At 40.7% G+C, this 144,179-nt stretch overlaps 1 protein-coding gene across 2 annotated transcripts; it reads right to left on the bottom strand.

Annotated features, from left to right (window-relative positions):
• Positions 1-34,233: 34,233 nt before the first annotated feature.
• LOC124711965 lies at positions 34,234-125,696 on the bottom strand. 2 transcript variants are annotated; one of them, XM_047242247.1, is made up of 7 exons: positions 74,265-74,308; positions 71,075-71,122; positions 70,772-70,819; positions 44,269-44,322; positions 40,012-40,065; positions 37,886-37,939; positions 34,234-34,730 (listed from the first exon to the last, which is right to left on the bottom strand). In XM_047242247.1, the coding sequence occupies exons 1-7, from the start codon at positions 74,293-74,295 to the stop codon at positions 34,645-34,647; spliced, it is 375 nt and encodes a 124-aa protein (XP_047098203.1). In that variant the 5' UTR covers positions 74,296-74,308; the 3' UTR covers positions 34,234-34,644. The 2 variants fall into 2 exon arrangements, with proteins under 2 accessions (XP_047098203.1, XP_047098204.1); XM_047242248.1 differs by lacking the exons at positions 70,772-70,819; positions 71,075-71,122; positions 74,265-74,308 and adding an exon at positions 125,603-125,696.
• Between the last annotated feature and the right edge of the window lie 18,483 nt (positions 125,697-144,179).

Raw genomic sequence — 144,179 nt, 5'->3', positions numbered from 1 at the left:
TGATTTCATGTATCAATTGTTTTAGTATGATACTGAAAGTTAAAAGCTAGAAAGTCATATAGTCAAAACAAAAGAAAAGAGATATTCCTGTTCGATGTTAACAAAAACGATAAAGAGGCAATGAAAATGGGTGCCGATGCAAGGATAATGAACAGGACATTAAATATGTTGATGCTATTTTTAACACATTGGCTACAAGGCCTCGCATCTAATCATGGTTATGTATGATGTGTAATGTTTTGTCTTTCCTTTATGTTCTATGCACAGTTCAAGTTGAGGAAACAGGTTATTTAGTTGTTTGTGAAACGTGTAGCCAAAGCCTGGTATTTTAGTGAATGTCTTTGTAGATAAATGAATGACGTAAGATGATGCTTCTCTACCTATCCTTTTGACATGTTACAGCGAAGGTATGCCAAATGGAAGAGTTTGCAGCTCTGTTATTCACATCAATGTCTATTGCACCCCACAGAGATAAAAGATTGTGGACCATTAAGGTACAACAGGGAAAAGTTGGGGAGCTCTATTCCAGTAGTGTTCTGTATAGGTCTGGATCCCATCTTCATTTCAGCACCAGAATTGTCATAGCAGTCCAGGGAAAATGACATAATTTTCCGTTGCAATGATTCCTTTGCAACTGGTCATAATTTTTTTTTTCAAAAGGTTCGTTTCTGAATCTTGGGTAGTAGTGTGGCACTACATTACTTAATATGTTATTTGAAAAAAAAAGTATTGTATACATAGAGTAAACCTAATGATGTCTAGTGAACGAGGTGGCGCAGTGGTTAGCATACTGGACTCGCATTCGGGAGGACGACGGTTCAATCCTCTCGGCGGCCATCCTGATTTAGGTTTTCCGTGATTTCCCTAAATTGCTTCACGCAAATGCCGGGAAGGTTTCTTTGGAAGGGCACGGCCGCTTTCCTTCCCCATCCTTCCCTCACCCGAACTTGCGCTCCGTCTCTAATGACCTCGTTGTCGACGGGACGTTAAACACTAATCTCCTCCTCCTCCTCCTCTAATGATGTCTCTAACTAGAAGTCTGTAAATGTATGTGTATACGAATTAGCTTATTTTAACACTAGAACAGCTGATATTTGGACATACCTAGAACCGCGGCTGGGTCACTAATGACTCGCGATCTTTTCCTTTATTTCCCCTATGTCAATGGATTATTGTTACTGCCAATGAATCTATTGTTAGACGCACTAAGAAATTTAGAATGAAATTAACAAAAATAAACAAGGTTTACACAAATTATAATTTTATATTATGAAACTTACATGCATTTGCTGAGTGTTTTTACTGGCTACCGTTACATAATGAACACAAATAATAGTCTTTTAGTGTACATTTGTTGCACACAGTTTTCTTGCAGATGTGACACTTTACAAATGATTTGTTTCCTTCACAGCTAGACTTTACAAGGCAACGTGTTCGCTTTTTTTGTCTGTCAGGAATATCTTCAGGTCTGACAGGGACGCTAGTCTTTCTAGTAGCTGCGTACTTCTCTGCAAGCTCCTCCCCCAGCTGCAGGATGAAATCCCCGCGTTCAATTTTTTATCATTTAGAGAATTGAACAATACCCACGCATTTATCCCAGCCAAATCCAGCAAGTTGCAAAATGTATGAACGGGCCAACGTCTCGATGGTGCTTTGACAGAGTATTTGTGAGCCATTTGGTCGACCACATACACTCCATATTTAGAGCAGTATCTGGATCCTTTTTTATACCATCCTCAATCGTCACATAAGGATGCATAGTGCTCAGAATCAGGACATTCTTGTTGCTTTTACCCTGATAAAAAGTCAGTGTGGTATCATCATTTTTCAACAATACTGTGCTGTATAACTGTTCTCTTGCCTTCTTGACGCAGACTGGTATTTCCCTGCGAGATCGATTTATCGTCCCCACAAGACTCGTAGAATTAGCTTTCAGTGTCTCAGAGAGCGCTAAGGAGGTGAAAAAATTGTCACATGTGACATTTATTCCTTTGTTGTGGTAAGGTTGCATCAATTTTTTTACAACAAAGTCACCAAGACGCTCATCAATCCGCCTAGTGTCATCCTTCCCTATATAAGGGATAGCATTCACAATATATTTTGAGTCTTTATCTGCCGCCATCCAATACTTTTGCCCGTATTTGTCCGGTTTTGAGGCCATAAACTGCGTGAACCTGCAATGGCACTTTGAAGGAAAAAGCTGTTCGTCGATTGTTATATATGGCCCGATATGTAGCTAGACTGTGCATTCGCAATGAACTCATTCCACATTTCTGATACCAAAGCAAACTTGTCTTCTCTTAGACGTTCTGATCTTGTGGATTTAATGTCAAATCTGAGATAACGCATTGTCTCTCTGAATCTGTTACGAGCCATTGTTGATTTCACAAAATTATTTCCCCACTTCACTGACCACAATGTTCCCAGTTCCAAGCGCTTAGCTCCAATAACACCACGGAAGTACAATATAGCTATAAAAGCTTCCAGTTCTTCAACTTTTATAGTCCACTCATCTGGGCTCAGTACACGATGTGCTTCAGTTTCTGTACATTATACATTGTGTTTCAAAATTTTGTCCGTTATCATTAGATGCCATGCACTGTAACAGGTCTCTTTTACGTTTCGTTTTGCATGCGGAGATGGTCCTGTCCTATCTTTGAAAACATTCTGTTGTCCATATCTTCCATCTGTACTCCAACTTTCCAGGTTGTTCCATTGGGTGCTACAATATCGCTACCTGAAAGAAACTGAAGTAGTCCAGAACCCTGGGCATTTTGTGGTCCACGCCGACCTTGAGGAGGTCCACTTCCTCGAGTTGACTTAGTCTTTGTGGCAGCTGTTCCTGTAATAGTAGTTATACGTATTAGAACGCGATTTAATATTGAATATATTGTGTAATATTAGAACAAAAAAACACCTTCATAAATGTGATACATAACTTGTAAAACTTCAACACGAAACAAAGTATAAACATGAGTGTTGCAATTGAAATTAGTGTCTACGCGACATATACATAAACAAAAATTATTATAAAACAAACACATAAACAAGCATACCTTTCTCATCAGCATTCAGTAGAACCTTTGCAGGAGTAACACCGTCTTCTGATGAGGAACCGGAACTATTGCCTATGGAAATTCTTCCTCAGATAAGGACTCCAGCGGTTCGCCCTCAGATTCATGATCTAAAATCTCATTTAGAGCATTTATAATGTCCTCTTCTGTGCATAGAAATTTGGCCATAATATATTCGTAAGTTACAAGCACTATCTACACAGACAGATTGCACTACTAAAGCCGTTTTCGTGGTACAAAACTCTGGGTGCGCGATATCTGCATACAAGGTCAGACTTGTTTGAACCCCTCTCCCTCTCGGCCCGTGCTGAAAACTGGAACGTCAGCCGGAAGTGAAGTAAAAACGAGTTTTGCGATTGTTGACCAAACAGACACTAACAATGGGCATAAAGCTACAAGAAAAATACGATTGTTATAGTGGCTGTGCCGGGAGGGTCAGAACTGACCCTTCTGCAGTTCTAGGTGAATCTTCATATTTCTCTTTTATGTTTTCGCCATAAAATGTGGAACGAAGTATAATCACTAATTACCTTATTTCATAAAAAGTCACAGAAACGTAACACTCTAGGCAATAATACAAAAGAGTGACAAACAAAAGCATTATCAAGTGGGTCACGAGTGATCCAGTCACAGTTCTGGTGTTAAATTGGTCTAAGCTTGTAAATACTTTGACATGCCCAATATCCTTCTAAAAAGGGATCTACAGATAAATAAAGCTACTACTACTATGGCTACTACTACCAGTAATACAACCTACATGCTTTAGAGTCTGTCACATGGCACACGAAGTAATTGAGGGAAGACCCTCTCACACATCCAACAAGAAAGCTGCCATAGGTGGAATGCCTGAGACATAGGTGTAAACTGGTGAACATTTTAAATTATTTTAAACGCTTATACTACCAGGAATTAACAGCAAACAACACCCTAACCAATCTTAGGTTGTGGCGACCACTGACCACAAGTAACTGCCACCTGCGAAGTGGAGAGTAAACGGTCTTTGGAACTTTTTGTGCTTTGGGCTTGTTCTGGGAGATTTGGTTATGAGGTTCGTGTTGTGATTGTTTGTATTGTTTTCTTTGTGTTTTGTGTAATTATATGAACCTTAATAAAAGTGCCTGATCGTAATAACTTGGAGTTTTCTGTGTGCGGCTAATCACTATAGCCAGAATACTCCCATTGGTGACCCCGAGTCTCGAAAATACGTTGCATTCGCTTGCTGTGTGCCACCGGTTTCGCGCGCCAGTAGACAAAGTGACAACCACCAGTTCTTCGACTGTGAAGCGCAACACTTAACCCCGTGTGCAACTAATACACTGGGTATGTTCGTGTCTCCGGTGTTTGCTTCGACTGACCAGACGGCCCTAACCTCCACTGGCACACCACACCGGGCGCTGTACACATCGGTGCAGGCGTCTGTCTTCTTCGGCATCCTACGCTAAACAGAATGCTCCTCCAGCACAAGATTCCGGAAACCCCTCGCCCGAGTTTCTACCATGCCCCAACATGGACTGTGCGCCCGTCCAGTCTCGTGGTCCACACGCATGGCCGCCCCCTCCTCAGAGCAGTCCTTTGTTTAAAGTGTCCCCCTCCACACTGGTTGAAGGGACACTGGCGTCAACTGCACTGGACCATGTATACGCTTATCCATCCTGCCGCCCCGCGCACAGCTCGGGCGATGCACCAGCCATGGTCCCGCCCTGTCACTCGGCGCTCAATCGCGATTTCGCGCCTCTACTCGAGATTGCGCCTGCATCGGCCATTTATCTTTCCGCACCTGCTGCACCATGCTCGTTGTGTGACATACAGATTTCCTGCCTACAAGGACGGGGTATCATGTCTCGCCTGCACAGCTACCAGACGTTCAATGCATCACATCGCTTGTCACTGAAGAGGCACAGTTCGAATCACTGAACACAGTGCAGAATCCCCATATGTTTCGTGCCTCTCCTGCACCCCGCAAGCACTGGTCCCTGGTCGTTTTCTGAAGCTGCCACGGTTACAATTTGACAACCCAGTGACATGGCTCACCTTGGTGGACAACATGTTGGACAGATATAGCATTATGGACGACAGCACTCGTTTAGTGTGTTTAGTGAACCCCCTGTACGACCAGCCTGCTCTCATTAGTGACTTGTTGCTGAACCCACCCAAGAGCAACAAATATGCCTCTGTGCGTGCACTACTCAGTGAACGCCTTTCTCTTCCGCCAGCCGATATTATTCACTATATTATTTATGACTAGACTTTAGCTGACAGAACCCCTCACAGCTGTGGCAACATTTGTGTGCGCAGGTGCAACATTTGTGTGCCAAACTTTGCGCTCTGGGCATTGTGGTTGGTGAAGCTGCCGCAAGAACTCCAATTACATTTGCTTCCACATACCACAGCATCACCCGAGGATAAACTATGTATGGCAGACCAGGCACTCGCAGTTATTTGGCACCGCCACCTCCCTTCGCACAGTACAATACCTTATAATGCCAAGGTTGGTAATCCTGTGACTATACTGCCTCCGTCAGGTGGTAGAGGCCGGGCACGTGCGTATCACGGACAGCACACGGAGCAGCAGCCATCTAGCCACCAAGACCGGGCGTCGCCAGCAGGTCAGCGCCAGCCTGTCCCCACCCCAACCGGGCTGGCACCTGTACACCCTACCTTCCCCTAACCTGTCGCTTCGGCTGGAGGGACGAGTGCAGCTGAGTCACGCATATGCTGGTTCCACTCCACTTACAGGGATGTCACTCGCAACTGCCACCCGACCCGCCCTCTACATTCCCAAACGCCCTATGTGGGCGGCAGTAGGCGCCATGGCTCAAGGATACATGGAGGTTGTAATGTGACAACGTGCCATTTAGTGAAGGCCAGGCATAGTCAAGGCGCAACATTAGAGAAAGTGGACACTTATGCCATCGGTGGGCCAGAATTGAGAGTGCAGCGGAAGTGCTTCGGCCTGGTGGTAGCTAAATTAAAGAACGCTATGTGGCAGACAGTGTCTGGCTTGTGTAGCGAAATAACAAAAGAATTAAACTAAATAATATTGTTATTTGTTGTAGAAATATAAATGTAATATTACTTTAATATATGGAAATGACTGTAATTGAATATTGTAATGCTATGGTATGTTTAATTGTAAATGGAGAACTTGGCGTAATGTAAAATAATGATTAGGTGTGAGGGGAATCCCCGAGAATGAGAACAATGTACAGGTTGGCGCGTAATATTGGCAGTAGAAGTAAGATGGCATAGCTCTGAGGCAGAAGAAGTGGTAAGTCACGTAAAAGTGACTGCCAGTGTGTGCTACGGTAAATTTAGTAACAGACCATTTAGAAGTGAGCTGGAAACAGATATGGACTTCGTTTATCGTATGGCTACAAGCTAAATGGACACTAAGGCTTGTATGACGCGGTATTTCGGCGGAGATGCACTGTGAGCGGCAAAATAGTACGGTTTCCCGCTCTGGGGTACATGGAGCTGCATGGTGCAATGCTGCACAAATTGCGACGAGTTGCTTGCGAGGTGTGAAGGGACCAGTAGCCACATCCAACGGCGTATTGTGGTCTCAATAACTGATGAGGTCCATTGGTGAGCTCACTTCAGTAGTAACGAACTAGAAGTTATGTTACAGGAGTATTATTATGAATAGTGGTGGTCATACCGGCGCCATTGCCAGTACATTTATGTTCTGTGAATCAGTTTGTGAAATAGTCAAACCAAGTTCTCTACAGTGTGTAAAGACTGGAGGCAATAATAATTTTGTGGTTTAAATCGCATTCCCCGAGTGTAATCAATTATATAAAGGAAATAGCTCATTATTATCCCATATCCAGTGATTTCTATGTGCTGTAACATCAGTGAAAAGTTATGGCGCGTGAGTATCGGCGTAGCTATATTGCAAGAGAAAATAGTCGGAATTAACGCCGAAATTGCCAGCAGACGCCGCTTCATGCAACGTATGGAAGATGCCAGGTGAAGTGCCACCTTAATTACTATCCAGCTCAATGTGGTGGCTTTTCAGTGCATTGCCATAGTCAAAAATTACTCGATTCCGTCCGAGCAACGTGATTCTCAATTAGCGTTTCAGTAACTATATTGACAAGCAGATGTATATTGTTCTTTAATTAAGCGTTCAAGGACATTGCCGCTACCACAGTACAATTTGTGCCTTCAGCACAATGCAAGATCAATAACATTAAATTCAGTAATTACAATTTGTGTAGTTTACATTAACCTAAAACAAGTCCAAATGTTTATGATGTGTGTTTATGCACCGTGAAACGATTTCAGGCTGTGGTAGTGTTTTAAATTAATAATGTCTTCCAGCTAGGCAATATCAAACATACAGAATTAAGTGCTCCCTTTTCAGTCACTTCAACGAGATTATCAGTGCTACTAATAATCAAATACAGACGTAAAAATAAGTTTGTTACGCCTCATTATCATTACGTATTCCAAAAATTTCGTGTAGTAGTTGGATCACCATAGGGTGTCTATTCAAACCTATTACACGCGAGAGCCGCTTTCCGCAAGTCCGATGCTGCATGGTCTAATAGTAATACAGTAAATTCAGGTAGTGGCATCACATGTGGCGACCATGACAGGACTCGTCACAGTAGCCAGTTTCTCGTGGTATCTGACCGCCATGTGGCGACCGTAGGCGATAGGCGAAAGGGACGGTAAATTTCAGTACTGTCTCGAACTTTGCATTTGAAATTGCGTGCATTTTTAGCAATACGATTTCTAAATGTGTACGAAATTTCAAGATGGCGGACAAACAAAAATTATTAAGTGAGATGGACAAGGTAGGGCAAGATTGCGGAATTCCTAATAATAACAATGGGGAAGATAGCACAGTTGAACCAGATATTGCACAGTATTTAAGAGTAAACCAGAACATGTTTGCGAGTTGTCCAAAGAGTAGTGGGGCTGAAGAGGACTTCCAAAAGACAGAGAAAGTGAAGATCGAAACCATAAACCAGGAAGTCACAAGTAGTGACCAAAGTAGTTCAAAAGGGGCAACTGCATACTCAGTACATGTAGGATAGGTAAAAATGGAACACATAGTAGAACCCACTTGGGATTTAAGTATGGTGGTAGGCATGTTGCAAACAATGAATGGAAACATAGGAACAATTAATGGAAATATAGGCTTGCTGAAAGAGGAAATGAATGAAAATATAGGCTCACTCAGTGAAAAGATAGACACTGTAAATGGAAATATGGAGGCATCACTAAAAATAATGGAGGAGAGGCTAGACACCTATTAAGGACGTGTTAATGCAGTTGAAAATAGTGTAAATTAGTAAACCTTGAAATTAAACAGATGAAAGAAACTCATGAGGTTGTAGCTAAGAAAATAAAAACTGAAATACAGGAATCCGTTTCTAAATTAGATACCAAAATTGCTCAAGTGCAATCAATCACTGAAACCAAAATGCAAGCGGTTGAAGAGGTAGTAGATAGCAAAATTTTTAATATAGTAGCAGTAATAAAGCAAGATGTAGATGGTAAAAATAAAGCATTAGCTAACCATGTGCATCAACAAATTTCTGAATTGAAAGTGAAGGAGGTAGACAGGCTAATCACAGTAACTTCTGATATTGCTGAAAGGGTTGAGAGTTTGGAAAATGCGAAGAAGTCAGCTATAATGTATTCATTTGAAGTGGCATGTCACAACCACGTAGGTGCCAAGTTGGAAAAATTTGACCCAAAAGCCAAAATACATCCTGTAACTTTTATGAAAGCTTGTAGGACATTGACTCCCAGGGAACTCCCTGAGAAAAACAAAATAATGATAGCAGAAACTAAGATGATTGGGGAAGCTAGGAATTGGGCAAGTAGGGCCGCAGAGGATTGTGGAACTTTAGAAGAGTTTTTGAGTAAATTTGAAGAGGAATTTTGGTCCAAAAGTAAACAGAGTGAAGTGTACCAGGATTTCTTGGATGCTGCATCATTCAAACAAGGTGGTAACACTACCATGAGAGAATATTGTGAGGACTTGTGTCGAAAAGTAGATAATGTAAGAGGTTTGGTAACAGCGGAGCACTTGCTACATGTGTTGCATAAGAAGTTACCTTGGAATGTACAAGGGTACATTAGCTTAGCAAGTAGCAACCGGAAAGATTTCTTGTGAAGGGTAGGTGAACTGGATGTGTGGAATAGGAGCAATGAAAACAAGTCCAACCATAATAACCAGAACAGGAACAATTATAGTAATTACCATAATAACAATAATAATAACAGGAATGAACAGAGGCAGGAATATGGGGTGAGAGCAATGAGAACTAATAGAGGTATGAGAGGTGGAAGAGGTTTTGGCAGTAGAGGTAACTACAATGGTAGACCACAATATCGATCGGAAAACGAAGAACTGCCACAGTAGAGGGACGAACTGGAGCGGAATATGGGGGTAGGCCCCAACAACAGTATCATAGGAACCAACATTATCTCCAAAATAAGCATTACAATTACAGTAGGCAATACAATAGGCAGAAATTAAATTATTGCAATCAGAGTGGACAGAGTGAATACCATGCTTGGTGTGAGAAAGATATGAAGCAATGGGGGAAGAGAGAATGGGACTCTAAATTAAAATGGGTACAAGGTTTACCTGAATATTGCAGAAAGAAGGAACTAGATAGGTATTACAAGCTAAGAAAAGCCTATCAAGTCGATATAGATCATATCTTGCCATTGTTAAAGAAGGGATGCCCAAAAAGGAAAAGGTTGGTCCTTGCAGAAATATAGGAAGGGTTATCAATAATAGTACCAGAGAAGAAGTAGGAAGTGCAGTTATTGAGAGTAAGTCTGACAATAATACTAGTGGTGAGGAAGAATATGATCACTGGGTAAATGACTTATATGAGTTAGGTACAAGAGTATTAGAGTATGTGAGGGAGCTAGGAGAGGATACTCGTAGTAGATACGAGAAAGTTGAAGAAAGGGGTAGAATTGAATTAGAGGAGAATATAAAAGATATTCCAGAAATGGGTAATGAAATGGAGGAGAAATCAATAAGTGGTACCAGTGATCACAGTGATGAGGAAACTAGTAGTGACGAGAGCAATGAGGAGGTAATAGAAAGGAATGCTACTATTGATAATATTGAAGTCTATAGTGTGAGTACACATATTGAGGATAGTTTGCAGGGAGAGTGTTTAAAAGTAAATAATTCAAATAGTGGCCAGGAAGGTAACTGCTTGACAGACATAGGTAATGAAATTAATAGTGTAGAGGGGCAAGTATTCAATGATAAATGTGGTATGGTGATAGTAGGTGAACCTAGTCAAGAACCGGAGAGGTTATATGGTACCAAAACAGCCGAACTAAGTGAAGAGAGTATCCCAACCGTGCAGAAAGAGAAGCACAAATTTTTCTTGTCAAAAAAGGTAATTGTAGAGAATGGAGCCAAGACAATGAAAGTGTGAAAGGTGATAATGAAGATTCATCATTAGAAATGAGTCAAAACACAGTAGGAGAGATGAACAGGAAAATACCCCAGGAAGAGTTTGTCACAGAAAGGAAGAAGGAAACACCTAATAGGTATAGTGATAAATTAATCATAGGAATGTCAGCAGATTGGACCAACGAAGCCACTGAACAGGATTTGCTAAGAGAAGCGGAAGATGAATCCTCCGTTAGGTTAGACCAACCCTTATTAAGTGTACAGTTGTATGATGTAAGTGAATATGCATTATTAGATACAGGTAGTGAGATAGCCTGTATTCCTGAGGCTTTGTGGAGACATATTAGTAGTGTATATGAGATTCCAGTAATGTCAGTGTCTGGACTCAAGATAGTAGGTGCCACAGTGAAGTTAAGTAAACCTGTGAATAAACAAGTGTATTTGTCTTTCAAAAGTGGTAGTTGTAAAATGGAAAGTGTGTTTTTAGTGATTCATAATTTTAGTATAAATATGATCATAGGTTCAGATTGGATGATGGAGAATCAAATAACAATTAAGTGTGAACAAGGGCTGATTGTACTTAAATATTTAGGCACAGAATATACGGTGAATTTTGCAGGACATCTGATGGATGATAAGGAACGATTAGGTTGTCTAAAAATAGTGGAAGGGTCAGTAGTTGAATGTGGCGAAGAGTGGGAGGAAAGGAAATCTATAGCATTTCCAAGCAGGATATTGAATAAATGTGAACAAAACTATACCATTTCAGAAAATGAAGCTCTAGCAATAATTTGGTCAATTAAAAATTTTTATAACTTTTGTGGGGACATAAATTAATAGTACATACCGATCATTAGGCATTGACATTTCTTAACAAATGTAAGTTAGTTCATACCAGATTGACACGATGGGTGTTATACTTACAACAGTTTGATACCGAAATAAAATATATAAAAGGTGAACAGAACATAGTATCAGATGCTTTGTCCAGGCTACCTATAGGAATGAGAACAGAAGAAGGAGTATTAGGAGCAGAGCATTACAAAAGAATCCACTACATAAAAGGAATGAAAAATCAGAAAGAAATCAAGAGTATATCTAAGAATTTAAGAATGGAACAGAGTAAGGATCCATTTTTGGTACTGGTGAAAAAGGGGTAATAATAAAATGCAAAATTATTATTGTATTTTTGATGGACTATTGTTCAGAAGAAGAGAGGAAATGTCAGATGTGTGGAGAGTATGCTGGCCGGAGGAACATGTAGTAGCATTAATTTATTGCATACATTTAAGTTATGGCCATTGTGGGACAAAGAAATGTTTAGAGAAATTAACTGAATCAGTATATTTTAACAATATGGCAAGGAGGATCCATGCAAGATTGAAGACGTGTGACCTCTGCCAGAAGGCAAAGGTAACAGATCAGAAGAGTAGGGCTCAGATGCAATCCATATTACCCAAAGATACCTTAGAAATCGTGGCTTTGGGTTTCTATGGTCCATTACCTTACACTATTGGAGGGTTTTGTTATATTTTAGTAGCAGTAGATGTATTTTCAAAATTTGTAAAGTTATACTCTCTGAGAAAAGCCACAGGAAAAGCAGTGTGTGACAAAATGATTAAGAACAATTTTGTAAAAATAGGCAAACCAGGTGCTATACTGTCAGATAATGGGTCTCAATTCATTTCAAAGAAATGGAAAATGTGTATTCAGGATCAAGGAGTAGAATTAAGATATATAGCAGCGTACCATGCAGCTGGCAATCTGGCCGAACGCTATATGAGAGAGATAGGTAGACTCTGTAGGACATTCTGCCATGACAAACACAGCTGTTGGGGAAAATATGTACCTGACATTGAAAATGTTTTGAATAACCTGGGGCATGAAAGTACAGGCTTTACCCCAAATGAAATAATGATGTGAGTAAAAGAGGCTAACATAGTTGAAGAGAATATTAACTTCCCTTCGAGAAAGGAGATGATTTTAGGGGAAAAGAAAGAGCTAGTTAAAGATCATATGGAAAAACATATGTTGCAGAGGAAGAAAAGACATGATGTGAAGGAAACGTTAACTAAAGTAGAAGTAGGAGACCTTGTGTTGGTCAAATCCCATTAGAAATCCAAAGAAATTACTTAAGAGATTTCAAGGTATTTCATGTATACAAAGGTCCCTTTGAGGTGGCTAACATACCTTATACCAATGCATACTATTTAATTTTTCCTAAATCAAAGAAAAAATATGGTGTAAGGAACATAGAGGACTTAAAGCTGTATAGAAAGAGAATACAGGAGTTACAAAAAAGCTTTTGTATATAGGTAGCAGGTATCAGTGAAAATTTGTAAAGACTATAATAATATTGAAGGTTTTAATACTGCAGTGGTATGGCAAAAAGAAATAAAAGATAAATGTGTAATATAAGACTGTATTTAATGAAGGAATTAACATGTTACTGTGTGATTTAAATTAGAATAGGCAAATTGAACTGAAAATTATCATATTGTTTAATAGTTATTAATCATCATTGTTTAACTATAGTATTATTGTATGTGTCACATAAAATGTTGTCTTTCCAAGAAAAATTCAAAATAATTTAGCACATTGAACTGTGTCAAGTAATACACTCCTGGAAATTGAAATAAGAACACCGTGAATTCATTGTCCCAGGAAGGGGAAACTTTATTGACACATTCCTGGGGTCAGATACATCACATGATCACACTGACAGAACCACAGGCACATAGACACAGGCAACAGAGCATGCACAATGTCGGCACTAGTACAGTGTATATCCACCTTTCGCAGCAATGCAGGCTGCTATTCTCCCATCGAGACGATCGTAGAGATGCTGGATGTAGTCCTGTGGAACGGCTTGCCATGCCATTTCCACCTGGCGCCTCAGTTGGACCAGCGTTCGTGCTGGACGTGCAGACCGCGTGAGACGACGCTTCATCCAGTCCCAAACATGCTCAATGGGGGACGGATCCGGAGATCTTACTGGCCAGGGTAGTTGACTTACACCTTCTAGAGCACGTTGGGTGGCACGGGATACATGTGGACGTGCATTGTCCTGTTGGAACAGCAAGTTCCCTTGCCGGTCTAGGAATGGTAGAACGATGGGTTCGATGACGGTTTGGATGTACCGTGCACTATTCAGTGTCCCCTCGACGATCACCAGTGGTGTATGGCCAGTGTAGGAGATCGCTCCCCACACCATGATGCCGGGTGTTGGCCCTGTGTGCCTCGGTCGTATGCAGTCCTGATTGTGGCGCTCACCTGCACGGCGCCAAACACGCATACGACCATCATTGGCACCAAGGCAGAAGCGACTCTCATCGCTGAAGACGACACGTCTCCATTCGTCCCTCCATTCACGCCTGTCGCGACACCACTGGAGGCGGGCTGCACGATGTTGGGGCGTGAGCGGAAGACGGCCTAACGGTGTGCGGGACCGTAGCCCAGCTTCATGGAGACGGTTGCGAATGGTCCTCGCCGATACCCCAGGAGCAACAGTGTCCCTAATTTGCTGGGAAGTGGTGGTGCGGTCCCCTACGGCACTGCGTAGGATCCTACGGTCTTGGCGTGCATCCGTGCGTCGCTGCGGTCCGGTCCCAGGTCGACGGGCACGTGCACCTTCCGCCGACCACTGGCGACAACATCGATGTACTGTGGAGACCTCACGCCCCACGTGTTGAGCAATTCGGCGGTACGTCCACCCGGCCTCCCGCATGCCCACTATACGCCCTCGCTCAAAGTCCGTCAACTGCACATACGGTTCACGTCCACGCTGTCGCGGCATGCTACCAGTGTTAAAGACTGCGATGGAGCTCCGTATGCCACGGCAAACTGGCTGACACTGACGGCGGCGTTGCACAAATGCTGCGCAGCTAGCGCCATTCGACGGCCAACACCGCGATTCCTGGTGTGTCCGCTGTGCCGTGCGTGTGATCATTGCTTGTACAGCCCTCTCGCAGTGTCCGGAGCAAGTATGGTGGGTCTGACACACCGGTGTCAATGTGTTCTTTTTTCCATTTCCAGGAGTGTAGTAACCATGATAGGAAGAATGCTAGTATTTCATCCCGACCTTGTAGAAACAACCCAGGATGAAATAGAGAGGCATATGTAATGTGACAACGTGCCATTTAGTGAAGGCCAGGCATAGTCCAGGCGCAACGGTAGAGAAAGTGGACGCTTATGCCATTTGTGGGCCAGAATCGAAGGCAAAGTGGAAGTGTTTCGGCCTGGTGGTAGCTAAATTAAAGAACGCTATGTGGGAGACAGTCAAAAGAATTAAACTAAATAATATTGTTACATGTAGTAAAAATATAAATGTAATATTACTTTAATATATGATAATGACTGTAATTGAACATTGTAATCCAATGGTATGTTTTAGTGTAAATAGAGAACTTGGCGTAATGTAAAATAATGTTTAGGTGTGAGGGGAATCCCCGAGAATGAGAACAATGTACAGGTTGGCGCGTAATATTGGCAGTAGAAGTAAGATGGCATAGCTCTGAGGCAGAAGAAGTGGTAAGTCACGTAAAAGTGACTGCCAGTGTGTGCTACGGTAAATTTAGTAACAGACCATTTAGAAGTGAGCTGAAAACAGATATGGACTTCGTTTGTCGTATGGCTACAAGCTAAATGGACACTAAGGCTTGTATGTCACGGTATTTCGACGGAGATGGACTGTGAGCGGCAAAATAGTATGGTTTCCTGCTCTGGGGTACATGGCACTGCATGGTGCAATGCTGCACAAATTGCGACGAGTTGCTTGCGAGGTGTGAAGGGACCAGTAGCCACATCCAACGGCGTATTGTGGTCTCAATAACTGATGAGGTCCATTGGACAGCGCACTTCAAGAGTAACGAACTAGAAATTATCTTACAGGAGTATCATTATGAACAGTGGTGGTCATACCGACGCCATTGCCAGTACATTTATATTCTGTGAATCAGTTTGTGAAATAGTCAAACCAAGTTCTCTACAATGTGGAAAATTTGGAGGCAATAATTATTTTGTGGTTTAGGGACTCAACTTCTGAGGTCATTAGTCCCCTAGAACTTAGAACTAGTGAAACCTAACTAACCTAAGGATATCACACACATCCATGCCCGAGGCAGGATTCGAACCTGCGACCTTAGCGGTCTCGCGGTTCCAAACTGCAGCGCCCAGGACCGCACGGCCACTTCGGCCGGCTTTAAATTGCATTGCCCGAGTGTAATCAAGTATATAAAGGAAATGGCTCTTTATTACCTCATAACCAGTGATTTCTATGTGCTGCAACATCAGTGAGAAGTTATGGTGCGTGAGTATCGGCGTAGCTATATTGCAAGAGAAAATAGTCGGAATTAACGCCGAAATTGCCAGCAGATGCCGCTTCATGCCAGGTGAAGTGCCACCTTAATTACTATCCAGCTCAATGTGGTGGCTTTTCAGTGCATTGCCATAGTCAAAAATTACTCGGTTCCGTCCGAGCAACGTGATTCTCAATTAGCGTTTCAGTAACTATATTGACAAGCAGATGTATATTGTTCTTTAATTAAGCGTTCAAGGACATTGCTGCTACCACAGTACAATTTGTGCCTTCAGCACAATGCAAGATCAATAACATTAAATTCAGTAATTACAATTTGTGTAGTTTACATTAACCTAAAACAAGTTCAAGTGTTTATCATGTGTGTTTATGTACTGTGAATCGATTTCAGGCTCTGGTAGTGTTTTAAAGTAATAATGTCCTCTTGCTAGGGAATATGAAACACACAGAATTAAGTGCTCCCTGTTCAGTCACTTCAAAGAGATTATCAGTGATACTAATAATGAAATACAGACGTAAAAATAAGTTTGTTACGCTTCATTATCATTATGTATTCCAAAAATTTCGTGTAGTAGTTGGATCACCATAGGGTGTCTATTCAAACCGATTACACGCAAGAGCCGATTTCCGGAAGTCCGATGCCGCACGGTCTAATAATAATACAGTAAATTCGGGTAGTGGCATCGCAAAGTGTGCCTACAGATGTTGCATTCTGTGAGATCCCCCACCTCACGAGGACTCCTGTATGCCGTGGATTTAGGTTCACGCCAGTATTTTCTCGTCGACGACGGAGCAGACGTTAGTGTCATACCTCCAACATTTACTGTAAAGGACATGACACCAGCCAAGTAAATCGATTCTTCGTGTCGACAGTTTGGCCAGTTACGTATTGAACTCATACCTGGCGAACAGCTCACCTGGTCCTTACACGTGACTCACATAGAAGTCCCAGTATTAGCCACTGACTCCCTTTTTCACTTCGGACTTTCTCCAGACCTCCAGTCGGCCGCATTATTGCATCACGCCTCATCCACTCATATTGTGTGTTCAGTTGCCCACTCAGTTCCCGCTCCCCATCAGTTTCCCAAAGATTTCGGCACGGCTCTCGTCGAGTGCTCTTCACTGGTGGACGGCATCGCAACTTCCATGACCCAGTTTCACTTGGAGCACTCAGCAGTCGACGATATCTGCGCTAAACCAAACTGAACCGCACCATATCGTCAGCTCTGGAAGTCCTCACTGAGGCACAATGCCTGTCAACGCCGCCACCTTCTGACACTGGCGATGCAAAGCGTGGAGCTTTCACACTGCTGCCCGACACTGAAGATGCACCTCGTGCAACTTTGTCGCTGCCAACACATTCCCTGGCACATCAGGTTAGAGACTCTTGTGTGCTACTGATTCCCGTTCACGATGTCACCCGAGCGAGTTCGCCAGCCCAGCTGAAAGTTATCAAAAATAGCACAACACACAAAATTGTCACAACAGATGGGCCACCAGTGTGTCATAAACGGCGCTGACTGCCGCCACATAAACTACGCCTCGCTAAGGCCGCAGTGGAGGAACTTCTGAGGGCAGGTATTGTTCTTCCATAGGACAGTAACTGGTCTTGTCCCATACTTTTAGTTCCCAAAAACGACGGCACAGTTCGCCTCTGCAGCGACTACCGCCACCTCAATGCACGGACCATATTAGACAATTGTCCGATACCTCTATACAAGTCTTCGCCCAAGTACTTAGCGAAGCACACGTCTTAAGTGTCTTGGACTGCTGTAAGGCATATTTACAGAAACCCATGGAACAGAGTGACATACCCAAAACAGCACTGATCACACCTTTCGACCTCTACGAATTTTGATACATTCCTTATGGTCTCAAAAATGCGGCCCGAACTTGGCAGTGTGAGTCTTCACTTCTGCTTAATTGCACATTTTGTTATGCATACCTCGACGATATGCTCATTTTTTCCCACTCTGAACGAAAAACACGAACACCACCTGGCGACGATACAGGACTTATTGGCATGTAACAGAGTCAAGATCAATAATGACAAGTCACAGATTAGATTAGATTAGATTAGATTAGTTTTTCGTTCCATAGATACGTGCTGAGGAGATCCTCGTGGATGTGGAACATGTCAATATTTTTTATTTTTTAAAAAAGCTGAAATAACAATACTAATAGTATGAATATATACAATACATCATTTGTTTCTATTAAAAAATTCCTCAATGGGGCAGAAGGAGTTGGCCACTAGTAAGTCTTTCAGGCTCCTTTTAAACTGATCCTTATTTGTAACTAAGTTTTTTATGTTTGCTGGCAAATTATTGAAGATGAGTGTTCCTTGTTCCTGAATTGTGGACCCCTTTTGAACTAAAACGAGTGCTTTTTGAGGCCTTGTGCAGATCATTTTTGTTCCTGGTATTGTATGTATGAACTGAGCTGTTTGTTGGAAAAAGAGATATATTATTTAGGACAAATTTCATTAAGGAGTAAATATACTGACAGACAGTAGTTAGTATACCCAGGTCTTTGAAGAGGTTTCTACAGGACGTCCATGAATTTTCTCCACAAATAACACCTATTACACGCTTTTGGACTCTGAAAACTTTTGTTTGACTTGAAGAGTTACCCTAAAATATTATACCATATGAAATTATGGAATGAAAGTAGGCAAATTATGAAACCTTTTTCATTTTTATATCGCCTATGTCAGCTAACACTCGAATTGCAAATACAGATTTGTTAAGACGTTTCTGCAGTTCAGTGGTGTGCTCCTCCCAACTGAATTTATTATCAAGTTGTAATCCCAGGAATTCAAGACTGTCAACCTCTTCTATCTGCTCTTCTTCATACTTTATGCATATGCTGGATGGAAACCTCTTACAGGTTCTAAATGGCATATAGTGAGTCTTTTCGAAGTTTAATGTCCGTCAGTTGGCTTTAAACCATTTATTAATATCCATGAAAATATCATTAGCAGATCTTTCTAGAACTACACTCAACATACTATTAATTGCAATACTTGTGCCATCTGCAAACATAACGAACTCTACTTCTGGCAGTGTAACTGATGAGAGATCATTAATGTACACAAGAAAAAGCAATGGCCCTAAGATGGATCCTTGTGGGACATCACATGTAATTTCTTCCCATTCTGATGATGACTGATGACTTAATTCACTATTCCCTTACACTGACACCCATTGTTTCCTGTTAGCGAGGTATGACTTGAACCATTTTGCAGCACTGCCCGTGACACAATAGAATTCTTATTTATTTGAAAGGATGTTGTGGTTCACACAGTCAAATACCTTTGACAAAACACAGAAAATACCTGCTGCTTGTAATTTGTTATTTAATGAATTAAGTACATTTTCACTGTAGGTGTAAATAGCCTTCTCGATATCGGAATCCTTCAGATATCTTGCAGATAATATGTTATCTGTGGTCAGATGGTTGAGAAGCTGCCTGTACATTACTTTTTCTAAAATTTTTGAGAATGCTGGTAAAAGTGAAATCGGTCTGTAGTTTGATGTTATCTGTTTATCCCCTTTCTTGAATAGAGGCTTAACATCTGCATATTTTAGCTAGTCAGGAAATGTCCCAGTTATAATTGACTGGTTACACAAGTAACTTAGAATTGTACTAAACTCACAAGAACATGCCTTAATTAACTTTGTTGATGTTTCATCGTAACCACTAGAATGCTTTGTTTTTAAAGATTTTATTATGGAAGTTATTTCTTTTGGTGAAGTGAGTGACATATTCATGTACCTCAAGCTATTTGTAAAGGCTGGTTTCAGATATTCAAGGGCATTATTTACCGATCCTGACAATCCCATTCTATCGGTAATGGATATAAACTACTTGTTAAATAGATTTGCCACACTATGCCCATCGGTTACTAAAGTGTCATCTACACTTAATGCTATTTGCTCCTGTTCCTTTGTGGTTCCACCAGTCTCCTCTTTCACTATATCTCATATTCTTTTTATTTTGTTCCCTGAAATTGGTCTCTTCTTCTCGTAGTGCATTTGTTTAGATGACTGAATTACTTTTTTTAATATTTTACAGTATTCCTTGTATTTAGCTAAATCGTCAGCATTGGAGCTATTCTTGGTCGACAGATACATTTTTCTTTTTGTCTTACAGGAAATCTTTATTCCTTGTGTAATCTATGGTTTTATTATAGACTTCTGTTTAACTTGAGTAACTTTTAGAGGAAAACAGTTTTCAAACATGGTACTGACGTTGTTCATGAATGTGTTATATTTTTCATTCATGTCATGAGCACTATAAACATCCTTCCAGTTCATATCTTTGAGCAGTTTTCTAAAACACTCAATTTTTGGTTGATTGACTACTCTCCTGTGCTCAGATTTAGCAGTCTTGATAATCTGCTTAGAATTTACATCTAAAACAAGGACCTGCATGTCATGATGTGATAGTCCATTTACAACAGGTTTTATGATATGATTTTGTTCCTTTGATTTGTCAATAAATATGTTATCAATGGCTGTCCTTGAGGATTTAGTGATCCTAGTTGGAAAGTTTACAGTGTGAGTTAGATTGGAAGACAACATTACTATCTGCAGGAAATGTTTGCTGGAAGATTGCATTATAAAAACTGTATTAAAGTCACCAGCAATCAAAATTTCTTTGTTTCTTCCTGTTAAATAACCCAAAAGAGCTTCTAGATGATTTATGAATAGATTATTATTTCCTGCAGGTGCTCGGTAAATAGTTACTATTATATAGGATCTGTTACGGAACTCTACTTCTGCTGCACATGCTTCTAGATGCTGCTCCAAACAGAATTTATTAATGTCAGTGTTCTTGAATTTATGGCAGTTTTTAATAAATGTGGCAACTCCTCCTCCATCCATATCTACTCTGCAGAAGTAGGAAGCTAGCTTAAATCCTGAAATGTCTAACATATCTATACCAGTTGTCACTTGATGTTCAGAGAGGCAGATTATGTCAATTTGGTTAGATGAATTCATTTCATCGATACAAATGAGTAGTTCATCAACTTTATTTCTGAGTCCCAGAATGTTCTGGTGTAATAAAGATAACTGATACTGCATACTAATGGGATTATAACTGCTTTGGCGAAGATGAACTGGCAGTTTCTGATTACTTTCTGTTAAACACTGTTTAAATGGAGGCTGTATGCTAAAATCTGACTCCTGTTCATCTGTTTTCTGAAACAGAGTGTGTCTGCCAATCTCTCTTAAAACTCGTTTCCTTTCCCCCTTCCCTATCCTAAAAAAGACATCCCTCTGACACCTGTGACCACTGGTATTTCACCACTTGTGACAGTGTCCCCCCTTAAGTTTTCTGCAACCAACCCAGACAGTTTTCCCTTCCCTTTCCTACTGAGGTGAAGTCCATGCCTAGTGTAGTCCCACCTATCGATAGCATCCACAGGAATCAAACCAATATGGGACCCTATATTCGTCCTAAGCAGCCACTCCAACTCCAAGTTCACCCTCCTGACGGAAGAGTTCAAATGAGACCGATCATGGCATCTCAACACAGACACAAATCCCACACTCATATGCTTCATTGCTGATGCTATCTTCACCAGGTCACTCTCTATGGAATATTCAGAGTCTCTGTCAATGCTATTTCTCGGACCATCCACTATAACCAGGGTATCCTCCTTTGTGAAATCCTTGCAAAAAGAACCTACATCCTCTGTTACCTGACCCAAATCTGCACTAGGCTTGAAAAAGTTTGTTATCTGGTACTCTGGACCTAGAGTTTCCTGCAGTAGTTGACTAACACCTCTGCCAAGGGAGCTACCTAACAACAGAACTTTCTCTTTACAAATTTCCCAACATTTTTCAAGTCCTTGAAAGCTTTTTGTGCCCTTTCTACAGCTTCAGCTACATGAGGCTCATCCGATTCTGACTGAGGCAACAGGTCAAATCTATTTTCAAGATTTATTACAAAGCTGTCTGATGCTCTCCTTTGCCTGTTCTTCCTATTACCTGTTGCCACTTCCCACCTCTCGTCACTCTTCCCCCTCTTTAACCTGTCCAGATCCTCCCTTGCCTTGTCTAGGTCAGCTTGAATAGCTGCAATTTTCCTTTCATGATCCAGTATTTTCCTATCTCTACTGCAGATCCTACAATACCACTGGTGAGCCTCATTTATGTCCCCATTTCCCACGCCACTACATTCACCCCAATGAAAGAAACTACAGCACCCATCACACCACACCCCGCAACTAACGAACCTACAACATGTCACACACTTCTCACTCATGGTAAAAACAGAAATCGTATAAACTGATTTAAGTACTGACTAAAACGTAAACAAAAGACCATAGAAACTATTCAGGCAGATATAAATAAATTGAAAGAGTACTGAATAAAAAAACTGGTGATTACATATAAGTTTTAGTCACTGTTTACTTGAAATTAAGCCTAAAATCCGTGCTATAGGCGTGAGAAGGAAAATAAACTTCTTGCCCCGTTTAATCTTCTTTAACACTTCACTAACACTTCTACTAATGTAACAACACTTATATTATATTTATACCAACTGGAAACGTTTACCTATAAGTTTAATTCACTGCTTACAAATTCAAGATCCCTCGCCTCTAAACTGATACTGTTATTACTCAGCTTAGCCGCGAGTCCGTAGAGGGTGGTATATGTGACGTACAGTATAACTGGTCAGCATTTCCACCCGGAATTTGGGAGTGTAAGTCGGACCTTCCTTGATCCGCTTTGGTGGGTCGTGTCGTCGGATTTCCTCCTACCTGTGCGCGGTGCAGCTCTCGTAAATGTCGTCCCGAGCAGACTCTTCATTGGTGCATTGGATGTCTCTGTCAGTGGAAGCTAATTGTTTGAAATTGTTGTCGATCAGCTTTGGGGTACCTATTTATTCGAAATTAACATTCAGAATGCCGTAATATCACTTTTATTCCTATTAGATCAATAATGAAACACTCATGTCACAAACTACTCGTAACTGAGAGCATGGCTACCATCGAACAACACAGGAAGAGCTCTTAACGCCGACTGCCGACTTTGGAGTGCAGTCCGTATCTCGTCATAGTTCGTGGATTTCCGATCAAGTGCGTACTTAAGATATGCATTTGTTAATTAATGTGAAAGGTCTCTGTTGGATTCCTTTCATGTTAATTTCTTAAATCTGTTGTCATTTACGGCATACATACCACTTCTAAATTTACTGTGGTGTTTCTGACTCTATCTGGGAGGAGACTGATCAGTGGAATGTGTTACTTTTACACATAATCAAGACGATCTGTCACACTACTACACTTTAAAACACAGTTCATATGTAATTCATGTCACACAGTCTCATATGGAGCCTTCATCTGCTTTCTTTTGTATACTGTATATGATAAGATACTGTCATCCCCCTTCCCTTCTATGTGAAAGGATGAATGAGCAAATGTATTTGTAGTTGCATGCTTGATGGTAGCAGACAAGCCTGTCTGCTAGAGAACAGTAGGACCAACGTCGGAACTGGTAGCTACGCTTTCTAAAAGCAAAGAGGTTTCTATTCTTGGTATGGTCCTGTCCGTAGCTTGTCGTGTTGGTATAGGAAGCTGCCTCCCTGGACACTTCCGTTTGTATCTGTGGAGCACCCTCGGTAGGGGCCCAGGCCAGTCTGTCCGCGGCGAGCGTCTGAAGTGGTAAGATCTCCAGCTAAGTGCGTCTCTGCTAAGTCTGTAGGACAACGGATTTCTTAAGTTCAGCCTAACTGAAAATTTAATCACCTTTATTTCAGGTTTAGATCTAAAATATCTAATATTATCTTAAATTGCAACACAGTGTAATTTTAGAGTGAAGTTCAGAATATCTTCCAGTAGTTGCTTTGTCATTACTTTGTGAGTAAAGTGGAACCACGATTTGAGGATCTGTAACTCTAACTAAGATCATCAATCTTAAATGCGAATGTGCGTGAGATTATAACGTCTTGTCTTGACAATATTTTTCAATATAGCAACTTTTCTTTATGTTCAACCCACGTGGGGCGTACTTTGTGAGACCAGTACCACGTGCTTATAAAATTGTTTGACCCATCAGATTAACAGTAAGAAATTTATTTTAATTATCAAAATTATTGTGGAGTTACTCTCTTTGTGTAAACCAAGTTGACCATGTGAAGCATGTGGTGTAATCATCAAAGTAGCCCTCAGCTATTCTTTTCGGGAAAATTTCACAGAGAGATAGTATGAATTTAGTGTACCAGTGTGTGGTAACTTCATGACGGACAGGATTGCGCTACGAACGTAACTTCTTTGGGTGAAAATAGATCGGTTGGTTGTGGTTAGTTTCCTCTTGCATATGTTTCAATGTTCTTTGTGTATTATTTTATGAATGCAGTGTTCTATGCAGTCTCCCAATCTTGGCTCCACATTTGATGTTTTCCATAAGATTACAAACTCACATTTTCACAGTCCTAAATAAGGCACCAGTTTAGTTATGAATCAAGTTTAATATGCTGAAATTTTAACGGAACAATGTTCAATGTTAAAATAAATGTCCAAATATAAACTGATTTATTTCTTTTTATTTAAATTCTCTTTATATATATATCACCAGTTGTCGTAAGATGACTATTAAAAGATTATAATTGATGTTAATCTGGTTGGGAATTTGGTAAGCTAGACTGGATACCTGGTTAAACAGTTGCTCAGTAATGAAAGGTTAACTTCCCCAGATAGCTACCAGCTTTTAACCCGCTTTTATTGTCTTTAATATCAGCACCGCTTTCAGAACAACTTAAAGCATCAACATTACAAACGGGTGTGAATTTTAACGAGGCAAAATTATGATAAATAGCTTTAAACATCCAGAGGCTCCTCCTAGTATTCATGTTGTCATAAATGACTTTAATTATTAAATATAAATAAAAACAAAATTGGTGAATTTGGCGCCAAGATGGCGGTACTTCCTGTCATGTATATTTCCCAGGCTGACGCTTGTTGCTACGGTCCAGCGCCAAGCCCCAGCCCACTACGTGCGACATACGGTCGATTCGTCGCCTAGCCAGCCAGCGTGGGAAATGCTCTCCGATTCATGGGCGGGTATGGACTACAGCACTTCCTAACTATCGTGAATACATCAATAAGAGACAATAATTTATTAAAACTGGTAAAAATGTCTTCCTCACCTAAGAGGCACCTTTCATATTCCCCCTTTGTTTCTTTCTAAAACTGTGCTTTTTTCGTGAGACAAAATCGCAATTTTGGAAATAACAAAATCGCATTATTGCAAAATTCTAGGAGTAGTCTTTAGATTTTGGTCATTTTCTTTCTATTAAGATCTTTAACTTTTCCTTTAACTCAGTATTTCTTTTTTCTTTTAATTGGAAGTAAACAATTTTTTTAAAAATTTTCATTACAAAATTACTAATCGCTCTGTATTATTGCTCTTCTATGCCACAATATTATTAGAATATTAATTCCTTAATTCCCATGCTCTCATTATGAACACCTATGCTTTCAGATAAAGTACAATATATAAATGAATAATTGAAATAGTGAAAGAGTATAAACCGAGATACAAGACAATTTGTTATATAATTCCGTTTACAAAACATTAGATATATATTTTAAGTAGAGACTTTTTCAATAATTCGTGACGCCTGTCGAAGAATACGTCACCTCAACACTAAACAAGACGCTCGACTTTCGTAGCGGCTCTATCGCCTTTTTTCAAAAAGTTACCAAGAGCGTTGTTTCTTTCATTCAAACAGACCACCATACACATTGATGATAAACTATATCTTCAGCACACTTTGAGACACAGCAAATTTATCTGCCCTATTTTGCAGCACCAGTCCGTCCACTACACCACTGAACGCTGATGGCATCTTCGTAAGCCACTGACAACACTTCTTTCGAACTAGTATTCACTGTAATCCTGAAGTTATGGTTCTTCAGTTCGCTGGTTCCACTGAGATCCGGAAGCAACAGCCATTATCAGTTCTTCCCTTTTAATTGATATTGCTTTGGATAGGTTTCCCCGATTCCTTGGTCAGCTTACAAGGGCATCCACATTACGTCTCATCATTCATCAGTTACATTACAATGGCACATGAAACAGAAAAAGACAACTTTAGACAGAAGAATACAATAATATTTTACAACAGTTCCTGGGAAATCAAATAACAAAGCTATAATGCAATAATAATACTAAGATTTATGTACCCCATTTCATTACAGTTCATCCTGCTAAACACCATTGTGTCAGTATGTAAGCCTTCGTTTGTAAACAAAGTCGTAGACACACCCTCATGACGACAGTCTCAGACGCTAGGGCACTGACCCGTTAGCTGGGCCGGCCAGAGAAAAGCTCATTAAGACCATCCGGTGCCTCGCGTGACGTAGCACCCCGCCTCTCATTCATCGAAACTGGGTCATTCATCTACTGACCTACTATCAAAGTAAATATTATGATTTCCTCATTCCCCTTATGCGTATTGCAGATTCTTTCCATATTATCACGTCTTTCTATATTTAATACGCAAATAAGTTAGTTGCTACGTCGCATTAGAGTGTTTTTCATTACTTTTCTTTTTTTTACGCTAAAGAGATATCTGTCTGGCAGCTACTATTCATGCTCGTCAACTTAAGAGGCTTCCCCGTAATTACCACGGTATCGTTTCACATCCGCTACATTGTAAATTCCTCTGACTACTTTAGACTCAGAATGAGCCACTTCCACGACATTAGGGTGTGGTACCCTACTTACCACATGAGGACCTTCAAAAATCTCATAAAATTTCTTTATTTCAGCGTCAATTTTGGACGATTTCCTGTGAGCTCTAACCAGTACTACGTCTCCCACTACATATTCATTGGGTATAATATTCCTATCATGCCTTGCCTTCCGATAAGCCCCTTTTGCTTTCGTCTTGCTTAACACCAATTCACGTTTTTCTTCTTGGGAATTTCACTACATTCTCAATAATATTTCTAGGCTTTTTGCCCGTTAGCAACTCATATGGAGATACCTCAGTTGTCGAATGTGGCAGTTCGTTCAGTATCTCCTCAAACTCTTTAATATACATTTCACAAGCAGTGTGATGGTCGTGGCAGAAAGCCCTACAAAGCCGTCCCAGCTCTTTCATCACTCTCTCTCTACCAGGTTCGAAGCTGGGTGAAATCATGTTATATATATGGCTTTGATGTCTAGCTTCTCCAACATCTTCTTCCACACTCTGGATACGGATTGAGACCCATTATCACTGAGCATTTTGTTTGGTTTACCCACAGGCTGACCCTCGCTACTAGTTGTAGGTGTCTTCGTTTTCTGACACTTCTCGCAGCTTTGCAGTACCTTTCTAGCCCTCTTCACCATATTACTGAAGATATATGTTTCTGCCAATTTTTCAGAACACTTTTTAGGTCCGAAATGTCCATAGTTCATGTGAATATACCAGAGAAATTCATTTATGGTATGTTCAGGCAAACACAACTTCCATTTTTCCCATACCAGGTTAGTCCTGCGATATAATATTCCCTTTTCTACTAGGTGATATTGCCTCACTTGTGGTTCTTGATTTTCTTCCCATTTCCCCTTTGCCTTACGCAACCTTTCGTCCTTCTCTTGTTCCTGTGATATATTCCTCAGATACCCTTTAATCTTATCCTCATATTCCACTCCTTTCATATATAACAAATAGATTTCTCGAGAATCTGACAAATCTTGATTCTCCTGGTTCATCCCCATTGGTAATCTGGACAGCGCGTCCGCTACTACGTTGTCTTTACCAGGTCTGTAAAGTATCTCATATTGATATTCCTGAAGAGCTATAGTTCAACGAGTGAGTCTGCCATGTGTTAATCTGCAGCTTTTCATAAAAGATAAAGCTTTGTAGTCTGTGTATGCTTTTACTTTTCTACCCATTAAATAGTATCTGAACTTTTTGAAGGCCCATACTATGGCCAATGCCTCCTTTTCAGTAACGGTATAGTTACGCTCGCATTTTGTCAACAACCTACTTGTGAATCCGATAGTTCGATGTTCTACCCCCTCTTCCGTCTCTATCATTTGGAATAGGTGGGCACCAATTCCAGAGTCTGAACTATCTGCTGACAGACAAAATTCTGTGTCCAGTTTAGGGTGGTAGAGTATTCCCCCTTTACATAGAGCTTCTTTTATGTCATCGAACTCTTTCTGACACTGCTCTGTCCACACCCAAGGTATATTCTTTCCGGTTAAATTATGCAGTGACTTTGCATTTAATACCTGTTTATCCACGAATTTTCGGTAAAAAATTACACAAACCGAGAAACGACTTTATTTGTTTCTTATTTCTTGAATGTGGGAATTCTTTGATAGACTCCAATATCTTAGGATTCGGCTTAATACCCTCTGCTGATATAATATGCCCTAAAAATTGTATTTAGCTCTTTCCGAATTCGGACTTAGTTAAGTTCACGGTAATATTGCCCTCTTGAAACGCTTTCAGCACGTCTTCCAGAATCCTATTGAGCTCTTGCCAATCACTGGCAGCAATCAGGACGTCGTCCACATAAACGGTGATTCCAGACAATAATTCTTCTCCCTGAATGTTATCCAACACCCTTAAGAAAGCTGCTACCGATATATTCAATCCGAATGGGAGGGCTTTGAAATGATAACACCTGCCTCTATATACCAAAGCTGTGTACTGTTTACATTTTTCAGCCAATTTTATTTGCCAGTAGCAGTCATATCGAGGCTAGATAATTTACTGGCCCCTTCGAACTTTTGCAATAATTCTTCAAGAGATTCTGGCCTATCATTCTGAGGCTCTATTATCTTATTCAATATCCTAGCATCCAAGGTTACTTTCACTGAACCATCTTTCTTTGTCACATATACTAACGGACTGCAATATTGACTCGTCGATCTTTCGATAATTTGCAATTCTATCATCCTTTGTAACTCTTTTTCTGTTGCCTCCCTTCTTGCCAAAGGTATCACATGGGGTCTCAGTTTGAATGGTTGGTGCGGTTTGACTTTAAACTCATAAGGTTCTCCTTTCATTAACCCAGGTCATTTGAAAATACTTTCTGATACTTTACCAGCAGGTCTCCTAGTTCTTTTTTCGCACCTTGGTCCCTGTCATCGATATTATTTAATTTAGCTTTGATATCTTCTACTGACCATTCTGCCTCAACTGGCTCTCGTCTCTCTTTCCTACAGTCACTCCTCTTCGAATCTGCTTTCCATTGGAAACACTCACGCATTATTTTCATGTAGAATTTTCCCTGTGCCTTCTCTTTAGCTTGAATGGCCCTGCCAAACATAAACTCGTTCCTAGTACCATTTACCGTCAGGATCACAGTACCCCTTTTTAAATCTACAACAGCTGCATGGTCTACCAACAAATCCATCCTTAATATAAGCCCTACGCAGAGGTCAGGTACCACTATAGCATTAACTTCTAATACAATTCCTTGAAATCTCACTTCCAATAACACTTGGTTTTTTATTACCTTACTTTTTCCTCCTACTGCACTCACGACTCTAGCTCCTTGTAATGGTAACATAGGTACCTCTTCCTGGTCTCTTATTTGGTCATAAACCCCTCTGCCAAGGCGCACAACTCACTACCTGTATCAATGACTGCTACTGCTTCGATACCATTAACATCCACGTCTATTATCGGTTGATACTCTTCCTTACTCACCATTTCATCTCTCTCTAAAAGAGTTCCTTTAATATCGCACCAATCCTCTTTTATTACCCTTTTGATATGTGTTGGTACGCTGTTCATTTGAGTTCGTGCTCGGACCCCACATGAAGTCCCCTCTAGTTTTCCTGCTCGGTAATTTCTCTTTCGGTCCTGCCACCCTCATACCTCTCTTCCTGTTCTTCGTACCATCTATTACCATGGCTGTTCGAACCTCCTCGGTTCCAGCCTCCTCTACCAAGTCTGTTATGCCTGTTATCACATCTCTCGTTATCCATCATGTCATTGTTATTCCTGTTACGCTCTCTCGAGTTCTCATTTTCCCTTGACCTCCAATTTACACCTCTCCAGCCGTTACTGGATGTTTACTCCCCTGATGAAGCATCTAATATGTCCTCAATTTTCTTTTTAGGTATGACTATCAGCTTTCCTTGCACAGATATCGGCAGTTTCACCAACACTACTGCAATAAGGTCCTCCTCACTCAGTGGATTATCTAAATACAAATTTTTTCCACAGAAACTCTGGAAATAATCTTTGTAACTATCGCACCCACTCCCAAGAAAATTTCTCCCTTGAAAGATACTATTACGTGCATTGCCTTGTGTACTATTAGACCAATATTTGTCCCAAAATTTCTTAATAAATTCGTCATAAGTTTGGCATGCTTCTCCTGCTCTCATTCCCCGCGACAGAGCGTCCCCTTCCATTCTGCTAGTGACACAACCTATTTTTCTTCTGTCATCCCAGTTTTCTGGCAATACCCCTTTAAATTGCTTTATAAATGCTTCGGAATCTACCTTTGGCTATCTAAAGAATTTATCAAAGAGGAGGCAAGAGGGAACTACAACCAGGGTGACGTAGACCAGCACGTTGTTTCACGCTTCAATGGCAACGACAAAGCTCCCTCAGAGTAGGAAGTGGTCCGTTGCAACCAGGAAGCTGGCATAAAACAGAACACAAGTTGTCCACCTCAAAGCCATCCACAGTGTCCAAGATACAGGCAGTGTGTGACTATGGACAGGAGGGCAATTGAGTGTATTGTTTAATTAGCCAGAAAAGAAATCTGTTGTAATTACATATTTAAATAATTTCTATTTGTTACAGGATGTATTATTGACTGATAAGTTTGAAACAAGTTGTAGGACAATAGTAGTAGTACATATAGTTAGATACACTAGCAGGTGAAGTTTTCATTAATAGTTGTAAAACTTGTGGCGACGGGAAATAGAATTGCATCATCTTCAGTAGTACCTTTTGTAACATTACATGTCGACATACAGGAAAAAAAAATGTTGACACTGAGTATGGGCTACCATGTTCCTCAATCAGCTTCTTCTCTTTTGTGTACTAAAGACGTTTGTCTATATAAAGTGATAGTTATCTTCATCAAGAGTACTTGTCACAATCTGTAGGTTTTAATGGTGTATGTAAATTATAAATATGTCTTGCTGATGAAGATATTTCAGAATTGGTGTGAATTGTAAGCCAAGGCACTTTTAATTATTTTCCAATTCAATTCAATTCAATTTTTAAAACATCATGTGCAAACGTGTAACAGTTAAGCTTTTTATTCTTGTAAATATGCATTTCTGTATTTGTTTATTCAATTATGTGTACATTGTCACTATGTGTTGCCGATGGCTAAATTGAGTACACACTCAAAGGCCAAATAAAAAAATTTAAAAAATAAAAAATAAAAAAAATAAAGAAATATTTCAGTGGAAAATATTCAGCCTGTGTTTAAAATACAAGTATCAGGCTGTAACAAGGTAAATAAATAGTACCTGTGTGAGATGTCCCACACTGATGGTCTGCAAAACCAACATGGGAATGAAGAAGAAGTGTCGGCTTTTTCCCCAAACCTGCACCTCAGGATTAGCGAGTCTGATTGAAATTTCGATTTTTAAGAGGGACATCAGTCAGTTGTGTACCTTTAAAGGACAAAGTAAAGGAACAAACCAAGGTTTAGAGCCTGATAGGTGTACTTAGTGCACATAATCAACTTGTGTGATTTTCTTCAACTGTAGGAAGCCTGTCCATTCGGCGGATTTTGTGCCATTCGGAATTCATGAGAAACTGTGAAATCTCAGCACCTGCTTATGGAGGTCTACAGAAATTTATCCAAGAAAAGGCAAGATGTTAAAACTACCATTTTCTGTATAAATGTTTCTGTGCTTTTCAAGACATGTTGTTACCCAAGCATTAGTTATGACAGGACTCTCAGAAAACTTAATGTAGCTCAAAAGATTGGTAGTTATACATTTAACTTACTTCATTAGTATACACAAAATACGTTCACATATGGTGAAATCCAGCGTAAGCAGTGAGGTAGGAAATAAAGATAATGGTTTAAATCATACCTAATGGGAAGAGTGTAGAAAGTTGAAATAAGCAGTTCACATAATATGCAAAAACCTGGCGATTTCTAAAACTGGGGAACAATCAAGAATGGGGTGCCGCAAGGTTCGGTCTTGGGTCCTCTGCTGTTCTTAATATGTATTAATGACTTGCCATTCTATATTCACGAAGATGCAAAGCTGTTACTTTCTGCCAATGATACAAGTATAACTATCACACCCAACAGACAAAAATTAACTGGTGAAATTGTAAATGATGTTTTTCAGAAAATTATTAAGTGGTTCTCTGCAAATAGGCCCTCATTAAACTTTGACAAAACACAGTATATACAGTTCCACACAGTTAATGGAATGACACCAAATAATAAATATAGACTTCGATCAGAAATTCGGTAGCTAAGGTACAATATTCAAAATTTCTAGGTGTATGCATTGATGAGGCGTTGAACTGGAAAAAACACACTGAGGATCTGATGAAACGTTTGAGTTCAGCTACTTATGTTATTAGGATCATCGCAAATTTTGGCGATATACATCTGAGTAAATTAGCTTACCACGCCTATTTTCATTCTCTGCTTTCGTATGGCATCATACTCTGGGGCAACTCATCATTGAGTAAAAGAGTGTTCATTGCACAAAAGCGTGTATTCAGAATAATTGCTGGAGCTCATCCAAGATCATCCTGCAGACACTTATTTAAAGAGCTAGAGATCTTCACCGTAGCCTCACAATATATATATATATATATATATATATATATATATATATATATATATATATATATATATATATATATGTGTGTGTGTGTGTGTGTGTGTGTGTGTGTGTGTGTGTGTGTGTGTACTTATGAAATTTGTTATTAACAATCCGAACGAATTCAAAAGTAATAGCAGTGTACATGGCTACAACACTAGGAGAAAGGATGATCTTCACTACTCAAGGTTAAATCTAACTTTGGCTCAGTAGGGGGTACATTATGCTGCCACAAAAGTCTTTAGTCACTTACCTAATAGTATCAAAAGTCTGAGAGATGGCCATATAGCATTTAAAAGGAAATTAAAAGAATTTCTTAATGGCAACTCCCTTACTCTTTAGATGAATTTTTGGATATAGTAAGTGGGTAATTTCCCCCACCACCGCAAAAATTAAAAATCTTAAGTGTCATCAAATATTTTGTGTAGTGTAATATCTTGTATAGACAGCTTTTATTAACGTGACATGTTCCTCATCATTACGAAGAGTCGTATTCATGACCTATGGAACAAATACTAATCTAATCTAATCGAAACGCAGAGGAGAGGTACCATACTTGAATTCTGATATCAATTATATTATTATAAGGCTGAATATTAAAAGATGGAAGCTAGGAGACATCTCACTGGCTTTGTTCCAGACATGAAACGGAGCCTAGGGAATGAGACATCCAGATGCCTCAAAAGGCCTGGCACACTTCTTGGTGGATTATTGTACTTATCTCAGAGAGTGGCTGTTGAGAATAATAATCGCCCGAACATTGTGCCAGGAAATGTCAATAGTATGTCGATGCTACTTGTAGTGACCAGGAGCAACTGAATCGACATGGATGACTCAGTGTCAAGAAGATTCTGCGGTGCGAGAGAAACAAGTACAGCCTGGACAATACCACATCCACCAGCTCAAGAATTGCTTGGGTAGCGTGTTAAGTGATGAATCAACGCCAGAGCTCTGCAATACACGTGGTTTCGATGGAATGTGGAGACATAATGCAGTGAAGGCATCAACTCCAGTCCACTCTACTTCAGATGGTTGCGACAGGATGCGAAGAAGCAATGCTGTGAAAATTTCTAAGGTCATTTTCTGTGGCAGACGAATATGCCAACAGACCATGAAAAGCCACCATAACAACAACATCATGGTGGAAATGCAGACGTTGGCTGTGTCTCGCCACTGAGGGATCTAGAATAAGAGTGACATGGACCAGAATACTGTTGCACAGTTCAACAGCAATGACAATGCTGCCCCAAAGTAGGAAGACAATAGAACACAAGTTAACCACCTCAACGCCCTACATGGTGTCCAAAATACTGGCAGTATGTGGCATGGACAGGAAGGCAGTCAAGTATACTGTTGAATTAGCCAGAAAAGAAATCTGGTGTCATTACAGATATAAACTATTTCTATTTGTTACATCATATATTAGTGACTGATAAGTTTGATACGAGTTGTAGCACAATAATATTGGTAGATACATTTAGGTACAGTAGCAATTGCAGTTTTCGTTAAAAGTTGAAGAAGTTTTGGTCATGGGAAATAGAATTACATTAGCTTCAATAGAGCATTTTCTATTATTGGATGTCTATGTATAGGAAATAATAAGCGATGGTAAATAATTTAGCGTGAAAATATTCAGCCTTTGTTTAAAATACAAGTATCAGCATGCAGTGATATAAATAAATAGTACCTGTGTAAGATGTCCCATAATTAGGGTCTGCACAGTCAAAGTAGGAATGAAGAAGAACAGTAGGCTACTTACCCAGATTTTGCAACTCAGAATTAGCGAGTCTTTTTGAAATTTCGAATTTTAAAAGGGAAATGAGTCGTAGATTTGTGTTCCTTCAAATGACAATGTAAAGGATGAAATCGCTGTTACACCCTGATAGGTATTTGGTTCACATAATAAACTTCTGAGATTTGTTTCAGGTGTAGGAAACCTGTCCATTTTGTCATGGATGTAAAAAATACTCTTGGTTGCTATTGACAAGTACCAACATGCATGAAACACTGCTGTTGCACTGGTAATATTCTTGTTTCTAATTGAGTAGATGGAGTACATCAGAAAGCCAAATGATGTAATAAACACTTACCACCGTTAGTCGTGCCTCCCAGCTCCAAATAGTGTGCATTATTCCTCTGTATTCCTGAAAATGCGGGAAAACTATGGTTAGTGAGAGTCATTGCTTTGTGGCCTCTTATGAGCTGGATCAGCATGTCGCTAGTTACTAATCAGGCGGCGCTGGTTGCGACCGCAGTGCAATCTTCTCAAATTTCAAGAGAGTTGATTAAGTGATTGCAGATTTTCAGCCAGGCGGTAATCATAAGAAGCTGTGAAATCTCAGCTAGCATCTTCGTATGGATGTCAACAGAAATTTATCTACGAAGTGGAAAGATTTTAAAATTACCAGTTATGGGGTAAATGTTTCTGTGATTATGATGACTTATCTTTACCCAAGCATGAGTTATGATAGAACAATCAGAAAACATATTTTAGATCAAAAGTCTAGTTGTTATTGACTCAACATATTTCATTAGTATATACAAATTACATTCACATGTGATTAAGTCCAATGCATGCAATGAGATAGGAAATAAAGATGCGAAACCCAGAGGAGAGGTAACATATTTTAATTCTTGTATCAGTTACATTAGAATAAGACTGAATATTAAAAACTGGAAACTGGGATACATGTCAGTGTCTTTGTCACGAAAATAAAATGGAGCCTCAGAGTCCTTCATCCCAAAGCCTCAAGATTCCTGGCACACTTCTTGGTGGGTTATTGTAATTAGCTCAGAGATTGCTTATGTAGAATAATATTCACCAGAACATTGGTTCAGGAAATGTCAATAGAATCTCGATCTTACTTGTACCGATTGGCAGCAACTGAATCGGCATGGTAGACTCAATGTTAACTAGATATTGCAGTGCGAGACCAACAAGTAGAGCCTGGACAATATCAGATATGCTATTTCAAAAATTTCCTGGGTTGAGTGTTAAGTGATGAATCAACGCCAGAGGACTGTAATACAGATAGTTTCGACGGAATGTGAAGAGGAAATGCAGTGAAGGCTTCAACCTGCAATGACAAATCCCGTATGGACTTTACTATTAACCACAATGGCATGCTCTAAAAAGACCAACTAGAAATTGCAAATATTTTTAATGAATATTTTTCTTCAGTAAGAGACTCCATAAATGACAAATATAAAAACATGCACTACAGTTTTAAAGGTAATACATGTGACCATAGTATATATCTAGCCCCCACAAACTGTGCAGAAATAATGGGCATCATTAGCTCTCTGAAACCCTCTAATTCAGCTGGGCATGATGGCCTAAATACTAATGTTTTAAAAGCCTGTACCCAAGAAGTCTCTGTACCTCTGTCTGCAGCAGTCAACAATATAACAGAATCAGGCACCTTTCCAGACAGACTAAAAATAGCACAGGTAACACCCATTTTTAAGAAAGGTGACAACAACAAAATAGAAAACTACAGACCAGTCTCAATCCTTCCTGTCTTTTCCAAAATAGTTGAGAAAGTTATATACAACAGGATTATAAACTTTCTTAACAAACACAACCTGATGTTCGAAAATCAAAATGGATTCCTAAAAGGTAAATCAACTATCACTGCAGCTGCTCAACTAACTGAAGTGGTGTTAGGGGGTATCAAAAAGAAGGAACATGTGGCAGGTGTATACATAGACCTGGAAAAAGCCTTTGATTGTGTGAACATTGACATCCTATTAGACAATCTATGGAACATGGGCATTAGAGGCGCTGCTAATGACCTAATAAAGTGTTATATGAGCAATAGAAAAAGATTGTTCTACTTAAAACGGAAAGTGGTGTCTACAAATCAGAGATCACTTGCATAAAATATGGCGTGCCCCAGGGCTCGGTGTTGGGCCCCCTTCTGTTCTTGATGTATTTAAATGATATTAAATAGTGTACTATAAATTTCAAAATTGTTCTGTGTGCCAATGGCATGTCCATTATATGTAAAAAGGAATCATGTAATGAACTAGAGGCCGAGTGTAAGAATGTGACGAAAGAAATTGTTCAGTTTTTTAATGAAAGCCACTTAAATGTAAGCACCAGTAAAACATGTTTGATGGAGTTTAACAAAAGTAGTTTGAATAATGAACTTAAATTATAAGTGGGCAACGAATTGGTAAAGAAAGAGTCTAATGTAAAATTCCTTGGCTTAACAATCCAAAGCAACCTGAAATGGGACACACATATTGACTCAACAGCAACTAAGTTGTCAAAAAATATATTTGAAGTCAGTACTATTAGCAAGTTCTGTAGACGCACCGTAGTCCTAAATACTGCGTACCATGCTCTTTTCTCCTCTCACTTTAACTATGGTATTGAAATTTGGGGGGCAACAACCAAAGCTAATCTAGAAAAGCTTCTCATTCTTCAAAAAAGGGGTGTGAGAAAAATCTGTGGAGCAAAATATAGGGAATCTTGTTGCAACTTGTTTCCAAAAACAGAGGTGTTAACTGCTACACACATACATTCTAAAAGCCATATTGCTTTTGAAAAGACTGCACCCAAACACAGGTTTGCACCAGTACAATGCTAGAAATAAAGAAAGATTTTACATTGGCAGCCACAGAACAGCCCCTTACGAAAAGCAGCCTCAGTATGCAGGCATAAAATTAGCTAATACACTGCCTAGTGCAGTCATGGCTCTTCCTACAATTAAACTGGAACATCAGCTTAACAAATTTTTAGTAAAATACCATTTCTACACATTAGAAGAGTATCATACTTACATGAAGAACAACAAATGATTTATGAAATTATGTGAATAGAAATCAGTAAACATTTTATTGTAATTTTGTTGTAAATTAATGATGTATTCAGAAGAATGCGTCGTGTGTATTGTACAAATGACTTTAATCATTACTGTTTCTTTGTATGTGTGCAGTATACCATTCGATGTTGAATAAAACTATTATTATTATTATTATTAGCGACTCTTGTTGAAATTGCGAAATCTAAAAGGCAAACCAGTCATTGATTTGTGTTCCTTTAAGGGACAAAGTAAAGAATGGACTCGCTGTTGGACCCTTACAGATGTACATGGTGCACATAATATACTTCTGTGATTTGTTTCAGGTGTAGGAAACCTGTCCATTTTGTCATGGAATGTAGAGAATACTTGTGGTTGTTATTTACAAGTACGAATACGCATGAAACACTTCTGTTGTACTAGTAGTTGGTGCCATTCTAATTGAGTAGATGGAGTATATTCCTAAGCGAAATAATGTAATAATCACTTACCACCCATAGTCGTGCCTCCCAGGTCCAAATAATCTGCATTAATCCTCTGCATTCCTGAAAGTGTAGGAAAACTATGGTTAGTGAGATTCATTGCTTTGTGGCTTGTTACGTGCTGAAGTAGCATGTTCCCATTTGCTTATCATTTGGTGCTGGTTACGTCCTGAGTGGAATCATCTGAAATTTCTAGAAAGTTGAGTAAGTGATTGCTGATTTTCAGCCAGGTGGTAAACACGAGAAGCTGCGAAATCCCAGCTATCGTCTATGTATGGATGTCTACAGAAATTTATTCAAGTAGAGGCAATATGTTAAAATTAAAAAGTTTAGTATAAGGGTTTCTATGGTTTTCAAGACATATCTTTCTCCTTCCATGAGTTTTGATAGGTGAATCAGAAAACTTATTTTAGATCAAAAGTCTAATAGATATTGACTGAACATATTTCATTAGTATACACAAAGTACATCCACATATGAATTAATCTAGTGTATGCAATAAGCCAGGAATAAAGATACGAAACGCAGAGGAGAGGCACCATATTTGAATTCTTGTATCAATTATATTAGGATAAGATCGAATATTGATAGTTGGAAACTGGGAGACATATCAGTGGGTTTGTGCCAAAAATGAAAATGAAACAGAGCCTCAGAATAAGGCATCTGGATGGGGCACGAGGCGTAGCACACTTCTTGGTGGGTTATTGTACTTAGCTCACAGAGCGCCTATGGAAAATAATATTCGCCAGAACATTGTCCAGGAAACCTCAATAGTACGTCGATGCTACTTGTACAGATCAGCAGCATCTGAATCGACACGGAAGACTCAATGTCAAGCAGATATTGCGTTGCGAGACCAACAAGTAGAGTCCAGAGAATATCATAGGCCATTTCAAGAATTACTTGGATTGGGTGCTAAATGAAGATTCAACGCCAGAGCACTGTAATACAGGTGGTTTCAACGAAATGTGAAGAGGTAATGCAGTGAAGGCTTCAACTCCAGACCACTCTACTTCAGATGGTTGTGATGCGATACAAAGAAGCAGTGCTGTGAAAATATGACAGGTCATCTTCTGTGGCAGACATGAAGGCCAACAGACCGCGAAAACCTACCATTACAACAGCATCACGGTGGAAATGCAGATGCTGGCTGTGTTTCGCCAGTGAACTGTCTAGAATAAGAGTGACATGCACCAGAATATTGTTGCACACTTCATCGGCAATGACAATGCTACCTCAATGTAGGAAGTGATCCCTTGCAAGCAGGAAGCGCACAGAGCACAGAACACAAGTTAACCACCTCAAAGCCTTCAACAGTGACTAAGATATTGGTAGTGTGTGACTAGGACGGTGGGGAGGGGGGGGGGGATGGACGATCAAGTATCGAGGATATTGTTGAAATAGCCACATAAGAAATCTGGTGTCTTTACATATATAAACTATTTCCATTTGTTACATCGTATAATAGTGTCATATAAGTTTGAAACAAGTTGTAGCACAATAGTATTGGTGGATACACTTAGGTACAGTAGCAATTGAAGTTTTCGTTAAAAGTTGTAGACGTTGTGGTGATGGGAAATAGAATTGCATTAGCTTCAGTAGTACATTTCGTATGACTGGATGTCGATGTATACGAAAAACAAGTTGACAGTTAATATTTTAGAGCGAAAATAATAAGCCTGTGTTTAAAATACAAGTACCAGGCTGCAATGTAATGAATAAATACTACCTGTGTAAGATGTCTCATACTTAGGGTCGATGGAATCAAAGTGGGTTTGAGGAAGGACAGCAAGCTAGCTTCCCAGTTTCTGCATATCAGACTTAGCGACTCTTGTTGGAATTTCGAATTATAAAATGCGAACCACTCGTTGATTTGTGTTCCTTTAAGGGACAAAGTAAAGGATGGACTAGCCGTTGCACTCTCACAGATTTAGGTGGTGCACATAATCAACTTCCGTGAATTGTTTCAGGTGTAGGAAACCTGTCCATTTTGTCATGGAATGTAGAGAATATTCGTGGTTGCTATTACCAAGTACGAATACGCATGAAACACTACTGTTGTACTAGTAGTTGGTGCCTTTCTAATTGAGTAGATTGAGTATATTCCTAAGCGAAATAATGTAATAATCACTTACCACCCATAGTCGTGCCTCTCAGGTCCAAATAATCTGCATTAAGCCACTGCATTCCTGAAAGTGTAGGAAAACTATGGTTAGTGAGATTCATTGCTTTGTGGCTTGTTACGTGCTGAAGTAGCATGTTCCCATTTGCTTATCATTTGGTGCTGGTTACGTCCTGAGTGGAATCATCTGAAATTTCTAGAAAGTTGATTAAGTGATTGCTGATTTTCAGCCAGGTGGTAAACACGAGAAGCTGCGAAATCCCAGCTAGCGTCTACGTATCGATGTCTACAGAAATTTATTGAAGTAGAGGCAAGATATTAAAATTACAAAGTTTAGTATAAGTGTTTCTGTGGTATCAAGACATATCTTTCTCCGTACATGATTTTTGATAGGTGAATCAGAAAACTAATTTTAGATCAAAAGTCTGACAGATATTGACTGAACATATTTCATTAGTATACACAAAATACATCCACATATGATTTAATCTAGTGCATGCAATAAGTTAGGAAATAAAGATACGAAACGCAGAGGAGAGGAACCATATTTGAATTCTTGTGTCATTCATATTAGGATAAGAGTGAATACTAAAACTGAAAACTGGGACACGTGTCAGTGACATTGTTCCAATAGTAAAATGGAGCCTCGGAATGAGTAATCCGAAAGCCTCATGAGGGAATCCTAGCACACTTCTTGGTGGGTTATTGTACTTAGCTCAGAGAGCGCCTATGGAAAATAATATTCGCCAGAACATTGTCCAGGTAACCTCAATAGTACGTCGATGCTACTTGTACAGATCGGCAGCATCTGAATCGACATGTAAAACTCAATGTCAAGCAGACATTGCGTTGCGAGACCAACAAGTAGAGTCCAGAGAATATCACATAGGCCATTTCAAGAATTACTTGGATTGGGTGCTAAATGATGATTCAACGCCAGAGCACTGTAATACAGGTGGTTTCGACGGAATGTGAAGAGGTAATGCAGTGAAGGCTTCAACTCCAGACCACTCTACTTCAGATGGTTGTGACGCGATACAAAGAAGCAGTGCTGTGAAATTATTAGAGGTCATCTTCTGTGGCAGACGAGCATGCCAACAGTCCATGAAAACCAATCATTGCAATAGCATCACGGTGGAAATGTAGATGCTGGCTGTGTTTCGCCACCGAACTGTCTAGAATAAGAGTGATACGGACCGGAATACTGTTGCGCACTTCACCGGTAATGACAATGCTACCTCAAAGTAGGAAGTGATCCCTTGCAAGCAGGAAGCTCACAGAGAACAGAACAGAATTTAACCACCTCAAAGAACTCCACAGTGTCCAAGATACTGGTAGTGTGTGGCTATGAACAGGGGAGGGGGGAGGGGAAGGGGGGGGAATGCTATCCAGTATTGGGTGTATTGTTGAATTAACCAAAACAGAAATCCGGTATCTATACCTATTTAATTTATTTTCAATTTGTTACGTCTTGTAATAGTGTCAGATAAGTTTGAAACAAGTTGTAGCACAATAGCATTGGTGGATACACTTAGATACAGTAGCAATTGAAGTTTTCGTTAAAAGTTGTAGAAGTTGTGGTGATGGAAAATACAATTGCATTAGCTTCAGTAGTATATTTTGTATGACTGGATGTCGATGTATACGAAAAACAAGTTGACAGTTAATATTTTAGAGTAAAAATATTAGGCCTGTGTTTAAAATACAAGTACCAAGCTGCAGTGTAATAAATAACTACTACCTGTGTAAGATGTCCCATACTTATAGTTGGGGGAATCAGAGTGGGAATGAAGAAGATGAGTAGGCTAGTTCCCCAGTTTCTGTATCAGAATTCGCGACTCTTGTTGTAATTTCGAATTATAAAAGACAAACCAGTCATTGATTTGTGTTCTATTAACGGACAAAGTAAGGGACGGAATCGCCGTTGCACCCTTACAGATGTACATGGTGCACATGATCAACTTCCGTGAATTGTTTCAGGTGTAGGAAACCTGTCCATTTTGTCATGGCATGTAGAGAATACTCATGGTTGTTATTTACAAGTACAAATACGCATGAAACACTTCTGTTGTACTAGTAGTTGGTGCCATTCTAATTGAGTAGATGGAGTATATTCCTAAGCGATATAATGTAATAAACCCTTACCACCCATAGTCGTGCCTCCCAGGTCCAAATAATCTGCATTGAAATTCCGTATTCCTGAAAGTGTGGGAAAACTATGGTTAGTGGGATTCATTGCTTTGTGGCTTGTTACGTGCTGAAGTAGCATGTCCCCATTTACTTATCATTTGGTGCTGGTTACGTCCTGAGTGATATCATCTGAAGTTTCTAGAGAGTTGATTAAGTTATTGTTGATTTTCAGCCAGGTGGTAAACACGAGAAGCTGCGAAATCCCAGCTAGCATCTACGTATGGATGTCTACAGAAATTTATTCAAGTAGAGGCAATGTGTTAAAATTAAAAAAGTTTAGTATAAGGGTTTCTGTGGTTTTCAAGACATATCTTTCTCCTTCCATGAGTTTTGATAGATGAATCAGAAAACTTATTTTAGATCAAAAGTCTGATAGATATTGACTGAACATATTTCATTAGTAAACACAAAGTACATCCACATATGAATTAATTTAGTGTATGCAATAAGTTAGGAATAAAGATACGAAAAGCAGAGGAGAGGCACCATATTTGAATTCTTGTATCAATTATATTAGGATAAGATTGAATATTAATAGTTGGAAACTGGGAGACATATCTGTGGGTCTGTGCCAAAAATAAAAATGAAACAGAGCCTCAGAATAAGGCATCTGGATGGGGCAAGAGGTGTAGCACACTTCTTGGTGGGTTATTGTACTTAGCTCACAGAGCGCCTATGGAAAATAACATTCCCCAGAACATTGTCCAGGAAACCTCAATAGTACGTCGATGCTACTTGTACAGATCCGGAGCATCTGAATCGACACGGAAGACTCAATGTCAAGCAGATCTTACGTTGCGAGACCTACAAGTTGAGTCCGGAGAATATCAAATACGCCATTTCAAGAATTGCTTGGATTGGGTGCTAAATGATGAATCAACGCCAGAGCAATATAATACAGGTGGTTTCGACTGAATGTGAAGAGGTAATGCAGTGAAGGCTTCAACTCCAGACCACTCTACTTCAGATAGTTGTGATGCGACACAAAGAAGCAGTGCTGTCAAAAAATCACAGGTCATCTTCTATGGGAGACGAGAATACCAACAGACCGCAAAAACCTACCATTACAACAGCATCATGATGGAAATGCAGATGCTGGCTGTGTTTCGCCACCGAACTGTCTAGAATAAGAGTGACATGCATAAGAATATTGTTGCACACTTCATCGGCAATGACAATGCTACCTAAATGAAGGAAGTGATCCCTTGCAATCAGGAAGCTCACAGAGAACACAACACAAGTTAACCATCTCAAAGCCCTCCACAGTGTGCAAGATACTGGTAGTGTGTGGGTATGAACAGGGAAGGGGGGGGGGGGGCTAGCCAGTATGGAGTATATTGTTGAATTAACCAAAACAGAAATCTGGTATCTTTACGAATATAAATTATTTTACTTTTGTTACGCCGTATAATAGTGTCAGATAAGTTTGAAACAAGATGTAGCACAATAGTATTGGTGGTTACACTTAGGTACAGTAGCAATTGAAGTTTTCGTAAAAAGTTGTAGAAGTTGCGGTGATGCAAAATACAATTGCATTACCTTCATTAGTACATTTTGTATGACTGGATGTCGATGTATACGAAAAACAAGTTGACAGTTAATATTTTAGAGGAAAATATTAAGCCTGTGTTTAAAATACAAGTATCAGGTTGCAATGTAGTAAATAAGTACTACCTGTGTAAGATGTCCCATACTTAGGGTCGGGAGAATCAAGGTGGGAATGAAGAATAACACTAGGCTAGTTCCCCAGTTTCTGCATATCAGACTTAGCGACTCTTGTTGGAATTTCGAATTATAAATGGCAAACCAGTCATTGATTTGTGTTGCTTTAAGGGAAAAAGTAAAGGATGGACTCGCCGTTGGACCCTTACAGATGTACGTGGTGCACATAATATACTTCTGTCATTTGTTTCAGGTGTAGGAAACCTGTCCATTTTGTCATGGAATGTAGAGAATACTTGTGGTTGTTATTTACAAGTACAAATACGCATGAAACACTGCTGTTGTACTAGTAGTTGGTGCCTTTGTAATTGAGGAGATTGAGTATATTCCTAAGCGAAATAATGTAATAATCACTTACCACCCATAGTCGTGCCTCTCAGGTCCAAATAATCTGCATTAATCCTCTGCATTCCTGAAAGTGTAGGAAAACTATGGTTAGTGAGATTCATTGCTTTGTGGCTTGTTACGTGCTGAAGTAGCAATTTAAATTCTTTCGTTCTAGCACAAAAGGTGAAGATTGTGCCATAATAAATAATAGTATGAAACTTCCTGGCAGATTAAAACTGTGTGCCCGACCGAGACTCGAACTACGGACCTTTGCCTTTTGCGGGCGAGTGGTCTACCAGCTGAGCTACCGAAGCACAACTCACGCCCGGTACTCACAGCTTTACTTCTGCCAGTATCTTGCCTCCTACCGAGTCTCGGTCGGGCACACAGTTTTAATCTGCCAGGAAGTTTCATATCAGCGCACACTCCGCTGCAGAGTGAAAATCTCATTCTGGAAATAATAGTATACTCAATGATGTGCCAGGTAATGCAAAGATTTACGACAGTTACGATTTGTGATAGTGAATATGAAATCAGTAATTACCATCCGGTTAAGTTTTTAAAATTTCTGGCTGCTGGTGGTTTACCATCAGACAAATTACAATTAAAAATGAACTGTATTTTTATCCTCTTTAGAAATTAAATATAAAAAGTAATTAATGGAATGTTAATGTGTGTCAAATATTTATATAATAATGCTTTCATTGTCATGTATTAATAGGAATAATAAAAATAAGCGAATTCTGATTCTGCACATACATGTGACTTACCGGGGTACTATTTGACCTTTCCACTTTCAAAGAACACGATTTCCTGTTATTCCTGCCTTTGCTAATAACGTTAATAAGTGACAAGGATAATCATACAAGAAAAACGGGGTTTTGATAAGACAACCAGTTTTTATGCATGGTCATGTTACAACAACTGGAGGACTATCTTTTGATGGTTTAAAATTTTATATTTTTGAACATAGCAAGCAAGGATATTTAGCTATTGATGCAAGAGTATTTACTAAAAATATTGTTTATACTGAGGTTTTGCATTGTTAAATTATAGAATGAAGCAATTATTTCCCTCATTTGTGTCTTTCATTCTCTCATGCTTCCTCTTCAGCCTTTCTTACTCCTTTCCACACAGCACTCAGGTAAGACCTAAAAATCTGCATAGTGTTCAGGTAAGAACAAACAATCTGAATATGAATAAATTCCAGTTACTTATATTGAAACAAATTCTGTTTCGCTACTTTATAAACACAACTGATCGATTTTCGACTACAGATCATACTAGTCGAATTTAATTGAAGAATGGAGACAATTTAAAAATGCACCGAATGAAGGAGGCGAAAGGGAATACAGACTCCTAAAAGATAAGATATATCGATATTGCAAAATGGCTGAGTAGGAATTACTGAAGGACGCATAAAGGCTCTCAAACCATGAAAAACTAAAGAAAGATTGATGCTGTCTACAGAAAAATTAAAGAGATGTCTGGAGATAAAATGAAGAATTGTTTGAATATCAAGAGCTCATACAGCAACCAGGAAAATAATTGAGGATAATATTATAGAAAGAGAATCCTGGTGAAGTTGAGATCAGTCGGCTGCTGTGGCCGAGCGGTTCTAGGCGCTTCAGTCCAGAACCGCGCTGCTGCTATGGTCGCAGGATCGAATCCTGCCTTGTGCATGGATGTATGTGATGTCCTTAAGTAAGTTAGGTTTAAGTAGTTCTAAGTTTAGGGGACTGATGACCTCAAATTTTAAGTCCCATATTGCTTAGAGCCATTTGAACCATTGTGAAGTTGAGATGGAAGCTACAAGAAGAGGAATTGCCAGTTGGCATCTGTCTCAGGTTCTTTGGCCGACATTGGTTAGATAATTTTGCTTAAGATTCACCAGAATGAGTGACTAGCGAAATGTCAGACAAATTTTGAAAGAAACGTCAGATGAAGAACCTGAGACAGAAGCCGACAGACAAAAGCCTTACGGTTTTCCACTAAAAGACGAATTTGACAGAGCACAGGAATACCTAATTGGAAACAAAATCACTGGACTAGACGGCATTTCTGTAGAATCACTGAGTTCCTTGAGAGACCCCTTCATGATAAAATTATTCCATCTGGTGTGCAAGATATGTGATGCATGTGACTCCAAGAAGAATGTAATAATTACAGATAAGGCAGGTACTTGTGAATACTACCGAAATATCAGTTTAACTAAACATGGTTGCAAAATATTGACATGAATTACACACGTCAAAAAATGCTTTGCATTACTTCGGTTCCGAGAGTTCTGGAACCTGTACAGAAAACTTGAATAGAGATCAACATAAACATTATTTCCGCTCTTTTTATTACTCATGAAAAACACACTTTGCATGTTGTACCACCATGCAGAGAGACCTTCAGAGGTGATGTTCCAGACTGTTGCACACACTGGTACCTCTAATACCCAGTAGCACGTCCTCTTGCATTGATTCATGCCTGAATTCGTCGTGGCATACTATCCACAAGTTCATCAAGGCACTGTCTGTCCAGATTGCCCCACTCTTCAACGGCGATTCAGCGTACATCCCTAAGAGTGGTTGGTGGGTCACGTCGTCCATAAACACCCCTTTTCAATTTATCCCAGGCACGTTCGAAGGGTTCATGTGTGGAGAACATGATGGTCACTCTATCCAAGCGATGTCGTTATCCTGAAGGAAGTCATTCACAAGTTGTGCATGATGGGGACGCGAATTATCGTCCATGAAGACGAATGCCTCGCCAGTATGCTGCCGATATGGTTGTACTATAGGTCGGAGGATGGCATTCACGCATTGTACAGCCGTTACTGTGCCTTCCATGACCACCAGCGGCGTACGTCGGCCCAACACAATGCCACGCCAAAACATCACGGAAACTCCACCATACTGCACTCACTGGACAGTGTGTCTAAGGCGTTCAGCTTGACCGGGTTGCCTCGAAAAACGTCTCCAATGTTTGTCTGGTTGAAGGCATACATGACAGTCATCGGTGAAGAGAACGTGATGCCAATGCTAAGCAGTCCATTTGGCATGTTGTTGGGCCCATCTGTACCACGCTACATGGTGTCATGGTTGCAAAGATGGACATTGGGAGAGAAGCTGCCCATCATGCAGCATATTGCCCACAGTTTGAGTCATAACACGGCGTTCTGTGGCTATACGAAAAGCATCATTCAACATAGTGGCGCTGCTCTCAGGTTCCTCCAAGCCATAATCCGTAGGCAACGGTCATCCACTGCAGTAGCAGCCCTTGGGCGGCCTGAGCGCGGCATGTCATCGACAGTTCCTGTCTCTCTGTATCTCCTCCATGTCCGAACAACATCGCTTTGGTTCACTCCGAGACGTCTGGACACTTCCATTGTTGAGAGCCCTTCCTGGCACAAAGTAACAAGGCGGACGCGATCGAACCGCAGTATTGACCGTCTAGGCATGGTTGAAATACAGACAACACTAGCCATGTACCTCCTTCCTGCTGGAATGACTGAAACCGATCTGCTTTCGGGCCCCCTCCGTCTAACAGACGCTGCTCATGAGTGGTTGTTTGCATCTTTGGGCAGATTTACTGACATCTCTGAACAGTCATTGGGACTTAGTTTGTGATACAGTACCTACAGTCAATGTCTATCTTCAGGAATTCTGGTTACAGTGGTGATGCAAAACTCTTTTTGATGTGTGTACTTACAGGCGAATCGAAAAAAATGGTAGAAGTCGACTTCAGGGAAGATGAGGATGGGTTGAGGAGAAATGTAGGAACATGTGAGGCAGTACTGACCCTTCGGCTTACTTAAATGATAGAATGAAAAAAGGCAAACCTACGTTTACAGTGTATGCAACTTTAGAGCAACTTTTGACAATATTGACTGATCAACACTCTTTGAAATTTTGAAGGCAGAAGGGAGAGAAAGGCTATATAAAACTTATAGAGAAACGAGATTGCAATTGTAATGGTCGAAGAAGATACAAGAGAAGCCATAGTTAAGAATGGAGAGGGACAGGGTTGTTGCTACCCCCTCTGCTATATAATCTGTAGAATGAGTAAGCATGAAGGAACCAAGCAGAAATTTGGACAGGGAATTAAAATTGTGGGAGAAGGAAAAATAACTTTGAGGTTTTCCAGATGCATTGTAATTCTGTAATTGACAGCAAAGGACTTGGAAGAGCAATTGAATGAAATGGACACTGTCTTGAATAGAGGATTTAAGATGAACATCAAGAAAAGCAAAAAAAAAGGTAGCAGAATTAAATCAGGCGATACTGATTTATTTACTTTATGTACTTATTTTCGTGTTGCACAGATCTGTGATGTGATTCTATCGCTAAGATGTGGAACATGTCAGATTATTGTTGTAATAACCATATACTGCTTTCTGTACCATGCTCAGAGTTTTGATAACTTTGTGAATATCATGTTTACTTCTTGTATCATGATCATGATATTCACTGTTTGTTTTGTAAATTGTATGATTATTGTTTATAGAGCACATTAGTGGAAAAATGTACTGAGGTGACATGGTGAGGCTCCCAAGCTGCTTGAATAAGTTTCTGCAAGAACATCTGGAGTGCACTATAGCCATAATTCTGATGACTCTTTTCTGTGCAATAAAGACTTCATTTGCTCATGACTGGTTACCCCATAATATGATGTCATATGTCATAATTGAATGGGAATTGCTATGTATGAGGATTTAATGTTTCCAAGTCACAAACAGATCAAAATGAGCGAATTGCAAATGCTGCTGATTTCAGTTTTTTACATAGGTTGTTGATATGAACTGACCAGTTTATATCGTTGTTTATGTGTAATCCCATGAATCTGGAAGAGTCAGCTCTCAATATTTCTATGTCTCCACATTTTATTTCAATATTTTCCTGCTTTTTGGTTTGTTGTTTCAAAACGAATGAATGAAGTATTGTTCAAATTGAGTGACAGACCATTTGAAGTGAACCAACTTAGAGCTTCTTTCAATACACTGGTCGCAGTGTTCTCTAGACTGCAAGTTGGCGTTTTGTCAATTTATAATGGTTGTGTCATCATCAAACAGAGTGAAGTGTGACTTTTGTGATATACAGCATGGCAGATCACAGATAAAGATGAGGAAGAGTAAGGGACCAAGCACCAAGTCCTGTAGCACTCCACACACATTTTACTGTGCCCAGTCAGAACTTTCTGTCATCTAGATATGACTCGAGCCACATCCTTAGTTTACTATTTAATCCACAGTTCTCAGCCTTTGTAAGTAGAATTTTGTGATCTACACAGTCAAACGCTTTGGACAGATCACAGAACATTCTAACTGATGACATTTTATTGTTTACTGATTCAAGGAGTTGATTGTCAAATGAGAAAATGATGTGTTGAGTTCAAGTACCCTTTTGGATTCCAAACTGATTTCTGTTAAGGATTTTATTTTTATTAAGATGCTGCATGATTCTCTTGAATATTAGTTTCCCTAGGATTTTAGAAAGACTTGTTAACAGTGATATTGGATGGTAGCTGGAAACATCAGCTTTATCATCTTTTTTCAACAGTGGTTTGACAATTGCATATTTGAGTCTATTATAGACAGTACCTTGATTTATTGGCTCATTAAATATGTGACAGAGGACTTAAATAATAAATTTGCAGCAGTGTTTCAGTACTTTGATAGATCCACAACAGTGGTATTTTTATTTTTCATTGGCCTTCTTAGCTTCTCAATCTCTTGGTTTGTAATATAGGGCACATGCACCTGACTAATTTTGTTCTGCAGTGCTTTTTGTAGATGGCTCATGGCTTCAGTTCTAGACCCTTTACAACCAATTTGATTTACTGCTGTCAAAAATTTGTTATTGAAGATATTGGTCACTATATCACCTTCATCTACCATACTTTCATTATGACACACTTCGATGCTGTCTGTATATTCTGTAGTTTTTCCTATCTTCCTTTTGACCACCTTCCAAATAGTTTTTATTTTATTATTTTAATTGTTAATTTCAGGTTTAATGAACATGCTCTTGGATTTTTAATGATACCATTCAGGATACTAAAGTATAATTTTTAGTGGTCCCTATCCTGGGTTATCATATAAATTTTGAGTGAGGCATAAAGCATTCTCTTTGGTTTACAGAATTTTTTGTTTCCCCTAGTTGGTCATTGTCTCCTGTAATCACTCATATTGGAGGTTTTTGAAGTTCTCTTGGGAAAAACAGCTTCAAAAATGGTAACAAATTCATTCAGGGATAGGCTATATTTATCATTGAGATTGTAACAGAATCTATTAAAGGCTTTACTTTACCGAAGTATGCGATACCCTCCAAATTCAACCAGTTTAATGATTATTTATGATTATAGAAAAGTTATTGTGTATGTTAACAATGATTGCATAACATGTCTCCATAAATAGTCAACCCATTAAATTATACTGAATAACTGACCCACGCAAAAGTTAATATGACTTGATCACTGATACAGCAAATGTCATCATGTAAAAACGCTAAGTTCATCTTAAATAATTAATATGAAGTACGAAAAATAGTGGCCAACTTACATATTTTGGATATCCTTAAATAAAAATCACCCAATGAAACCTATTTGTTCACTAGGACGGTTTTCACTCAGTATGCACGTAATCACTCCTATTTTAGACAAAAACCAATGTAATTCTTAATCATTCATGTCATTTACTTATTTATGCAAATTAGAGAAGTCAATTGACAAACTTCTAAAACACGGCGTTTTTGTACCAAAGAATTATTCTGTTAAGTCAACAAATCTGTCTGTCATTTTAATAACATGTTAAATTACGTCACTCGATGTTAATTAATAACTTTTCTGCACAAATTACAATAACAGATGTACATGTGACTTATAAACTATATCTCTTTTAGTAGTTCTTTGACAAGGTTATAAATACAAGCAGCAAGAAGGGTTGGAGCACATTTGGAATGTCACTTTGGTAAAGTGTGTTTGTGTGTTATTGTTCGAGGTGGATAAACAATGCAAAGAACATGTAAAAGAAGTACTACTTTGTGTTGTGTCATTGTCTTTGGTGGACAGTGGAATTAAGATGGCCACCAGAGTAATAATGATTTGAAGTTTAAATATTTGTTGGTTTCGCTTGTTATTTATCATCAGAAGCACATCAAAAACATGGGACCTCGTCTTTTTACCCCTAGACAACCAGATTTAGAGCCAGCATCAGCATTGAGACACATCAGCGATCCAGCAAGCAGCGGCGATTACCACAATGCATTTTAATGGCGTCAACCTAACATCAAGTACTAACAAGCTCCGTAAATGGGAGTGAAATAGTGCGATTATGGCAATATCTACGACTAGGCGACCATTACAACATCTTTAGGGTGATATACTCTGTTCAATTCCATTTGCTGTAAATGTCTGATGAAAGTTTCCAGATTCTCATTATTGATTAGTCTAAAAGCTATATTGGGAAAACTACTATTATTAGCTGGGCTTACATCATGTATTTTTAACAGCTGCCCATCATGGTTGAAAAGATCATTTAAGATTTGCCGAAAAGGCCATTTAAGATTTGAGTTACACATATGTTATCAGTTCTGTTATTGTCTAGATAATATAGTCAATCAAACTTGTGCAGTTCTTAATTACCCTTGTGGGAAGGTCAACAACTGCCCTCAGATTAAAAGAGCTCATTACATTCTCAGTATCTGTTCTATCATTATTACGAGTAAGGAAATTTACATTAAAATCGCCAGGTATGATTATTTCTTTGTTTTTTGAGAACTGGCGAGTTAAAAGTGATTCTATTTGCTTGAGAAATATACTAAGCTTTCATGAGGTTGCTCTGTAAACAGTAATCACATAAACACACAAAGTATTAACGTGGAGTTCAATGCCACAAGCCTCAAAATGTTGATCAACACAATAATTTTTTACGTCTGCAGACTTGTACTCTACATTATTTTTGAACATACATTATTACTCCACCTTTAGCCACTGTATTTCTGGTATAATATGCTGCTAGGTTGCATCGTTTCAATATTTTCTGTCAAATGATGTTCAGTAAAACATAATATATGGGCATGGTTTATTGCATCAGTGTTATTAATGTAAACAAACAATTAGTCTAGTTTGTTTCTTAGACCCATTATATTTTGATAAAAATACACTGTCATTTCCTAAACTCTTTGTTCTGATGTCACTGTTTTGTTTTAAAGTGGAATTAGGGATAATAGGCAGTGTACTGGCAGATTTTTTTTTTTATAGATGTTGAAACTGGAACTGAAGTTGGGTACCAAAAATCCAGTAGAGTTGTGCATTTCCTGGTTCTTGTGCTTCTTCTGCTTGCCTCTGTTACTGCTGATGATTGTGCAGACACATCAGATGGCGCAGGGTCTTGTACTGCTGAAGATTGTGGAGGAAATGAGAGTGATGAAGTGGGGTGAGCCACTGATGGAAGCTCAACAGTAGGTGAGATTTCAACCACTGCTGCTGGTGAATGCAGGGGGACAGAAGTAGCTGGTTTGATGGCTGCGTTTTGAGAGTCCACTGTTGCTTCACGTGAAGTGTGTGTTAATGTTCCTGTTGAATAATCTGTTGTTTACACAGGTATGGTTGGATCTTCAATGCTTCTCACAGCTGGAAGGGGAAATGAGATACTGTTTACTTTCCTTGTTGATAGAACAACTTTCATTAGTTCAGGAAAACGGTATCCTTACCCCTGCTATTTTGGTACAGACCATGGTTTGTAAAGTTCTCTGTCACAGTGCTGTCAAGTGTTATGAAAGTTGCATTGAGAAATGATTTACAAATTTTTCGTAGTTTACTAGTAGTGTTCGTGATTTCAATGTTAACACACTTTTTTTCTCTCAGATCATGTCTCCACGCAATAGCAACAACGAAAAAGGTAATTTGTGGGTTATTTCGAAGTTTGTCTTTCACAACCCTCATTGCCCACCTACTTTCACAATACACGTGCTTCCACTTGCCGGTATTGGTTCAGTGTCTTCACTACGGGAAAGAGCTTGATATTTGTTTTTAAGCACCAGTTGTTTGATGTTTTCACTTTCTGGCGACTTTTTTGTGGTCAAACTATTGTTTTATGTGGTTTTCTAGACAACCCACTATTCACTTGCACAGACGATGCAGCAATCTTGCTTCACTGTGAGGGACTTTAACTAGGAAATCAGACACTAATAGATTAATCTCTTTATTTGGGCAGCAAAATAACTAATGACGGCCATTATAGAGAAAATATGTAATGCAGACTGGCGGTAGCAAGAAATGTAAAGAGAGAAATTTGTTAACATCAAATATAAGTTTGAGTGTTAGGAAGACTATGAAGGCATTTGTCTGGAGGACAGCTTTGTGTGAAAGTGAAGTGTGCCCAACAGATAACTCAGAAGAGAAGAGAATAGAAATTTTTGAAAAGCGGTGCCATAGAAAAATTTTGAAGATTAGATTGGTAGATCGAAGAAGAAATGAGAAGATACTGAATCGAACTTGGAAATAGAAATTTATGACGTAACTTGACAAATTGCAGGCATTGGCTGATAGGACACAGACTAAGGCATCAAGAAATCTTTATCTGCATCAACATGGCTACTATGAAAGTCATACTTAAGTGCTTGGCAGAGGGTTCATCGAACCACCTTCACACAAATTCTTTATTATTCAGTAATGGAAGTGCTGCAGGTGGAAACTGCAAAGGTAGACCACGGCTGAAAGAGAATAAGCAGGTTGTAGTGGATGTAAGTTGCAGTAATTATGCAGAGGCTTGCCTAGAATAGACTAGCACAGGGAGCTGCATCGAACCAGTCTTCGAACTGAAGACCACAACAACAGCTCAGTGATCTAGCTGATTATATTAGTAGCACGTGGAGTATTGAATTACATAATTTCCTCCCTATGTTACAGATAGAACGTAACAAAGAATATCGAAAATATATCAAACCAAATTGTTACAGAATACACATTCGACTGACAAAACTGCAAGCTTTGCAGTAGGTAATGGACTGATATTCACAATTTTTTTTAATATTATTGTTTCTAAGATGCACTATCATTTTTGTCTGTTAGTTTGACGAAGGAAGCTTGTTCCGTTATTTTTTAGTAAAAAGTTGCCTGATTTTTAGTCGTCTGATGGAAGATTGTGGGCGCCCACAGGGACATGAAGGGGGTGAGGGGAGGGGGCAGTAGGGGCAGCTGCACGTAATGAGAATTCATTTAGTTTAAAAATTTGAAAAAGGTCGTGTAACCGCAGAGCCAAGCTTTTGTGACCTAAAATACATGGAAAATTATCACCATAACGGCCTGAAAATATCGATAAAAGTGACATAAAAATGATTTAAAAATACGTAAAGTGAGCAATAAACTGAACTAGAGTAATAAAAAACTTTGTAGTAGGCTGAAACTGAGAATATAAAAGGAAATCTGATTTAGAAAGCCATGTTTTTCTCTAAGAAATCTCTTTCTTTGAAGCTGCACGAAAATTACTGTATAAACGTCTTAGAGCTATTGCAATGTGTGACAGTTAGCCTGAAGATTTCTCGAAAGTGGTAGAATGTACCTGCAGTTAGAAAATCTTTCAACATTTGTGAAACAAATGGAGCGTGCACTTTGATACTCCCTCTCAAACTCAAACACGAACCTAAAAAGTCGAACACGAATATCGATATATCAAAAATGCACAATTCATTTGGTACAATATCGATACAAAATATGAATAGTTTTTATTTCACGCACGGGGGACTTGAGGTGATGAGATACATGAGGAGAAGTACCACCACAGCTGTGTCTTGAGCATGTCTTTGTCCTACCTCACGACTAGTTACCGCCATGCTCAGGCCCCACCTCTGCCTTGGTGCATTTACCGTGTTGTCTCCAAATGGTGTCGAGTATAGACTCCTGACGAAAGCTAGTCCACGTGAGCTAGTAAGAAGGATCCCACAGTAAATGCGCCAAGAAAATCAAATACTCTTTTGGCAGGGGGGGGGGGGGGGTCGGAGGATGGCGATAATGTGCCTCCAAAACTAGTTGTGTTCCCTGGGGCACACCCGAAGCTACTTCCACATCTGATGTTGACTCGCCATCTAAGGTAACGTGCTACGTTCTTCCTACCAAAAAGTCCTCAATCCTGTCCCAAATTTCACTTGATACCCATATGATCGTACTTTTGACGAAAAGCATAGGTGTGGTATCTTGAAGGAAAGGAGACTTAGTTATGTTATTATGTGAGCTACGTTGTTATTAGATTATATCGAAGAAAAGGAGATTAATGATCACTTAAAGTATAAGACTTTTTTGAGTACGTGGAAACGCGACAAACATTATAATTTCAACAATAATGGAGATGGCAGAAAGAGAACATTTCGACTGGACTGCATGTCATGGTCTCCATGGGTGATTTGTTCTAAAGCAGTTAAAGGTGCGCTTCGTACGTTGTGTATGCTTTTCCTGACCACATACAGCACATGGCAGTAATCAATGGCCATTCATATGCCGCCAGTCCATTAATTTCAAAAGGTTTCGCGAATCTGCAAAAGCGCGTACGAAATCCGAATGGAATTAGAGGTAGAGTTGAAAAATCAAGTGCTTTTTGTCAGTAATATGAAAACAAGACTAACAGCGCAGAGAGAGCGCAAAGAGAAACTTGTGAAAAAGTTTTGCATCACCCCAGTTCCCAGAACTCCTGAAGACAGACGTTGACTGTGGATATTGTATCACAGACACAGTCTCATTGACTCTTGTGCAAATTACTAAATCGTGCTAAGCTGAAGTCAGTTCTTTCCTGAGCATTGCTTTGTGCATTGCATGACTTGGTTGCAAGAGAAAAAACGAACTGAAATGCTGTTTTTGATTATTTATTATAACTGGGAGTACAGTCAGATGAGGAACATTGGAGAAATATTTTGAAAGTGCCTCTAACAATGCAGCCTACGTTTCTCGTCGAACTAATTTTGATCCTGAAGCAAACTGTATAGTTTTATGTTATGCATTACCGCATTATCCTGAAAGCTGTACAGTGGGAATACAATGAAGTTTCCACACACTCGATTTGAAAATCTATGTCGAAGCTTATTGTAATGGCTCAAAAGCGCAAAATGTGGAAAACGATATCGATGTGAAAATTTTAATGACTGGATAACAACCAATTGCGAGAATAGGGCTTACTATATGACCAACAGAAAATAACGTAAATTGCGGCAAAATGTAGAAAAGGGAAACATTAAAAAATTGTGTTGCTGTACGTGCTGTTTATAGCACTGACCAAATACTACAAGTGCTCTGTAGAAACCAATAGGGGAAAATGATGAGCAGATAACAGTATCCTAAAAATTCCTAATTCACGTGAGTGGGAAAAATGTTTTGCCCTAATGACATGAAAATCAGCGGCTGTACTGTGTAACGTAAGTCATTTAAAACTTTATTGTTACCTCACTTATACGTAACGTAATACTTTAATACCATATCAATGTTCAAACAACGTCCTTTGGCTTACAAAAGTAATTCCATGTTGTGTCTTTCGGTCGGAACTGTGAGTCACCAATCTAGCTTGGTGTCAGATCGGGGAAAGAGGCCATACTACTAGTCGGGAAAAGTTAGCAAAGTGTCGACCACAGTAAGATTCAGTTGCTCCCATATATCATGCATAACACTAGAGATCAGGCTGACTTCTAAATCTTTTAATAAACAAAGCTGTCGTCTGTCATTCCTCACCTTTGTCACGATTTTGAATTAATTAATTAATGTCATTTAAAATGGTCATTGGTCTATTATATTTAGCCTAATACGAAAATCCGTTTGAAAAAGGTCTGCACTAGCTGCTAGGTATTGTTCTAGATACCAGGGCACCAAGATGTTCAGAAAGACGCCCCGAAACCAGAACAACAACTTGGGCTGCTCTTGCAGTGGCGCTGCGCACATTAGCACGCTAAGTAGGGTTGCACTTTATACATACCTTATAATACACACATCTCGACGCGCAGGTCGCCGAAGTGGCGTCAAATCGAAAGACCTGCACCAGGCGAACGGTCTACCCGACGAGAGGCCCTAGCCACACGACATTTTTATTTATACACACATCGGAGAAGGTTTTGCGTCACTACGGATCCGAGAGTTCCGGAAACCGTACCAAACATTGCAATAGACATAATCATAAACATCATTTCCGCTCTTTTTATTGCTCGTGAAAAACACACGTTGCCTTCTGTACCACCATAAAGCGAGGCCTTCAGAGGTGATGGTCCATATTGCTGTACATACTGGTACCTCTAATACCCAGTAGCACGTCCTCTTGCATTTATGCATGCCTGTATTCGTAGTGGCATACTATCCACAATTTCATCGAGGACTGTTGGTCCAGATTGTCCCACTCCTCAACGGCAATTCGGTGAAGATCCTTCACAGTGGTTGGTGGGTCACGTCGTCCGTAAACAGCCCTTTTCAATCTATCCCAGGCATGTTCGATAGGGTTCATGCCTGAAGAACATGCTGGCCACTCTAGTCGGGCGGTGTCGTTATCCTGAAGGAAGTCATTCACAAGATGTACATGATGAGGACCCGAATTGTCGTCCATGAAGACGAATGCCTCGCCAGTATGCTTCCGATATGGTTGCACTATCGGTCGGAGGATGGCATTCACGTATTGTACAGCCGTTACGGTGCCTTCCACGACCACCAGCGGGGTACGTCGGCCCCACATAATGCCACCCCAAAACAGCCGGGAACCTCCACCTTGTTACACTCGCTGGACAGTGTGTCTAAGGCACTCAGCCTGACCGGGTTGCCTCCAAACACGTCTCCGACGATTGTCTAGTTGAAGGCATATGCGACACTCATCCGTGAAGATAACTTGATGCCAATCCTGAGCGGTTGATTTAGCGTGTTGTTGGGCCCACGTGTACCGCGCTGCGTGGTACTTACACATACAAAGATGGACCTCACCACGGACGTCGGGAGCGATGCCGCGCGTCGTGCAGCCTATTGCGCACAGTTTGAGTCGTAACACGACCTCCTGTGGCTGCACGAAAAGCGTTATTCAACATGGTGGCGTTGCTGTCAGGGTTCCTCCGAGCCTTAATCTATAGGTAGCGGTAATGCACTGTAGTAGTAGCCCTTTGGCGGCTTGAGTGAGGAATGTCATCGACAATTCCTGACTCTCTGTTTCTCTTCCACCCCTGAACAACATCGCTTTGGTTCACTCCGAGACATCTGGACACTTCCCTTGTTGAGAGCCCTTCCTGGCACAAAGTAACACTGTGGGCGCGTTCGAACCTCGGTACTGACCGTCTAGGGATGGTTGAACTACAAGACAACACAAGCTGTGACCCTACTTCCTGGTGGAATGACTGAAACTGATTAGCTGTTGGACCCCGTCCATCTAATAGGCGCTGTTCATGCATGGTTGTTTACAACTTTGGGCGGGTTTAGTGACATCTCTGAAGAGTCAATGGGTCTGTGTCTGTGATACAGTATCCACAGTCAACGTCTGTGTTCAGGAGTTCTGGGAACCAGCGTGATGTAAAACTTTTTTTGATGTTTGTATGTGGATTCAAATTGTCTAAGTAGCAAGTTTCTATCAATAACCACAGTTTGGTGGAAATCCAATTTTCCTTAGGGTGGCCTATGTATTTCACCTTAACATAGTAGTAATATTGCTTTCATTAATGCTATTAGTTCTTAGAAAATAATTTTACATTGTCAGTAGATGCATTCAAATAAATTTTCATATTATTAATACAATTTTGCTACTATTTGCAGGATTAAAATTATTGTCATTTCTTTAGTAACTACGACAGAAAAGTACTGTATGTATAAAATGTTGTTCCCACATAAGTCGGCCCTAATCTGTTCAAGTTAAATAAATAAGTAAATGAATAAAAGTAAATATCAATTTATGTATTTGGAAATCTTTTCTGAAAGTAGATGTCTGGAGCCTAGCACTGTACAGAGGTTAAGTGCGGACGCTAAACAGGGAACAAAAGTTTTTTAAATGTGGTGCTACAGAAGAATACTGAAGATTGAATAGATAGAGCGAATAACTAATGAGGAGCTTCTGTAAGGAACTGAGCCGGAAACGAAATTATGGCAGAACTTGACTAAACTAAGAGACTGGTTGGTGGGAGACATTCTGAAGCATGAAGGAAACATCAGTTTGGTGCTGGAGGGAAGTGACACAGTGAAATTAGTAGGGTAGACAAAACCCTCATTACAGTAAGCAAGTTCAAATGGCTATTCGTTCTAGTAATTGTGCAGAGGTGAAGGGAACTGCTCCACAGACCAATGTGGAGAGCTACGTAAAGCCAGACTTCCAACTGAAGATCACAGCTACATCATTTCAAGTAATATGTAACTGAACGTAGCAAATCTGATGGCCTAGAGGGTTCATAATGTGTTGCAATACTGTTCTTGATCTATATAAACCATGAATCTGAACTCAACCGACTAAATTTCGCAAGTTATTCAGGAATGTTTTCTGAGTATTTTGGATCATTGCAAAGTGATTGCATTTCGTTTGATTTCCAACCCCATTTTTGTTTGTCTCTGGATCGCGCTGAAAATAGCTGCCAAATTTGCAATTGTTGACCATATGCATGTTTTGTCTTGTTGGGAAACAAAGTTGTTCCATTCAGTTGCGTGTTTACTACATGACCACAGTACTGCCTACTTTACCCCTTGGCCTCAAGCTTGCTTTCGGTACTGCTCGCTACTGCCTCGGGTTTGTTTTTCGGTAGTGTTAGTGCTACGATACAAGTGATTCATAGCGTACGGATCGATTTAGTGACGGAAAGTTGTCCAGTAATCACCTCCTATATGCATTCACTGAATGAATTGGAAGAGCATTTCAATGGTGCTGTGTTGGACTGTTCCCACAGCGACGGCAACCGTTTCACAGAGCTTTTGCATCTGTTGTTGCGTTACACTGTGTGTTGTATTGCAGAATTCAGTGATTGCACGTAACAAGTTTTATCACTGTGTAAGAGGTCCATGACTAAGGAATTTATTGCTAGCGCACTCGAGCAGATGTAATTTCGATGGATTGCTCACGCTCTGCCTGCGATATGTAAGCTATATTAGAATCGCAGACCAGAGATCAGCGCCGGCAGCAGTGGGAGCCGAGTCGGCAGTGGTGGTGGTGGTGGTGGTGGTGGTGGTGGCAGCTCGCAGTCGGGCGGTTGGGTCGGCCGCGCCTGAGCGATCTAGTATACGGTAAAAACAGCCGCGCGCGTATCTAATTTGTTACAACTAAATTTGTACTATTGTTATATCAAGTCCCGTGTAAATGTCTTTAAAAATCTTTTAATAATGATCTTTCTTATAAAATTAACTTTTGACAATCATTCATCTGAATTTAAAGAATTTACTAATTTCTCCAATCCATGGCCATCCCGATTATCGTAAAAAAATCAGTTGTTTCTTTTTATACATGACAAATCTAGCGGCCAGGATTGCACTGGGCTGTGCCAGCAAAATTTCTTATAGGAGCAGATATATACGCGTTATCCGGCGACTTCTTTGAGGTAAGAATTTTCAGTTTATTCAGAATGATCTTCCAGGGCCATGACGCAGCACTGCTCACGTCCAAATTTACCAGTTTAGATTCGCAGTCAGTTAATTATTGAAAGGTTATATATGAGTCACATTTTTTTAATGGAGGATTAGTCACGTTATTATTGTGAAGTTATGGAATAATAAATTGTTGGGAGGTTACATTAAATGTGAATGTTATAATTATACATATATATATAATTTTATACATAATTTTTTCTGTTGGGAGGTTACAACTGTTTGAAATTATTTTCACAAAAACACAGGTAAATAGAGCAAGAAAGCGAATAAATCCCATAACTCCATCGGAGATCACTGGTCTCCTGTATCAAAATATTCGGGAAATGTTCTTGAACGACATCGAAATTTTATCAATAGAGTTCGGTTCACCCCATTGCTGATTTATCGGAGTCTTGGAGAACTTAGAAATCCTGATGTTCGATGATGATGTAAGTACAAAGATAAAGGGCTGAAGCATATCCACGGAAAAAAGGCCAAAGAATGATGTTACAGACTTACAACTGGTTCATAAGAAACAGTGTATCCCTTTATCTTACATATAATAGCAAATTAAAATGACTTACAGATACCAGAAACAGGGATCAATGGGTAAACGTTCAAAGGAACTCATGTGAAATACAATGCATTCAGATGGGTAAGAAAAAGAGCTAACACAGGATTTTGCATGAACTGTGAAATTCACAACATCTACGTCTACATCTACATCATTACTCTACAATTCACAATTAAGTGACTGGCAGAAGGTTCATCGAACCACCTTTAAGCTATTTCTCTACCATTCTGCTGTCGAACAACGCACGGGAAAACGAACACTTACATCTGTCTGTGAGAGCTCTGATTTCTCTTATTTCATTATGATGATCATTTCTCCTTATGTATGTGGCCGACAACCAAACATTTTCACACTCTAAGGAGCAAGTTGGTGATCGAAATTTCATGAAAAGATCTTGCTGTAGCGAAAAGCTCCTTTGCTTTAATCAATGCCACCCCAGTTCGTGAAGTCACACTACTGTAAGTATAGATATTTTCCATATTAAGTTGTGTATCTCTTCATCTTACGGAGAGCAATGTAATTATAAATGACTTACAGGTGTCTCAGGCAGGTATCAAAGGGCAAACATCGAATGAAACTTCTTTTGTAAACGTGCATTTCGGGTAGCTCGAGTAAGTAATCAGATTGGGGGAAAAAGAATTCTATGACAGAACATGACTAAAAGAAGGGATTAGTTGACATGAACATCGAGAGACATTAGTGTGAACACGGAAGGAAGTGTGTTGTGATCGAAAGACAGTTAAATAAAAAAAATGTACATCGTAGGATCACTCTCCAAATTGTCATTTTATGTCAAATTCAGTTCAAATAGATTTAGGTTGCAGTACCTGTTCAGAGACGAAGAGGCTTCCACAGGATAGACTAGCGCTGAGAGGTGTACGAGTTGCATCAGTCTTCAGACAGAGGACTACAAGCACAACCACAACAACAACAACTTGACACCAGTTAGTGGATAAATTAGCGTAAAAGTTCAGCTCGCCTGCTTTGCTCTTAGATATGACTCTCATCCTGTAATAGTTTCTGTACTTTGTCTCAATACTGTTCTGTATTGTACAGGATGGCTAGCTAGTATGGAAATGTTTTAAGGCATCCTTATAAAATTTTATTCAGAATTTTTCTTCATACTTCTCAACCGCTCATCTAGCTGTTTCTTCCGGTACTTTTCTGATAAAGCCAGGTACATTTGCCAGCATGGTGAGCAAATATTCACAGTGTTGGGTGCTGACCAACTCTTGGAGTGCCGACACCAGAATGTACACTTTCTCACGGGATGCATGGCTTGGGATATCTTTCTCCGGCTCTGCTTTCCCTTGACTTGCCACCTGCTAATTGAAACATTAACTGTTTTCTTTCTCTTCCTGTTCATCGACCCTCTATATCCACTTAGACTGGTGGCCTCTCTTACAGTCCAGCCTGCACAAGCCCTCTGTACTCAGAACTAGTATATTATACCAAAATATTGTTTATTTATAATATTTTTTTCATTTCAGTCTCCTTTCAGACCCCCACATTCTTGTCCACTCTGAACACACGCTCCTATACCTGTACACATCTATGTCATAATCTTGTAGACTTGGAGAAAGCTTTTGACAATGTTGACTGGAATAATCTCTTTCAAATTCTGAAGGTGGCAGGGGCAAAATACAGGGAGCGAAAGGCTATTTACAATTTGTACAGAAACCAGATGGCAGTTATAAGAGTCGAGGGACATGAAAAGGAAGCAGTGGTTGGGAAGGGAGTGAGACAGGGTTGTAGCCTCTGGCCGAAGTTATTCAATCTGTATATTGAGCAAGCAGTAAAGGAAACAAAAGAAAAATTCGTAGTAGGTATTAAAATCCATGGAGAAGAAATAAAAACTTTAAGGTTCGCGCTTGACATTGTAATTCTGTCAGAGACAGCAAAGGACTTGGAAGAGCAGTTGAACAGAATGGACAGTGTCTTGAAGGGAGGATATAAGATGAACATCAACAAAAGCAAAACGAGGATAATGGAATGTAGTCGAATTAAGTCGAGCGATGCTGAGGGAATTAGATTAGGAAATGAGACACTTAAAGTAGTAAATGAGTTTTGCTATTTGGGGAGCAAAGTAACTGATGATGGTCGAAGTAGAGAGGATATAAAATGTAGACTGGCAATGGCAAGGAAAGCGTTTCTGAAGAAGAGAAATTTGTTAACATCGAGTATAGATTTAAATGTCAGGGCCGGCCGAAGTGGCCGTGCGGTTAAAGGCGCTGCAGTCTGGAACCGCAAGACCGCTACGGTCGCAGGTTCGCATCCTGCCTCGGGCATGGATGTTTGTGATGTCCTTAGGTTAGTTAGGTTTAACTAGTTCTAAGTTCTAGGGGACTAATGACCTCAGCAGTTGAGTCCCATAGTGCTCAGAGCCATTTGAACCATTTTTTTTAAATGTCAGGAAGTCGTTTCTGAAAGTATTTGTATGGAGTGTAGCCATGTATGGAAGTGAAACATGGACAATAAATAGTTTGTACAAGAAGAGAATACAAGCCTTTGAAATGTGGTGATACAGAAGAATGCTGAAGATTAGATGGGTAGATCACATAACTAATGAGGAAGTATTGAATAGGATTGGAGAGAAGAGGAGTTTGTAGCACAACTTGACTAGAAGAAGGGATCGGTTGGTAGGACATGTTCTGAGGCATCAAGAGATCACCAAGTTAGTATTGGAGGGCAGAGTGGAGGGTAAAAATCGTAGAGGGAGACCAAGAGATGAATACACTAAACAGATTCAGAAGGATGTAGGCTGCAGTACGTATTGGGAGATGAAGAAGCTTGCACAGGATAGAGTAGCATGGAGAGCTGCATCAAACCAGTCTCGGGACTGAAGACCACAACAACAACAATCTTGTGAGGCAATGCAACTGGGCTCAAGAAAGCGTTTATTGTCCAGCAGCATGCAGTAAGAAAATTCTGTGAATTTCATAAACACAAGCTTCTCGATGATTCTAATTAGTGTGATAATAAGAGCAGTCTCCTAATTGTAACGATAAGGGTAGTGTCTCTTTGTGATATGTATCATCACTTTTTCGCTGCCACAAGTTGGCTCCATTTACAGATAAAACTCTTCCAACTTTTTCTGTTCCTCCAAAGCTGTCGTTTCTTTATCTGATTCCAGTTAGCACCCCGAATTTCCAGGTCCTTGAGAATCTGTTGTATAAGCTTTTACAAGATAGTCCTCCTCATACATTTCTCTCGAAGTTGGCCTCATGGTCTTGAGCCATCCATTTCATGTACATGTATAGTGCAAGCAGGATTCGGTGGCCGATATACAGTGACTAGTCTTCGTCCAAAGCTCTGGGCGAGTCCATTCATTTATTCAGAAGGAAAGGCCAACAAGTGTTTCCCGCCTTTCGGCCTGTCCGTGACGGCATAATCGATGAGCACGCCTTGCAATCTTTTTCAAACGATTTTACAGAAACTACCTGCTTTACTTATAGCTTCATATGCCGGGTTTATGATGATGTGCCCACAATTTCGTTAATGGTTATAGTTATTGTGATATTTACGTGGAAGTACTACACTGCGCGAAATTCGGAAACGTTTGCAATGAAAAATAGAGGTCGCTATGATTTTACGTTTGATGCATACTATGTAATATGCACCAAACATAATACGTGAAACCAAGAACACAAAAGGCCTGAGTGACATTTTCTAAAATCTCCTGTTTTATTGAAGTTATGGTAGTTAAAATAGTAATCTTTTGAGTGGTAAAGAGATCTAAGTGGATTTCTTGACAGGTGCTGCCACATAGCGGAGTACCCCTTTACCATCTAACAGATGTAGTTGATTTCTTAGAGGGCTAGGGGACTGTGTGTCACTTTCATCTCTTTCGTTCTAATTTGTTTTGTTTCGCTGTCACACGTTACAACTTGCTTCTGAGTTTAAGCAGTCCATGGGCCTAGTTTTTTCCAAACCGTTTAAAAGTTTCTCAATAAATGTAATGTTTTAGTTTCCACATAAGGAATAATAACTTTTCAATACTGTGATACTTCAGCTATGAACGAAAAATGGATAACACAGTGACTGGTCCTTCTAGAGATGACCTTTCTCACTCAGGTAAACTAGCTATGCTATTACACTGAAAACTATTGACTACCTTAGCAGTTTAAATTAAAATAATTAGTAATTAAGTCCATAAAATAGCACTGAAGTCATTGTAAAATGAGGTTAAGTGAGGTCAACTTTTGTTTACTAAGCTTAATGTTTCATTGTGCTTTGCAGATCCACTATACGTTTTGAGAAATCACTATGATGATGGCAAGAACTATGATCTTGGCGAAGAAAGTGTTACAAGCAGTGAAGAACTGTCAGGTAATTTGATTTATTTTGTCTGTTCATTATAGAGTAAAGCTCTCCTTTGTTCTGGTGGAAGATCTTCGAGATGATAGTACTTCTTACCTCTGGGACCTACTTATTTTATTGGTTTCGTATTAAAAGTAGTAAATTTATCTATAGCTTTTGGTTGGTCCCCAGTCACTCGTTGCAGCACAATCAAATAAACTCTGTAAGTGATCGGAGTAGGATAAAGGAAGCATGATTGCGTATTATGCTCCTGTTACTAGAAAACGTTTTTGAGCGCTTTTTAATATTCTCCCTTTAAAACTATTTTTTGTTTCCAAAAAGCGGTGAAGAAGAAGGTGGAGCACTGGAAGACCTACCTGAAAACGCCATTCTTCCAGAACTTCAGCGAGGGAAAAAACTAGTAAGAAAAGTTCAGGCTTGGAAGCAATAACAAAGAAAGAAGCTGAGAAACTTAGGTCAGTCGTATGTTGGAAACAAAAAATACGCAGGAAGAAAGAAATGCAAACATACGATCACAACTGCCAGTATAAATGTACTGATAACATCTCTTCACAACAAAGACAAAACATTTTTGATTCATATTGGAAACTTGGAAGTTGCAAACAGCATTTCTAAATAGAGCAGTTGTGTTAGAGCCAGTAAAAGAGAGCAAAGAAACAGCTGCAAACAGAAAAAGGTGTTTCATGTATCTTTAAGCTACGTGGATATAGAGTTTGCATAACATTTTTTCTCAAAACCGTAGATGAATCAAATAAAAGAGTGAGAAATGTAAATGTAAAAAAAAGGGAAACAACTGCTGGAGTGCCTTTACGGGATCTAAGGGGTAGGAAGGAACCATCAAATAAAATTTCTTACCTTAGGATCGAAATAATCAAGGAACATATCGGAAACTACCCTCGTTATCAAAGCCATTATAGTTGGGAAAAGTCTCCAATTGTGAGATATCTTAACCCTAACTCAAATTTATCTAAAACGAATGATTTGTACACAAAATTCTGTAAAGAAGAAAAAAAACATCGAGCCCGAGAAAGAAAATTTTTACAGAAAAATTTTCAACACTGAATTCAAACTAAGTTTCCTCAGGCCCCCCAAAGTGACACCTGTGTAACATGTGACAAGTTGCAAGTTGTGATAGAGAATGATATCGATGAAGAAAAACAAGCAGCAGAAACAGGAAAAGCATTACATCTGTGAAAAGGGGAAGCTGTTAAAGATATAAAAAATAAATATAGCGAAACAGATGATAACGATGTTGTATCTGTTTCAAATGTCAACTCCAAAAGTAAGAAATTCAAGTGCTTACTACATGCAGCAATTCATGACATATAACCTGGGCATCCACCACCTTAACACTCAAACGGGGCATATGTACATGTGGCATGAGGGCAAGTTGGAAGAGGATGCCAAGAGATAGCATCCTACCTCCTTAAGCTTATGTCTAGCCTGCCCCCCTATGTGACACACTTAGTAGAATTTAGTGATAACTATGGAGGGCGCAACAAAAGCCATTAGACCAGCAAATTTTGGCTTTATGTCGTGCGAAACACTCAAATTGAAACAGTGACACACCATTTTATGGTGTCAGGTCATTTGTACAATTAATGCGACCAAGATTCCGGGCTCGTAGAAACTAAAACGACAAAAATCCAAAGAGACATGTATGTCCCCAAAGACTGGATGGATTTCGTTGCATCTTCAAGCTGAAAATTTATTGTAAAACTTATGGGACATGAGGATTTCATTAATATCCTGCAACTCAATACTTCCTTTCCAAAAGTAGTAAAAGGAATCCGAGGAATGCAAGTTCTGCACTTCAACAAGTCAAGTCCAACCACCGTGTTTTACAAGAACACATCAGGAAGTATTGAGACATTCAAAGCGTTTCGAATAATTCCGTCCAGATCAAGTAGCCTTCCTGCACAGTTGCCATTTCTTCAGCTGTCGGATGTGAAACCTAACCTGAAGAAGAAGAAAATATGACGATCTTATGGAACTTCTCCTATTTGTCCCACCAATCCACTACCTATTCTATACTGGGCAGCCCCATAACATGACAATGGAAGCAACCACCCCAGTTTTTGAAGGAGAAGGATCAGAACCCGCCGGCAGCATTAATAATACAGACATTCATGATTAGGTTGTTTTATACATAAGAACTTTTCAATTTACACAAAACCCTAAGTTAAAGAGTTTTTTCGTAAATTTCTTATAATAATAAAAGGATTTCATTGAGCTACTGCAGTCATTTTCCTTTCCATGTCTTTAGAAGAAGAGGGATCTAAATGATGTCTTCTTAAAGGACGCGCAAACATTGTTTCTTAAAAAAAATTAAAGAAACCCAATATCAAGAAAATCAAGAAAGATATTAAGTGATATTGAATATCTAAGAATTGAATAATAGTTTGAAATACAAAAACATAATTAACCTTCATTCCACACAAAAATAATTTTTTTAACTTTAACTTTGATTTACTGAAAACTATCAAAATTCACATAGACCTCTCGTGTTCTAGGATCCACATGTGTGGTTGCATATGAAGTTTAGCTAACATATTAACTTTTTCTTTAGACTTGGGTAGAGATATCTCTCTGTCAACAATCTCGAAAAACTGATGTGACGTAGCACACTGATTTGCGATCGCGCCGTTCTAGCAATAAGGCCAGAACAAAATATCCACACGATTCCTTATATTCCATAAACGGTTTCAGATATCGAAATGAGATTTTGACAAATGATAGTACACAAGGAGGAGAGTATGTTGCTGTGTAGTTATTATGTAAAACTTCGTTATCTGGCATGTTATTCCACTAACTGCAGACTTAATCGGTGAAAGGATGTAATTTTTTAGAGTCATCGATGGCTGGTGAAACATGAAATGCTATGGGTTTTGGAACAACGTATGTGAAGACATTACACTTTCTTGTACCGAGGATGTGCCTTTTCATAAGCTAGTGACCTTACTTTTCCTGTTTCACAACTGATCAACTTAATAAATTACTGTTTCAGGATTCTCTTGCAACTATGTCTGCACATGTTAATGAGATGAGGCTGTGTAAACTCCGCTGTGTGTTGGCGAAACAAGCTAATTTTAAAGTGGCAGCTAGAGAAATGTGTAAGTCTTAATCAAAATTTACCACTGATGACGCTTCTATGAAAGTTGCAAATGGTTAACAAGCCAATCTAAAATAAATGGCTGCATTTTCGGCGGAACTTTTTTTACAGATTAACCAAAGCAGGGGTGACAGTAGACCTATTTTAATGGTCACCCCGCAAGTGTGGGCCTGGAGGGGCTCCACTTAATATTTACAAAAAATGTGAGTCGAGGCTTCAGTTTAGAATGGCAATTCCCCTGCAGCGCCCGGCGTTTGCTGTACATCACCTGCCCGTAGCCCCCAACACTGCTGGTCTCCCCATGCGTGCCCTGCCGTCCGCGCATCTACCGACCACGGCATTCTGCAATCGCTACAGTTCTAGCTAGGGACGCTTTCATTAATTTACGTATTTTGTTCTCTGTATGGAAGAACAAGCGAACTTCAGTTTTGCTGCACAGAGATGACTCTTATATAGTGCAATAACCGTCGTTGCTTGTAGCCCATGCGATAGTATAGGCAACTTTTTACTTCCAGTGTGTTCGATTATGTACACAGTAGTAAGAAAGGGACGGTTTCAGAGTGGTGTAGCAACTGTCGTCGTAGGAAACCTGCCCAGGAGCAGAGATGACTAGCAAACAAGTTAACACAGTAAACAGAACATTTACTTAACTTGTATTTCTCCAAGCGTATGAAAATTCTTTACAAATAATACAGCAAGAAACCGAGTCAAGGTGATACAGTGGAAACAATGATGAGGCTCCCTGAACTAAGGTGTGAACAATGGTGTTGGAGCCACGACTAGGCAACATCTGCATAGCGTCATGTAATCAAGAGGCTCCATGTGCGAGTAGGCCACACCTTGTTGCGAATGCGTCATGTGGCTGCTGCAGGTCATCCCACATTGCAGCGGCAGAGGGCATTTGTAGTCCATTGTTACTCCAGACATGGCTCAGCAGGTATGGCTCACCAGGCATCATTCGGTCTGCTGGATCTCGCATGACCAATATTGGAATCTGAGGGGAACTTGCACATCTGTTGCCAACTTTGACGCCCTTGCGGTAGTACCGATATGTGATATCACAATTTCTGTCTGTATTATACGCTGACGTTAGAAGCTGGTAGAATTATTCCATATAATTTTTAGATACACTGATGTCCAGTTATTGTACAGTACCAAACCAATGTAATCGTTTTACATTTTTAAGACGTATTTTCTTGAATTTTGATTTCACAAGTATTGTTTGGTTTCTACTTTCGCTACTGTGTTGTCCAAAAAATTACAAATGTCGTGTTATCTGCTGGGCACTTTCTTTTGACTGCTTTCAAAAATGTATTTATTATGATGTTGAAGAGGAGTGATGAGAGACAACTTCCTTGTTGAGCTCCACTCACTGACTCAAAAATATCTTAGCTTTCATTTGGGAGCTGTCTCAGCTCCTGGTTTATTCCACATAAACATCTTTCTTATGTGATTATGGATTCAGAAACTCTCTTAAATGTCAGAAATTCATACATATTTCCCATATTTTCCTCAGTGTTAGATGGTCACGTTTTCTCGAATTTATGTTCTAGAATATGATACGATACGATATTGAATTGCCTGTGTTATTCCGAATTACGATGCAAAGTTCTTTTGGACTTGCTTGCATGTCTGAAGGAAGAGGCACTGCAGCGACTACAGTCATTATGAAATACATGAAATGTATTCACAGTTGAGAATGTGGATGAAAAATCAACTGTATAATGGAATGACGACAATGAAAGTTTGTGCCAGGCTGGAACTCAAACCCAGAGTTCTCACTTATCACGAGCAGTCACCTTACCATTTGGCTATCCAAAAACGACTTATGGCCAGATCCCAACTTCCAAAAGTCGTCAACCATGTGTTTCCTGCCTGTACTCGTACTTCAATTATGTATATTCGAGTACAGGGGAGAAATTTTTCTTTAAAGTCGGTTATCCTTGAAGTAAAATATCGTACAGTGTTAGTTACAAAGTGAAGAATAATATCGACCTTCCATATTCATCCTTGCAGCAGGCTTCATGTTGGTGTTTGTCACTCCTGAAACATAAATAAAAAACTTGGTAATAGTGTCTGATCACTGATTTAGGTATACAATAAATGTTAATCCTTATTTCAAATAATGTGTGCTTCAAGGAAGCAGATGTAATGTTCAACAAGTTACAGTACTTGGTCCACTTAAGTTCATGGCCCATATAAATAATGTATCAAATACAGTTATTTTCATAATCCTGGTAGAATTAATAAACATAAATATCTTAAACTATTAGTTACAAACTGAAGCATATTACCAACCTTCCATATTCATCCTTACATTGGGCTTCATGTTGTTGGTTGCCATTCCTGAAACATAAGTAAGAAACTTGATAATAGTGAAGGAACACTGATTTGCACCTGAACTAAACAATGAAAGCTTTTACAGGTCACTTGTGCCTGAAGCAAGCAAAAAAGGCCCTCAACAAGGTTCAATAGCTGCTCCACTTATATTAGCGACTGATTTAAATGACATACCCAACACATACTCATAAGATATACTTTGGCAAAATTAATAGCAATTATTGATTTTTAATCAGTTAAAACTGAGCATCTACAATGAGAATGGACTTGCGTCAGAGATAGGAAAAGACCTGAATGATCAGCTGAAAAGAGTACGTAGTGTTTTGAAGAGGAGTTATAGCATGAATGTCATCAAAAACAAAATAAGGGTAGACGAATCTAGTCAAATGAAATCAGGTGATGTTTTGGGAATTAGTTTAGGAAATGCAAGTGGCTAAAGAATGTCTTGGAACAGTAGTGTGTAAAAGTAGGATGAAGCAAACAGCTTGCTGGAATGATACAGTCAAGGCAGCCTGTAAAAGGAAAAAGAAGGCGTATCAAAAATGGCTACATACCAGAACCCAGGTAGACAGAGAAAGTTATGTTGAAGAAAGAAACAAAGCCAAACAGATAATTGCAGCATCCAGGAAGTAATCGTGGGAAGACTTTGGAAACAGGTTGGAGACTATGGGTCAAGCTGCTGGAAAACCATTCTGGAGTGTAATTAGCAGTCTTCGAAAGGGAGGTAAGAAGGAAATGACAAGTATTTTGGACAGGTCAGGAAAACTGCTGGTGAATCCTGTGGATGCCTTGGGCAGATGGAGGGAATATTTTGAAGAGTTGCTCAATGTAGGTGAAAATGCGATCAGTAATGTTTCAGATTTCAAGGTAGAATGGGATAGGAATGATGATGGAAATAGGATCACATTTGAGGAAGTGGAAAAAATGGTCAATAGATTGCAGTGCAATAAAGCGGCTGGGGTGGATGAAATTAAGTCGGAACTCATCAAATACAGTGGAATGTCAGGTCTTAAATGGCTACACAGGATAATTGAAATGGCCTGGGAGTCGGGACAGGTTCCATCAGACTGGACAAAAGCAGTAATCACACCAATCTTTAAACATGGAAACAGAAAAGATTGTAACAACTACAGAGGTATCTCTTTAATCAGTGTTGTGGGTAAAATCTTCTCAGGTATTGTTGAAAGTAAAGTGCGAGTATTAGTTGAGGACCAATTGGATGAAAATCAGTGTGGGTTTAGGCCTCTTAGAGGTTGTCAGGACCAGATCTTTAGCTTACGGCAAATAATGGAGAAGTGTTATGAGTGGAACAGGGAATTGTATCTATGCTTTATAGATCTAGAAAAGGCATATGACCAGGTTCCTAGGAGGAAGTTATTGTCTGTTCTACAAGATTATGGAATAGGAGGCAAACTTTTGCAAGCAATTAAAGGTCTTTACGTGGATAGTCAGGCAGCAGTTAGAGTTGACGGTAAATTGAGTTCATGGTTCAGAGTAGTTTCAGGGGTAAGACAAGGTTGCAACCTGTCTCCCCTCTTGTTCATATTATTTATGGATCGTATGTTGAAAACAATAGTCTGGCTGGGTGAGATTAAGATACGTGAACACAAAATAAGCAGTCTTGCATATGCGGATGACTTAGTTGTGATGGCAGATTCGATTGAAAGTTTGCAAAGTAATATTTCAGAGCTAGATCAGAAATGTAAGGACTATGGTATGAAGATTAGCATCTCCAAAAAGAAAGTAATGTCAGTGAGAAAGAAATATAAACGGATTGAGTGCCAAATAGGAGGAACAAAGTTAGAACAGGTGGACGGTTTCAAGTACTTAGGATGCATATTCTCACAGGATGGCAACATAGTGAAAGAACTGGAAGTGAGGTGTAGCAAAGCTAATGCAGTGAGCGCTCAGCTACAGTCTACTCTCTTCTGCAAGAAGGAAGTCAGTACCAAGACTAAGTTATCTGTGCATCGTTCAATCTTTCGACCAACTTTGTTGTATGGGAGCGAAAGCTGGGTGGATTCAGGTTACCTTATCAACAAGGTTGAGGTTACGGATATGAAAGTAGCTAGGATGATTGCAGGTACTAGTAGATGGGAACAATGGCAGGAGGGTGTCCACAATGAGGAAATTAAAGAAAAACTGGGAATGAACTCTATAGATGTAGCAGTCAGGGCGAACAGGCTTAGATGGTGGGGTCATGTTACTCGCATGGGAGAAGCAAGGTTACCCAAGAGACCCATGGATTCTGCAGTAGAGGGTAGGAGGAGTCAGGGCAGACCGAGGAGAAGGTACCTGGATTCGGTTAAGAATGATTTTGAAGTAATAGGTTTAACATCAGAAGAGGCACAAATGTTAGCACTGAATAGGGGATCACGGAGGAACTGTATAAGGGGGGCTATGCTCCAGACTGAACGCTGAAAGGCATAATCAGTCTTAAATGATGATGATGATGGTGATGATGATGATGAATGCAACACTAAAAGTAGTAGATGAGATCTGGTATTTGGACAACAGTATAATCAACCATGGTTGAAATGTAGTAGCCATAGCGAGAAACGCATTTCAAATGAAAGGAAATTTAGCAACTTTTTCTTTCCATCCAAGAACTTTTCCCAACGCCCTTAGCATGTGAAGTCTTCCGATATTACTCTGATTTGAGAAACAACTGAATAATAAGCGCTGTTTTAGATCAAAGCATGCAAATAAGGCATACTACAAGATTCGGTATCCACTGCTCTTCATAACATGTTTAAATCTGTTACCCAACATATTTTCCTAACGTAAACCATCACAGAATTAATGAAGTAAAATACCATGGTGTTAGTTACAAACAGAAGGGAATATCAACCTTCCATATTCATGCTTGCTGCAGCCTTCATGTTGTTGTTTGCTATTTGTGAAACACAAATAAAAAAGACTTGGTAATAGTGTACAATCACTGATTTAGGTTTAAAATAAATAACAGTAGCTATTTACGATCATGTTTGCTTTAAGAAAGTAAATGTGATTCACCACAACACTCAGTACTTGGTCCACTAATGTCATGACCTAAATAATTTATAGAATATATTTCTTATCACAGCTCTGGCAGAATTAATAAAGCAAAATATCTTAAAGTTTTAGTTACAAAGTTAATATCGCCAACCTTCCATACTCATCCTTACAGCAGGCCGCATGTTGTTGTTAGCCACTCCTGAAACATAAATAAGAAACTTGGTAATGGTGATTGCACACTGACTTGAACTTGAACTAAATAATGACGACTATTTCAGATCACATGTATCTGAAGCAAGCAAAAAAGATCCTCCACAAGATTCAATAACAGCTGCACTTATGTTTGTGACTGGTATAAATGACTTACAGGTTATAATATGCCATTGTCAGGCCTCTCTACAAAAAGGGGGACACCACAGATGTCAATAATTATCAGCCAGTATCCTTGCTTACAGCATTTTCAGAAATCTTCGAGAAAGTAATGTACTCAAGAGTGGTTAGCCATCTCAACAGTAATGGGATACTTAGTAAATCACAGTTCGTATTTCAAAAATGCTGTTCCACTGAGACAGCAATATACATTTTCACTGTCCTAAAATAATAAAATGTCACCAATAGGAATTTTCTGTGAGTTGTCCAAAGTATTTGATTGTGTGCACCATGTCATTATGTTACAGAAATTACAATTCTATGGTATAAATGGAACAGCATATGAGTGGTTTAAGTCATACCTACGGAACAGGAAGCAAAAAGTTTCCTTATATGGGTCAAGTGATTTAAATAAGTATGCCACTTCATCTAACTGGGGTGAAATTACATTTGGTGTTCCACAGTGTTCAGCCATGGGTCCCCTTCTGTTCTTGATCTATGTGAACGGCCTCCCTTCCTATCTGAAACAGGAAGCTGAAGTGGCACTGTTTGCTGACGATACCAGCATCATTATTAATCCAGTAAAAGAAACTCCAATTGAAAAAGATACAAATAAGGTCTTTGCATAAGTAATAAATTGGTTTTCTGCAAATGGGCATGTTCTAAACTTTGAAAAAACAGTACATCCAGTTTTCTGCTGCAAAAAGTACAGTTTCTTCAATAAATATAACACATCAACAGGAGTCAGTAGACAGTGTATAGCATACTAAATTTTTGGGTGTACCTTTAGATGAGAATCTTAATTGGAAAATTCATAGTCTAAAGCGACTAAGTTCAGCAGCTTTTGCAATCAGAATAATTGCCAATTTTGAGGATATAGAAATTAGTAAGCTAACATACTTTGCGTACTTTCACTCTCTGATGTCATGTGGAATAATATTTTGGGGTAACTCAACATTTAGACAAAAAGTATTGATTGCTCAAAAGAAAGTGGTTAGAATAATGTGTGGGGTTCATAGTTGCACATGTTGTAGGCATCTTTTTAAAAGATTGGGAGTTGTTACAACAGCCTCAAAGTACATTTACTCATTAATGAAATTTGTTCTAAACAACATGCACCAGTTTAGAAACAACACTGACAAAAAAAAATGTTCAAATGTGTCTGAAATCTTATGGGACTTAACTGCCAAGGTCATTAGTCCTTAAGCTTACACACTACTTAACCTAAATTATCCTAAGGACAAACACACACACTCATGCCCAACGGAGGACTCGCACCTCCACCGGAACCAGCCGCACTGTCCATGACTGCAGCGCCTTAGACCGCTCAGCTAATCCCATGCGACAACAACACTGACATTCATGATTATAATACCAGAAAAAAGAAAGACTTACACTATCCTCTACTCAACCTATCTTTGGCACAGAAAGGGGTAAAATATGCTATATAAAATTTTCGACAAATTACCAGATGAAGGAAAATGTCTGACAGACAGCAGTAATAGCTTTAAAAAAATTGAAATCATATCTCCTTGACAACTCCTGCTATACCATAGATCAATTCTTAGATAGGGATTAATAAATCTATAAATATAGTGTATGCATTTTGTGCCACTTAAGGGAATGGGTTAAATAACAGAAATATTAATCCGTAACTCTGTATTGTAATATATGGGGTGAGTCACCTAACGTTACCGCTGGATAGATTTCGTAAATCACATCAAATACTGACGAACCGATTCCACAGACCGAACGTGAGGAGAGGGACTAGTGTAATTGTTTAATACAAACCATACAAAAATGCACGGAAGTATGTTTTTTAACACAAACCTACGTTTTTTTAAATGGAACCCCCTTAGTTTTGTTAGCACATCTGAACATATAAACAAATACGTAATCAGTGCCATTTGTTGCATTGTAAAATGTTAATTACATCCGGAGATATTGTAACCTAAAGTTGACGCTTGAAACCTCCGACGTTCAGTTACGTGTTGTAACAAACACGGGCCACGGTCGGCGAGTAGCATCTGCAGGGACATGTTTACGATGAAGAACGTGTTTACGAGTGTGGCTGTAGTGCACTGTTGTGGTTTGGTCTAGCTGTCGCAGTGTCCGCATGTAGCGCTTGCTGCTATTGTTATTCTGCATTCGTCTCCGCACGCAGACCAACTGTAGTACACCGTGTTACCAGACGTCTATGATAGTGTAGTGTTGTAGGAACTGTGACCATGGTGTATTCGAACTCTGAAAAGGCGGAGATGATACTCATCTATGACGTGTGTCGACGAAATGCAGCTGAAGCCTGCAGGGTGTACGCAGAACGGTACTCGGACAGAGAGCATCCAACGTGCCGCACATTGCAAAACATCTACCCGCCAACTGTATGCAACAGGTATGGTCGTAGCACGCAAACGGGTCCGTAACAGGCCCGTCACGGGAGAAGCGGGTGCAGTTGGTGTGTTAGCTGCTGTTGCCATGAACCCACACATGAGTACAAGGGACATTGCGAGAGCCGGTGCACTGTGTCAAAGTAGTGTCATACGCATACTCCATCGTCACCGCTTTCACCCGTTTCGTGTGTCGCTACATCAGCAATTACATGGTGATGACTTTAATCATCGAGTGAAATTCTGTCAATGGGCATTAACAGAGAATGCGTTGCAGTTCTACCTGTTTACCGATGAAGCTGGTTTCACAAACCGCGGGGCAGTGAATCTACGGAACATGCATTACTGGTCCGTGGACAATCCTCACTGGCTCAGACAGGTAGAGCGACAGGGACCGTGGACTGTAAATGTATGATGCGGAATCATTGGCGACCACCTCATTGGTTCTCACTTCATTGCAGGGGCCCAAACAGCTGCAACATACATCGCGTTTCTACAGAATGATCTGCCAACGTTGCTCGAAAATGTCCCACTGGAAACGCGTCGACATATGTGGTATCAGCATGATGGTGTACCTGCACATTCCGCAATTAACACTAGGCTGACCCTTGACATGATGTTCGACGGGCGTTTCATAGGACGTGGAGGACGCATAAATTGGTCAGCCCGTTCTCCTGATCTTACACCTCTGGACTTCTTTCTGTGGGGTACGTTAAAGGAGAATGTGTACCGTGATGTGCCTACAACCCCAGAGGATATGAAACAACGTATTGTGGCAGCCTGCGGCGACATTACACCAGATGTACTGCGGCGTGTACGACATTCATTACGCCAGAGATTGCAATTGTGTGCAGCAAATGATGGCCACCACATTGAACATCTATTGGCCTGACATGTCGGGACACACTCTATTCCACTCCGTAACTGAAAACGGAAACCACACGTGTACCTCACCCCTCATGGTAATGTACATGTGCGTCAGTGAAAAAGACCAATAAAAAGGTGTTAGTATGTGGACGTAATGTGCTGTTCCAGTCTCTTCTGTACCTAAGGTCCATCACCGTTCCCTTTGGATCCCTACGTAATTCGGTGCTCTCCGATACACACGATCGAACAGCAGAGGAGTGGTACTCAAGCGTCAACTTTGGGTTACAATATCTCCAGATGTAATCAACATTTTACAATGCAACAAACGGCACTGATTACGTATTTGTTTATATGTTCAGATGTGCTAACAAAACTAACGGGGTTCCATTTAAAAAACGTAGGTTTGTGTTAAAAAACATACTTCCGTGCATTTTTTTATGGTTTGTATTAACCAATTACACTAGCCCCTCTCGTCACGTTCGGTCTGTGGAATCGATTCGTCAGTATTTGATGTGGTTTACGAAATATATCCAGCGGTAATGTTAGGTGACTCACCCTGTATACATATTAAAAAATCTTGTTTCGTATGTGCATTTCTTGTGCACTTGACATGTTCCACATCATAACAGCTACCATACTGTGCAATTGATCAATGGAACACCAAACCAACTAACTAACTAACTAACATACCCAACATATTTTCTAAAAATAACCTTTGGTTACCTTAATAACAATTTTTAATTTTTAATCAGTTAAAACTGAAGACTGACAGTGAGAATGGAATTTAGTCAGAGACAATAAAAGATCTGGATGATCACTTGCAAAGTGTGGTTAGCGTCTTGAAAAGGGATTATGGGATGAAAGACAACAAAAATAAAACAAGGGTAGAAGAACCTAGTCAAATGAAATCAGGCAGTGTTATGGAAATTAGTTTAAAAAATGAGAAACTAAATCAGTAGATGCGTTTCGATATTTGGACAGCAGTTTAATCTACGATGGCTGAAATAGAGAGGATATGAAGTGTGGAGGAGCAATAGGGAGAAAAGCGTTTCTAAAAGAAAAGTCAATTTACTAATTTTCTTTCCATTAAGACCTTTTCCCAATGCCCTAAGGATGTTCAGTGCCCTAAATTACTCCAGTTAGAACAAGAACTAAATAACAAGCGCTATTTCAGATCATGAGTGCACGAAGCAAGCAAAAACATTTACCACAAGATTCAGTACATGGTCCACTTCCGTTCATAACGTGATTAAACGACTTAAACAACATGTTTTCTTAACATACATCTTAGCAAATTAATGAAGTTCAATACTGAACCTTGTTAGTTACAAACTGAAGAATGATATCAACCTTCTATATTCATCCTTGCAGCAGGCTTCATGTAGTTGTTTGCCATTCCTGGAACATTAACGGAAAACTCGATAATAGTGTATGGTCATTGATTTAGGTGTAAAATTTTAGGTGTAAAATAAATAACGAGAGCTATTTCGGATTATGTGTGCTTGAAGCAAGCAAATGTGATGTTCCAGAAGGTTCAGTACTTGATCCACTTACGATTATGACCTGTATAAGTAATTTATCAATATAGGTCTTATTATAAACCCTGTTGGAATTAATAAAGTGAAATATATTAAAGTATTCGTTACAGTGTGAAGAATATTACCAACCTTCCATAGTCATCTTTGCAGCAGTCTTCATATTATTGTTTGCAATAGCTGAAACATAAATAAGAAACTTCGTAATAGTGAACCCACACTGACTTCCGTCTGAACTAAATAGCGAAAGCTATTTCAGACCACATGTGCTCGAACACAGATTCTTAATATAGACTTTGACAAAATATATTCAGTGTTGATTGTAAACTGAAGAATAACACGAACCTTCCATATTCATCCTTGCAGCAAGATACATGTTGTTGTTTGCCATATCTGAAACGCAAATAAGAAACTTGGTGGTAGTAATGACCACTGACTTAAGTCTGAATTAATGACGATTACAACATTAGATAGTGTGTCCTCTAAGCAAGAAAGATAGGTACTCCACAAGGGTCCTTAGTGGGTCCACTTATGTTCATGACTTGTATAAATGACTTACTCGATATATTTTAACTATAAATGACGGTAGTATCTGTTCCCGAAAGAACGGTTACCGTTAATGACCATGCAGCTTTGCTAGAATGAAATGATAATTAAATGGACACCCTCACTGCAACCAGGCGTTTATATAATCCATTGGAGACGTGATGAAAATGTGTGCCCCGACCGGGATTCGAACCTGGGGTCTCCTATTTATACAGCAGGCACTCTAGCCATCTTTCTTTTTATTTTTTTATTTTTTTCGTTGATCTCATTTTGTTCGTTAATGTTCGTTGTATTTATTCAGGGCGGACGTCCCATGACGCTCGTTCAATTAACATCATTGGTCCACTAACTAAGTTCTATTATTACAGAGGGCAAGCAGTCCGCTGACCTAACACGCTGCGCTACTGTGCCGGCGTCCATCTCAGCCATCGAGGGCACAGAGGATAGTGCGCCTGCAGGGATTTATCCCTTGCACGCTCCCCGCTCGTAGATTAATCTGCCACGAGTAATGAGTATGATGAGCAAACACCTATTAGGCGCACTACGAATGTAGTGGTGTGGACATGTTCGGCATGTGGGTCTCACAGGGAGCGTCCAAGGGATAAGTCCCTGCAGGCGCACTATCCTCTGTCCCCTCGGTGGCTCAGATGGATAGCGCATCTGCCAAGTGAGCGGGAGATCCCAGGTTCGAGTCCCGGTCAGAGCACACATTTTCAACATGACCCCAATGAATTATATAAACGCCTGTTTGCAGCGAGGGTGTCCATTTAATTATCATTTCGATACATTTTCTTAAGACAAAATTTGACCACATTAACACAAATAAACGTATCATAGTGTTAGTTACAAACTGAAGAATAATTGCGATGTTCCATATACATCCTTGCAGCAGGCTTCATGTTGTTGTTTGTTATTCCTGAAATGTAAATAAAGAACTTGGTAATAGTGAATGATTACTAATTTGAAGTAATGAGCTCTATTTTAGTTCATGTATGTTTGAAACAAGTAAGGGCACAGCTTTAGTCTTAGTACTTGTTCCACTCATGTTCTTTTACTATATAAATGATTTACCAAATACATTGTGAAGACCTTCGAAATCTTCGCTGTTAGCTGTTAATACTAATATATTGGTAACAGATGAAAATATGCCCATACTGAACACAGCCAGAAGAATAGTGAAACACTCTTACTGCTGCTTGACTGCAAAGTGCTTATTCCTCCATCTTACACAGTTTAATGTTGTGCAGTCTCAAAGCCGGCAGCGGTGGCCGAGCGGTTCTAGGAGCTCAGTCTGGCACCTCACGACTGCTATGGTCGCAGGTTCGAATCCTGCCTCGAGCATGGATGTGTGTAATGTCCTTCGGTTAGTTAGGTTTAAGTGGTTCTAAGTCTAGGGGACTGATGACCTCAGATGTTAAGTCCCATAGTGCTCAGAGCCATCTGAAATATTTTTTTTTTTTTTACCGCGGTATGTGGGCAGAGACGTCGAAGTACCACAGCCAGCCAGACTCATGTGACATAACTGAGGGATTCGGACGTCAAGACTGGACGCAAATGCATGATTCAACTCCATACTATGTTATGACACTAGAAAAAGGACAAGACTTTTTAAGCCCTGTTGGGCAAGAAGTGATTCAGATTTTTCATATACCAACTTATGGAAGCTTGTACGACATAAGTAAAATTCAATAACAAGTCTTTTATAAAAGTAAATGAATGCCGAGCCACTGTAGGAAATATTTAATCCATTCATAAGTCATCTAGACGTTCTGCCGGCATATTTAAGAATAAAAAAAGAAGTAACGGTTTCTGAATATTTCAATATGGACTTTCTGTACAAAATTTCCATTAAAAATCTACTGCAGTCAGTAATATTTTTATCCAAATTAATTCCTAGCAGAAACCTTCCAACTAGCATAGCTAATTGTTTAAAAATAGCCATTGATAAATTAGTTCAGAAAGTTTTAATAAACAAACTTATTGCCTTAAAGAGTGTTCTGTCGGTTATTAATACAATATTTTATACAATATGGACGAAAAACAAATGGCACTAGCACAATATTCTTCAGTATTTACTTTACAAGCCGGTTCACGGCTGTTACGCCATTGTCAGGTACAGAGATAAATACGTGCGGCTGTGAGACTTTTGTGGGATCAAAGGTTGTACAACAGTGCAACTACAGAGTATCTCATTTGCTTTTGAAAGGCCTCTACAGCTAATCTTGGTATAGGACTTAATCGAATGGGATCAATTCAGTCAAAAATTATGTGATGTAAACATATTTTTTGACCCATCAGTCATATCACTAGCTTGATGCTGCCCACTTTGAATTCCTCTGCTGTACCAACCTCTTCATCTCAGAGGAACACTTATACCCTGAGCTCTTAATTATTTGTTAATGTATTCCAATCTCTGTCGTTCTCTAAAACTCCCTCTAGTACCATGGAAGCTATTCCCTGTTGCCTTAACATATATCCCATCAACCTGTACCTTCTTCTTGTCAGTTGTTCATATGTTCATTTCTTCGCTGATTCAGCGGAGAACCTCCTCATTCCTTACCTTATTTGTCCACCAGATTTTCAACATAGCCCTGTGGCATCACATCTCAGTCGCTTCGATTCTATTCTGATCCGGTTTTTCCACTGTTCATGATTTACTACCATACAATGTTCTTTTCCAGCAGTACATTCATAGAAATGTCTTCCTCAGGTTAGGACATGTTTGATTCTAGTAGACCCCTTTTGGGCTGGAATGTCCTTCTTAGTTGTGGTAGTCTGCTTTTTATGTCCTCCTTGTCTCGTTCGACATGAATTTTTTGGGGAAATTTATTAACTTCATCTGCTTCGTTATCACCAATTCTGAGGTCACGTTTCTCGCTATTCTCGTTTTTGCTACTTCTCATCACATTTGTCTGTCCTCAGTTTATGCTCAATCCATGTTCTTTAATCATTAGACTGTTCGTTCCATGCACCTCATCCTCGTTCACCCTCACTAAGGATAGGAATTGCATCTGCGAATCTTATGGCTCATATTCTTTCCCCCTGAATTTTAATCCCACTCTTCCGATTGCACTCTTAATGTTATTGCCCTTGCTTTTAATTTCTCTGCAGGTTGTTTTGACTTCTGCATATGCTGAGTCTATCATTCGGATGTTCAAATCTTTTCCGATTTATTCTCATATTTCCTGGAGCCATTTCGCCTTGAAATCGATGCTCTGCCTAGATATTTCATTCCCAAGTGATTTACCTGGGTGTGCTCCTGTGTTTCACTGAACATCTTTGCACTTCCTTCTTTCGTCGATCGGTTGAAGTGTTTATTCTGTTACCAAAGGCTTCGTCAAAGTTACCTTCCTAGTAGCTATGTTTATCTTTCCAACATATATGCTTACTCGTTTTAGAGACGTCCACTACTCTTCAACCGAACTGCGTTTTGTGTTATTCCTCATCGCAGCACCCACATCTTTAGCGAATTTCAGACGCATCTCATCCCTTCTGAGAACTTCAGTGCCGCCCTTCTTTCTACACTCATTCATCCATACGATTCTCTTGAACTTCAATTTACTGTTCGTAATTACTATATTGTGATCTGAGTCTATATATGCTCTTCTGTGCACCTTACAGTCCAGTATATAATTTAGGAATGTCTGTCTGTCACGACGTAATCGAGCTGCAATTTTCTGATGCTCGAAGAGGGTGTTAGCTCATACGATGTAGACTTTCACGGCCGACGTCTTCTTCAGTTGTGGGCTGAGAGACCTTGGTCGATGCATAAAACTACATTCTGTGCTTCTCTGTTTTGCTAATGCGCCACTCTGACTCATGCAGTCATTACACCTAGGTTGGCCAAGTGGGCCCCTTCTGCCTGTAACTTGCGCCGTGCAAACCGCTGCGTTTACTCTTTTCAGCGGTTCTAGGGTCCTGTGGCCTCCATTCTACTTTGCAACTGCTCGTAAGCATAACTTACTGTCAACAGGCTCGCGCCTGGCTCCAACTTGTGCGCTCAGAAATATTGTACTGAATTTTTTTTCCTGTCTTAAATGGTGGTGCCACTACAAATCTGTCCATATGCCTTTCTTGCGTTAGTATTAGTAGTAACTAGAAGACATTGCTTAGGCATGTGTGGAACCTGTGTCGCCAGTGATTCATAAGGTGAGTAGTGGGAGGGTCAGTATAACTTTGTGAAATACCCTGCAGTTGCTCATTGTGACGTAGGAAGTGAGAGACCACCTGGTCGCTCTTCAGTTTGCAGACCTACAAAGGAGGGAAGTGCATGACTATAGTCCAGCTATCTATGTCCCCTCACACAACTGATGCCTTGCTATGCCTTTACTGTACTTACACTACGTACAAACATTTAATACTTGTACTTAACCAACTTAATTTCGTTCCATTAAAACGTTATTTATAATGACCTAAGAGTTTTCAATTCCCTGCAATGTGGAAACTATTAGTCCTGAAGAAAAAATGAATATGACCTTTGAACCACGTGCGGCTCACGGTCTTGCTGTTTATTGCTAGTCATCTTGTGTTTATGGTTCTGTCACCTCGTTTTAATTCGATTTACTGGCGTCACTAGGTTGCTGGTTTGCTTGCCCCTGAGTGGCAGCAGCAGCGCTTATCGATAAGTGCAGTGTCGTACTATCTCTGGAGCGACTGCTAGTACTTCCGGGTCGTCGTGTGTCTGGAGTTCAGTCGGTGACAGAGCAACAGTCGAGGACGGAGCGCCAGTGAGACGTGGACAGCCATTACTTGCCGACCGCTGGCCACACACATGAACTGTCCGACGGAAAGAGACTGGAGCGGGAACGACCTTGGTTGGTCGTTCGGTCGGTCGTCTCATTGGACGACGTGTATTTGGTAGCCGACCGCTTATGGACACTCTTTGTGTGTGTGTGACTTGTAATTTCTCCTTGTTGTTCCATGGTGATTGGTTTTAGGATTGTCAGAGTTCTTGGTGCATGTTTTTACGTCCAACTGTGTGTAGGTTCTGTGATTTCTGCTGAGCAGATGAATGCTGTCTGTGTACTGGAGAAGCCAGTCGGTCGGTTGCGAGAGGGGATCTTTGACCTCGCTGATACTTTCGGTTGTCGCGCCATCGGTCGGGTGGAAGGGATTTGATTAGGTTGTTGGTTGGTTCGTCAGCCATCCCTAGGTCGTGCTGTCACCCGATTACTTAGTGTTACCCTTGGCTGGCTGTCTCACCTAAACTGTGGTTAGTGTTCCCCCCCCCCCCCCCCCCCCATCCCGACCCTTAGAACGCTTCTGAGCACCACTGTTCTGTTGTTTGTGATTGTGATTATCTTTTGTCGCAAGTACTGTGCCAGGCCTTCAGCCGTGTATTAATTTTGTCTTTTCTATGTTTAGTATTAGGCCGTCAGCCTTGTTTTATTTAAAATTCTTGTTTGCTCTGTATTTAGGCCTTCAGCCGCGTTTGTTTTAAAATTTTTGGCTTTCAGCTGTACTGTGTAAATGATTATCTTAAGGTTTGTCTTTAATTATTTTGAATAGTTATTTGAGCCTTCAGCCGTCAAGATATTTCAAGTTTTCTTAAGATGGCTTTTTGTTGTACTGTCTAAATGCTTGTCTGTAAAGGTTGTCTTTTATTATGTTGAAATATTATTGAGCTTTCAACCGAGGAATTAATTTAAATTCTCATTAATATGACTTTTAGCCTAAATCGGTAAATGTTTGCCTTTAAAGAATTTCCTTTGATGATCTGAAATATTATTTGGGCCTTTAGCCAAGACAATATTTTAATTTTACTGAAGTAAGGCCTTCAGCCTTTTGTCTAAATTCGTGTGTTTTAAAGGAATTATTTAAACCTTATTATTGAGAAGCTACTTGGCCGCTCAGCCGCGAATTGATCCTTCTTGTTTTAAAGAGAATACTGTGCATTGTGTTTTCCAGTAATAAAGTTCTGTGTTCTTGTGTAACTAACAGTGTAATTGATTTATGAGCCAACACAGTGCGATTTTAATTATGTCTTGAGCAGTCTGCAGTGTGTTTTTAAATGTGTCAGCAAATGTACTTTTAATTTACGCTGTTTTTAAAATATACGCCGTAATGCCATACTGTCAGACTCATCTGAGGCACCTGAAAGTAACTTCATAGTGTGTTGATCATAATGGGTCATAAATTACACTATTTAAGATAAGACAGCCGTATTGGGTCATGAATTACAGCCACTAAGATACAGATGACATAAATATTTCCACAAATTATAGCGATAAGTTCAATGAGTAATAGAGGAAATCTGATAATCTTCCAGATTGTGCTTGTATGCCTCACCCAATAGGATAACCTCCCATCCCCCATTATCGAATTTCCTGCCATTTATAAGTTGCTCAACTGGTCTTAAGCAGAGGGGACTGGAAACAGGGAAGGGAAGGGAAGTGGGTGGAGAAGGTGAGGAGATCTGGCGACATTCCAGTCTGTACTCGTTCCCACTTTGTTCCCTTACTGTCACCACCTGAGTTTCATCTGGTTTTCCACCCTCACACTCGACTAGTGAAGAATGAATTGCTTAGGTGGACAAAGCGATGATCACATATGCTCATGGAGACACGTTTTACATATGTGAGACATTCATAAGAAAAGTAATGCTAGTATAAAATACGACATTCTATTTAATCTTGGACCTTTCTAATTTTCCACTGTTGAATGACCAATGTAGTGCCATATTGTTAGACTCATCTTAAACAACTGATAACGACATCATACTATATGAGCCATATTGGGCATCAATTACTTTAATTAAGATATATAACCATATTGGATTAAGAATTATAGCAGCTAAGGTAAGGATGACATAAATATTGACCTAAATTATAGCGATAGACTAAATGGATAATAAAGGAAATCTGGAAACCCTGCATTTTTTGATTGTATGTCTCAGCCAATAAGGCCACACCCCTTCCCCCATTTTCGACTTTTCTGCCATTTGTGTGGTACCCAGTTAGTCTAAAGAAGTGAAAAGTGAACAAAGCGATGAACACATACTTTGTTCTTCAGGTCAAAGTGCGCTCATGGAGTCACGTTTCACCTACGTCAGACATTCATGAGAAGAGTAATACTACTATAAAATACGACGTCCTATTAAGTTTATTTATTTGTGAACATAATTTAAGCTGAGACCACGAGGGCAATAATGCCATGTAGGCTCTCAATGCCCCACGCTGCTATTGTCTGAGAGGACAGACTGCACTCTCGTAGCCAGTGATACCACGCTAGGGGCAATCGTTCAAGTTCAGACATGGAGGTTCCATGGGCGTTCAGCAGCCACAACGACAGCGATCGGCGCCGTCCAACAACTGAGCTGGGCCACCACCGGCGCCGTGGGCCACGAGAGTAAAGCGACCGCATGACTGGAGCTGTGCCCAGTTCCTACAGAGTGGGAGGCGAGTTCTTGCTGAGTTGTTGTGTAGCTCCAGGCTAGATTAGTCTACTATCGACATAGTGTAGTTACAACTTTCTTTATGAAAGTACTACTTCAGGACAGGTGTCAATGTTTGTGTCTTCATTGTAAAAATCTGAAGTGACCAACTTATCCCAGCTTTGTCAAGGAACTGTATTTGGAATTCATCAAGGTCTCATTTTATTGAAGTTAAGCATAATATACAGAAGAAAACATTGCCCACCAAAAAATAGTTCTACATATACATCTACATTTATACTCTGCAAGCCACCCAACGGTGTGTGGCGGAGGGCACTTGACGTACCACTGTTATTACCTCCCTTTCCTTTTCCAGTCGCGCATGGTTCGCGGGAAGAACGACTGCCGGAAAGCCTCCATGTGCACTCTGATCACTCTAATTTTACATTCGTGATCTCCTCGGGAGGTATAAGTAGGGGGAAGCAATATATTCGATACCTCATCCAGAAACGCACCCTCTCGAAACCTGGCAAGCAAGCTACACCGCGATGCAGAGCGCCTCTCTTGCAGAGTCTGCCATGTGAGTTTGCTAAACATCCCCGTAACGCTATCACACTTACCAAATAAACCTGTGACGAAACGCGCCGCTCTTCTTTGGATCTTCTCTATCCTCTGTCAACCCGACCTAATACGGATCCCAGACTGATGACGAATACTCAAGTATAGGTCCAACGAGTGTTTTGTAAGCCATCTCCTTTGTTGATGGACTACATTTTCTAAGGACTCTCCCAATGAATATCAACCTAGCACCCGCCTTACCAACAATTAATTTTATATGATCATTCTACTTCAAATCGTCCTGCACGCATAGTCCCAGATATTTTACAGAAGTAACTGCTACCAGTGATTGTTCCGCTATCATATAATCATACAATAAAAGATCCTTCTTTCTATGTATAATACATTACATTTGTCTATGTTAAGGGTCAGTTGCCACTCCCTGCACCAAGTGCCGATCCGCTGCAGATCTTCCTGCATTTCGCTACAATTTTCTAATGCTGCAACTTCTCTGTATACTACAACATCATCTGCGAAAAGCTGCATGGAACTTCTGACACTATCTATTAGGTCATTTATATATATTGTGAAAAGCAATGCTCCCATAACACACCCCTGTGGCACGCCAGAGGTTATTTTAACGTCTGTAGACGTCTCTCCATTGAGAACAACATGCTGTGTTCTGTTTGCTAAAAACTCTTCACTCCAGCCACACAGCTCGTCTGATATTCCGTAGGCTCTTACTTTGTTTATCAGGCGACAGTGCGGAACTGTATCGAACGCCTTCCAGAAGCCTTCTGGGAGCCTGTATCTAATATTTTCTGGATCCCATGAACAAATGAAACGAGTTGGGTCTCACACGATCGCTGTTTTCAGAATCCATGTTGATTCCTACATAGTAGATTCTGGGTTTCCAGAAATGACATGATACGCGAGCAAAAATCATGTTCTAAAATTCTACAACAGATCGATGTCCGAGATATAGGCCTATAGTTTAGCGCATCTGCTCGACGACCTTTCTTGAAAACTAGAACTACCTGTGCTCTTTTCCTATCATTTGGAACCTTCCGTTCCTCTAGAGACTTTCGGTACACGGCTGTTAGGAGGGGGGCAAGTTCTTTCACGTACTCTGTGTAGAATCGAATTGGTATCCCGTCAGGTCCACTGGACTTTCTTCTGTTCAGTGATTTCAGTTGCTTTTCTATTCCTTGGACACTTATTTCGATGTCAGCCATTTTTTCGTTCGTGCGATGATTTAGAGAAGGAACTGCAGTGCGGTCTTCCTCTGTGAAACAGCTTTGAAAAAAGCTGTTTAGTATTTCAGCTTTACGCGTGTCATCCTCTGTTTCAATGCCATCATCATCCCAGAGTGCCTGGATATGCTGTTTCGAGCCACTTACTGATTTAACGTAAGACCAGAACTTCCTAGGATTTTCTGTCAAGTCGGTACATAGAATTTTACTTTCGAATTCACTGAACGCTTAACGCATAGCCCTCATTACGCTAACTTTGACGTCGTTTAGCTTCTGTTTGTCTGAGAGGTTTTGGCTGCGGTTAAATTTGTAGGGAAGCTCTCTTTGCTTTTGCAATAGTTTCCAAACTTTGTTGTTGAACCACGGTGGGTTATTCCCGTCCCTCACAGTTTTACTCGGCACGTACCTGTCTAAAACGCATTTTACGATTGCATTGAACTTTTTCCAGAAGCATTCAACATTGTCAGTGTCGGAACAGATATTTTCGTTTCGATCTGTTAGGTAGACTGAAATCTGCCTGCTATTACTCTTGCTAAACAGATAAACCTTCCTCCCTTTTTTATGTTCCTTTTTACTTCCATATTCATGGATGCTGCAACGGCCTTACGATCACTGATTCCCTGTTCTGCGCTTACAGAGTCGAAAAGTTCGGATCTGTTGGTTATCAGTAGGCCCAAGATGTTATCTCCACGAGTCGGTTCTCTGTTTAATTGCTTGAGGTCATTTTCGGATAGTGCACTCAATATAATGTCACTCGGTGCTCTGTCCCTACCACCCGTCCTAAACATCTGAGTGTCCCAGTCCTATATCTGGTAAAATGAAATCTCCACCTAAGACTATAACATCCTGAGGAAGTTTATGTGAAATGTATTCCAGATTTTCTCTCAGTTGTTCTGCCACTAATGCTGCTGAGTCGGGAGGTCGGTAAAAGGAGCCAATTATTAACCTAGCTCGGTTGTTGAGTATAACCTCCACCCATAATAATTCACAGGAACTATCCACTTTTATTTCACTACATGATAAATGACTACTAACAGCGACAAACACGCCACCACTGGTTGCATGCAATCTATCCTTTCTAAACTCCGACTGTGCCTTTGTAAAAATTTCGGCAGAATTTATCTGTGGCTACAGCCAGTTTTCTGTACCTATAACGATTTCAGCTTCGGTGCTTTCTTTCAGCGCTTGAAGTTCCGGTACTTTACCAACCCAGCTTCTACAGTTTACGATTACGATACCGATTGCTGCAGATTAGTGAAATTTTGGGAATATATTTGTCTGGGTAACATATTTAAGTGATTAACATTGCAAGATCACTGGTTAATGTAAGTGCGCGGTATGTACGAGGGATATTCGGAAAGTAAGTTTCGATCGGTCAAGAAATGGAAATCACTGTGAAAATGTAGTAAAGTTTTGCACGTATGTGTTCGACAGTGTCTCTAGTATCCCTGTCGATGCAGCCCACATAACAGAACTGTTCCTACTTCGTGAAAATTCTCGGTAGCAATCGGCAGGGGCAATGAAAATGCTCCTGCAGCGTTTTCTATGGGAAGTGTTTGATCACACTCAGTACAGCCGGTTGTAAGGTGTCAGGCAAATACAACATCTTCCATGAAAACCCTGACATGGTAAGCAATTCCAATAGTATGTCACATAGCTCCGAATAAATCGTGACATTAAATTAACCAAAGTAATACGAGTAACGAGTGAGCAAATGGAATACCACAGACTAACACAAGAATGCCTAAATGCATGTCATACCTTCCCACCGTGAGACAGACGCAGTTCCGAGGGGAGAAACGAGAACAGAAGCCGAGAGCAGAACCGTGTTAAGCTGGAAGGCCCTACGATAAGGGACGGACACCCACTTCGCCAGCTAACCACTAGGACCACCCCTCAGCCCATGTTAAAAGCTAGAGCCCTCCAGAAGAACAGTATAGATCTTACGATAACACTAAAAGGGCAACCCCAGCCCCAAGTTTTAGCGTGAGACTTTTTCGCGTCTCTGTTACGTCAGGACCACCCCCCAGCCCATGTTAAAAGATAGAACCCTCCAGAAGAACAGTATAGATCTTACGCTAACACTAAAAGGACCACACCAGCTGCAAGTTTTAGCGTGAAACTTTTTCGCGTCTCTGTTATGTTGCAAACTTTAAAATCATTGCCCCACCACGAAAAGTATAACGTTTCTCATTGGATAGACAGAATTTTTGTAGGCAGAGCTTAAGGTTAACACAGACCCTGATTGGTCAGATGAAAACACAGCCAGATAGGTTTTTAAGCCAACTTCGGTAAATTGTAGTAAGGAGAAGTTAGGAGAGAGTTGCTACCGAGACGGCGAGGTGAGCGGAGCTGTGCTGACCGCCGCCACCTGACGAACACCGACAAGGTAATGAACGCACGCGATGCCGCATAACAGCGCATAAAGCTTCACTCAGAACTGCAGAAGTCTCATCTGTTACACCGCCTTTTTGCGTAATACTAGTGTCAATCGTCCATTAAAGCTCATGGTGTTCACATTTGCCACTTGAAGTAAAATTCTGAAACGCGATGATTTTTCTGTTATACAGTTATTGAGAAGCCACATCAGCCACTGCAATTTACGACAAGTTAGATAAGTAATTAAAGATAATTGAGGGTCACTGTAGACCGTTTTGATAGTTTTCTCTTTTGTGAAACTTAATTTAAACCTAGATTATAGATGTGGTATGGCATAGGTCATCCTTTGATCCATTGTAGAACTTGGAAACCCATTCAGGGAATATTCGTTCATATTTTTGTTGAACGCAGTTGGTTTTTACCATCCTGTATTAAAACATTTCCTTTTATCAATAGTGCAATTTATAAACCATGTTTTGTGAGTAGAATAAAATTTGCAATGGTAAACATAACTGCTTTTTCGACGTCATTTTACCAGCTAACTAAAAATAGGAAAGCCTTGAACCCCTTCCACTAAATTTAGTTAGTATTAAGATTCTTTTACAGGAAGTGCAGTGGAGCTGACACTGAAATCATTAAATATTTGGTTATATCATCGCTAGTCACACTGAACTCTTCTTAACACTACATGTCATGTGTGGTCTGGCGTCTCCTGGCCAGCAACAGGTCCCAGGTTCAAACTAGTCATTTCCCTAAAAAACACGCTCAGAGCGTCGTTGCGCGAAAGTGGTAGGGAGACACGATATAGAACAACAGAAACCACGCACAATGTTAGAAAATGGCGACCCTGCCAGAATGGTAAAATACCATGATTGAAGGTCGACCACATGCCTAACTAGGTCAGAAAAATATCCTGTTAAAACATTCTCGTAGTAAAAATTTTTTTTTGAAAGGCATAAATAGTTGAAAACAGTAGCTGCAGCGATAGATAGTAATAAAGTATTCAATAAAAAGTGCGACATTCTAGCAGAGACAATAGCATAATTAAGTTATGAATTTTAAAAATTGTTAGAATTAAGTTTTCTCCTCAATGCAAGCGCACAGGTGGCGGATACATCGTTGACAAGTTGGTTCTGACCCAACAAGTAAGTGAATTGATTGTCAAGCCGTGTGAACAAAAAGTTTATGAAACGCGTGAGATCGTATGAGTGCATGTTGACTCGAAGTAGGGCACGTGAATTGCTTTTAAAACAGAAAATAAGGGATTCGGAAAGATTAGCAATGGCAAATGAGACCTTGACCGAATTGAGGTAGAGACCCCAGCATGAAAATGGACGGAGAATAGAGGACAGTACAACAAACGATGCAGTATCGCGAGAAATAGGACATATAACGCACCATAACGAGGATAATGTACGTCAAGGCATAGAAAACGTAAGTCAGCATACGACAGAGGAGCAGGAAAGTAGAGAGACAGTCGATGAGGATTCTAACTTGCGCCTTGAATACGTAGAACCCATAGTACAAGTAATCAGAGCTCCCTCACCACAGAGTACAAGGAATGCGAGCAGAAACGTGTCACAGCACAGTCCAATGCAATCGGTTGCGAACCAACACTTGGGCGAAAACACAGAGCGTAGGACGTCGGAAGAAAACGCAATAGGACCCACCAATCTGGCGGAATTATTACATCAAATTACGGAAAACATGACAAGGCAAAATAAGGACATAGCGAACCAAATTCAAATTCAGAATGCAGAAACCACGAGACAAATGCGTGAGATTAACGAACAAAACAAAAAAAATTCAGTTACACCTAAGTCGTATTGAAGACGAGGCAAAAGAATGTCGAGAAGTGATAGAAAACTTAATAACAGGTCACAATCAACTGAGAACAGACATTGACAACGTACAAGCGGACGTACAAACATTGGGTAATGACATTCAGGACGAGATCAAAACATTACGTAACAACACCCAGGGAGAAGTCAAGAAACTAGAGAAACAGATACACGAAATCACTAAACAAGCAGCAGGTACAGCGCGTGAAATTGTTGAAAACAGTGTGTTAGACAAACGTATCACAAAAGCAGCGCTGAAAAGATATGATAACCGCATGGTCAAAATAGAAGCGCAAACGAAGCGGCAATTTCAGAAATTGCGAATAGAGTTGTTGCAAACCATTGAAGAGCGTAGTGAACAGGATCGAACAAGCACAGAGTCTGCAACCACCTCCGTATCTGTAACGGCACCGGAAAAACAAGCAATTAACGAAGATATTACGCATTTGCGATTCCAATCACAGGCGGAAGGTAACATACGTGAAATCAGACAGCCTGCACAGCAACAAACACGTTTCGAAATTCTTGATGAACAAACGTCATCACAAACACATGCGGAACCACAAATGTATGTTTCAAGACAGTTTGGATCGTGCAATGAAGCAGCAAGGTTAGCCAGACAAGATACCGAACCAATACCTGACAATGGCAGCCAGGTCGCGAAGAGTACAGTGCAATGCATTCAGCTACACGTTCACAACCGATGGAAGAAAATTATTGCGTACCACTCCAACGATACGACGCAACGGTAGGCGAAAGGTACAGTGGACAATATCCAAAGGATCTGCCACAACCGGAAAGAACGACGGGAGAAATGATCAGAAACAAAAGTGGCGAAGAATCGCCAATTTCATATGGAACTATGACGAAGTACGACAACGATCATTTCCTCACAGTCAGAAAATTTCAACACTTTCGAGAAGGAAACTCATTACATCCACGAACTTTTATTGACCAATTCCGAGTAGGATTACCAGAACACTGGACGCTAGCACACAAATTAGACTTTAAATGTGCACACATGTCAGGAACAGTCGCAGAAACCATGCAGAATGTTGCAGCGACATGCCGATCGTACGAAGATTTCAGAGAGAGATTTCTCTCGCGATATTGGTCCAGTGAAGCACAGAACAGAGTGAAGTACGAATTATTACAGAACCCATATTTTGAAAATTCAGGAGAGAAGAGTCCCGTGAAATTTTTCGAATTAATGGCAAAGAAAAATCAATGCTTAGATGTACCATACAGTGACGGAGAGTTGATTAAATTATGCGCGATGAAGCTACCATTGAAATACCTGCAATCATTAGTAGGGCGCGGAGGCAATGACGTCGAAGCATTTAAAGGTATTCTAAGGGAACTAGAGTTCATATTTTCGGAAGATGACGCAAGAAAAAGACGAAGCGCACGTGAAAATGAAAGCAAAAAGCAGTGGAATCCACAAGACACAGTACGAAGAAACAATAATTACGAACCATGTGATAACTTCGCACCAAGAAACGACAATAGATTTCAACAAAGAACCGGTTATGAATTTAGAAGAGAATATGGCAATAACTATAATTCACCCAGCAACGACAACAACTATTACAGAGGGAATAACGACAACCGGAATGGGTACTGGAGAGCCAATAGACCGACAAATTATCAACAAGAAACCACTATCTACAAGCTGAGCAAGAAAAGAGAATACAGATAGAAGAGGTGGAGGTAAGACCACCAAACCCCAATAAACGTTCGAATTGACAGCTAAGCGCCCATGCCAAAGAGAATGACGCACCGACCCAGGACAATTGCAGCACCTTGAACAGAGAAGTAAAAATCTTATCACGAGAAGAGAAGAAGGAAGAAACAAATCCGCAGGGACCAGATGAAAACGAAGACAAGAAAATAACAATATCGTGTTGGGACGAAATTAATTGGGAGAACACTGACGAGGAAGATGAATTACCAGAGGCATGCACAACGAATGTAGGAGGAAAGGACGAAGGAATGAGTATTGCAGAGCTATTTGAGATGGAAACCAGGGAAAGCGAATTCAATGAGGATAATGCGCAGTCGACAGAAGTTGAAAATAAGTTACGAGTGGGCACACAACCCAACGTATATAATGAAGGCAGTTATGAAGCGATAATTAGAGCATTTAGATGCGATTGTGTGGAAGTATCGACGAAGGAGGAGAAGATAGACGAGGATGAGGAAAAAGGAGAGGATGTTGAAGAAAGCGTAAATGAAGGAAGAAATAGAGAAGAGGAAATAAAAGAGAGAGAAGTAGCAGTCGAAGCTTATCCTACACAATGTTCGAATTCACAAGGGAAATTCTTAAAAAGACTCATGTATGATTCAGTGGAGGATTCGTTGATGCAAGAAGAAGAAGAACAGAACCAACCCTTTCAAATTCAACCAATTGTGAAGGCCATGGTAAAGCATATCCCAGTCAATATTGTAATTGATAGCGGAAGTGAACTGACTGCGATCTCAGAAAATTTATTCATGCAGTGTAATGCCAATGAGGAATTGCCAGTTCTGAAAACACGTAAGATTAAAGTAAGAGGTCCTATTAGAAACAATGCTGCGGAAGTTACGAGACAAACAAGGTTAACTTTTTCGTGTCAAGGTCAAACGATCGAAGCCAACTTCGTGATTATACCTAAACTAACTGTAGATTTGACTATAGGTGCAGATTTTTTAAATGAGAGACGAGCGATAATAGATATGGGGAAAGGTAGCGTAACATTCGGGAATTTTACACTTCTCTTTGAGCAAAAGCTAAAAATTGGAAGAAATACCAGTTATAAACAAACAATTAAGAATGACGAATGACGCGAGATAAAGAGGATGAAGAATTAGAATGGTATGCACAATAGGGGGAATCGCCTCAACTCATGTTAGAAGTCCATAAAGAAATCGACGAAAAATTGCAAGAAGTTCAGGGTATTTCGGAACACAGTAAAAGAGAATTAGAGGGTTCAGATGGCTCTGAGCACTATGGGACTTAACATCTATGGTCATCAGTCCCCTAGAACTTACAACTACTTAAACCTAACTAACCTAAGGACATCACACACATCCATGCCCGAGGCAGGATTCGAACCTGCCACCATAGCAGTCACGCGGCTCCGGACTGAGCGCCTAGAACCGCTAAACCACCGCGGCCGGCAATTAGGGGGTATTTTACGAGATAAAGCAGAGGTATTTTTACCTAAGACTGGCAGTATTAAACATTTTCAGTAGACGTTTGAAGATTAATTTTATTACTGGTAAATAATCAGCACAATGTTTCACGATTATGTTGCAGATAAGATCGCCAGGAGAAAGAAGAATGAAGAGAGAGGAAGGTGGGAAAAAGAAAGTAGTTTCAATAAAAACAAAAATAACACCAATAGTACCACAGATTAAGGTGAAGGGATAAAGCATAGATTGTCTAACAGGATGAAATACTAAAATGCTATACACCACAACACTACACAAAAAATAAAAAACGAATTTGAGGATTTTTGTAGAAGTTAAGACTCAAAATATATAATATAATGTTAAAAAAAAAGACTCAAAATATCTTAGAATTGTAACATGGAAAGGGCGCTGAAATTTGTAAAGCTTTTTAAGAAGGCATAAAACAATGTAGGTACTAGACATATGTTAGATGATTATAAGTAAAACTTTTTGTAAGAGCCATTGTAAAAACTCCAACAAACACCAGATGCAACGACCCACAAGTTGCAACGCGAGAAGTATCAAGAAAGAAAAGGATGTAATTAGCAAGATACGATTCCTACAAGCCAGAAGCGTCGAGAGAAGGGAAAGGACAGCGAGACCAACAGAGGGTAGCTGAAGTGGGCAGTAAATGTGCTGAACCACAGGGTGGCGGAACCCTGCTGGGACAGAAGATGGAACCACAGAGTGGCGGAACATGGAAGGGACGGATGCAGGGTCTGACAAGCAAACACCGGACTTTCACCGCTTGTAAACCCCGGGACGCCCCGACTCAGCAGAGCGAGCAAAAAACGGCCCGACGAGAAGACAGCTTGGGCAAGCCACCACTGGCAAAAAATATTTGTCACACTACCGCTATTAAACAGCACGCTGATGCACGAAACTGAAGAAAACGTCCACAAAGTAGAAATGACATGCCCAAACCATTTATCAAACTGTTATTAAGAGGAGAACTTCAAAGCGACTAGTTATCAATAAATATTTCCATATTCTGCCCAGACAAGAAGCAAGTGGTAAACTAGTCATCTGCGAAGTATTGCAACGAAAAACTACCGCTTTCAGCGACACATAACGATGACTTTCACGCATACAAAGTCAGTAAACCACGAGATTCTGCACTCACAGCTCCATTGCATTATGGGACCTCCACAACAGCAACACACACTTTCAAAGCCAACAAGGAACGATGAACAAATCTGTACATGAAATACTTGCCCACATCTATCTCGCTCAAGACCATCACCTTTGTGCAAAAAAAAAAAAATTCGCCAACCTCATGCTTAAACATTCATAGGATTGTGTGAATGTGTGAAATCAAATTATATGATGTAGGAACTGTGCAAAAGAAACGTGTGAAAAACTAAATAAGTTAAGCACACCAGACAGCTAATAAACTACAAAATAACAGTCATTGACTATGGACTTCAGTAAAAAATAGACTATCGATAAAAATAAGTCATTAGTTCTGAAATGGACAGTATATAAAGAACAAAAGTAAGGCATAATAAACACTAAAACTATATGCCACTTATTTTCTCCTCATAAAAATAAAGGAATAACTATATTTTACTTATTTTCTCCTTATAAAAACAAAGAATAAAAATTATCTTGTTGGATGTTATCCCTTTTTTTTTAACATTTGTACCATTTGTTAGGATAATATCTCAATACTTGTGTATGTATATTTCTTTGTCAAAGCAATTCTTGTAAATAATTCTTATTTGATAGTGTCACAATGTTGAAATGAGTGTCTAGAAACAAAAACATTTTACTTATACATGATATTTAGAAAATGTGTTAGGAATAGATTTTACTTAATTACTACATTTATAAAAACAATATTTCTAAGAAAATCGATGTGAAAGACTCCTCACTTTTGATAACAAACTGCTTAAAAAACAAACTTCACAATTAAATAAAGAAAGAAAATAATTAAAAATAATAATTATAATAGAATAAAAATATTCTTCCCTTGTCAATATAAACATATTTTTGTTAGTAATGTGAAAGAATATAAAAATATAAATTAGTAATACAAACTAGCATAGAACAGAATAACGTGGCTGAACAGTAGACAACGAAGATTAGATAATGGAATAATTTTTGGCTGACTTAGACAACGATTCAATCATTGCCTAACTTCAGTACAAAAATTAAGTTCGAAGGGTGGTGATATGTAAGGTGTCAGGCAAATCCAACACGTTCCATGAAAACCCTGACATGGTAAGCAATTCCAGTAGTATGTCACATAGCTCCGAATAAATCGTGACATTAAATTAACCAAAGTAATACGAGTAACGAGTGAGCAAATGGAATACCACAGACTAACACAAGAATGCCTAAATGCATGTCATACCTTCCCACCGTGAGACAGACGCAGTTCCGAGTGGAGAAACGAGAACAGAAGCTGAGAGCAGAAACGTGTTAAGCTGGAAGGCCCTACGAAAAGGGACGGACACCCACGTCGCCAGCTAACCACTAGGACCACCCCTCAGCCCATGTTAAAAGCTAGAGCCCTCCAGAAGAACAGTATAGATCTTACGATAACACTAAAAGGGCAACCCCAGCCGCAAGTTTTAGCGTGAGACTTTTTCGCGCCTCTGTTACGTCAGGACCACCCCCAGCACATGTTTAAAGATAGAGCCCTCCAGAAGAACAGTATAGATCTTACGCTAACACTAAAAGGACCACACCAGCTGCAAGTTTTAGCGTGAGACTTTTTCGCGTCTCTGTTATGTTGCAAACTTTAAAAACATTGCCCACCACGAAAAGTATAACGTTTCTCATTGGATAGACAGAATTTTTGTAGGCAGAGCTTAAGGTTAACATTGAGACCCTGACTGGTCAGATGAAAACACAGCCAGATAGTTTTTTTAAACGAACTTCGGTAAATTGTAGTAAGGAGAAGTTAGGGGAGAGTTGCTTCCGCGATAGCGAGGTGAGCAGAGCTGTGCTGCCCGCCGCCCCCTGACGAACACCGACAAGGTAATGAACGCACGCGATGCCGCATAACAGCGCATAAAGCTTCTCTCAGGACTGCAGAAGTCTCATCTGTTACACCGCCTTTTTGCGTAATACTAGTGTCAATCGTCCATTAAAGCTCATGGTGTTCACATTTGCCACTTGAAGTAAAATTCTGAAACGCGATGATTTTTCTGTTATATAGTTATTGAGAAGCCACATCAGCCACTGTAATTTACGACAAGTTAGATAAGTAATTAAAGATAATTGAGGGTCACTGTAGACCATTTTGATAGTTTTCTCTTTTGTGAAACTTAATTTAAACCTAGATTATAGATGTGGTATGGCATAAGTCATCCTTTGATCGATTGAAGAACTTGGAAACCCATTCAGGGAATATTCGTTCACATTTTTGTTGAACGCAGTTGGTTTTTACCATCCTGTATTAAAACATTTCCTTTTATCAATAGTGCAATTTATAAACAATGTTTTGTGAGTAGAATAAAATTTGCAATGGTAAACATAACTGCTTTTTCGACGTCATTTTACCAGCTAACTAAAAATAGGAAAGCCTTGAACCCCTTCCACTAAATTTACTTAGCATTAAGATTCTTTTACAGGGAGTGCAGTGGAGCTGACGCTGAAATCATTCAGTATTTGGTTATATCATCGCCGGTCTCACTGAACTCTTCTGAACTCTACATGTCATGTGTGGTCTGACGTCTCCTTACCAGCAACAGGTCCCAGGTTCAAACCAGTCAATTCCCTGAAAAACACGCTCAGAGCGTCGTTGCGCGAAAGTGGTAGGGAGACACGATATAGAACAACAGAAACCACGCAGAATGTTAGACGGTAATTGGCTCCCTCTGTATTTCATCTCTGCTCACCTTTAACTACTGGCTACGAAGACAACATTTTCGGACAGACAACGGGCTATAGATGAGCGTAGAGAATTGGCGGGAAGCACTGGCGGCTGCCTTCTATGACGAGGGTATTGGAAAGTCGGTATAACGGTGCGACACATGTCCTAGCCGGAGCGGCGAGTATGTAGAGAAGTGGAAGGTGGAAGGTGGAGCCAACTGTTGAAAATAAAACATTTGTGATTTTTGATGTAGTTCCCATTTCGCAACTGATCGGAACTTATTTTCTGGACAAGCCTTGTATTACGACGTAAACTCAGCGCGGGCATGCCAGTCGGGAACGATAGAGAAGAGATGACTGTGAGAAGGGGTGAGCCGGTCGCACGCTGACCGATCTGCCTCCAGGACAACTTGCCAGCAGCGACCCCTGAGTGAAGAGGACATGGGCGTCCCACTTCCTGAGCAACTTCAACGGAGGCCAGTTCCTTCGCCATTTTCTATGTAGCACACACTTGTGTTTGTCTATTCTGAATAAGACTATTCTGCATGCCATCCTTTGCTTGTGATACTCATCAAAGTGAAGTAATTGTTACTGTGTTTTGTAAGATAACTCACCAATGCGGGTTGTTTGATTGTTTGTCTAGCGAACCGAGTACGCAGGGTTCCTAGACACAACAGTATATCATTATAGCTGTGAACGTACAGAGGTGTAACTGCCAGAACGCTGAATACAAGCAAGCAAATTTGTATTTACTCTGTTGTAAAGGTGCTGTGGGATGGAGTTCCATTCGTGTTGTTCTGTTGGTCAACGCAGCGACGGTTAATGACGTTTGTAAATGACAGTGGAGTGGTTGTCAGGTGATGTCCTCTGTGTGCTCGGTTGGTGTCAGGTACGGTGATCGAGCACAAGCCAAGGCAATGTGTCGATACTCTGTAGCGCATGTTGAGTTACAACACAGGTACATACAGGAGAGCGGTATTCTTTTGGAAAACACTCCCTGGAATGCTGTTCATGCACTGGAGCGCAACAGGTCGATTCACAAGACTGACATATAAATTGGCAGCCAGGCTACGTGGGACAACCACTAGAGAGCTCCTGCGGTCATACGAAATCGCGCCCCAGGCTGCAGCTCCAGGTGTAGCTCGGATGTGCCTAGCACGCGGGCAGATTGTTTACTGACCGTTCCTTACTCTAGACACGGCCGTCACTGGCGCCGAGGTAGAACCAGCTTTCATCAGAAAACATACCAGATCGCTACTCAGCCCTCCAATGACCTCTTGCTTGACGCCACTGTATTTACAACTGGTCGTGGTTTGAGGTCTATGGAATGTACGCAACAGGGCGTCTGCCTCGGAGCTGCCTTTGAATTAACCGATTTGTAACAGCTCTTTGTGTCACTGTGATGCCAGCTGCTGTTCTGGTAGCTGGTGCAGACGCGGTACGTCGCGTCAGAACCGTGCACCGAACTCGATGGTCTTCCCTCCTGCCAGCGCCACGTGGCCGACCAGAGCTCGATCTTCTTGCGACCGTAGAGTCCCGTGAACACCGCAGACAGCAGTCATGTAAGGCGGCCACATTCTCGGCAAGTCTTTCTGGAACATCGCAGAAGGAGCATCCAGCCTCTCGTAGTCCTACTACACAACCTCATTGAGACTCTGTGGGGTGTTGATAATTGTGTCTTCGTCCCCTTAAAGGTATTCCTGACTAAAATCAACTGTCCGCGTCCAGTCTCAAAGCTAACTAACGCTGAAGACAGTTACTGAGTGTATTTAAAGCAAACCTGATTTTCATCCACAGAGTGGCGCTACTAGCGCCATTCTTGCGTGAGAGGCTCGAAATCTGAAGAGGCATCATCTTTCAGGCGTAGAAACACGAGTACCAACTTTCGTTTATGTTGCACAACTCCTCCGCGATTTTTTTTTTTTTTTTTTTTTGTGAGAGTTTAATAATATCTCAGAGTTTTTTTCCTCTCACTTCTTTCACTTATCAGCTGGTCACTTCAAGACATATTGTTCACTCACCCATGCAGGATTGTGTGGCAATGACGTGTACCCAGCGGCAGGAAATAGCTTGTTGCCAGCGAGAGAAGTATGGGGTATCGTAGACTGTCTGCAACCATTATTGCAGCATCCCTTGATGCAGCAGCAGAGTGAGTCGTGTCGACAGACGCGTGCGCAGTAACTACACTGGACACAAGTGTGCCATTACGTCCTATTCCTAAACCACCACCAGTTCTGCGTGCATGATCATGAAGGACTTATCCGTATGTACAGGTTCCGAGGAGAAAGAAGTTAGCTGGTCTGCATTCGTCATCATCATAGGGCCCAGCAAATTGCACGATTGGATGGAGTGCAATTGGGTACACAACACGATTATCTCTGGTTCACAGTCCGGTAATTTCGACAGCAGTCGCTATACTTTGGATATGATAAGGCTGGTGGCACATCCCTGGTCTCGAGGTCTGCATAACCTTGTTTTTTATTTTTTATTTTTCCAAGATAATGCAAGATCACAATTCACACGAGCTTTCCTGATGCACCCCAGTACTTTGAGTGTGCTCCGGCTGGTACGTTCTCCAGATCTCTCACGCAACACAAACATTTGGTCATTTATTGTGAGAGACTGTCAATAGTCCGCTCGTCAGCCACCACAAATAGGTGTAGCAGCATGGAATGACATACTCGCAAACGCCACCCTAGCTAAATTGAACTCGTTGACAACGGAATTAGAGCCACGTGTAATGCTGGAACAGGTGGTAGCTTTTTGTACTTCATTCGCACCATGTATAGCCCCAAATCGTCTAGAAATCTAACAATGTTTGCATCCTGCAACACTGTATGCACACAATAAGTAAATATTACGTAAATTGAAAACGAAGGGGGAGGAGAAAGATAGGAAAGTGAAGAAACTATTGATGCCACATGCATCGGGATTTTATATGGAATCAGTGGCGACGAGTGAAAATGTATGCGGAGGTGGAGCTCGTACCAGGGATCTCCTCCTTACCCAGTAACTGCGTCAATTACTATGCCACGGGGACACTGTTTATCACAATTATGACGACTATCTCAGCACGCCTCTCGGTCGATCCACATTCTCTACCTTCCTAGCGCTAACTGCCCATGTCCTCTACGCTCGCTACTTCGAGATTCTTGAAGATGGGCGAAACTAATTGTTCATCTGCATTGAAGATGATGGATTCATGGCCCATCGAAGCGAATCAATTACATGAACAGATGATGTCTGTTCTTTTGGGCACGTTTTCACTCATTGCCACTGATTCCACATGAGGTGCAGCTGACATGAATAATTTCTTCTCTATCCTGTCCTTACATGCTCAAAAATGGCTCTAAGCACTATGGGACTTAACATCTGGTGTCACCAGTCCCCTAAACTTAGAACTACTTAAACCTAACCTAAGAACATCACACTGTAAGACGTCGTGGTCTCCTGACCTTCATTGCTTACATATTCCGCCCTCACAATCGTATTCCGCACATCAAGACGCTTCATTCGAACCCAAACTCGATAAGATAAAGTCAATGTTGTATGAATTCATGTAAACGATATGCAAATAACAATTAAGCACACCATGGTTGAAATACTCGAGGCTGGCATACACACATACATTCCAGACACGACGGTCACAGGAGCTTTTAGTTCGGGAGCCGCAACCGCACGCCCAGGGGCCGGTCCCTTCAGAGGATGACTCAGCCTACCTATGTCGGCCAGTGACCGCCCATAGAACAGACAGCGTTTGCCCAAGTGAAAGGAAGAACGACCCCGTGTTCGGCTTAAAAGCAAATTCCACTACATTGTGTGGGAGCGCCCAGCCTACGCATTCTTTACAAATATAGCACACAGTTTCAGAGATTTTCACAGGGAGATAGCAAACGCCAAACGCCGATGCTACAGATTTCTGGATTGGTCGCCTTAAACGAAATGTCATTCTCCCATTTTAGAAGAGCAATGCTGATAGGCAGACTATATTTCTGATGCCTTGAGCTGAAGGAGTGATGGAAGAGACCAAAAGATATACCCCTTCATGTCTGGCATGGAGAGGCGCCATTCTGTTGTCACTCTTGGAGTGAGAACACGTAACAAGAGCGTGCGCGCTCGTACATGTACTCAAAGAGCGAGGACAAGTCTCTCCTCAGTACTTCACTGGGAGAGCACCTCTGTCGAGAGCAAATCGGAGTGCGACTCTATATTGAGTCCTTGTGATGAAGTATTGTTGACTGTGTTGGCCGCCACACTTATTGTGCAGTGTGAATGGACAGAGTTATAGCTAAATGCCTGCGAGCGAATTTTTGAGTGGCATCGCGGTGGACTGGTTATCTGATCGGTATACCACACCAATAATTAGACTAGGGGCGAATAGGAGTCCTTGACTTCATCAAGGCGTAGGGAGAGTTTGATTGGCAAAGGTCAATCTAGATAGAACGAGAGTTATTTTATTTGTCAGCAGCGAGCAGCGCAGACGGCAGTCATCGTAGCTTACGGTATTGTCCACTACAGCTCTTGCAAGCCCCATATTTCCTCCATAACAATACACTTCACTGCATTTCACATCCGACAGCCTCGACCATAGCTAGGAACATTCTAACTGATAATTATTCAAGTTGAGTAGGCGCGGCTCTCAGCCATTCTGCCAAGTCAACAATAATCTTAAGCTTTGTATAGAAATGTCATTAGCGAATCCTATCCTTAATAGGTAACTTCACATTCAGAAAAGAGCCCGGAAATAACTTGTTCAATTCATAACTAAAAGTGCCATTGTGATTTCTCAGAATTTTTGCAAAATAAATAATAATTTTCGTTAGTTTCATCTTTTTCTTACACTAACTAGCACTACTCCAGTACCAAAGTATCCCACTAGATACGTAAGAAATTTTGTGAATTCTTGTGTCATTTCCTTACAGCGGACGACTCCAGAAGATATTTATTGCTGTACGTTTTTCAGGCATTTCTCTTCAGAACGTTAGGAGCGTCTGTCTGACTTCTGTAGTAGTGTGGCGGTGGAAATTGCATCTTACAGGAGCCACAGGGTAAAGGGTACATCTCAGATTAACCTGTTGCACAGAATAGCACCCACATGCTCACAGAAAATGGCGACCCTGCCAGGATAGCTAAAATAGGTAACCTGCCAGAATAGGTAAAATAGGTAAGCTACCAGGATAGGAAAGTGTCAGGATAGTTAGGTGCAGCAGTGCACTTTGAAGAACTTTCTTTCATGTATTAAATAGCTGTTTGCAAAGACTGGGATCAGAACAGATACAGGTAGTGAAGAAAGCAAAATTGTAGGGAAAAGGGCGTGTGTTATTGTGTTGGAAAATTATGCATTTTCTTACGATTTTTGTGTAGCTGTTAGGGCATAGGATTTTCAGGTGATAGGCACAGACGCAGAGTGACGCAGAGACGCAGAGTGACGCAGCATCATATAAATTAGAATTAATAAATAACTTTTTTCTCCCTTTGCAAACGCACAGGTGGAGATTGGAGACTGTAGCAGAGGAGACAGAACATTAGCCGTGAAGTCACAATGTTGTTGTTGTTGTTGGTTCAACCAACTGGTAAGTGGTCATACAGTTTTGTAGATAGGGTTGTGGTGTGTTGAGCCGGCTGGAGTCGCCGTGCGGTTCTAGGCACTACAGTCTGGAACCGAGCGGCCGCTACGGTCGCAGGTTCGCATCCTGCCTCGGGCATGGGTGTGTGTGCTGTCCTTAGGTTACTTAGGCTTAATTAGTTCTAAGTTCTAGGCGACTGATGACCTCAGAAGTTTAGTCGCATAGTGCTCAGAGCCATTTGAACCATTTTGTGGTGTGTTGAAAGAATTACCATGTTAACGAGAGCACAAGCCAAAAGGTTACGTGAGAGACAGCAAGTAGACGAGATGGGGGAGAAGCAACCAGATAGACAGCAAGTAAATGAGCTTATTGAGAATAGGACAGAAGGTGAACCTGAGAATAGGACAGACGGTGAATCAGAGAATAGGACACTCGGGGAGCTGCAGAGTCAGCAGGCTCAGTTAGACTGGGATAAAATTGAGACAGATCAAATGGGAATCGAAGGGACGAGAACATCGAATTTCCAGAATATGATATTCCAGGTAAGGCACATTCTGAGCCAGAAATAGACAGCTCACGTAGGAAATGGCAAAGATTAGAAGCGAAACGAGCACAGGAAACACGTTCGTTTGTCGCATATTCAGGGACAGAATACGCGTCAATACAGTCAATGAACCGGCAGTTAGCTAACGTTCAAAGAGAAGTATATAGTGAGGAAGAGGGGGAACATTTAGAATACGTCGAACCTATCGTACACATTCTAAATATGCCCCAACAACAGACACATAATTTTGAATTTTGCGGAGTTACGAGCGCCACGAAAAGGTTCCGTAGCAGACGCAACTGTACCTGCAAACACAAGACATACACAACAGAGAGGGCAGAATGCGGAGTTGTTTGCGCCGCGTAATGGTTCAATTACAAACGCAACTATTCCTCAACACAGACAGCACGGGTTATTCCAGTTATCAAACTTAGAAACGCCACAGTATAGCCCAGTAAACGACGTAACTGACCGAGTAGAAAACAATAGATTGAGAATACATAATTGAGCAGAAGATAGTATTGCAGGACAGGACGCGATCGTGGAGGTGCTACAAAAAATGAACGCTGGTAGGACGAAACAGAATCAGGATATCAATACTATTAATACACAGATTACAAAACAGTATCAGGAATTGAAACAGGATAATCAGAACTTGAGACAAGAGACTAAGACACAGATCCAACAGGTTAAAATCCAGATGGAAGAAGGGATCGCCAGAATTGATCGTCAGATCACTCAGATAAACAAAGACGCGAAATAATCTAGAGAAAGAATTCAGGTACTGACACAAGGTCAGCAGCAATTAGGCACTGACGTGGACAAGGTCCAATTGGACATCGTAAACGTTGAAAGAAAGGTGGAACGTTTTACGAAAAAAGCCACTTGAACAGCAATACAAATTTTCGGAAGAACAAGCAATTCAAAGCAAGGCCGCAATGGTTGCACTGAAAAAATATGATCAGCGGATGAATAAAATAGAACTTAAAAACAAAGATCAGTTTGAAAAGCTTCGAATAGAGTTGATACAAACTATCGAAGAAAAGATCGAGACCGATTACACCTGTAGCGAAACAACTGAAACGTCAAGCATTAATTCAGTACACGAATACGCGCCGTCTAAGAAAGTTCAAGTAGAACCAAGGCTAGACTCGCGCAGAAATAGAAACAGAAACCCCGATTAAAGTAATACATGACATGCCACAGGACCAGGCACAGTATCTAGAAAAACGGAACACATACATTCAGCCGATACCAATCGAAAGACAGGCAACTGAACCAGTAAATCCAATGACACAACATAGTAGCAGCACAAGTACTATACCGCGAACGAACAACACTTTTGTTCACCAATGATACGACATGACGCGGATATGAGTCAGGAAATTGAGAATAGGCAGACAGACAGAAGATTACCAGAGAATAAACACGACGACACCAAGCAGTGGCAGATTATTTGAGTCCATGAATCAGCCAGAAACTGGATTTATGAGTAGATATGATACAGACCACTTCCTTACAGTTAGAAAATTTCAACATTTCAAGGAAGAAAGCGGTAGCTTGCATGCACGCACATTCGTCGATCGGTTTCAAGTAGTCTTACCAAACCACTGGAGCGTAGCTCACAAACTTGACTTCATTTGTGAACACATGTCAGGGACAGTAGCAGAGGTGATGCAAAAGATCGCGGCTACTTGTACGTCTTACCTACAGTTCATAACAGCATTTCTCCAAAGATATTGGTCCAACGAGGCGCAAAACAAAATTAAATACGAGTTACTTCAGATGACACCACATGAAAACTCAGGAAAGAAAAGCGTGGTAGAATTCTTTGATACAATGGACAAAAAGAATCAATGCCTAGACAAACCATACAGTAACGGAAGCTGATACGTCTGTGTAGAATGAAATTACCGGTAAAGTATCAACAGGCGACAGTAGGAAAAACTGAAAATACCGAAGAATTCAAAGAGGTTTTAAGGGAACTTGAATTTATGTTTAAAGAAGACGAGGTGAAAGAAAAAAGAAAGGAAAGGGAAAAGCAAAAGGAGAGGACTAGGAACGAATATTCCAATAATAATAATAATCGTAATCCTAACACCAATAATTTCAGGCAATTTAACAGACAAGGACAGTGGCACAATGGAGACAATTGGCATAGAAACGATAACCGGAATAATTGGTACCGAAATAGGAACGGTAATGGATACTCATACAGTGGCGGATATGGGTTTAGGAATCAAAATGCCAACGGTCGAGGGTACTTTGAAAGAGGTCACGATGTTATAAACAGCAACTGGCGACACCAGGGTGCGAATAACTACCGAGGAAATTATGGTCCACAAAGACAAGAACAACATAGCAAAGGGAAACCAGAAGTAGAAATTAGGCCACCAAATCCTGAAAAACGCAAAGATTGACGGGAAAATCCGGAAGAGGTTAGGCAAACTGACGTCCAGTCATTAAAACAATCAAAAAAGGACATTCATGTTTTGGAAGTAGCTAGATCAAAATTAGAAAAAAACTGAAAATAGCCAAAATTCAGACATGCAGGGACAGATACATTTGAATTACGCTACATAGCCTGGCAAAACAGCATAGAATGGGAAAATTCTGAAAGCGAGGATGAACTGCCACCACTCACGTGTATTAAAGAACTAAGCGATGAAGAACTGTTAACCTGACTTAGAAATATATTTGACGAGAAGCAAGTAAATGAACGCGATAAAACAGAGCAGAGTATCCTAGATAAAAACAGAACACAGACGCCACGAACACAAAAGACGTATAATGTACACATCATGGGTGACTATGAGGAGATAGAGAGAGAGAGTACATTCGGGAATGTTTGGAAATGAAGGAAAAGGAGAGACAGGAACTCGAAAACAGACGAAAAGAGGTAGATAGGTCGCAAACGGTTTTGCTCACCGAGTTAACACCAAAACAAACACAAACACTAAGGGAAGGTACAATTATCCACAGGTTAAGCTATGAATCTATAGCAGAGGATTTGATGCAAGAAAAGGAAATCCTAAAATCCACAATTATGCAACCCATATTAAAGATAAACATTGGTGAAATCACGACACAAGCAATCATAGATAGTGGGAGTCAAGTGACGGTTATATGAGAAAGCCTATTTGAAAGGTGCAATAGAGGGAAAGAATTACCGATTTTAAGGACAAAAAGGATAAGAGTTTTTGGAGCCTTAGGAAAAAATGCAACAGAGGTGAAATACGAAAAACGTCTTTCATTCAACTGCCAAGGTTAGGAGTTTGGAAACAATTTTATAATCGTACCAAAACTTACAGCTGATATGATAATCGGTGTAGATTTCATTAATGAACGTAAGGTTCACATTTGCATACCACAAGGCTGCGTAACAATAGATGATGTAATACTATGTTTTATTCAAACTTTGAACGATGAAAAAGAACAGGGAAAAGTAAAACAATTGGATTTAAGTCAAGAAGGGAATGAAATAGAGGAGGAGAGACACCCTAGTTATAAGTTTGAGGAAAACCTTGACCCACTCCCAACAAAAATAATAGAAGAAATTCATCAAGAAATTAGTAAGAAGATAGAGGAAATAGATGATATTTCGTTCCATGATAAAGAAATTTAGAATGCATACTGAGATCACATGCGGAGGTATTTGCACCAAAGACAGGTAGCATTAAAGATTATCAATACAAATTTGAAGTCAAAGACCATAAACCCTTTTTTGTACCACCTTATTCTACACCATATAGTTATCGAGAGCAAGTATTTCTCGAAATCAGAAAAATGTTGGATGATGACATAATTGAACCCGCCAAGTCACCATATAATTCACCCTTACACGTTGTAAGCAAGAAGGATGGGCGCATACGTTTGGTACTCGATTCAAGGCAAATAAGTACAATTATAATTTCGGAAACAGATAGACCAGAGAAATTGGAAGAGTTGATTCAGAAGTTTCATGGAGTACAGATTTTTTCATCCATCGATTTGGGTTCAAGTTTTTGGTCAATAGAATTAGAGCCTTCCCGTCGAAAACACACAGCCTTTATTGTCTTTGGTCGTTGCTACCAAGTCAAAGGTTTAACGTTTGGCCTCAAAATTTCGTCAGCTGCCTTTATTAGCGGTGTGAATTGTATACTGAATCGCGACGTACTTCAGAAAATTACTTGCTATGTGGACGACGTTCTTGTGGTGGAGGCAACTTGGGCAGAACATAATGATATAATGGATAATTTCCTACAAATTATGAAAAAACATGGGGTCACCGTCAACATAACTAAATCGCATTTTGCAAAATCAGAAATTAAATGTTTAGGACATAACATATCTGCAAAAGGTATAACGCCAGACGAGAAGAAGATAGACGCTATTCGTAATATTCCTACTCCCTACAACAAGAAAAGTCTAAGGGGATTCTTGGGGTTGATAAATTTTTACAAAAATTTTTAATGGATAGACACACTTGCAGCACCAGACTGTGTGAGCTGACAGGAAAAAACACACGCTGGATGTGGGATAAACAAGCAGATGAAGAATTTCATAAGTGAAGGAGGCATTGAGTAATGCTCCAATTTTATCACACCCAGATTTAAGTCAGGAGTTCTGTCTAGTAACTGATAGTGCAAAGACCGGGCTAGGGGCGGTACTGTTTCAACATATTGAGGAAAACTGTAAGAAAATACATAAAACAATAGCCTTTGCAAGTAGAGTACTATCGAAAGCAGAATAGAATTATTCTATAACATAATTAGAAGCTCCAGCCATAGTATGGGCATTTCAAAAATTACGACATTTTCTGTTTGGCAGAAAAACACAAGTATACACAGACCATAAAGCATTAGAGTCTTTAATCTCCTCCAAATTAACCCACGGACGTTTGGCAAGATGGATGCAAGTACTGCAGGAGTATGACTTTTCAATCAGATACATACCAGGACCTGAAAATATTCTGGCCGATGCATTGTCTCGTTCACCACAGAGAATGGCAGAGGACCAGAAAATCAACATTGAAGATGAAGAATGGACTATCCATTATCCAAAAAACGTACCATTCGAAAATTTTATCACAAATGCTTTAAAAAATTTATCTGACGAACAAAAGAAAGATCAGACCCTCCTCAAGATTAAACACCAACTTACCGATAACACCATCACAGAAATTAGAAAAAAGTTTCATAGTAAAAGATAATATCCTATTTTTCAAACGTAATAATGATACTGCACAATGGTTAGCATGCAGCCCTGCCGAACTTATTAATAAATACATTTGGTATACCCACTTTAGCACTGGTAATTTTGGACCCAAGAAAAGCTATCTAAAAATGAAACAAACAGTACACTTCCCAAATATGGAGCGATGTATTCGACGCGTTCTCAAAAGTTGTAAAAAATGCATACAGTCAAAACATGTGACATATCAGTCACGACACCCAATGTTTCCAATTATCACTGATAAATTAAGACAGATTGCTGCAATCGATATTTATGGTCCAATTCCATGAACAATGGAAGGCTTCACTTACGTATTTGTTGTAATTGAACAAGCATCAAAATACACTACACTTACACCCTTAAAGAAAGCCACTGGATTTACAATTAGCAAAGCACTTCAAAAGGACTTTATACAACAAGTTGGGAGAGTGAAAAGAATCACCTCAGACAATAGGCCCCCAATACAGATCAGTGCATTGGAAAAACACATTAGACAAATTAAAAATCAAACCCAACTTTATTTCCAAACATAAGCCAAGTGGAAATCCGGCCGCATATACCATGAAAGATTTGGGAACACTTTGTAGACTATTTTGTAGAAAGAACCATTGTACGTGGGACCTATATCTACGAGAATTCCAAGAAGTAATTAATGAGACACCACATAGTACCACGACTTATCCACCAATTACAGTATTAAAGAATATAGATCCACCAGAAAAAATAAAATAAATCATTAAATTTCCAATTATTCCCCGAAAGCAACATAGATAAATCGTCGCTTCTGGCCTACAAAACATTCGCTGAGCAACAATGAGACGTAAGATCACTCAAGACAAATCCGCCACAAAGAAACACTTCAACCGGGCCAAAAGGTATTCATAAAAACTCATTACCTTTCACACATGAATATGTATGAGGATATTGAAAGGGTAATGCAGTATGTAAAGGGGGACGAAAATCTAATAGACATGGGCGACTGGAATGCAGTTGTAGGGGAAGGAGTAGAAGAAAAGGTTACAGGAGAATATGGGCTTGGGACAGGGAATGAAAGAGCAGAAAGACTAATTGAGTTCTGTAACAAGTTTCAGCTAGTAATAGTGAATACCCTGTTCAAGAATCACAAGAGGTGGAGGTATACTTGGAAAAGGCCGGGAGATATGGAAAGATTTCAATTACATTACATCATGGTCAGACAGAGATTCCGAAATCAGATACTGGGTTGTAAGGCGTACCCAGGAGCAGATATAGTAGTGATATAGTAGTGATGAAGAGTAGGCTGAAGTTCAAGACATTAGTCAGGAAGAATCAATACGCAAAGAAGTGGGATACGGAAGTACTAAGGAATGACGAGATACGTTTGAAGTTATCTAACGCTATAGATACGGCAATAAGGAATGGCGCAGTAGGCAGTACACTTGAAGAGGAATGGACATCTCTAAAAAGGGCCATCACAGAAGTTGGGAAGGAAAACATAGGTACAAAGAAGGTAGCTGCAAAGAAACCATGGGTAACAGAAGAAATACTTCAGTTGATTGATGAAAGGAGGAAGTACAAACACGTTCCGAGAAAATCAGGAATACAGAAATACAAGTCGCTGAGGAATGAAGTAAATAGGAAGTGCAGGGAAGCTAAGACGAAATGGCTGCAGGAAAAATGTGAAGACATCGAAAAAGCTATGATTGTCGGAAGGACAGACTCAGCATACAGGAAAGTCAAAACAACCTTTGGTGACATTAAAAGCAACGGTGGTAACATTAAGAGTGCAACGGGAATTCCACTGTTAAATGCAGAGGAGAGAGCAGAGAGGTGGAAAGAATACATTGAAAGCCTCTATGAGGGTGAAGATTTGTCTGATGTGATAGAAGAAGAAACAGGAGTCGATTTAGAAGAGATATAGGATCCAGTATTAGAATCGGAATTTAAAAGAGCTTCGGAGGACTTATGGTCAAATAAAGCATAAGGGATAGATAACATTCCATCAGAATTTCTAAAATCATTGCGGGAAGTGGCAACAAAACGACTATTCACGTTGGTGTGTAGAATATATGAGTCTGGCGACATACCATCTGACTTTCGGAAAAGCATCATCCCCACAATTCCAAAGACGGCAAGAGCTGACATGTGCTAGAATTATCGCACAATCAGCTTAACAGCTCATGCATCGAAGCTGCTTACAAGAATAATATACAGAAGAATGGAAAAGAAAATTGAGAATGCGCTAGGTGACGATCAGTTTGGCTTTAGGAAAAGTAAAGGGACGAGAGAGGCAATTCTGACGTTACGGCTAATAATGGAAGCAGGGCTAAAGAAAAATCAAGACACTTTCATAGGATTTGTCGACCTGGAAAAAGCGTTCGACAATATAAAATGGTGCAAGCTGTTCGAGATTCTGAAAAAAGCAGGGGTAAGCTATAGGGAGAGACGGGTCATATACAATATGCACAACAACCAAGAGGGAATAATAAGAGTGGACTATCAAGAACGAAGTGCTCGTATTAAGAAGGGTGTAAGACAAGGCTGTAGCCTTTCGCCCCTACTCTTCAATCTGTACATCGAGGAAGCAATGATGGAAATAAAAGAAAGGTTCAGGAGTGGAATTAAAATACAAGGTGAAACGATATCAGTGATACGATTCGCTGATGACATTGCTATCCTGAGTGAAAGTGAAGAAGAGTTAAATGATCTGCTGAACGGAATGAACAGTCTAATGAGTACACAGTATGGTTTGAGAGTAAATCGAAGAAAGACGAAAGTCATGAAAAGTAGTAGAAATGAGAACAGCGAGAAACTTAACATCAGGATTGATGGTTACGAAGTCAATGAAGTTAAGGAATTCTGCTACCTCGGCAGTAAAATAACCAATGACGGACGGAGCAAAGAGGACATCAAAAGCAGACTCGCTATGGCAAAAAAGGCATTTCTGGCCAAGAGAAGTCTACTAATATCAAATACCGGCCTTAATTTGAGGAAGAAATTTCTGAGGATGTACGTCTGGAGTACAGCATTGTATGGTAGTGAAACATGGACTGTGGGAAAACCGGAGCAGAAGAGAATCGAAGCATTTGAGATGTGGTGCTATAGACGAATGTTGAAAATTAGGTGGACTGATAAGGTAAGGAATGAGGAGGTTCTACGCAGAATCAGAGAGGAAAGGAATACGTGGAAAACACTAATAAGGAGAAGGGACAGGATGATAGGACATCTGCTAAGACATGAGGGAATGACTTCCATGGTACTAGAGGGAGCTGTAGAGGGTAAAACTGTAGAGGAAGACAGAGACTGGAATACGTCAACCAAATAATTGAGGACATAGGTTGCAAGTGCTACTCTGAGATGAAGAGGTTAGCACAGGAAAGGAATTCGTGCCGGACCGCATCAAACCAGTCAGTAGACTGATGACCAAAAAAAACCTTTCACATAAGAGTCAAAATAAATGCAAAAAGTTTTTTGCAATCTGTAAAGGGCCAATGATAATTTCCAGGATCGCTCACGAAAATGCTGTAGAGATAACGAACCCAAACACAGATACAACTATTGGCATCTACCACTTGAGCCACCTAAAAGAATGTGAATGAAAGAAATGGTAAAAGAGAAGAAAGGGAAGCAGACAGAGGGGCAATCGCAAATCGTGTACTAACCACTAAATCAAAAAATAAATTAAGAATCTACAAAATAACACATTAATTAAAAGACAAAGAGACACAATACATACTAACAGTCTCTTGTAGTATCAAGTACACTACAACATGCACACAAACAATAAATGGTACACAGCAATTAAAAGAATGAAGAAGTGGTAGGCTATAAAAATGATAGATATATACTTTAATTAAATTATCATATGAGAAATAAATAATAATTTTCTTCATTTTTATAAGCATTGCATTGTATAGAGTCAAAATCTCTTGTTATTTATGTAAAAGAAAACATTTTAGCTGGGGGTGGTGGGATCACTCATGGCAAAATTCCTGCAGTAGTGGGTGTTAGAGCTGCACCTTTTTTAGATTGAAGTCAACTGATAGGTATACCTGCTTAATGGAAGTCTCTCTAACAAAGGAACCACAGTCGACAAAGCTTAGGTATCCGAGTAACGAGGGAACTAGTATATTTCATCAAAATATACAAGATATTAGAGATAAAGTTAGTGAACTGCTTGTAGATGTTGACTCTGAAATTATTGGTATATCTGGACACTTCTTAAATAAGGAGATAATTCAGAGGCTTGCTTTACCAGACTACAGGTTGGCTGGCAGCCTTTCTAGGAGCTCTTTGCGGTGTGGGGGAGTAGTCATGTACGTGAAAAATGGCATCCCATTTGAGTCAATTGATGTTTCAAAGTACTGCACTGAAAAGGTGTTTGAATGTTGTGCAGGTGTGATTAAATTTAGTGGAGCTAAACTTCTAACTGTTGTTATTTATAGATCCCCAGACTCCGATTTCACAACATTTTTGCTAAAGCTAGAATAGATTCTTGGTTCACTTTATAGGAAATACAAAAAGTTAGTTATATGTGGTGACATCAGTATTAATTGTATAAGTAATTGTGCAAGGAAAAGTATGCTGGTAGACCTCCTTAATTCATATAATCTTATGCAAACCGTATTCTTTCCAACGAAAGTGCAAGCGAACAGTAGAACAACCACAGACAACATTTTTGTTCATTCCTCATTACTAGAGGGGAATTCTGTTAGCAAAAAGGGTGAATGGCCTTTCAGATCATGAGGCTCAAATTTTAACTCTAAAAGATTTTTGTGCTGCAACACATGTTAAATCCAGTTGCTGTAGAGACCTTTGTAAACCTTATCAGGGAACAAGAGTGGCAAGATGTTTATAGTGCTGATACAGTAGATGATAAATATAATGCTTTTCTCAAGACTTTTCTCGTGCTCTTTGAAAGTTGCTTTCCGTTAGAACGTTTAAAACAGGGTACTAGCACAAACAGGCAGCCTGGGTGGCTGACTAGAGGGATAAGAATATCTTGTAGAACAAAGTGGCAATTATATCAAAACGTTAGAAACAGCCAAAATCTAAATGCAGCAGCCCAATACAAACAGTATTGTAAGGTGCTTCAAAATGTTATTAGGAAGGCAAAAAGTATGTGGTATGCAGATAGAACAGCTAAGTCTAAGGATAAAATTAAAACCATATGATCAGTCGTAAAGGAAGTGGCTGGTCTGCAGAGACAGGTCGTGGATATAGAATCAGTGCGTAGTAGGAACGTTCATGTTACTGATAAGTCGTGTATATGTACAATATTTAATAATGACTTTCTGAGTATAGCAGGTGAACTAAATAGAAACCTAGTCCAACAGGGAATCACATAGCGCACTTAGAAAAAAGTGTTCCGACACTGTCACCTGAAATGCTCCTTCATGATACTGACAAGAGAGAGATTGAGTTAGTAATTAAATCACTGAAGACCAAGAACTCTAATGGATATGATGGGGTATCTAGCAGAATACTGAAGTATTGTTCTATGTATGTTAGCCCAGTACTTAGCCATATCTGTAACTTTTCCTTTAGGAATGGTCAGTTTCCTGACCGATTAAACTACTCGGTAGTGTAGCCAATTTATAAAAAGGGAGACAGGGATAATGTTGACAATTTTAGACCTATTTCTATGCCATCGGTGTTTGGTACAGGTATGGAGAAGGTTGTATATACAAGACTATTGGAGCATTTAAATTCACATAATTTGCTGTCACATGTACAGTTTGGTTTTAGAAACGGTTTGACAGCTGAAAATGCTATATTCTCTTTTCTCTGTGAGGTTTTGGACGGATTAAATAAAAGGTTGCGAACGCTAGGTGTTTTCTTTGATTTAACGAAGGCTTTTGATTGTATTGACCACAAAATATTACTGCAGAAGTTGGACCATTATGGAGTAAGGGGAGTAGCTTATAATTGGTTCGCCTCTTACTTTAAGAACAGAAAGCAGAAGGGAATTCTCCGCAATAATGAGAGTGGTAGTGATGTTCAGTCCCAATGGGGCACTGTTAAGTGGGGCGTTCCCCAAGGGTCGGTGCTGGGGCCGATGCTGTTTCTTATTTATATAAATGATGTGCCTTCTAGTATTACAGGTGATTCAAAAATATTTCTGTTTGCTGATGACACCAGCTTGGTAGTGAAGGATCTTGTGTGTAATATTGAAACAGTATCAAATAATGTAGTTAATGAAATAAGTTTGTGCCTTGTAGAAAATAATTTGATGCTAAATCACAGTAAGACTCTTTTTTTAGAGTTTCTGACTCACAATTCAACAAGAACCGATATTTTAATCAGACAGAGTGGGCATATTATAAGCAAGACGGAACAGTTCAAGTTCCTAGGCGTTTGGATATATAGTAAGCTGTTGTGGAAAGTCCATGTTCAGGATCTTGTTCAGAAACTAAATGCTGCTTTCTTTACCATTAGAACGGTATCTGAAATAAGTGACAGTTCAACACGAAAAGTAGTCTACTTCGCATAGTTTCATACACTTATGTCGTAAGGTATTATTTTTTGGGGTAATTCTTCTGATTCAAAAATGGTATTTTTGGCTCAAAAATTGGCTGTTTGAGCTATATGTGGTGTAAGTTCGAAAACCTCTTGTCGACCCCTGTCCAACAGTCTGGGAATTCTGACATTGCCCTGACAGTATATATTTTCTTTATTGTCGTTGGCTGTTAGCAATATTAGCCTATTCGCAAGGGTTAGCAGCTTTCACTCAGTTAATACTAGGCAGAAATCAAATCTGGATGTGGAATGCACTTCCTTGACTCTTGTGCAGAAAGGAGTGCAGTATTCTGCTGCATCCATTTTCAATAAGCTACCACAAGAACTCAAAAATTATAACAGTAGCCCAAACTCTTTTAAGTCTAAACTGAAGAGTTTCCTCATGGCTCACTCCTTCTGTTGTGTCGAGGAGCTCCTGAAAGAGCTAAAAAATTCAGCGGGGAACTTAAGACTTATCGCCTGAATATGTTTTTTGTATTTCATTTTATCTGTTTCTTCTATTGTGTTATAATTCCATGTATTGACTCGTTCCATGACCATGGAGACTTCTCCTTAATTTGGTCCCATGGAACAATAAATAAATAAATAAATAAATAAATAAATTTTCTCTCCACATCAGAGGGACATTGCCACCAACACCAATCACCAACTCCCTTAACACCAAATGCTTCGAGATAGCAATGGAGAGGGTACAGACATGTTGAGAAAGCACTTAGGGCAATAACAACAACATGAAGACCAACGTCACACTGGAAATGCAGGTTGCAACCAGGTTGGATTTCAGGAGGACAACGCGCAGCATTGACATTTCATATGTCATGACACTGCTACACAACGGAAGAGCGTGGGGAGAATCGTCATACGCCGAGAAGACAATGAAGGTACAAAAAATTACTAAGAACTACAAACTCATCAAGTAACATTTGGAAAGACAGTCAGATCCTACAAATCCTATATCAGTCCTACATTAAAAATTCACATAATCCTAGCCCAAGAAGAACAGAAGAATGCAAGAAAGAAGAGAAGAACAGAAGATGCAAGATGAAGAATAGCAGAAGACAGCAAGATACCTTTCTCTCCTATCCTACAAAGCAAATTGCTACAAAAGTCTTTCCATGAACTTTGAGGCATGGAAACTACTACAACCACCTCTCCAAAAATAAACCTTGAATAGTCAAACAAATACAAGTGAACGGCAAACAGAATATTCAGTAGTACCAACCAACATTATCTAGAAATAAATTCAGCAAAATGAACAGTATTCTCCATACCACATCATCAAATTGCCATACCGAACCAGGTGTGAAGTACCAAGCTGTCACAGCACAATATTGGGTGATGATCATTGGTAGTCAACTACAATCATCGAACTGCCATACTGTCCCAGGTGTGACAGCAATAGAGTACCAAGACATCACTGTTTATCCAGTAAACCACAGTCATCATTATCAGGTAAAATTACAACTCTGTGATGACAATGTCAACAAGTAAGTCAGCATCGCATGGTAGAGTGCTTTTCTCATGAATTGTGACACCCATACAAATGAGTCGACGCCTTCCAGTATTTCAGTGAGGATCGTTGAGCACAGAAACTGACGCAGCACAAAACAAAACAAAAACAAAAAAACTAATAAAATACAAATGTAGAGTTAAGAAAATGATATATTTGTAAAAGTATTTTTTTCCTTTTTTGTAAAAGTCATTATTTTATCATATATGCAAAGCCCATAATTTCATAGAGACCTTAAAATATTATGTAAAGAAAATTAATTAGTATAAGTAGATAATCTCAAAATTCCCTGAAAAGTCAAGTTAGTTTTTTTGTATAAAAAAGGTTTTGTTTAGTAATAAGTTGAAAGACGATAGAATAAAGAAAAAATACTTCTTCAAACAGTGACACAAATAATGCCTAAATAAATCAAATAAAGTCACACAACAGAACTTTTGCAAACATACACGCGAAGCTTAACTAAAGAGAAGATGTAACCATACTAAAACATGATACACTGTGCACTAACGAGTTTAGAAAAATTAATATTGTAAAAACAATTTTTGGAAATGAAAAAGGAAAACAGAGACACGTACTGGCAACGACAAAGAATAACAACCATTGTAAAGTCTATATTTGCCTAACAACAAAACATAAATTTAAAAAATATTAGAAACAATAGCTATAAAGAAATCATTAGAAAAAATTGTTAAGAATGGCTGAGAAAAGTTTATTGGAAAATCTAAAAGAACAATTTTTTCCTGACTTTGTCAATGTTTTCCTCGGCATTGACAAACCCCAGACAAAAATTTCGTCAGAAGGAGGGAGGTATGAAAGACGTAGTGGTCTCCTGACCTTCATTGCTTACATATTCCGCCCTCACAATCATATTCCGCACATCAAGATGCATCATTCGAACCCAAACTCAATAAGGTATAGTCAGTGTTGTATGAATTCATGTAAACGATATGCAAATAACAATTAAGCACACCATGGTTGAAATACTCGAGACTGGCGTACACACATACATTCCAGACACTACGGTCACAGGAGATTTTAGTTTGGGAGACTCAAACCGCATGCCTGGGGGCCGGTCCCTTCAGAGGACGACACAGCCTATCTATGTCGGCCAGTGACCGCCCATAGAGCAGACAGCGTTTGCCCTAGTGAAAGGAAGAATGACCCCGTGTTCGGCTTAAAAGCAAATTCCACTACATTGTGTGGGAGCGCCCAGCCTACGCATTCTTTACAAATATAGCACACAGTTTCAGAGATTTTCACAGGGAGATAGCGAACGCCAAACGCCGATGCTACAGATTTCTGGATTGGTCGCCTTAAACGAAACGTCATTCTCCCGTTTTAGAAGAGCAATGCTGATTGGCAGACAATATTTCTGATGCCTTGAGCTCAAGGAGTAATGGAAGAGACCAAAAGATATAGCCCTTCACGTCTGGCATGGAGTGAGGCCGTTCCGTTGTCACTCTTGGAGTGAGAACACGTAATGAGAGCGTGCGCACTCGTACATGTACTCAAAGAGCGAGGACAAGTCTCTCCTCAGTACTTCACTGGGAGAGCACCTCTGTTGAGAGTGAATCGGAGTGCGACTATATATTGAGTCCTTGTGATGAAGCGTTGTTCACTGTGTTGGCCGCCACACTTATTGTGCAGTGTGAATGGACAGAGTTATAGTTAAACGCCTGCAAGCGAATTTTTGAGTGGCATCGCAGTGGACTGGTTATCTGAGCGGTGTACCACACCAATAGTTAGACTAGGGGCGAATAGGAGTCCTTGACTTCATCAAGGCGTAGGGAGAGTTTGATTGGCAAAGGTCAATCCAGATAGAACGAGAGTTACCTTATTTGTCAGCAGTGAGCGGCGCAGACAGCAGTCATTGCAGCTTACGGTATTGTGCGCTACAGCTCTTGCGAGCCTAATATTTCCTCCACAACAGTACACTTCATTGCATTTCACACACAACAGCCTCGACCGGAGCTAGCAACATTCTAACGGGTAATTATTCAAGTTGAGTAGGTGTAGCTCTCAGCCATTCTGCCAAGTCAACAACAAGTTGAAACTTTGTATAGATATTTCATTAGCGAATCCTACCCTTAATAGGTAACTTCACATTCAGAAAAGAGCCCGGAAATAACTTGTTGAGTTCATACCTAAAGTGCCACTGTGATTTCTCAGAATTTTTGCAAAATAAATAATAATTTCCGTTAGTTTCATGTTTTCCTTACACTAACTAGCACTACTCCAGTACCCACGTATCCCACTAGTTACGTAAGAAATTTTGTGAATTTTTGTGTCATAACCTTACAGCGGACGAATCCAGAAGATATTTATTGCTGTAAGTTTTTCAGGCATTTCTCTTTAGAACGATAGGAGCGTCTGTCTGACTTCTGTAGTAGTGTGCGGGTGGAAATTGCATCTTGCAGGAGCCACAGGGTAAAGGGTACATCTCAGATTAATTCGTTGTGCAGAATGACAGAATAGCACCCACACACTCACATCACACATCCATGCCTGAGACAGGATTCGAACCTACGGCAGTAGCAGCAGCGCGGTTCCGGACTGAAGCGCCTTGAACCTTACTTGCTCCTCAACCTTCAATTGTAATATGTATCGTAGCTGCGGATTAAATCTGGTGTCTGTTCTTTCAGATGCGTTCTAAAGATATTGTAAACTGTTGGCTTGCCACCGTGGTTGAAATACATTGTGAATCACAAAACTGTGCTATCGGAAACCGGCGCCGAGGCAACCGTGGAGCATCATGGGCTATAAATAACAGGGATGAGCGGCAATTAGGTAGGAACAGATGTCCAACTGTTGATCAACTGGCCACCCAGATAAACGCAGGAACTACTAACAGTGTGTCGCCCATTACTGCTCAGCGAACGTTGCTGTGTATGGACCTCTGCAGCAGAAGTCTGGTTCATGCAGATGCTGACAGCTGTTCATGGAGGGCGAAGGCTGGAATTTGCCCTCCAGTATCGCGATTCGACGTCCACTGAATGACGACAGGTGGCCTTTTCAGATGAATCACTTTTTATGCCCCTGTTGGACAGATGGCCATTGGCGCATACGGTGTGAAACATCTCAAAGTGAACAACCTAGAACAATCGTCAGAAGGCATTCCCTGGGTGATGTCATCAGTCTGGAAGGCAAAACGGATCAATACAAGCATCTATCCTTGTGGATCATGCCCACCCCTAGATGGGTTTGTTTTTCCTCGGCACTATGGAATCAACCAGCAGGACAGTGCAACGAGTCACACTGCTCACAGTGTACGTACGTGCTTTGAAGAGCAGCAGGATGAGCTCAGTGTACTCAGCTCGCCACCACACTCCTCGGATTTAAGCCCAGTCGGGAATCTGTGAAACTACCTCGATCGGGCTGTTCACGCCATGGATCCTCAACCGAGAAACCTAGCGAATCTTCTAGAACCACACTGACTTTTTTCCTGCATTTGTTGCAGCGGAGTTATTCAGGCTTTTGACAGACGGTCACATTAATGCGACTGGAGGGCGTATACCAATGATTTGGGGCATAATGTAAACTTGTCTGCTGGCCAGAATGGCCGAGCGGTTCTAGCCACTACAGACTGGAACCGCGTGACCGCTACGGTCGCAGGTTCGAATCCTGCTTCTGGCATGGCTATGTGTGATGTCCTTATGTTAGTTGGGTTTAAGTAGTTCTAAGTTCTAGGGGACTGATGACCTCAGAAGTTAAGACCCATAGTGCTCAGAGCCATTTGAACCATTTAAACTTGCCTCTGAACATGTTTCCGAATGAGTTAGCTGTCTACCGCCTCTTGAAGTCTATACTAAGTCAAACCAAAGTCCAATATTTTTAGATGATATATCCTATTGTGTGTGAAGTAACAGTCGATCCAGAGCAACAGAGAGTGTGAGATTCTCGACACCAGGACAAGGTGAATTCCGTTATCTTTGTTATATTATAAATGACACAAGCTTAGGGGTTGCCGATTCAAATACATACCTGTTGATCAGAATTAGAACAGCCTGCATTGGAATGATCGTATAGAAAATTTTATAGTGAACGTGAACAAAAAATTCCTTTTCATTAGCAGAACTCTTAAAAGTATTAGACTGGTGCATAAGTTAAAAAAATGGTTCAAATGGCTCTGAGCACTATGGGACTTAACATCCGAGGTCATCAGTCGCCTAGAACTTAGAACTAATTAAACCTAACTAACCTAAGGACATCACACACATCCATGCCCGAGGCAGGATTCGAACCTGCGACCGTAGCGGTCGCGCGGTTCCAGACTGTAGCGCCTAGAACCGCTCGGCCAGATGCATAAGTTAGTAACGTTTTCGGTTTGCGTGCTGGCATCCCAGTTGCTATGGGTTTATTTTTTGATTGTCATTTTTTATTTGTGGTTCACTGTTGCTGTATGCATTTACATACTGTAATATTGTCATTTAGAGATTGTGAGAGGAGCTGCGGACGCTAGAAAATGGAGTGCCAAGTGGAGAAATCGGAACATTTTCAACATATTCTTCTGTTTGAGATCAATAGAGCGGTAGCAGTAACGGAGACAGCCAGAAACATTTGCGCCGTGCATGGGGATAATGCCACTGGTCAGAGTGCAACAAGAAAAGGGTTTTCTCGTTTCAAGGAGGATCATTTTGACATTAGCGACTCTTCGCACTCAAGGGTTTGATAAAGACCCTTTAACCGCATTACTCCAAATCAGTGTACTCGCGAACTGGCAAAACTGATATACTGTGATCATTCCATCGCCAAGCGATAATTGCGTGCAATGGGGAAAGTTAAAAAATCGGGTGTGCATGTTCTACATACTCTAAGCCAAAATCACAAAAGTCAGCGGGTGAGCATGTGTGCATCTCTGCTTGCTCGTCATCAATTGCTACATGAACAACACCGGCGATCTCTGTCCTGTATCGTTACTGGTGGCGATAAATGGTGTCTCTATGCTAACATAAGGGAAGGAAAGAAATTGGTTGAGCCCAAGCAAAGCAGTAACTCCCTTGTACAGGTCTGCGCGCATCCACAAGAGAGAGTGTTGTGGCCCGGGTGGAACAGCAACGCTGTGGTGTACTGTGAATCGCTTCCCCGAGGTGTGACCGCCACTGCTGACATTTATTGTCAACAACTCAGACGTCTTTGCAGACTCAGTTCAAGAACAACGACCAGGAAGAGGGTGTGAAGTGATGCTGCAGCACGCTGACACCCGCCCACATTCTGCTAGACTGACAAAACACACTGTACAGCAGTTGATTTGGGAAGCCATTCCGCGCCCACCTTACTCAGCTGATCTTGCACCCTCAGATATTTAACTTTTCCGCTTTCTATCGAACAACCTTCAAGGAACAGGACGATTTCTTCGCCTCAAAAACACGTGCTTTGTACAATCGTGGAATCGAGTAGCCACCCCAGTATTGGCAGACTGTTGTAAATAATCAAGGAGAGTAAGTTATTGATAGTTAAATTTTTTATGTGTATTTGTTGCTTTATTGAACTTACGGAACTTACACAACAATCTAATATTTACGCCACCGTTGTTTCTACTCTTCTATGGTATTGCTCCGTAATATATGGTACTTATCCGGTAAAACTGATAAAAGACATCGAAAAAGTTCAAAGAAGAGCGGTTCATTTTACGTTATCTCGAAATACGGGACAGGGTGCGACGGATATGTTAGGCAAGTTGGAAAGGCAGTTTTTCAAACAAAAGCGCATTTCATTACTACTAAATCAACAACTTTCTCCTCCGAATGACAAGCTAGTTTGTCACGTCCCACTTAAAGAAGAAGGATAGGTCATCGCGAAAATAAATCACAGCACGGACATAAAGATTTAGCTGTTGGTTGTTTTCTACGTGCTATTCGAGGGTGGAATGCTTGGAGGTGCTTCATAGAGTTTGGATTTCAGAACAATTATGAAAACAGAGATTTAGGCTCCAACCAGACACAAAACACTGTAAAGCCATATGGTTATCGCTTTCATGTCCATGATTGCAGGACAGGCTCAATGGCAGCACTCACCATATTTATTCTTCATGGGATAGGCCAGGGCAGCCCCCCACATGACGTTGATCAGGAGAACCGCGAACTGCATGCTTCTGGCGATGCTGCTGCTGCTACTACGGCCGTTAGCAGAGTGGAAGCTGCGGTCGCGCCGCGGTGGTTTAAGTACTCGACTGAACCTCCCCCCACCACCCACCAGAGAGGCGGCGGCGCTGGGTGCACCTCGGCTGACGCCAGACTGCGTTTCAAGGCACTCCTTCCAACAGAGAGCTACCTCACCTTACTGGCAATCTTAGCAAGGTTTAAGTGACCTTACGAACACTTTTATTCATTAGGGACTTCTCGATCATATCAGAACACGGGGGACTTGTTCAGTACTTCGAAACATGTCTGGCAACGATTAACCGGTATACTGGAAATATCGATAGTTTGTATGACTGATATCGATATTTACACTCCACCATCTACATCACTACTCTTCAAACATGTGTGAGGTGCATGGCAGAGGTTACTTCCATCTCTAACATTCAATAGGGCTTCTTTCAGTTCCACCGTTCCAGTCGCCGGTACAGCGGGGAAAGAATGATTGCCTAACCACCTCTGTACACTCTGCACTTACTCTCAACTTGTCTGCTCAGTCCTTACGGGGGCGGTAAATGGGGGGCTACGGTACATCCTTAGATTCTTCATGTACAGCTGGCTCTTAAAACTTTTGCAAATAAACTTTCGCATGATATTTGTGCATATCATTGACTCTCTCCCATTCTGCCCTTCTTTGTGCACGTTGAGTATCTCCTGATAGTCCCATCTCGCATGGTTCCCATATGCTTAAGTAATAATCTAGGACACGAAATGCGGGTGATTTATAAGCAATGTCCTTGTAGACTTACTCAGACCAATGAACCGAAGTACGCCACCCGTTTTACGTACGACTTTCACTTACGTGGTCATTGCCATTTCGAATCACTACCAATCGTCACGCTCAAGTGTTTGTATAAGCTGACTGATTTGTGACTTACTAATACTGTAGTCATGGGATACTGCATTATTTTCGTTTACTAAAGTGACAATTTTATTACACGGACGATATATCAAAACTGTAGATACATTTCCACGATATATCGGACGTTCGTGATATATTTTCTGTATGTTTATGTTGTCCTCCTCCACAGCTGAGCGGTCGGAATGTGTTACTGCATGCAGCGGACCGAGGTTCAAATGGCTCTGAGCACTATCGGACTTGAAATATGAGATCATCAGTCCCCTAGAACTTAGAACTACTTAAACCTAACTAACCTAAGGAAATCACACACATCCATGCCCGAGGCAGGATTCGAACCTGCGACCGTAGCGGTCGCGCGGTTCCAGACTGCAGCGCCTAGAACCGCTCGGGCACAGTGGCCGGCGACCGAGGTTCAGTTCCCTTCGTGGGAGGGCTAGAGCGGGGTGCACTAGCCCGGCGATGCCAGGCCTGTTGTGGAGCTCCTGGTGGCAGGAGTAGAGACTCCAAGGTCTGGTAGGGTGACAGCTACAGAGACATGATCAGTGTGCTCAACGAATACCCGTATACACCACATCGAAACGAAGCCAAATGAAAATATATGGTTCCAGAGACCTTTTCAAGTCACAGGTATCAATGATGTTTATATGCAGACTGAAATGACGAATGAAAATTTGTACAACGAGATTCGAACTGTGAGGTCTGCTGATCACAAGGCAGATGCGCTAACCACAGCGCCACCCTCATTGTTGGCACTTTCGCGTAGCGAGCTGGAGACCTGGGTCCAAATCTCAGCTTTGGTGCAAATTTTCATTCGTCGCTTCAGTCTCCATATATACATCACGAAGTGTGTCATATGCGAGAGGGTGAGACGGCGGTCGAGCGGCGTCGCGCGGTCGCCTTTGGCTTATATACAAGTATACTATGCTTGGGAATCGGGTGAAGTCATCTACATATTCATACATACTCGACAAACTCCAGAACACGGAATATGGTGGAGGGTGTCTTGTTCCACTCATAGTCGCTCTCTTTCCTGTTCCACTCGCAAATGGAGGTAGGGAAGAGCGATGTATTATGCTTCCGTACGCCCCTGATTTCTCTTGTCTTCCTGGTCCTTACGCGATATGCAAGCTTCTGGTAGATGGATCATACCGCAGTCTGTCACAAATGTCGATTCTCTAAATCTTGTCAGTTATATTTCCTTAAAGGTACATAATCTCCCTTAGGGAACTTTCTTTTAGTTCGTGGAGCATATCCATAATACTCGCGTGTTGATCCAACTTGCCTTTGACCCTAGCAGCACGTCTCTGAATTGCTTCGATGTCTTGCTTTAATGCGACCTGCTGGGCATCTCAGACGCTCGATCAGTACTGAAGACTGGGTCAGCCAGTGATCTCCTTTATAGGTGAGCTACATTTCCCAGAATTCTCCGAATAAAGCGACATCTGTCTCGAACCTTCCTTACAACCGACCTTAGGTGCTCGTTTCATTTTATGTCGCTTTGCAGTGCAACTTCCAGTGATTTATAGCCGACGTGACAATGTCAAGCAGCACACTACTTATATTGCATTAGTGCATAATCAGAATTTTTTCCTACCTTTCTGCATTAACTTACACTTCATACTTGTTTGTCGCACTTCGTGGCAAATAAGGGTAGCAACACGAAGTCTCGGTAAGTATTTACTGTATCACATCGATTTCTGACTATTCATTTCATCTACATCTTTTTTGCAATTCATTTGGACTTCTTGGTAGTCTGCATATAATATTACATACGTGCCTGATCTTCGTCTGTCTCTCTTTATACGGGGTGTTTCAAAAATAAAGGGGAGAATTTCAGATATGTGTTCCCACAGTTAGACAGTGAAAATTTTGAAAAATGAATTGGTGAAATGTTTTTTTTAAATAATTTGTCCAAAAGAAAGAAGTGAAATAAATTAGAGAAATATTTGACGTACTTCAATTGGTGTAAATATCTCCATGCATCATTCAAACGTTAGTCAACTGTTTCTCTAATCTATTTTATTCTTACATTTAGTAAATCATTTCACAAAACACTTGATCGACATTTTACATTTTTTAAATTTTCAAATATTTTTCAAGAATCATGAACTTACTGATACCTCATCTGATTTCCTAGTGTTTTCTCTGAATGTCCTGGATTCAGTACATGATGCAAAGGCAACCGTTTTGACTGTTATATATCACACCTATTTAATTTTGTATGAACAAAATAGGTAGGCGCTTAAAGGATAAACCTTTCGACTCTGTATTTGTCTTCCCAGTATCTGCTATTTCCGAAATGTCGTAAGCTTCGTACTTGATTCGAATGACCTATTTAAAAAAAAAAAAAAAAAAACAAAAAAACAAATACCGCTCAAACGCAATTTTTTACATGAAGTAGGTAGGCTTTGAGGAGATGCATTTTTTGACACTTCGTTTACACCGCAGGTAGCTGCCGTGGCAGAAGATGTTAGAATGACAGTAAGTTCGTAGATGCACAGTATACTGAGTGTTGTGCTTGACGTTCAACATGTACTCAAATCAGCAACTGACAGAAATACACTTCATGTACCGCAAAGCTGATGGCCGTACTAATCTGGCTTATCGTCTTGTACTAGAAGAGGTACCCACAGTGAATACATATCAGAAACTTACATATACTGGTTTGGGAGGGAATGACCAAGATCTACAACTTGGTATGTATGGAAGGAGACCGTGGATCTGTGCACATAACTCATCCTATAAGCACACGAAAGTTAGAGTTTTAGTGAACATTGGTTATAGTGTTGCGAGATCAATCATTATGTGAAGGATAGATGCAAACGTACAAATATCGATGTTAGTTACTCAAACTATCGATGTTTTCAGTACATCGATAGATCGTTGCCATCAATAGTTGGGACGTACTGAACCACTCCCTTCGGTTACTAAATGGTCGAGAAGGCCCAGATAAATCATTCGTGGTGTGTATAGGTCCCGTCAACAGCATATTACCCTGCGCGGGCTGCGTTCTGCCAGTGGTTCTCGCAACGATGTGCAACAACTCTGAGCTTTCCCATCTTTATTCAAAGATGAATCATAGCTCACACGAAAATGGCACTACAAACTTCCACAATCAGCATGTGTGCACATATGAAGGAGCACATACAGTTGTTCAATTTGATCAGTAAGTGCGGGTTCTCTCTCAAGATGTGGACCGATATGACTGGGGATCGATTAGTTGGACCTTACGTACACAAGTAAAGAATAGAATTACGGGGCAGGCATACACAAACTTCCTGGAAAACGCAATACCACACGCTTTTGAAGGCATTCGTCAACAAGCTCAATTTTTCCATTGTGTCGCTCCTGCATAATGGAGTTGTCCAGCTCGCCGGTACTTAGCTCGAATGCTTCTTAGTAGATGGATAGGTAGACGTGGCCCAATAGTTTGGTCTCCACGCTCAACAGTTCCAGCCCTCTTGATTTCTACATGTAGGACCATTTAAATCACCCATGTATTCGTCTCCATTGCTCGAGATTTCCTTTGGAATCGAATTTTTGCAAGTTGTGAGGAAATACACAGTGCTTCTCGAATTTGGGATAAGGTTCCCAGGGCCACGAGACGCCGATGTGAGGCTTTTATTCCAGCGGGAACATTCTGATCGTCGTCTGTAAAGGCAACAAACTGAGGGAAGAAAAACATTCTGGTGAATTTCACTGTTTAAAAGGCAATAAGTAGGAAACTAAACATTTGCAAACATTTGTGTCAATAAACGGTATTGTCTACATATCGGGAATACGTTAATTATGCACCTATTTTTGAAACACTCTGTATAAACGTTGAAATTAAAAAGTAGTAAATTCCCAGAGTACTTGAAATTGCTCAGAGCGTATCGGTCGGTAAATCCCCTTCATGTGCGAAGTCGGGCATATTTAGGTTCGGCGGTTTACCCAAATCCATGTGGTAAGATTTGTGGGTATTGTTGGATTGTAGCCGACGTGTATAATATCATGTTTGTTTTTTACGGTGCGTGATGTATGTTCAAAAAATATTCAAATGTGTGTGAATTCCTAAGGGATCAAACTGCAGAGATTATCGGTCTCTAGACTTACACTATCTTAAGTTATGCTAAGAACAACACACACACAAACATGTCCGAGGGAGGACTCGAACCTCTCGCGGGAGGATCGTTTACAATAGAGAAAGATGCGTCTTCTGTAAGCAATAAAGGACATTGAAATGCCTGGGCTAGCAGGACAGAGCGGGTTAAGTTATGGAAAGGGGTCAAAATAAGTTGCTGTCAGTTGCACTCAACATACAAACTTTATTTATCAACGCACAATATTACAACAAGGATGCCAAAACACTCAAAACTTTAATCGACCTCCTTTGATTAACTTTAGATCGGCAGAAGGCCACACTCAAAATCCAAGACACAAGGCCCAAGCAAGAAACTGAAATACAAGATTCTTCTGGAGGTTTCACCCAAGAATATTTTCTAAATCTTCAATCTGAACAGGCTGAAGGCCTTAGCAATTTAATTTTATTGGAACTTAGCTGGAGGCCGCATATTAAGCAACAAGAAGAGTTTCAATCAAAAGGCAGAAGGCCTTATCTTAAAACATTTCATGCACATTTAGGCTGAAGGCCCCATACAAAAGCCTAACAATGTTATGCAAGACATGAACATTAATTTAAGAGATATTAAAACTCGGCTTGAGGCCGCACACCAGCAAATAATTTAACGGCTTAAGCCCTAGAAAGAAGAGTTTCAATTTTAAAAGGGAGAAGGCCATATCCTAGAACATTTCATGTAAAATTCGTGTTAAGGCCTCTATAAAGAATACCAATCTCATGCCTTAAGGGCAAGACAAGAACCTTAATTTAAGACATATTAATATTCGGCTGAAGGCCACATATCAACAAAATGGTTTAACGGCTTAAGGCCTAGAAAAAGAGTTTCAATTTAAAAGGCAGAAGGCCTTATCATAAAATATCTCATGTAAAGTTCAACTGAAGGCCCCATATAAAAGAAAAACAATCTCATGCCTTACGGGCAAGACAAGAACATTAATTTAAGAGATATTGATAATTGGCTGAAGGCCACACGTCAACGAAATAACTAAAACCCAAACAGGGAAATTACCACGTAACACACTAGGAATGGCGCTCAAACGTTTCCAAGGGTCGGCCTGGGATTGTAACAATAACTCCCGTTTAGGTGAGACAGGCAGCCTGTCTATCGACAGGCAACTCAGCCGACGTACAGTCGACCGACCAACAACAAAATCAGTTCCGCTGCACACAACCAGTAAAACGACTACAGAACACAAGATTTCACTACAACGACACACCTCAGCTGTCGAACTATACGCCCCCTGGACAGCAAGAACATGACAAGGAAAATACACTGCCCAAAATTGCGTCAACGACTAGGGCAGGTAATCGGAACGTGAACGGCCACAAGGCAGAAGATACCACTGGTCAACTTCAATAACAGGTAATAAATTAAGTTAAACTCCACAGGAAGATGGCTGGAATATTAGCCGACTTGAATACATGCACGTTGTTGCTCGTGGGAATGTCCACAAAGCGTCAACCAGGAACAAACGAAGAAACGTAAACAGTTAAGGCTCGATAGCAGGTTAAGTGAGGAATCAACTTTCATGTCCAGGATCGGTGGGCGACGAACTTCGTAGCACCCACAAGCAGCACCTCACACTCCAGCTGCACTTGCACACACCGCCAGCAGCCCCGGCCAGAGCACGCACGACGGAGGCTCCCTTGCTGCTCCACGCCAACCGACCGATTGGTAACGCACTGCCCAGCCAGAAACTACATCCACACCAAAGATAGCACAGCAGTACTAGTATTGATACACGCTGCTGCTGCCACTCACAGAGAGGACAGCAACATTATCGCGATAACCGCAGGAGAAATAAACCAACAGGAATGCAACCAAGGCTTAACCTAAGACAAGCATGACTCGAGCCAACCACGGTCCAGACATGTAAAACGAGACTCTTCCAAAAATTTTAATGGTGATCCTGTTGTTAAATTGACATAGTGTTTGAAGGGAATGCCTTCTGAGGAAGTGAAACTCGCACCCTAAAGAGGAGGTCCCTCCCGAAATTCTCATTCGATGAAAGCTTGAGTGGTGATTAGTAACCTTCGGGTAGAGTCCTCAGCTGTCCAGTTGCCATTATCCTGCTGTGGGTGTCTCCAGGCATATTTTCTCAATCAAAATAAATAGTCACCGGTGCATTTGCAAATTGTCAAATGTCCTTCCCGTGGGAATGCTGTGCGAAGCCCAACAAAGTTTCCAGAATTTCCGACAAACAATTCTGTGCGTGGGTACGGGGCGACACTCGTTTCACATTTCTGTATACAGGTCTCTCACTGGCGGATACATCTTTATGATGGGAGCTAGTGAACCGACTTCCATATCCCTGATTGGAAGGACACTTAGGCCCTTTCTAGGACTGGCTGGAAAAAACTGTGGGGGGTTCCTTTCGAAGGTGTGAAGGCAGGCTATGAAAAATTAGGGGAAGCATTCGGAATTAGTATTGGGGTTCATATGGGTTTTCTGGCTCGAACCTCTATTTGGTGATGATACTTTGGACTCCCTGCTCGTACACGTTTTCCTTGACTTCGGCCACCTGCCGAGTCTTCGAAGTTTTGCTCTGAGTTCCCATCGGCACCCGTGGCGGGTAATCAGGAGAATGACGAGATCTGCCATTCGCAGTCACATCACGTCGACTCAGCCGAGCAGCAGTTAGCGGCGGTCATAATTCGGCGCTCCACGACTTGTTGGCAGCTACCTCAATGGCAGCATGGTGAGACTGCATTTTCCATGCACTACTTTGACTTGGAAATCGCGATATATCGAGGGAAGAGGAGTTCATTCCTTGTTTCAATTTTTTAGTTTTCCTTACTTGACCTATGCCCCTCACACACGGCTATAGAAGTCTTTCTGCAACCTAATTCTTGTTTCAAAGGGGATTATTTTCATAACCACTCATTTTTTTCGTAATCAAGTAAACTTCATTGGATGTGATTCTTCAATTCCTCCAGGCGTATTTTATGACGAAATGAATCTCGGGTGAACAGCCTGGTATGAGTGTGCATAGGACACAATATTTGGGCAATCGACCACGTTGCCATCATCAGCGCACCTGGTGATGGCAACGTGGTCGATTGCCCAAATGTTTTGTCCTATGCACACTCATACCAGGCTGTTCACCCGAGATTTATTTCGTCAACTTCATTGGAGTTCACCCACCAAGTGACGATTCTTTCTGATTCTTTCTTTATCCATTGATCTGTTGTGTGTTTCTGTTTGAACTAACACTTTTTTGTGTAATTACCTAATTTTGCAGTCACGGTTGAAATATAATTTGTGTCCTTTATGTACTGGCACCATCTCAATCGTAACTGTCCAGCAAGATGTTGGTGGTTACCCTAACAACCATTCATTTTCTTATCAATGTTCTATTTCAATTACGTAAATTCGTCTTCAAATTGTATTATAACTTTGTCATTCATGTGTCCTGACTGATTTTTATACGCTGTTTGAATAAATATTATTGATATGCCCTGGTCCTCTAACCACAACCAATAGGTGGGGCTCTTGGTATATTGATTGATTTGATATTTGGCAGGAAATCGATTGCAGTGTAAGACATATTTTTCAAACAATTTCTGGTAGACAAGGCAGTGTGTGGAAGGTTGTTTATTTATTTATTTATAGAATTTGTCAGTAAATTGGCTGCAGTGTATAGAATACTATTATTTAAAACAAGTTGTGGGTGGCAAGGCAGTCTGGAATATTTAAACGATTGCAGCACTTCTTTATTCCAATCACACAAGGAATAACATCATGATATTCACATCAAGACAACTCACCACGCGTAATTTCACGGTCAAAAATATCCTGATCACATCTTCGCACCGACCACAGGCCAGATAAGGCAGGAGCCAGGCCGCACCTTCATGTGCCCAGGCAATGGCCACTTTGCCAGGCTGCACTAGGAGTCAGTGTCTGAGCCAGCTGTGAGTCTGGAAACCATGGCACACTCTGGCCCATGACAATACAGCTCCACGAGGGATGCCGGCCATCTGCCGTTAAGCACACATCTCCAGATATCAGAACATTGACCGTACAGAGACTGTTAATCAATGTTGAATTTCCACAATGCATACTCAACGCGCTGAGAGCTCTGCTGCCCAAGACAGCGGACGCAAGCTACATTTTTTGTGACTGTTCATCACTCAGGTGACCCTTCTGCCATGGTTCCCTTTGTTTGTGGCGGCGTCCTTTGCCGCCTCAGATGGCTGCTTCTGGTTGCAGCAACTCCACAATCTTCTCCCAAACACACACCTTCCACACCAGGTCAGTGGAAGCAACTGGCCAATGTGCTCATTCTGCTGTGCAGGTACTGATTGAGTTAGTTCACAATACCACTGGCAGGGAATTCTGGGAGAAACAACCTCTCCATGATTCCTTCCTCCAGTCCCTTGCCCCTCCGCTTAACTCCTGTTGCACAAAGCATCAGGTAGTGGCATCTCTTTGATATTCATACCTGAGAATCGAAGGAATGACGAGAGACAGTTCAAGTTCTCTAAGGCTATAGATACAGAAACAAGGAATAGCTCAGTAGCAGTACAGTTGAAAAGGAATGGACATCTCTAAAAAAGACCATCACAGAAGTCGGGAAGGAAAACAGATACAAAGAAGGTAACTGCAAAGAAGCCATGGGTAACAGAAGAAATACTGCAATTGATCGATGAGAGGAGGAAATAAAAAGATATTCCGGGAAAGTCAGGAGTAGAGGAATACAAGTCGCTGAGGAATAAAATAAATATGAAGTGGACAGAAGCTAAGACGAAATGGCTGCAGGAAAAATGTGAAGACATCGAAAAAGAAATGGCTGTCGGAAGGACAGATTCAGCATACAGGAAAGTCGAAACAACCTTCGGTGACATTAAAAGCAAGGGTGATAACGTAAAGAGTGCAACGGCAATTCCACTGTTAAATAGAGAGAAGAGAGCGGATAGGTGGAAAGAATACATCGTAAGCTTCTATGAGGGAAAATATTTGTCTGATTTGAAAGAAGAAGAAACAGGAGTCAATTTAGAAGAGATAGGGATCCAGTATTAGAATCAAAATTTAAAAGAGCTTTGGGGAACTGAAGATCAAATAAGGCAGAAGGGATAGATAACATTCCATCAGAATTTCAAAAATCATTGGGTGAAGTGGCAACAAAACGACTATTCACGTTGGTCTGTAGAATGTATGACTTTCTGACTTTCCGAAAAGCATCATCCACACGATTCCGAAAACGGCAAGAGCTGGCAAGTGCGAGAATTACCGCACAATCAGCTTAGCAGTTCATGCATCCAGGTTGCTTACAAGAATGATATACAAAAGAAGGGCAAAGAAAATTGAGGATGCGCTAGATGACGATCAGTTTGGCTTTAGGAAAGGTAAAGGCATGAGAGAATCAATTCTGACGTTGCGGTTAATAATGGAAGCAAGACTGAAGAAAAATCAAGACACATTCACAGGATTGGTCGACCTGGAAAAAGCGTTCGACAATGTAAAGTGGTGCAAGATGTTCGAAATTCTGAAAAAAGTAGGGGTAAGCTATAGGGAGAGACGGGTCATATACAATATGTACAACAGCCAAGACGCAATAATCAGAGTGAACGACCAAGAACGAAGTGCTCGCATTAAAAATGGTGTAAGACAAGGATGTATCCTTCAGCCCCTCCTGTTCAATCTGTACATCGAGGAAGCAATGATGGAAATGAATGAAAAGTTCAGGTGTGGAATTAAAATTCAGGGTGAAAGGATATCAATGATACGATTCGCTGATGACATTGCTATCCTGAGTGAAAGTGAAGAAGAAGTGCATGATCTGCTGAACGGAATGTATAGTCTAACGAGTCTGCCCTGATAGCTGAGTGGTCAGTGCGCCGATCGCCATTCTACAGGCCCACGTTCGATTTCCGGCTGGGTCGGGGATTTTCTCCGCTCAGGGACTGGGTGTTGTGCTGTCTTGATCATCATTTCACGCCATCCGGCGGAACAGAGGTCGCCCAATGTGGCGTCGAATGTAGCAAGAACTGCACCAAGGCGGCCGGACCTGCCCCGCAAGGGGCCTCCCGGCCAATGACGCCAAACGCTCATTTCCATTTCCACAGTCTAATGAGCAAATAGTATGGATTGAGAGTAAATCGAAGAAGGACGAAGTTAATGAGAAGTAGTAGAAATGAGAACTTCGAGAGACTTAACATCAGGATTGATGGTCACGAAGCAGATGAAGTGAAGCAATTCTGATACCTAGGCAGTTAAATAACCAATGACAGATGGAGCAAGGAGGACAACAAAAGCAAACCAGCAATGGCAAAAAGGACATTCCTGGCCAAGAGAAGTCTACTTGTATCAAATGATGAGGAATGAATTTCTGAGGATGTAAGTCTGGAGTACAGCAATGTATGGCAGCGAAACATAGGTTGTGGGAAAACCAGAGCAGAAGAGAATCGAAGCATTTGAGATGCAGTGCAACAGACGAATGTTGAAAATTAGGTGGACTGATAAGGTAAGGAATGAGGAAGTTTTGCGCATAACTGGAGAGGATAGGAATATGTGGAAAACACTGATAAGGAGAAGGGACAGGATGATAGGACATCTGTTAAGACATGAGGAAATGACTTCCATGGTACTAGAGGGAGCTGTAGAGGGCACAAACTGCAGAGGAAGACAGAGGTTGGAATCCATTCGGCAAATAATTGAGGACATAGGTTGTAACTGCTACTCTGAGTTAGCACAGGAGAGGAATTTGTGGCTGGCCGCATCATATCAGTCAGAAAAATACCTGAGGAATTCCTGTCGAAACACATGCTCTCTCTGTCTTTCTCAGAAGTGGCTATTTCACGCACAGCGAGTGGGTGTCACGTGCCACATTAACCCCTCTTTTGCCTTCAACAATGTAGTGAACGCCTGGTAAATCACCAGCTGTGGACGTCTTGAAAATATTCCTTCCCTCTATTACAAAGACTGAGTAATTAAATAATGGAGACCCTCTGTGTGGAACAGTGTTTCCTTGCATCTTATACTACGACTGGTCTATTTGGCAGGATTATATCTAGCAAGTGTCTGGTTTCAAAACCTTGCTGGATTTTTCCCCCTTTGCCTTCCACGTATTCATGGATACTGGCACAGTTACATCATTTGGTAGGAAGTCCTTAGCTTGAAAGTAGCTGAGACCTCCAAATTTCTGCTCAATTGAGCGCTATGTCCTTAAACAATCTGTGGGTGGGTTGGATTGATGTGTGTGCTTGCACTAACGCTATTGGAATCAATAAGTTGACCAATCGGGAATTTGATGTCTCAATTGGAAGTGATGCTGTGTAAAGTAATAGTTGGAATTTCAAATTTAGGCGTGAATTTGTTCCATCACAGTTGTGGAATTTTCGACCACTACAGGTCTGCTAAGTGTATTTTATAAAGCACTATAGAATATCTAAGTTTGTTCTCTCAGCTACATAAGGACGAAGGAGGAGGAAAGAGCCGGCCGAAGTGGCCGAGCGGGACTAGGCGCTACAGTCTGGAATCGCTTGACCGCAGGTTCGAATCCTGCCTCGGGCATGGCTGTATGTGATATCCTTAGGTTAGTTAGGTTTAAGTAGTACTAAGTTCTAGGGGACTGATGACCTCAGAAGTCCCATAGTGCTCAGAGCCATTTTTGAGGAGGAAAGGACATACCATGTGATAGGGTAGTAACAACACCGAATAACATGGTAAGACAGAATGCACTGCAAGTATTGAGAAGCACTAAACCATTATGCTAGTAGATATTATGCCTAGATACCTGAGACCGCTGGTAACTCATACATACAGCCCTCTCACCTCCCAGATGTCCACACGCAACGTGCCCGTTCCCTTGTACACCGCCAGCGCCGGTGTGCAGCGGCTGGAGAAAACTCCCACAATGGCAGCAGCTGCAGCTGTCGACACACGTATCTCCTAGAGTGCATCACCCCTACCGCGGAGTGCATCTGGGGATGACTGGAGTGGTAGGGATTCCAACGCCAACACCAACACTCGTCACTGATTTATATGGAATCCCTCAATTTTCCACAGAGAGTATCTGCAACACACGCACTCACAGAGACAGCCTGGTGCATACTGAGTATCAGTTAGCTATTCATCCAACCAGAGGGTGACACGGTGAGGTCAGCGGCATCCCGTTCCCCAGCTGACCAGTAAGCTGGAAATGCCCATTTATTCTGCTCACCAGCTACCTCTACCACACGCCACACACGCCAAGCGGTGTCATAATAGGAAACCAGCCAGGTATGCATCAGTGTAATTATAATTAAATGTTATGGCTGTACCCCCAACATAGTGACATTCGACAGCGAGGAAAGTAAAGGGAATACCTCCTCCTGACTACTGTGGCTCTGGAAATATCAATATCTATACCCTTCTGATAACTGGACATAATTTTCCAAGTAAAATCTTTCACAACCCTTATGGCTATTGATGCGTTGAAATTGCAGTTTTCCATGTCAAATCTGTGCCTCCTTTACGACCGGGCATAGTCACACCTTTGTCATTTTTTTTTTTTTGGAACTCTGACCATGGTAACATTATGTACTACCAGCATAACATTTCCCATTATCGTTTATATGTGCATATAGCAGCAGAGAAAATTATGGCATATCCACACTCACACCTGCTGGGCATCGTTTTGCACTGCAAAACAGCAAAACTCTCCTGCCACATCGTCGTTATCACATATTTGTTGAGGAATAAAGGTTTTAATTACAATTAAAAAGTCCTGGCGTCTTTTATTTATGTCACTTATGTCCTTGCACTATAGCTGGCGTTTGCCATAGCAGGAAGAACTGATACCCCCAGCCAAGTCACAGAAATCTGCTAATTTTCTTGAAGTCCCATCATGTTCTACTAGCACTGTTTCATAATTATAATGTTGTCTAGTCATCAACCCCTTACAGAAATGGTAGAGACCTATCACGAGAAAAATATCACACTAAATTAAAGAAGGAAATTCACAATAATGCAGATTACCTGCAGTCCACACAAAGAAATTCAGAAGCATAACATCTAAAATTCACGTATACTGTATAACAGCGTATAAATATACCTCTGCACATGTCCTAATCTGTTTTGTCGTATTCCTATGATTACCACGCTAGAAATGCGACAGTGTAATGGTATCTCTCTCTCTCTCTCTCTCTCTCTCTCTCTCTCTCCATGCTTGTTATTTTTGCAACATCCAGTGGATTAAAATTACGAAATATAAACACGTCGCTAACTTGAAGTGGTAGAGAATTCAATAAAATTTTGCCACGCCTGTCTCTCCCGATATATTGGAGACAAATACCGTCTGCACGTTGACATCGACCATGAGCGGTGATCCCATTAAATATACATGTAATGATGATCCACTACAGGAGGTGGGCAGTGATCGAAGTCGTTTCCATGGACCTGTGTACAGTTTTGTTGCCTGCACTGGGGAAGACCATATCCTACATCTACATTGATACTCCGCAAGCCACCCAACGGTGTGTGGCGGAGGGCACTTTACGTGCCACTGTCATTACCTCCCTTTCCTGTTCCAGTCGCGTACGGTTCGCGGGAAGAACGACTGTCTGAAAGCCTCCGTGCGCGCTCTAATCTCTCTAATTTTACATTCGTGATCTCCTCGGGAAGTATAAGTAGGGGGAAGCAATATATTCGATACCTCATCCAGAAACGCACCCTCTCGAAACCTGGCGAGCAAGCTACACCGCGATGCAGAGCGTCTCTCTTGCAGAGTCTGCCACTTGAGTTTATTAAACATCTCCGTAACGCTATCACGGTTACCAAATAACCCAGTGACGAAACGCGCCGCTCTTCTTTGGATCTTCTCTATCTCCTCCGTCAACCCGACCTGGTACGGATCCCACACTGATGAGCAATACTCAAGTATAGGTCGAACGAGTGTTTTGTAAGCCACCTCCTTTGTTGATGGACTACATTTTCTAAGCACTCTCCCAATGAATCTCAACCTGGTACCCGCCTTACCAACAATTAGTTTTATATGATCATTCCACTTCAAATCGTTCCGTACGCATACTCCCAGATATTTTACAGAAGTAACTGCTACCAGTGTTTGTTCCGCTATCATATAATCATACAATAAAGGATCCTTCTTTCTATGTATTCGCAATACATTACATTTGTCTATGTTAAGGGTCAGTTGCCACTCCCTCAACCAAGTGCCTATCCGCTGCAGATCTTCCTGTATTTCGCTACAATTTTCTAATGCAGCAACGTCTCTGTATACTACAGCATCATCCGCGAAAAGCCGCATGGAACTTCCGACACTATCTACTAAGTCATTTATATATATTGTGAAAAGCAATGGTCCCATAACACTCCCCTGTGGGACGCCAGAGGTTACTTTAACGTCTGTAGACGTCTCTCCATTGATAACAACATGCTGTGTTCTGTTTGCTAAAAACTCTTCAATCCAGCCACACAGCTGGTCTGATATTCCGTAGGCTCTTACTTTGTTTATCAGGCGACAGTGCGGAACTGTATCGCACGCCTTCCGGAAGTCAAGAAAAATAGCATCTACCTGGGAGCCTGTATCTAATATTTTCTGGGTCTCATGAACAAATAAGGCGAGTTGGGTCTCACACGATCGCTGTTTCCGGAATCCATGTTGATTCCTACATAGTAGATTCTGGGTTTCCAGAAATGACATGATACGCGAGCAAAAAACATGTTCTAAAATTCTACAAGAGATCGACGTAAGAGATATAGGTCTATAGTTTTGCGCATCTGCTCGACGACCCTTCTTGAAGACTGGGACTATCTGTGCTCTTTTCCAATCATTTGGAACCCTCCGTTCCTCTAGAGACTTGCGGTACACGGCTGTTAGAAGGGGGGCAAGTTCTTTCGCGTACTCTGTGTAGAATCGAATTGGTATCCCGTCAGGTCCAGTGGACTTTCCTCTATTGAGTGATTCCAGTTGCTTTTCAATTCCTTGGACACTTATTTCGATGACAGCCATTTTTTCGTTTGTGCGAGGATTTAGAGAAGGAACTGCAGTGCGGTCTTCCTCTGTGAAACAGCTTTGGAAAAAGGTGTTTAGTATTTCAGCTTTACTTCCTAGGATTTTCTGTCAAGTCGGTACATAGAATTTTACTTTCGAATTCAATGAACGCTTCACGCATAGCCCTCCTTACGCTAACTTTGACATCGTTTAGCTTCAGTTTGTCTGAGAGGTTTTGGCTGCGTTTAAACTTGGAGTGGAGCTCTCTTTGCTTTCGCAGTAGTTTCCTAACTTTGTTGTTGTACCACGGTGGGTTTTTCCCGTCCCTCACAGTTTTACTCGGCACGTACCTGTCTAAAACGCATTTTACGATTGCCTTGAACTTTTTCCATAAACACTCAACATTGTCAGTGTCGGAACAGAAATTTTCGTTTTGATCTGTTAGGTAGTCTGAAATCTGCCTTCTATTACTCTTGCTAAACAGATAAACCTTCCTCCCTTTTTTTTATATTCCTATTAACTTCCATATTCAGGGATGCTGCAACGGCCTTATGATCACTGATTCCCTGTTCTGTACATACAGATTCGAAAAGTTCGGGTCTGTTTGTTATCAGTAGGTCCAAGATGTTATCTCCACGAGTCGGTTCTCTGCTTAATTGCTCGAGGTAATTTTCGGATAGTGCACTCAGTATAATGTCACTCGATGCTCTGTCCCTACCACCCGTCCTAAACATCTGAGTGTCCCAGTCTATATCTGGTAAATTGAAATCTCCACCTAAGACTATAACATGCTGAGAAAATTTATGTGAAATGTATTCCAACTTTTCTCTCAGTTGTTCTGCCACTAATGCTGCTGAGTCGGGAGGTCGGTAAAAGGAGCCAATTATTAACCTAGTTCGGTTGTTTAGTGTAACTTCCACCCATAATAATTCACAGGAACTATCCACTTCTACTTCACTACAGGATAAACTACTACTAACAGCGATGAACACTCCACCACCGGTTGCATGCAATCTATCCTTTCTAAACACCGTGTGTACCTTTGTAAAAATTTCGGCAGAATTTATCTCTGGCTTAAGCCAGCTTTCTGTACCTATAACGATTTCAGCTTCGGTGCTTTCTATCAGCGCTTGAAGTTCCGGTACTTTACCAACGCAGCTTCGACAGTTGACAATTACAATACCGATTGCTGCTTGGTCCCCGCATATCCTGACTTTGCCCCGCACCCGTTGAGGCTGTTGCCCTTTCTGTACTTGCCCAAGGCCATCTAACCTAAAAAACCGCCCAGCCCACGCCACACAACCCCTGCTACCAGTGTAGCCGCTTGTTGCGTGTAGTGGACTCCTGACCTATCCAGCGGAACCCGAAACCCCACCACCCTATGGCGCAAGTCAAGGAATCTGCAGCCCACACGGTCGCAGAACCGTCTCAGCCTCTGATTCAGACCCTCCACTCGGCTCTGTACCAAAGGTCCGCAGTCAGTCCTGTCGACGATGCTGCAGATGGTGAGCTCTGCTTTCATCCCGCTAGCGAGACTGGCAGTCTTCACCAAATCAGATAGCCGCCGGAAGCCAGAGAGGATTTCCTCCGATCCATAGCGACACACATCATTGGTGCCGACATGAGCGACCACCTGCAGATGGGTGCACCCTGTACCCTTCATGGCATCCGGAAGGACCCTTTCCACATCTGGAATGACTCCCCCCGGTATGCACACGGAGTGCACATTGGTTTTCTTCCCCTCTCTTGCTGCCATTTCCCTAAGGGGCCTCATTACGCGCCTGACGTTGGAGCTCCCAACTACCAGTAAGCCCACCCTCTGCGACTGCCCGGATCTTGCAGACTGAGGGGCAACCTCTGGAACAGGACAAGCAGCCATGTCAGGCCGAAGATCAGTATCAGCCTGAGACAGAGCCTGAAACCGGTTCGTCAGACAAACTGGAGAGGCTTTCCGTTCAGCCCTTTGGAATGTCTTTCGCCCCCTGCCACACCTTGAAACGACCTCCCACTCTACCACAGGTGAGGGATCAGCCTCAATGCGGGCAGTATCCCGGGCAACCACAGTCGTAGTCCGATCAGGGGATGCGTGGGACGAGCTGGCCGTCCCCGACAAACCCCCATCCCGACCCCCACAGTGATGCCCATTGGCAACAGCCTCAAGCTGTGTGACCGAAGCCAACACTGCCTGAAGCTGGGAGCGGAGGGATGCCAACTCAGCCTGCATCCGAACACAGCAGTTGCAGTCCCAATCCATGCTAAAAACTGTTTTGCTAAGAACGTCTGAACTAATCTACAGAGAGCGCAAACAAATCGACAAAATTTAAACGGTTATTAAAATACAAGATTGCCTAGTAAATGCAGTAATGCTGCTACTTGCGCACTGCTGACACTGCTCGGCGGTGGAAGGAGACTAAGCGAAATTACACTATTCAGGTACTAAAACACGATGCTACACTCTCAAATACTATAATACGCCCGAAATTTATGAATTAAACAATGCAAGAACCAAAAACACGCAAAGAAATTAAGAGTTAA

Source organism: Schistocerca piceifrons, chromosome 8, assembly GCF_021461385.2.
Source record: "Schistocerca piceifrons isolate TAMUIC-IGC-003096 chromosome 8, iqSchPice1.1, whole genome shotgun sequence".
In the NCBI taxonomy this organism is placed as follows: Eukaryota; Metazoa; Arthropoda; class Insecta; order Orthoptera; family Acrididae; genus Schistocerca; species Schistocerca piceifrons.
The sequence above is the reverse complement of the archived record's forward strand: the minus strand, read 5'-3'. Positions and strand labels throughout refer to the sequence as shown.

Coding starts and splice junctions, on each gene's coding strand:
- LOC124711965 (XM_047242247.1), bottom strand. CDS start 74,295: ATGCGGCCTGCTGTAAGGATGAGTATGGAAG. Junction 70,820..71,074: donor TGTAAGGATGAATATGGAAG/GTTGGTAATATG, acceptor TTTATGTTTCAG/GAGTGACAAACACCAACATG. Junction 40,066..44,268: donor GAGAGGCACGACTATGGGTG/GTAAGTGATTAT, acceptor CTACACTTTCAG/GAATGCAGTGGCTTAATGCA.